Source organism: Convolutriloba macropyga, chromosome 7 (assembly GCF_964194025.1).
Source record: "Convolutriloba macropyga chromosome 7, txConMacr16.3, whole genome shotgun sequence".
Lineage (NCBI taxonomy): Eukaryota > Metazoa > Xenacoelomorpha > Acoela > Convolutidae > Convolutriloba > Convolutriloba macropyga.
The window spans coordinates 35,482,931-35,627,109 of NC_134474.1; the positions used below are offsets into that span (position 1 = coordinate 35,482,931).

The following is a 144,179-nucleotide window of genomic DNA, read 5'->3' on the forward strand; positions in this document are numbered from 1 at the left end:
TTTGACACCTTTTCAAACCTCAAGTTCAAACAACGAGAATCATAAACACGTAATTAGTTTTGTTTACGTGGCAAGTTATCCCTATTTAACGCATTAGAGAGTAGACTTTTACCTAAATGATCCAAATTACCCCAAAAACCAATTTTCTGCTTCGAAAAAAGTTTTCCTAAGCGAATACATTCTATTCATCTCAAAACTGGTTTCATGGCCCAAAACTGTCTCTTGTTTCGAATTTGAACGTTTTGTTATTTGATTTTGTGCTTATAAACATTTATTTTTGCGTTTTGCGAATCAGAATGCTTTGAATAACGATTCTCGACATTGAACATATAAAGTTTGGTTGTGGAGTCCTTGGACAATATCTGATGGTCCTTCACTTAGTCTGATAGGTTACCGAAAGCTACTAACACTTTTTTCAATTTTGATAGAGAAGTTTTTGGGTCGATGAATAGCTTTTTGAAGATCGCAAAATGGTCTTTTTTGAAACCGCAAGAGAAAATACAGAGGAAAATAATGGATCTGTGGTCAGAGTTTTCTACATCATTTCCTTCCAGTTTTTTGGCTATAATAATTTCTTAGCTGAAAAAGTACAGTGTCAAGTTTATGATATGATCACCAAAATCAACTTTCACTGGCAATCATGCGCACTTCTCTTTATAGAATATATTTAAAACTGTTCGTAGATTTCAATCAGACTGACTTCATCTTTCAAAGTTTTTTGTGGTTTGACACCTTTTCAAACCTCAAGTTCAAACAACGAGATTCACAAACACATTATTAGTTTTGTTTACGTGGCAAGTTATCCCTTTTTAACGCATTAGAGAGTAGACTTTTACCTAAATGATCCAAATTACCCCAATAACCAATTTTCTGCTTCGAAAAAGTTTTGCTAAGCAAATATATTCTATTCATCTCAAAACTGGTTTCATGGCCCAAAACTGTCTCTTGTTTCTCTTTTGAAAGTTTTGTTTTTGATTTTGTACTTATAAACATTTATGTTTGCGTTTTGCGAATCAGATTGCTTTGAATAACGATTCTCGACATTGAACATATAAAGTTTGGTTGTGGAGTCGTTGGACAATATCTGATGGTGCTTCACATAGTCTGATGGGTTACCGATAGCTACTCAAATTGTTGTCAATTATGACAGAGATATTTTTGGGTCGATGGATAGCTTTTTGAAGATCGCAAAATGGTCTTTTTTAAAACCGCAAGAGAAAATACAGAGAAAAATAAGTGATCTGTGGTCACAACTTTCTACATCGTTTTCCTTCCACTTTTTTGGCTATAATATTTTCTTTTTTGAGCAAGTACAGTGTCAAGTTTACGAGACGATCACCAAATTCAACTTCCACTGGCAACCATGCGCACTTCTCTTTATAGAATATAATGGAAACTGTTCGTAGATTTCAATCAGACTGACTTTTTTTTCAACGTTTTTTGTGGTTTGACACCTTTTCAAACCTCAAGTTCAAACAACGAGAATCATAAACACAAAATTAGTTTTGTTTACGTGGCAAGTTATCCCTATTTAACGCATTAGAGAGTAGACTTTTACCTAAATGATCCAAATTACCCCAAAAACCAATTTTCTGCTTCAAAAAAAGTTTTCCTAAGCGAATACATTCTATTCATCTCAAAGCTGGTTTCATGGCCCAAAACTGTCTCTTGTTTCAAATTTGAACGTTTTGCTGTTTGATTTTCTGCTTATAAACATTTATTTTTGCGTTTTGCGAATCAGATTGCTTTGAATAACGATTCTCGACATTGAACATATAAAGTTTGGTTGTGGAGTCGTTGGACAATATCTGATGGTCCTTCACTTAGTCTGATAGGTTACCGAAAGCTACTAACAATTTTGTCAATTATGATAGAGATGTTTTTGGGTCGATGAATAGCTTTTTGAAGATCGCAAAATGGTCTTTTTTGAAACCGCAAGAGAAAATACAGAGGAAAACAATGGATCTGTGGTCAGAGTTTTCTACACCATTTCCTTCCAGTTTTTTGGCTATAATAATTTCTTAGCTGAAAAAGTACAGTGTCAAGTTTATGAGATGATCACCAAAATCAACTTTCACTGGCAACCATGCGCACTTCTCTTTATAGAATATATTTAAAACTGTTCGTAGATTTCAATCAGACTGACTTCATCTTTCAACGTTTTTTGTGGTTTGACACCTTTTCAAACCTCAAGTTCAAACAACGAGAGTCACGAACACATTTTTAGTTTTGTTCACGTGGCAAGTTATCCCTATTTAACGCATTAGAGAGTAGACTTTTACCTAAATGATCCAAATTACCCCAATAACCAATTTTCTGCTTCGAAAAAGTTTTGCTAAGCGAATATATTCTATTCATCTCAAAACTGGTTTCATGGCCCAAAACTGTCTCTTTTTTCTCTTTTGAAAGTTTTGTTTTTTGATTTTGTACTTATAAACATTTATGTTTGTGTTTTGCGAATCAGATTGCTTTGAATAACGATTCTCGACATTGAACATATAAAGTTTGGTTGTGGAGCCGTTGGACAATATCTGATGTTGCTTCACATAGTCTGATGGGTTACCGATAGCTACTAACATTGTTGTCAATTATGACAGAGATATTTTTGGGTCGATGGATAGCTTTTTGAAGATCGCAAAATGGTCTTTTTTGAAACCGCAAGAGAAAATACAGAGGAAAATAATGGATCTGTGGTCAGAATTTTCTACATCATTTTCCTTCATTTTTTTGGCTGTAATATTTTCTTTGCAGAAGAAGTACAGTGTCAAGTTTATGAGATGATCACCAAAATCAAATTCCACTGGCAACCATGCGCACTTCTCTTTATAGAATATATTGAAAACTGTTCGTAAATTTCAATCAGACTGACTTCATCTTTCAACGTTTTTTGTGGTTTGACACCTTTTCAAACCCTAAGTTCAAACAACGAGAGTTATAAACACATTATTAGTTTTGTTTACACGCAAGTTATCCCTATTTAACGCATTAGAGAGTAGACTTTTACCTAAATGATCCAAATTACCCCAATAAAACCAATTTTCTGCTTCGAAAAATTTTGCTAAGCGAATACATTCTATTCATCTGAAAACTGGTTTCATGGCCCAAAACTGTCTCTTGTTTCTCTTTTGAAAGTTTTGTTTTTTCATTCTGTTCTTATAAACATTTATGTTTGCGTTTTGCGAATCAGATTGCTTTGAATAACAATTCTCGACATTGAACATATAAAGTTTGGTTGTGGAGTCGTTGGACAATATCTGAGGGTCCTTCATTTAGTCTGATAGGCTACCGATAGCTACTAACATTGTTGTCAATTATGACAGAGAAGTTTTTGGGTCGACGGATAGCTTTTTGAAGATCGCAAAATGGTCTTTTTTGAAACCGCAAGAGAAAATACAGAGGAAAATAATGGATCTGTGGTCAGAATTTTCTACATCATTTTCCATCAACTTTTTTGGCTATAATAGTTTCCTTGCTGAAGAAGTACAGTGTCAAGTTAATGAGATGATCACCAAAATCAACTTCCACTGGCAACCATGCGCACTTCTCTTTATAGAATATATTGAAAACTGTTCGTAGATTTCAATCAGACTGACTTCATCTTTCAACGTTTTTTTGTGGTTTGACACCTTTTCAAACCTCAGCTTCAAACAACGAGAGTCACAAACACATTATTAGTTTTGTTTACTTGGCAAGTTATCCCAATTTAACGCATTAGAGAGTAGACTTTTACCTAAATGATCCAAATTACCCTAAAAACCAATTTTCTGCTTCGAAAAAGTTTTGCTAAGCGAATACATTCTATTCATCTGAAAACTGGTTTCATGGCCCAAAACTATCTCTTGTTTCTCTTTTGAAAGTTTTGTTTTTTCATTCTGTTCTTATAAACATTTATGTTTGCGTTTTGCGAATCAGATTGCTTTGAATAACTATTCTCGACATTGAACATATAAAGTTTGGTTGTGGAGTCGTTGGACAATATCTGAGGGTCCTTCACTTAGTCTGATAGGTTACCGAAAGCTACTAACAATTTTGTCAATTATGATAGAGATGTTTTTGGGTCGATGAATAGCTTTTTGAAGATCGCAAAATGGTCTTTTTTGAAACCGCAAGAGAAAATACAGAGGAAAACAATGGATCTGTGGTCAGAGTTTTCTACACCATTTCCTTCCAGTTTTTTGGCTATAATAATTTCTTAGCTGAAAAAGTACAGTGTCAAGTTTATGAGATGATCACCAAAATCAACTTTCACTGGCAACCATGCGCACTTCTCTTTATAGAATATATTTATGACTGTTCGTAGATTTCAATCAGACTGACTTCATCTTTCAACGTTTTTTGTGGTTTGACACCTTTTCAAACCTCAAGTTCAAACAACGAGAGTCACGAACACATTTTTAGTTTTGTTCACGTGGCAAGTTATCCCTATTTAACGCATTAGAGAGTAGACTTTTACCTAAATGATCCAAATTACCCCAATAACCAATTTTCTGCTTCGAAAAAGTTTTGCTAAGCGAATATATTCTATTCATCTCAAAACTGGTTTCATGGCCCAAAACTGTCTCTTTTTTCTCTTTTGAAAGTTTTGTTTTTTGATTTTGTACTTATAAACATTTATGTTTGTGTTTTGCGAATCAGATTGCTTTGAATAACGATTCTCGACATTGAACATATAAAGTTTGGTTGTGGAGCCGTTGGACAATATCTGATGTTGCTTCACATAGTCTGATGGGTTACCGATAGCTATTAACATTGTGGTCAATTATGACAGAGATATTTTTGGGTCGATGGATAGCTTTTTGAAGATCGCAAAATGGTCTTTTTTGAAACCGCAAGAGAAAATACAGAGGAAAATAATGGATCTGTGGTCAGAGTTTTCTACATCATTTCCTTCCAGTTTTTTGGCTAGAATAATTTCTTTGCTGAAAAAGTACAGTGTCAAGTTTATGAGATTATCACAAAAATCAGCTTTCACTGGCAACCATGCGCACTTCTCTTTATAGAATATATTTAAAACTGTTCGTAGATTTCAATCAGACTGACTTCATCTTTCAACGTTTTTTTGTGGTTTGACACCTTTTCAAACCTCAGCTTCAAACAACGAGAGTCACAAACACATTATTAGTTTTGTTTACTTGGCAAGTTATCCCAATTTAACGCATTAGAGAGTAGACTTTTACCTAAATGATCCAAATTACCCTAAAAACCAATTTTCTGCTTCGAAAAAGTTTTGCTAAGCGAATACATTCTATTCATCTGAAAACTGGTTTCATGGCCCAAAACTGTCTCTTGTTTCTCTTTTGAAAGTTTTGTTTTTTCATTCTGTTCTTATAAACATTTATGTTTGCGTTTTGCGAATCAGATTGCTTTGAATAACAATTCTCGACATTGAACATATAAAGTTTGGTTGTGGAGTCGTTGGACAATATCTGAGGGTCCTTCATTTAGTCTGATAGGCTACCGATAGCTACTAACATTGTTGTCAATTATGACAGAGAAGTTTTTGGGTCGACGGATAGCTTTTTGAAGATCGCAAAATGTTCTTTTTTGAAACCGCAAGAGAAAATACAGAGGAAAATAATGGATCTGTGGTCAGAATTTTCTACATCATTTTCCATCAACTTTTTTGGCTATAATAGTTTCCTTGCTGAAGAAGTACAGTGTCAAGTTAATGAGATGATCACCAAAATCAACTTCCACTGGCAACCATGCGCACTTCTCTTTATAGAATATATTGAAAACTGTTCGTAAATTTCAATCAGACTGACTTTTTTTGCAACGTTTTTTGTGGTTTCTCACCTTTTCAAACCCTAAGTTCAAACAACGAGAGTTATAAACACATTATTAGTTGTGAGTAGACTTTTACCTAAATGATCCAAATTACCCCAAAAACCAATTTTCTGCTTCGAAAGGTTTTGCTAAAAGAATACATTCTATTCATCTCAAAACTGGTTTCATGGCCCGAAACTGTTTCTTGTTTCGCATTTGAACGTTTTGTTGTTTCATTTTGTGCTTATAAATGTTTATTTTTGCGCTTTGCGAATCAGATTGCTTTGAATAACTATTCTCGACATTGAACATATAAAGTTTGGTTGTGGAGTCGTTGGACAATATCTGAGGGTCCTTCACTTAGTCTGATAGGCTACCGATAGCTACTAACATTGTTGTCAATTATGACAGAGAAGTTTTTGGGTCGACGGATAGCTTTTTGAAGATCGCAAAATGGTCTTTTTTGAAACCGCAAGAGAAAATACAGAGGAAAATAATGGATCTGTGGTCAGAATTTTCTACATCATTTTCCTTCATTTTTTTGGCTGTAATAATTTCTTTGCAGAAGAAGTACAGTGTCAAGTTTATGAGATGATCACCAAAATCAACTTCCACTGGCAACCATGCGCACTTCTCTTTATAGAATATATTGAAAACTGTTCGTAAATTTCAATCAGACTGACTTTTTTTGCAACGTTTTTTTGTGGTTTCACACCTTTTCAAACCCTAAGTTCAAACAACGAGAGTTAAAAACACATTATTAGTTTTGTTTACACGGCAAGTTATCCCTATTTAACGCATTAGAGAGTAGACTTTTACCTAAATGATCCAAATTACCCCAAAAACCAATTTTCTGCTTCGAAAAAGTTTTGCTAAAAGAATACATTCTATTCATCTCAAAACTGATTTCATGGCCCAAAACTGTCTCTTGTTTCAAATTTGAACGTTTTGCTGTTTGATTTCGTGCTTATAAACATTTATTTTTGCGTTTTGCGAATCATATTGCTTTGAATAACGATTCTCGACATTGAACATATAAAGTTTGGTTGTGGAGTCGTTGGACAATATCTGATGGTCCTTCACTTAGTCTGATAGGTTACCGAAAGCTACTAACAATTTTGTCAATTATGATAGAGATGTTTTTGGGTCGATGAATAGCTTTTTGAAGATCGCAAAATGGTCTTTTTTGAAACCGCAAGAGAAAATACAGAGGAAAACAATGGATCTGTGGTCAGAGTTTTCTACACCATTTCCTTCCAGTTTTTTGGCTATAATAATTTCTTAGCTGAAAAAGTACAGTGTCAAGTTTATGAGATGATCACCAAAATCAACTTTCACTGGCAACCATGCGCACTTCTCTTAATAGAATATATTTAAAACTGTTCGTAGATTTCAATCAGACTGACTTCATCTTTCAACGTTTTTTGTGGTTTGATACCTTTTCAAACCTCAAGTTCAAACAACGAGAGTCACGAACACGTTATTAGTTTTGTTCACGTGGCAAGTTATCCTTATTTAACGCATTAGAGAGTAGACTTTTACCTAAATGATCCAAATTACCCCAATAACCAATTTTCTGCTTCGAAAAAGTTTTGCTAAGCGAATATATTCTATTCATCTCAAAACTGGTTTCATGGCCCAAAACTGTCTCTTTTTTCTCTTTTGAAACTTTTGTTTTTTGATTTTGTACTTATAAACATTTATGTTTGTGTTTTGCGAATCAGATTGCTTTGAATAACGATTCTCGACATTGAACATATAAAATTTGGTTGTGGAGTCGTTGGACAATATCTGATGTTGCTTCACATAGTCTAATGGGTTACCGATAGCTACTAAAATTGTTGTCAATTATGACAGAGATATTTTTGGGTCGATGGATAGCTTTTTGAAGATCGCAAAATGGTCTTTTTTGAAACCGCAAGAGAAAATACAGAGGAAAATAATGGATCTGTAGTCAGAGTTTTCTACATCATTTCCTTCCAGTTTTTTGGCTATAATAATTTCTTTGCTGAAAAAGTACAGTGTCAAGATTATGAGATTATCACAAAAATCAGCTTTCACTGGCAACCATGCGCACTTCTCTTTATAGAATTTATTTAAAACTTTTCGTAGATTTCAATCAGACTGACTTCATCTTTCAACGTTTTTTGTGGTTTGACACCTTTTCAAACCTCAGCTTCAAACAACGAGAGTCACAAACACATTATTAGTTTTGTTTACGTGGCAAGTTATCCCAATTTAACGCATTAGAGAGTAGACTTTTACCTAAATGATCCAAATTACCCCAAAAACCAATTTTCTGCTTCGAAAAAGTTTTGCTAAGCGAATATATTCTATTCATCTCAAAACTGGTTTCATGGCCCGAAACTGTTTCTTGTTTCGCATTTGAACGTTTTGTTGTTTCATTTTGTGCTTATAAATGTTTATTTTTGCGCTTTGCGAATCAGATTGCTTTGAATAACTATTCTCGACATTGAACATATAAAGTTTGGTTGTGGAGTCGTTGGACAATATCTGAGGGTCCTTCACTTAGTCTGATAGGCTACCGATAGCTACTAACATTGTTGTCAATTATGACAGAGAAGTTTTTGGGTCGACGGATAGCTTTTTGAAGATCGCAAAATGGTCTTTTTTGAAACCGCAAGAGAAAATACAGAGGAAAATAATGGATCTGTGGTCAGAATTTTCTACATCATTTTCCTTCATTTTTTTGGCTGTAATAATTTCTTTGCAGAAGAAGTACAGTGTCAAGTTTATGAGATGATCACCAAAATCAACTTCCACTGGCAACCATGCGCACTTCTCTTTATAGAATATATTGAAAACTGTTCGTAAATTTCAATCAGACTGACTTTTTTTGCAACGTTTTTTTGTGGTTTCACACCTTTTCAAACCCTAAGTTCAAACAACGAGAATCATAAACACATTATTAGTTTTGTTTACACGGCAAGTTATCCCTATTTAACGCATTAGAGAGTAGACTTTTACCTAAATGATCCAAATTACCCCAAAAACCAATTTTCTGCTTCGAAAAAGTTTTGCTAAAAGAATACATTCTATTCATCTCAAAACTGATTTCATGGCCCAAAACTGTCTCTTGTTTCAAATTTGAACGTTTTGCTGTTTGATTTTGTGCTTATAAACATTTATTTTTGCGTTTTGCGAATCATATTGCTTTGAATAACGATTCTCGACATTGAACATATAAAGTTTGGTTGTGGAGTCGTTGGACAATATCTGATGGTCCTTCACTTAGTCTGATAGGTTACCGAAAGCTACTAACAATTTTGTCAATTATGATAGAGATGTTTTTGGGTCGATGAATAGCTTTTTGAAGATCGCAAAATGGTCTTTTTTGAAACCGCAAGAGAAAATACAGAGGAAAACAATGGATCTGTGGTCAGAGTTTTCTACACCATTTCCTTCCAGTTTTTTGGCTATAATAATTTCTTAGCTGAAAAAGTACAGTGTCAAGTTTATGAGATGATCACCAAAATCCACTTTCACTGGCAACCATGCGCACTTCTCTTTATAGAATATATTTAAAACTGTTCGTAGATTTCAATCAGACTGACTTCATCTTTCAACGTTTTTTGTGGTTTGACACCTTTTCAAACCTCAGCTTCAAACAACGAGAGTCACAAACACATTATTAGTTTTGTTTACGTGGCAAGTTATCCCAATTTAACGCATTAGAGAGTAGACTTTTACCTAAATGATCCAAATTACCCCAAAAACCAATTTTCTGCTTCGAAAAAGTTTTGCTAAGCGAATATATTCTATTCATCTCAAAACTGGTTTCATGGCCCAAAACTGTCTCTTTTTTCTCTTTTGAAACTTTTGTTTTTTGATTTTGTACTTATAAACATTTATGTTTGTGTTTTGCGAATCAGATTGCTTTGAATAACGATTCTCGACATTGAACATATAAAATTTGGTTGTGGAGTCGTTGGACAATATCTGATGTTGCTTCACATAGTCTGATGGGCTACCGATAGCTACTAACATTGTTGTCAATTATGACAGAGAAGTTTTTGGGTCGACGGATAGCTTTTTGAAGATCGCAAAATGGTCTTTTTTGAAACCGCAAGAGAAAATACAGAGGAAAATAATGGATCTGTGGTCAGAATTTTCTACATCATTTTCCTTCAACTTTTTTGGCTATAATAATTTCCTTGCTGAAGAAGTACAGTGTCAAGTTTATGAGATGATCACCAAAATCAACTTCCACTGGCAACCATGCGCACTTCTCTTTATAGAATATATTGAAAACTGTTCGTAAATTTCAATCAGACTGACTTTTTTTGCAACGTTTTTTGTGGTTTCACACCTTTTCAAACCCCAAGTTCAAACAACGAGAGTTAAAAACAGATTATTAGTTTTGTTTACACGGCAAGTTATCCCTATTTAACGCATTAGAGAGTAGACTTTTACCTAAATGATCCAAATTACCCCAAAAACCAATTTTCTGCTTCGAAAAAGTTTTGCTAAGCGAATACATTCTATTCATCTCAAAACTGGTTTCATGGCCCGAAACTGTTTCTTGTTTCGCATTTGAACGTTTTGTTGCTTCATTTTGTGCTTATAAACGTTTATTTTTGCGCTTTGCGAATCAGATTGCTTTGAATAACTATTCTCGACATTGAACATATAAAGTTTGGTTGTGGAGTCGTTGGACAATATCTGAGGGTCCTTCACTTAGTCTGATAGGCTACCGATAGCTACTAAAATTGTTGTCAATTATGACAGAGAAGTTTTTGGGTCGACGGATAGCTTTTTGAAGATCGCAAAATGGTCTTTTTTGAAACCGCAAGAGAAAATACAGAGGAAAATAATGGATCTGTGGTCAGAATTTTCTACATCATTTTCCTTCATTTTTTTGGCTGTAATAATTTCTTTGCAGAAGAAGTACAGTGTCAAGTTTATGAGATGATCACCAAAATCAAATTCCTCTGGCAACCATGCGCACTTCTCTTTATAGAATATATTGAAAACTGTTCGTAAATTTCAATCAGACTGACTTTTTTTGCAACGTTTTTTGTGGTTTCACACCTTTTCAAACCCTAAGTTCAAACAACGAGAGTTATAAACACATTATTAGTTTTGTTTACACGGCAAGTTATCCCTATTTAACGCATTAGAGAGTAGACTTTTACCTAAATGATCCAAATTACCCCAAAAACCAATTTTCTGCTTCGAAAAAGTTTTGCTAAAAGAATACATTCTATTCATCTCAAAACTGGTTTCATGGACCAAAACTGTCTCATTTTTCTCCTTTGAATGTTTTGTGTTTTGATTTTGTGCTTATAAACATTTATTTTTGCGTTTTGCGAATCAGATTGCTTTGAATAACTATTCTCGACATTGAACATATAAAATTTGGTTGTGGAGTCGTTGAACAATATCTGATGGTCCTTCACATAGTCTGATGGGTTACCGATAGCTACTAACATTGTTGTCAATTATGGCAGAGATATTTTTGGGTCGATGGATAGCTTTTTGAAGATCGCAAAATGGTCTTTTTTGAAACCGCAAGAGAAAATACAGAGGAAAATAATGGATATGTGGTCACAATTTCATACAATGTTCCAGCCCCTTATTATCTGAACAGCCAGTTTCAGCCATGTAAACACAAAATGAAAATTCAAGAGGAGCACGCCAAAACTAGTTACCCACAGCAAGGATTAAAGATGATATAGGGCATGTTAGTTTTTGCTGAATTTTTCTAGTTTTCTGCTCGGACTGACTTTGTTTCCTTCTAATGTTCCATTGAGGAATATTATCTAAACTTCAATAAGATTTTTTAAGATGTTTTTTTTTCAATTTTAGCTACATACTTAATATAGTTTTGTTGTTTGAGTTTGCAGGTAAATTCTAGGTAACGTATTCTAGTTAAATTGCACGCATCAATTTTTTGCAGGTAATTTTACAGGTAATGTTACCTGCAATTTTGCTTACCTGCAAACGTTGCAGGTAAAATTACCTAGACATTTTTTAGAGTGTAGTACAAAAGAGAAAAATTTGATTATTATACTAGTAGCACAGATCCTTGATTAATTAAAGCTTCCTGAAAATTGGAAATTCTTAAGTGTCATGACCGTTGACTGCATTATCTGCAATAGCAGACTCCTAGAGTGTGCGATGAATAAAAATTTGGTTTGAGCTATAGTCCAGCATTACAATTGGGTCGAGCTAAAGTTCAGCAGCAATAACTTGTTTCGAGCTTGAGTGCAGCATAAACTTGGTTCGAGCTAAAGTCTAGATGATCACCAAAATGGACAATTTTGATTGAGCTTAATATTTTCAGGCCACTTTTGGGTCGAGCATGGTCTTTTCATAAGTCGAGGCCTAAACCTGGGCAATTCAGTGCACATTTGAGATGCTACCCATACAACCAACTCTTTAAATTAATCATATTGATTTTTCATGGCTCGATCGGCGTGAAAATGATAGAATTGAAAAGCTTGATCGAGTACTCTCCGGTTACAGGATGTGTTTTTTTCTGAACTTAGCTCTATAGTAGTACGGAGTATGGGCCGAACTGAAAGTATGTATGAGCCTGGCGGAACGTCACGAACGAAATTTTTTCCAGACTATGGTCTCGGTCGCACCCGACCCCCCTATCAGCGACGGAACTCCGTCTTGTCCATATGTCTTGAGTCAATGACCTCATCCTGGGCAAATGTTGGATCTTTTCATGACTGGATAGCTGGCTTCTTATGTTTTTTTTTCGCATTGAGTGGACAAAATGTAAAAACATTTAAAAACACCAATTGAACATTTATAACATTGAGTTTTATACAAACTTTTTGCAACAATATTTAGCACATTGAGAAGCAACTACTAAGATTAAACAATATGAAAGCTTTTGTTTAACAGATACAAATACAGAAACTGTTCAAGGTTTCCATAAAAATCCTGAAATTATTTATAGAACGTTGAGAAATAATTTCAGGAACAGCTGAGGAAATAATTCTCTCACTCCTTTCTTTTCTACAAGTTTGACACGATTATATATTTAAAGTTGTGAAAAAATTATTTTCAGGCACTTGAAAAATTTGATGTATATTAACCGTGCAGACATAGTTTTCTTTAATAAAAAACAAAAATCTGCAAATTTTTTGGCAGACGTTGTTTTCGAATGTCTTCAGATGTTTAAACGCTGATTTCATTTTAAAAATTAACGGATAATTATCTTTCATTAAAGGCCAGCATGAATCTTTGAAAATGCTTGAAAATATTTGAGTAATCGACCAAGAAAACTTGTGCTCAATGACCTCCAAAAATTAAAATGACCTCCAGAGTAATTTTCAAAGTAGAGATGATTAATTTATCTCTATTTTGAAATCTATAGAGATTTATGTTGTTGATCGTAGATATGACCAACAATGTGCACAAATTTTTTTTTTGGAAACCGATCTCGCTGGGGGGGGGGGGGGGGCGTGTCCTAGCTGTGTGGGCGTGGGAAAGGAAAGTAAGCAGTTCTATCAGAGTTCTTATAGCAATGAACTGCGACGTTCGCAGTCTTCGTTGCCATCTTCGACTGGATATATCGTGGGAAGTTCAGAACTGGCACCAGAAATGTGCGACAGCTTTCTCGTGTGACAGTCTGGCATCAGGGGTGACTGGACTGCCGAGTTCTGAATGCAGGTGGATTCAGTGGCAGAGATGGTGCGATCCACTTTCTGTTTCTTAAGTGCAGCCATGAACATCCGATTGCTTACAAATGTTGAAGGCTTGGTTGTGTTCGTGTTCGCGATGACAACTTGATTGGATGGCCTGATACAGAAAATTACTCCCATTAAATAGTGGTGATCTCTTCTGTTTTGTCCCCCCCCCCCCCCCCCTCAGCTTTATGTGTTTTATATAGCACGTTGTTAAGTAAAAATTTAGAGCGTGTGTCTGGGGGCGTAAAAGTTATATGCTCACTAAGCTGGGGGGTGGGGGGAGGGGCATAATAGATCCAAAGATCCACCATCGGAGGTTTTACGTCATCAACTTAGCAGGTGAGGAGCATTGCAAACAGACCACCAAACTTAATTAATACCAGTCATCTAAATTATACATACTTTTAAATTAACCGGCGTCGTTTTAAATAAGTCCGATTTCTTGTTTCCAAACAAAACTCGTGATAATAATAGCACTTTTTGTGAGTGGTAGCTTCGTATCAACGATTTGACTTTTGGAATAAATTTTGTCTTTGATAAGAAAGTTCTTTTTCCTTCATAATCAGTTATAAAAGTAGTATTTGTCAACTTTAATTGATAACCAAGAAGAGAGCTAAAGTGAGTAACCTTTGATTTCGTTTCTGCCGGATCTTTGCACTACCAGACAACGATGGATGAGGATATTTGCGGGTATCGTTTGCCTCCACTTCCTCGTCACTCTCTTTGGCTCGTGTCCAGAAGCCAGAGAAAGAAGTGGCAATTGAGCCAAGACCAGGCATATAGAAGCCATCAGATTGTACACATTTGTACACTCTCTAAAAACACCACATTATTTTTGAAAAATGCGAGTTGACATACAAATGTAAGCATAGTCTAGACCTCGACTTTTGAAAATTCATTGAACGTCTAGTCGGTGAGCAATATTGACTTCAATTACAAGGTCCAGGTGAAGTCTTCTCATAGCCATTTAGGGTTGCGAACGGGAGAACCGTCTTTTTATGGGCCGAGTAATATCCTTTTCATAAATACACTCGAGTCGAGAATGGACTTTTCATCGGTCGGGCAATTGATTTTTGAAAGATTAGCATTGGCTATTCTGTTAACTTTTTCCGTGGATACGCAATCATTGCAACGGAGAATCTAACTTAGAAAACAGTTGACATTTTGACAAACCTTAAAATTTTTAATTAAATTTTAGGATAAATTAGTTATCACAAGTAGACCAAATTGCAAGTTTCGGATGCATGGAACTAGTTAGCGCGGTATAGATAAATACATTTCACCAGCAACGAGTTTAAATGGTGTTTTAAAGTGGTTTTGATTGCAAAAATTTTAAAATTTCGACATTTATGTGAAATCAGATTTTTATCATTAATATTTCCTGAATATTGAAACTTTGAGGGAAAATAATCGTTAACTATATAATATGCAAATTTGTGTTGAACTAAAATCTAGGAAAAGTTCGGGTCGATTACAATTCCAGCTACAAAAACTTGCATAATTGTAAAAAAAAAGCCGAGGTTACCGTGAAATCCAACTTAGACCTTTTCATGGACCATTCAGCAAGCAACTTAATTTCATACCACCTTCAGGCCATTACCGTCTTTCCATAAGTTCAGACATAGACAAAATGGTCGAATTACTTTGTAAGCAACCAATCGGTTGACAGTTTGTCGAATTTTTATCATTATTGGCAACAGTATCAATTGTAGAGCACGACCTACTTGAAGACGCCCTCGGACCGACAATAAAATTGAAAATTTAAGCCTCAACCGCTATTAGGTATAAAATAATTGTTCCGAACCCACTTGTGGGGGAAGGAACTATATACTAAAATGGTTTTTTTGTTCAGACAATTTTGACCGATCGATATATTCATCGTTGAGAAATGTGAGTGGTATCATTAAAAAGCTGGTCCAGCGTAGAATTCAAAATTGAAAATACTTTTTTGAATTTTGTATTTTTCGAGGATTTATCGAGGCTTAAAATATTGTGTGAACACGTGACATTTGCACGATTATGTTCACATTTAGCGCAATTTTTGTTCAAATTAAGGCCTTTTATAAAAATAGTATTTTAAAATTACATTTCACGATACAAAATGAGACAATTTTGTGATTCCAATAGACCGACCTATAAAAAGGCTAGTTCTGGTCTCATGAGGAAGTTTACTATTTAAAAAGATGCCATTTCAATTAGAGCTTTTTTAAAAAATTTTTTTCCTATTTATTACTGTCCTTTAAGTCACTTAGAAACTAGTCTCTTTTCATATCGAGGTTCTGTTAATGAAAGACCTCATTACAGTAAACTGATACCCAATAAACAAAATTTTCGTTCTCAAGGGATCACTCATGTTTTCTTTTTGTCTTCGAATGAGTTTTCGAAATTTTTAATGAAATTTTGATTTTCTTCTTGAGATTCTAATAAATTTTGGGAGTCCTATGGCATAGACTAACTAACTACAAGACAACTGATTTCCTAAAGTGCATTAGGTAAAGCTATGTAGTGCTCTGAGTGGACAGCCAATGGCTGCTAAGACTTAAAAAAGCTAAGAATTTTGTGAATTTTATTTGAACTCTAACAGATATTAATTTTATTTTCATGAACAGTAAGTCAGTCTCAGTAATGACTGTACCACCTCCCTTTTAACGGCAAACGAAATTAGTCTTGTAAGCAGTTTTGTCCGCTAACTATTTGTTTTATTACTTCAATAACACGAGTTTTCTTAATTAAAAAAAATAGAAATTCAGATTTTTTTTTGTAAATTTGGTTCCGTTTGAAATCTTATCTCATTATACTAATACTGATAGTTCCCAATGGCTTAGAGAAGACGTCCAATGGATAATAAAATGGCTTCGATAATTCCTTCTCGCATTTCTGCTCAATATTCTTAGTTTTTGCCTGTATTTGTTGTTTTCATAATCCTAAGTCATATTGTGATGTCATATTGATAACATATTGATGAAAAACATCCCTGTCTTCCCATTGAGCCATAGCGTAGCGTATTTATCGGGTTTCGTTGAAAGTTCTTGAATTTATTGGCTGTTAAGACATTAAAAATAAGTTTTGCAACTAAAACGAATCTGGTAAGCGGTTTTATCATCTAACTATTGGTTTTATGACTTCAATGCCACGAGTTTTCATTATTTATAAAAAAATTTTGGAAACTTTTTTTTGTAGTTTTTATTGCTTTTTACTTTTTATCACAGTATCCTAATATTTATAATTCCCAGCGGCTTAGAGACGACTTTTAATTGATTAAAATAAAGGTTTCAGAGAAAAGTTTATGATTCAAATGGCTCCGACAATTTCTTGCACTTTTCTACTGAATTTTTGGTTTTTGCCTGTTTTTGTTGTTGTTTTTATAATCATAAGACTTATTGAGATGTCTTATTGATTATTTAAGATTGAAAAACATCTTCATATTCCTATTGAGGAACAACTTCGTGTATTTATTGAGTTCTGCTGAGAGCTATTAAATTTAGTGGATGTTAAGACTTTCTTTTTTTAAAAAAAATTGATATTATTTTGAGCAACATCATTTATTAAAACTATTTCCATGAACTGTTAGTCAATATCAGTAATGACAGGGCCCCTTTCCTTTTTTGCTCACAAAATTACTCTGCTAGCGGTTTTAACTACTAACTATTGGTTTTATGACTTCAATGCCACGAGTTTTCACAATTTCAAAATTTGGCTCTTTTATAGTTTTGTTTTTTTTGAAATGTTATTAACTCAACATTGACAGTTCTCATTGGCTTTGAGAAGACGTCCAATGGATCTTAGATAAAGTTTTCAGAGAAAAGGTTATGGTTTATATGGCTTCGACACTTGCTTCTCGCACTTTTCTACTGAATTTTTGGTTTTTGCATGTATTTGTTTTTTAATCATAAGACTCATTGTGATGTCCCGTTGGTGACTTATGACGACTACTTACCTGCCCTACTTATGAGTTATAATTTAGCGTTTTTTTTGACATTTTCCGTTGAAAGCTATTGAGTTTAATTACTATGATATAACTGGTTTTCTGAAAAAAATCGAGTTTTCATTATAATTCTTTATACTTTTGAAGCCATATTGTTAAGAAAAGAACAACCTCATTGCTGTTAAAGAAGTATATGAAATCAGAAACAACTTTTTCAAAAACTTCTCTTCGGTTCGACTCCTTCTCGCTCAATTTTTTCTGAATTTGCTGTTTCTGCCTTTTTTAAATTCTTCGTGTTTTCATAAAATGCTGACTGGTCTCATAGGCTTCTAATTAGGGATCAAAAAAATGATGTTACTCAATGCAGTCAGTTTTTAGCAAAAATTATTAAAAATTGTGATATTGTTCGATTTCAAAACTTTTAAAAAAAATTTTTCAGTTTTTGTTCTTTTCGTCAACTTGAAACTTATTCTCATCATTGAGAGGTTCCATTCCTTGTAATTCACAAACCATTTTTTCATTGATATGTCGTAACTGATGTTTTGTTTTTTGGACAATATGCGTTTTCAAAAAGGATTTGTGCGTGTTCAATATTTGTGCTTCTTTTTCTCTTCTTTTAGAACACTCCCTAAAAAAAATGTTTTTGCTTATTTTCCCGTTTGTTTTTTCCTCGTAGTCTTCCTATTGGCAGATCTTGTGAGCTCTCTATTGGGGCGTGGTTTTATGTAGTTCAATTAGTAGTTCGATTGTTACGATTTTTTTAAACTCAAATATCTATTTTTAATTATCTCGTCAGGTTGACAATTAAGTCAAAAATGTAGATGAGCTCGGGTGGGAACATCATGTGCGAACGCACATTAACGAGCATCCTTGTTTGTTTTCACTTTGGAATTAGAACGCATAAATCGCCAGATTGACTGGGGTATCAAAGTCTGCTATATGCAAGGATACTATGATCTTAGACACAATCTACTCATTGACTCAAAAAGTTTTCCTGCTGGCTTAATACTTTCAAAACTTAGGTTACGGCAATTTTATAAAGAGCTAACGCAATGGGGAACAGAGGTTTTAATGAAAACAGCAACATGTTTACAAATTCAACAAAACAAGAAAACCAAACATTAAGTGCCACAAAAAACGCCAGTAGATGGGGTTACAAATCACTGATACCAAACGGCCTTCAGAAATGGAAAAAGAACCATACGATCTCAGGTGGGGACAAACAGTTTATCATTTAGAGTTGCGTTAAGAGATTTTATGTTGAATGAACGTGCGCCGATGCCTTTAAATCAACACCTAGAATAATTCCCGTCCTACTGTTGCCTGTAATGAGAACAAACAAAACTAATGGAATCGATTTCGCTGAAGTGTGCTATTATAGTCACTTATTTATTTTAGTTACTATTAATTTATTGCACAACCTGTAAAAAATTAAACATATGATTGTGTTTACGCAATTTACAATTGTGTTTTCGCTAAAAAGAAGGTGTCCTCAGTTTGGGCTATATCTAATTTGATTGTTCTAAAAGATATCCGCGAATTTCCAGGAGCATAAAAAGTATTCCCGAATCTGGCATGATAACAAACGATTTCTTGATCTTGATGAGGCAATAGTGCGGGAGTTACTCTGATTGTCAATAATTGCTCTGAAGCAAGTTTTGAGGCAATTATATTAATCCCGCAGTTTTTAATGCGTTTTTTAGTACTACCAACTTTTCTTTTAATCTTTGCTTGCCTTAATATTTGCATTCTAGGTCTTAGAGAGAGCCTTACGGCTCACTAGTCTCAAAGTCTATGTTTTGGAGTCCATGAAACTGTTTAATCGACATAAATTCATGGTCTCTATAACCCCCCCCCCCCCCCCCTCCATTAAACCCCAATCCTTTTCCTCTCCCCTCACTCCCCTCCCGCTCCCACGTCCTTAGCACTATTTTACTCGTACTCCACATCTCCACCTGTAATACCGCACCCATACACTGGCCGCTCAACCACGCTCACCATCTACCACATGCTCACCGCACCGCCCATCAATTAAGCTAAAGCTAGACTCCCTAAGCTGCAGCTAGTTTTTGACGAAGCTAACCGCTCGTCTGTCGTTTGACAGCCTTTCTTCCGACGAAAGTCCGTTGTTTAATTATATTTAGGTTTCCAAGTTCGGCTGTGTTTAGGTGTGGTGGCGCAACAGGAAAGATCAATGACTAAGCTAGAGGAGGTTGAGGGTGTGATCCCGAGGCAGTATGCATTTATAAAGAAGCTGTTTTTTTAACAAAGAATTAGGCTGAACCCATGAAAGTAGTTTAACTCGACTTTACTAAGGTCCTCGGCCATGAAATTAAAGTGAAATCTTAAATCTTAAGACCCTCATAGAAATATCAGGAATTTTCATAAAGTTGAGGACTCGACTAGGGTAGCTTTCCTTAAGAGCACTATGATACAACTTGTTTATCGAGTTTAAGTTCAGTGCAATTTTCGAGGACAATGAAACAAATTAATTTTGGCAACCGAACTATGTTCCACAAACAACAATTGCCTTGAAAAAACATTACGGACTCGAACCAACTATCTCAAAATCGTATGATGTACGCTCTATATTCACATCAAGGCTATATGCTGAAACTGAGCGATTTTCAATTTTACTTGGCAAAAGCTGGATTATTGGTTGCTGACAACATTGAACGCTAAGAGAATTGAGTGTCAGGTGAATTGTTCAAATAGATTAAAACATAGCCGGTAGACTGCCGGAATTGCTGCACAAGAATAGGCCTGCGTGCCGTATAATAGAGATAGAAAACAGAGACAGATCTAAATGGAAAAAAATCGACGCCGCTAAAAAAGCTAGGTAAAATTTGTTCAGCGATAAATTAATAGAAATTGTTAAAATTCATCCCGCAGAAGCCTCTTATTAGGGACCTTTACTGTACATATGAGTTCCTTTGACCTTAAACAAATTCAAATTAAACTTAAGTTTTGAAGTGCAAAATCATTTTATTGAGTGAGGTAAGTCACTTGTGATCAAAATCTAATCACACAAAAAACTTATGCTAAAGAGAGTCAGAAATAAACGTCACGCACGCAAACGCCGTTAGTGAGAGGAAGAAGTCATTCAGAAAATTTGACTTTTTCAGCTTTGCCGTGTGAACAAATGTAAAACGAAAAAGAGCGACAGACGACGAAACAAAAAACATAGCAGGACAAGTCCTGACGTACAATTCAAAGAATTTTCATTGACTAAACAGAAAACTAGACCTAGAACGGACTATGAATGGATTGGGAAAATCATTCAGAAAAAAGTCCCATCCAAAAAATCGAAAAAAAAAAACAGAAAAAATCAAAGTGAAATTGCCGCATGTGAACAAAAAACCACTACCGATAAAGCGAATTTTTTTTCAAACACCGTATTCTCACTCTACTTTAAAATTAGAGCAAAAAAAATTTCACGCCGCAAAACCACTCGCTTTTTCGCTCCATTTCCTGTTTCGGCGTGACCAAAATCACTACTCCAATTTGACTTCAAAAATCATGAAAATGTGTGAACAGATCTTAAAAAAAAAGACAGCGCCCCAATACAATTCAAATTCTTTGAATTGTAAAAACATAGCAGGACAAGTCCTGAAATACAATTCAAAGAATTGAATGAAAAACTTAAAAGTACTCTACCTGACCAGCAGATCAACTGAACAAAGCCAGCCAAAACACAAACAAAATCATCTAAAAAAATTTAGAAACTAAAACAATCAAACAAACTAAAATATACTCATTACTAAAACACTTGCAGACTTTTTTCTCTTAGGCAAAATTTCACCCCTTTAAAAATACATGTTCTAAAAACAGATGACTGAAAAATATAAAAAATGAAATCATTTGCAGAATTTGCTGAAAATTGTAATATTAATTTCTTCAAATTTATTTCTGTGTCTCAAGAGGCTATCCATTAACCCATTTCCAAGTATTAAAAAATTCATTGGCTCAAAGATCGATAGGCAATAATTTTCGGAAAAAATCTCAAATTTCAAACAATAGAAATTCGTTCTTTTAAAATGTTGAAAACCGTTCAATTGCCCACTAGCAGCTATCTAATAACATATTATCAAACCCTGGATCAAGTTAGCTGGTTACTGAGGCAAGAAAAATTGAATATAAAACAAAAGTTTTGAAAAAACTTGAAAAAAATTGCAAATTTTATCAAAAAATTTCTGCAATTCAAAGAGCTAAATTGTTGATAACAAATCCATTGATGCCAACAACCATGCGGTAGCTTTTAATCAGACCGTACAATAGGTTTTCGGGCACTTGAGAATGAACAATTTTCAAAAACTTACAACAACTTTAGGAAACCTTGAAAAAATTGCAAATTTTATATTAAAAAATGCTAAATTTCGAGACATTAAAATGTTGAAAACCAATCCATTATTACTAGAAATCATGCAGTACTCTATTGTCAAACCACAAAGGACATTTCCTGGCCCCTGAAGCTGGAAAAACTCAAAAAAGGACAAAAACTTTCAAAAAACTTGAAAAAAAACAGCAAAAATTCGGATCATTTTGCATGTTTGTATTTGTAGTACCAAAACATATAGCTCATAAAATCGTCATAACATGTTGTCTCGCAAAAGGTCTTCACCATTTTTCAAAAACTTCAACGAAAGACTAAAACAAAAAAAAATCACAAAAAAACATGAAAAATTGCAAGATTTTGAGCCCAATAACTCCTAAAAATGACCTTTTAACCTTTAATTAAGGCCATCCCAGCAGCTGCACCACTCTAAGCACGTGAAGGACTACTGAAGCTCACTTTGGGGCTTTAGTGAAACTTAATGCCCGCTGGGTTTTACCTGTTTATCCCGTTTTGAAAGATCAAAGTCATTGAAAAATGTGTGAACACATCTTAAAAAAAACGCAGCGCCCCAATACAATTCAAATTCTTTGAATTGTAAAAATACTTTGAATTGTAAAAAAAAACCAAGAGCACCGCAATATAGCTCCGCTCAGCTTACAGCTTCGCAGCTATAATAAACTTTGCTGATTGTCGTAACCAACTTGGTAGACTGAGATATGAGGTGAGAAAAAATAGATTTAATAATTTCCAAATAATGTCCACCAAGCTGGATATAACGTGTATCTTAAATTTGCCTGTGCTTCATACAGTTCAACATCCTAAATCTCTCGAATTTAGTTAAATTAGTGAATGGAGCCTCGGCAAAAACGATTAACCTTGATTGAGTACACGAGTGAAATAGTTCTTTAGAGTGCTTTTACTCTATACCTGTGATAGGGGTCTGAGTAGTGCCACAATCTTCTCATTGTTCTGATATCTTCTCACAAAGCGAGCCAGCATCTGTTCAGCAACATTGCCAACCATGCCAAGGACTATCCCCAGCAGTAACATCAAAAAGACCTGAACACACATCTAAGCTACGGCTCATGAACCGCAACATTTGCAGAAAAGATCATGAACGCACTTGAATTTTCTAAGCCACCTGAGGAAGTTAATTGTTGCGGTCGATTTTTATTTGTTGGTGATAGCAATTAGTTACAATCGGGGCCGCAGCTCGGCATTTTATGGCAGCTCGCTGCAAAATGGTACTCAATTATATCACTCAATGAGAGGGGACAACCAAGCAAAATTTAGTATTCACTGTCTCTCCCATTGACATTGATCGGGAGAAACATTAACAAACGTACAAAAATAACGGATTCCAGTGGGAAATTTGAAAGATCAATTGACGGGATGAGAGAACAAGAGAAGACGATTTTGTTGTAAAATGGGTCGTTGAATAAACAATCTTTTTAAAAATGAAACTGTGAGCTGGCATGTTTAACAATGATTAAAAAGCAACGAGATTGATTAAAGTATGCTCGCATTATTATAATGATAAGAAGAGTGGACTAGCTTACCCCCTTGCAATGGTCTACATGCAATTTTGGTTCAGTCAACATCTGTGAGTCACACTTGGCCCCCCTCCTCCACTTGTCCAACATGTCCTCTATCTGCATGTTGCTGTGGTAGATGCCCAGGTACCGGTTGAACCACGTATTTGATCTACACCAAACACAATACTGCGTCAACACATTTTCACTGGAAATTTGCGGATGACACAGGTACTATATGCAAAATTGAAAGTAATGAAAACATTTCATTAAATATTGAAAAATAATAGAATAAACAGACAAATACCTGTTAGAGAATCAACTCACATGAAATTCCGATAAAACAGTTATTATTCTTTACAAATCATATTAATTCACATCCAGAACTTTCTTTTTACGGTGAAGTTATTAAAGCACCTCATGCTTGTCGTTATCTAGGAGTACAAATTGATTCAAACGTAAGCTTTGCAAATCACTTAAACTCAATTTTAATTAAAATGGCTAAAGCTCTCCTTTCTTTATCTTGTAAGAAAAGAAATTCCTTTAAATGTAGAAATTGATGTTTCCAACAAAATTGTACTCTCTCATCTTTTTTTTTTCAGCAGAAGGTTCCTGAAATGTTAGTTTAATAAAACTTCACAATAAAACAAGACACTGGTGAATATCTGAAAATTTCACAATGTTTGCTAGTCGCCTAAAAGCTGGACAGAACAGGAGAATAAATTAAGTTATCAAAAAAGAACGAAAAAGAAGTGGAGTAACAGATCTGCAATCCGGGAAAGCGTTCAAAAATAGAACAAACTGCTCTCTTCAGTAAAAATGTCTCTCTCTTCTAGTAAAATTTTTAGTAGTAGAAATGTTTTGACCGAGTTTTTGCTCGATCATCTCGAGAAAATGCCAGTTAACAGACGACTAGAAGAATTAAAATCCCATTTGAACCAATACGAACGGAAAGCCTTATTTTCAAGTTTATTTAAAATAATAACAACACTGGTTGTAAGATTAATTTATTTAAGATTTGAAAGAATGTGGATAATTAACGTTCGGGGTTATAATCACAACAATTTACATGTTTATTTGAAAAAGAAGAGAAGGAAACAGATACAAAATTCCCCACAAACTGATGGGTTCTGCGCGTGTTTAATTATTGAAATCTTTTCGAACAACACTGGTGAGTGCCTTAAACTGCTTGCAGGAATCGATTGAATTATTGTAAAGAAATGATACATTACTTTTTGTGTGCGTTTTGAAGTTGTTGTCGTAATAATTCTGTTAAGCTCATTTCACGCTTTCAAGTTGATAGAAATGAGAAATTAAGACTCAAGGAGAAAAAGGAGCCTCGTCTAAGATCAAGATCAATTCACTAGTCAGTTTTTGCTGCGTTGGTGTTCAGTAAAGACTTGCTCACTCAGTTTACTTTTTTCTAAAAAGACAGATAAAAACGTTTCTTGAACTTTTATTCTTTAAAGAAGAATCAGTTGTTTTAGCAAACGATTATCTTTTGAATTAAGTTAGAAAATTATTCTGGATATGGACAGCAATGAGAACAAATAGTTTCCGAAAAATTTTTCTTAGGGTATCAATCGCGGGATCCACCACCACTGACAGCATGGTGAAGTCCCTCCGGGATCAAAGTTACCTGCTCCTGAAATACTTTTTTTGAATAAATTGAACCAATCTATCTCTTTACAGATGCGACACTTTAAAATTTGCAAGCATCGGTTTATCTACTCGAAAAATCCTGTTGTATTGGTAAATTGGTAAAATTCCAGAAAATAGAGAAATTTATCAGGCTGTTCCCTTCGTAACTATGACTGAAAGATGACCACCCTTAGCTTCTTTTCTACATAAAAAAAACATCGAAATTTGGTATTCCTTCAGTTGCTTTTGTTGGATTTTACTGGAATTTGAAAACACTACATACGCAATCTGAGGCCCCGGACTAAAAGTTAATATGTTCAGATAAAAAATGAACGTAAAAGGGAACGACGTTCGTTCAAAAGTACACGGTCTGGAATCATGAATGAACGCGCAAAGATTTGGACGTACGCTACTTTCAACGCACAAATGTCTAGACATCGGCTATTTTGGCATGCGATTGTTTGGAAACAGGGAGACCTAACCTCATAAAATCTTCCCAATTGGAAAAAAAGCGTCAAAAACAGCTGAGATAATGGTTGATGTAGCTCTGATACTGTCAAGTGACCGCTTTCTGTGCACGGAAACTTATAACTCACTGGAGTTCAAAAATAATAATAATTGTTGTTTCTGCGTAATCGCAGTGGAACAGCATTAGGCCTACAGTAGCCTGTTTTCAGCTGCCCTTTTTCTTATTATTCCCCACATTTCAGACTGATCTTTTCATGAGCAGCATTGCTCTTTTTTGGTGACTACAGCCACTTTTTTTTGCGTCTGAAACTTTCACGTGGTACCATCATTGCAGCCAACATTGGTCAGGCTATGGTCAACCTGAAGCTATGGTTAAGTAAGAGCTCATCCTTACATAGACAGCTTCACGGAGGCAGGGGATTGAACTCTCGATCATTGGCGTGTGAACCACACACCTTACCTCTCGGCTATCACGCCACTGTATGGCTATCACGCCACAAAAATGGCCATGTGTTAAGTGCAGAACAAGTTGTATCGAACATTCTATCTGGTGTTTGACTATTTTACTTCGAGAATTATATAACATCTCAAGTAGCACATCAATTACGCATTAAAGCATTACTACCTTCACGGATGGGACCAGTTTTGGCCTGAAATTATGGCAACTAGTACCCTTTTTTAAAAGCACAAAGAACGCACAAATTTTTGTTTGAACGCAAAAAAGTCAGGTGAATGCACAAGCTCTGGTGATCGCACGAAAGCCTGGATATGAAATGATAAATATCTGTACATGACCGCACCACGTCTGAACAGAAAAAAGCCTTTTTGTCTAGGACGGTCTCTACTTGCCGACTTTGTGGCCTAGGACCTCAGTTTGTGAGCACTTTTGTCGCAATATACATCGCATGTTCTCTTGTTCTCTCTGCAAACTTTCATAGAAGAGATCTAAGTACTGGACGGAGCAGGTTTAATGTTTTCAAAAAAGATAAACAATGTCGTGTCTTGTGAGATGTGATTATGATGTAGTACTGACTCTAAGTCGTCCTTAGCGAACATGATAGAGTACTGGAGGTGTCCGAATGGGTTCCCCACAATGTACAGTCTGCAGTTGAAGTTGGAGGACACTATGTGTTCCATCACTCCCCTCTGGAACACGATCCCATCTATCTCCCCCTTCCTAAAATCACAATACATAACTACAGCTGAACACAACATGTACTGAACAATGCACTTAACAATCAGGACAATGTAATGAACAAAACATGAGCAAATCAAGAAACAAAGATTAATACAAATGTTGATTTCAAATAAAAAGCTGGAATTGAAAACAACAGAACTCTGGTATTAGGTACCTCAATTTAATACTAGAGCTTAAATTAATACTAGAGCTTTAATACTATAGCATTTAAGAGCTCTCTGGGCCAGAACTGAACTTGATACGGCAATGCCTTCAATCTGACCACTACCGGTAGCTACTTTGTTGATAGAAAGCCTTGCTAACAGCGTTAAAGAAGAACCCTATTGGCTTTCATTTATAATTTTGAACTTTTGTAGATTTTTAAAAGCGCTCTGTACAATTTATCCTCGATTTTTTTTGTAATAAGCATGCGACAAATTTGTGACAACTTCATAAACTCCACCAGTGAATGCGGAACACAAAGAATGCAACAACAAATGTTGATCGTCGTTAGTGAATATGCAATGTGAAGAGATGTCTAACTGTAGTGATAGGAGTGCGTGTGATAAGTTGTTGTAGAGCCTGAGTTCTTTCACTTTGCCATCATGATCGGACTTGTCGTGATGCTCCTGGTCTGAAGTGAGTTCAGTGTGGAAATCGTAGAAGGTGACTAGGTGCTCGTGTGCATACGACCCACTCAGGGTTCCCAGTTTCACTTCGCCTGACAGGATCTGAAGCACAGAACACGATTGGCGACAATGTTGAGGCCCTAGTCCAGATCTAGACTTATAAAAAGACCCAAATAGTCCAGTAGGGGCGGGGGTGGGTCAATATTGAACAAAATTACATGCAAGCTTCTTAGGTTAAGGTCCAGCAAAAGTCTTTTTGTGGGTCGAGCAAAGGTCATTTCATATGAATTATGGGTCGAGGATTAGGCTATGGGGATCTTATCAATGTTGCAGAAGAGAATTTCGTTAAATTTTTTATAATGAGAACAGATTCTTTCTGTGCATGAAAAGTTCTGTACGACAAATCATCAGTTTTTTCTTCTCTAGAGTAGTTCTTAGGTCAGTATTTGTGCATTGATGTCGTGACATTTAGTTCATTTTGGCTGATTGGCTTTGATTGCAGATTATTGTTCCATAGTCGAAAAAACCGAACAAAAACGTCGTAAGAAAAGCTCGATATGCTCGGTTTTTTTTCGGTATATTCGGCTTTAAACCTAAGAAATTATCGGCATGTTCGGCGTGGAACGTTAGAAAGCAATTTTGTGTTCGGTTCCACGCAATTTTTTTTACTATAATGTAGTCAAACGTTATGATCGCGTTCTTTTAACGGGAAATTTAAACTACTGGAGACAAAAACTCTGAAAAAAATTATCAAGCTTATTGAAAATGCTTGTTCAGATTTAGACAAAACTAGATGAACTAAATTTCTGGTAATTGAACATTGTGATTATTGTAGATTAATTCACTTTCACGGAGATTTGATGTTTCATTGTGATTTCAAACGGAAGATACGGACGATTTCCTTCGTTTGAAACCGGATATAACAAGGGTTTTCAGTGTTGGGAACCAAATATACCAACGCATTGCCAACCTTGAACCGAGATACACCAACGAACGACTTCATGCCTTCAAAAACGGATATACCAAAAAATTTCCTACGTTTTAAACCAGATATACAAACAATTTCCTACGTTTGAAACCGAAAATACCAAAGATTTCCAGTGTTTAAATTCAACAAACCGACAATCCCAAGAAAAAAACGGAAGGGTTTTCATCGTTTTTGTCTAACTAAAACAGAAAACACCGACATGTTCCTTACGTTTAAGAACGATAATGTCTCAACTGCATAGCCGAATTTAGAATGTATAGATTGTGGGATTAAAAATGGATCTAACAAAACGGTGCAGAACAACACTGAAAAAATTTATTTTTCGGACTCTACAAACAGTAAACGGATATTTATAAACAGAGATGACAACCTAAAGATTTGGTATTTTTGTCACCAATTTGACTGCCGCTTTGTTTAAATGATGCAGTTAACAAAACATGGTCTGACGTTTTGTTTATATCAACATCTTTCACGTATGGAACAAATGAAAAATTCACTTCAAGGGTAACCCATAGAGTCGGCAAAATAGCTTCCGAATCTCAATGAAAAGCCCCAAACGGGACTTCAAAAAGTGGTATAACCCTCTAGTTTTTCGAGAGGAAGAGAGAAAAAGATAGTGCGAGTGAGAGATAGAGTGAAAACGAGCATTAGAGAGAGTGAATATGAGAGTAAGAGTGAGAGTAAGAGAGAAAGAGAAAGAGAAAGAGAGAGAAAGGGAAGACATAGAGAGTAAGTGTGAAAGAGAGCGAGTGCGTGTATGCGTAATACAAACTTTTTGCAGCGATATGGGTGTAAGGATAACATAGCTTGGTTTTCGTAGGATTTATACAAGTTTTTTGATGAAAAAGCAGAGACAAAGGCAAAGTTTTGATATTCTTTTCGGAAAAAGAGAAATGTTCACTGTTCAAAAGGGCTTGTCTGCATCCAAACAAAGCATTTGAACAGCAGAGGACAACGGTTCTAAAGTTTTCAAAATCGTTCACTTTTTGTGCCCCACCATTATCAAAACATTTAAAATTAGAGTGTTATTTTTATTAATATTGATTTTGAACGTAGTTGTTTTTTTCTGAAGACTTAGTCTCATTAATGACAACCCGTATTGGTTTTTTGTGAAGCAATTATTCAAACTGTTTACAATTTTCAGTTAATTATTTCAATCAACTTTGACTAAAATTTAGGTAATCTAATTTCTTAAAATTATTTAAAAATTCAAGGTTTGAATCTTTAACTTATTTGATTTGGAATATTTTTATTGCTTTTTGGATAAGACCCATTTTTTTCTGCCTTGTCCCTGAACCTCCTGACAAACAAGCACTGTCAATATTGATCAACATTGTGATATAGTTACAGGAGTCTGGTTCATAGCAGTAGCGTTTACCAAATTGATACCTGACTTTGACGCTGTTTGTCCAAAAATTAAACTGTTGTTTGAGTTTCGTCGTTAAATTTTTTGTTTTGCTAACCCCCTGATTTGGTTGTTAACAGCTCTCATGGACAACCTAGTAAATCAAACAAGTGAAAGTTAACAAAAACATATTCTATAAGTAGGAAACATATTCTCAAGTTCCTACAAGAAGCTCACTGTCATCTATCACTAGACGGTCAATGAGAGCTGTTAACAACGAAATTAGGGGGTTAGCATAGCATAAAATTTACGGACGAAACTCAAACAAAAGTTTACTTTTGGGACACAAACAGCGTCAAAGTCAGGTAACAATTAACCAAAACATTCATGTAACTATATCACACTCTTAATGTTGACAGTGCTTGTTTTTTAGGAGATTCAGCGACAATGCAAAAAAATAGCATTATCGGAAAAGCAAAAAACATTCTCCAAATCAGATCAGCTAAAAACTAAAAGCTTTAATTGTTTAATGAATTAAAGAAATGTATTCTCTGATTTTCAGTCACAGTAGAAATAAATATTTAACTGAAAATTTTAAACAGTTTGAATAATTGGTGCACTAAAAGCCAATACGCGTGTCATTAACGAGACAAAGTCGCCGAAAAAAAACAATTACGTTCTACAACCAATATTAGCAACGCAGAGTTATAGCTACGCGGCTATTAAAGTGCGCCAGCGTGAGCAATTTTAATCAAATTTTGAAATAAAAAGTCTTGAAATGAAAAATCAAAAAAGTGAAAAATTAGACTCGTTGCCCTATGATGTTTAATCGTTTTGTTTTGATGGAGAGTTTTCCAACTGTGAACAGTTCTTTTTTTAGAAAAAAGTATCGAAACCTTGCCTTTTTTCTCGTTTCTCATCAACAAATTTATCTAAATCCAACGAAAAGCTTATCTTTTCTCATAAGAAATTGATCTAAATGCCACCAAATGCAAGTTATCTTGTCTCTACACCCAGACTGTTACACAAAATTTGTATTACGCATACAGGCACTCACTCTCTTTCACACACACTCTCTATGTCTTTCTCTCTCTCCCTATGTCTTTTTCTCTTCCTCTCTAAAGACTGCAGGGGTTATACTAATTTTTGATATGTCTTTTGATGCTCTTCTTTGAGACTAAAGATCTAATTTGTCAACTCTATGGGCTATATTTGACTTTACAATGAATCATCAATTCTCCGTAAAAAAATAATCAGCGAAATTAAGAATGTTCATTAACGTGATATTTAGTTTATCTGATTTTGTCAACAATCTAAAGAATAATATTCAAAGAGCTTGCGCACATTTCCATTTTTTTTGTCTCGGTAGTAGTTTAAAACTCCCGATAAAAAAAACTATCACAACGTTTGACTAAATCATAGACAGAAAAAATTTTGCACAGAGCTAAACCAAAAATTGAGAATCAGCCAATGTAATTCTGCAATTCATAATAGTTTTCTTCAAAAAAAAACTGTTGATCAGCTGGTTTCACTGATTCAGCTGAATTTCGCTATACGATTCCCATAAACTACTGTTTTTGATCTGTCAGAAAACTGTTCTTAGATCTTGCCGCAAAAAATAAGTGGGGGACCAAAAAACAGAATTTTTGAAAATTTTTGGCTAACAATTGGTTTGGGTTATGTTCAAATTGCATATATGAGCGTTAAAATTTGGGCAGAGATAAACAATGAAGCACCAAAGTGAAAAAAATTGTACGTAAAATTATGTCAAGCAAACGCGCCTTTGTCTGGCTCTATTTTTCTCATCAAAAAATTCATCTAAATGCCACGAAATGCAAGCTATTTTGTCTCTACACCCAGACTGTTACACAAAATTTGTATTACGCATACAGGCACTCACTCTCTTTCACACACACTATCTATGTCTTTCTCTCTCTCTCCCTATGTCTTTTTCTCTTCCTCTCTAAAGACTGCAGGGGTTATACTAATTTTTGATGTGTCTTTTGATGCTCTTCTTTTAGACTAAAGAGCTAATTAGTCAACTCTATGGGCTATATTTGAAGTGAAATTCTCATATAATCCATTAGTGCAGGATGTTGATGTTAACAAAACGTCAGAAGACGTTTTGTTAACTGCATCATATAAAAAAAGCTACAGTCAAATTGCTGACTAAAAATATCAACTCGTTACGGCGCCAGCTTTTTAAATAAATATCCTATTACTGTTTATAGAGCCTGGAAAACAAAATGCTCATTGTTGTTCTAAACGTTTTTGTTAGATCCATTTCCAATCCCACACTCTATACATTCTAAATTTTGCTATATCCAGTTGAGAAATTATCATTTTTAAACGTAAGGAACTTGTCGTTTTTTCTGCTTTAGTTAGACAAAAACGATGAAAGCCGTTCCCTTTTTTTCTCTCGGCATCAACGTTTTGTTCAATTTTAAACAATGGGAATTAGAAATCTTTGGTTTATCGGTTTCAGTCGTAAGAAATTGTCGGTATCTTAGTTTCAAATTTACAATGAATCATCAATTCTCCGTAAAAAAAATTAATAAGCGAAATTAATAATGTTCATTAACGGGATATTTAGTTTATCTGATTTTCTCAACAACCAAAAGAATAATATTCAAAGAGCCTGCGCATTTTTTTTGTCTCGGTAGTAGTTTAAAATTCCCGATAAAAAAGCTATCACAACGTTTGACTAAATCATAGACAGAAAAAATTTTGCACAGAGCTAAACCAAAAATTGAGAATCAGCCAATGTAATTCTGCAATTCATAATAGTTTTCTTCAAAAAAAACTGTTGATCAGCTGGTTTCACTGATTCAGCTGAATTTCGCTATACGATTCCCATAAACTACTGTTTTTGATCTGTCAGAAAACTGTTCTTAGATCTTGCCGCAAAAAATAAGTGGGGGACCAAAAAACAGAATTTTTGAAAATTTTTGGCCAACAATTGGTTTGGGTTATGTTCAAATTGCATATATGAGCGTCAAAACTTGGGCAGAGATAAACAATGAAGCACCAAAGTGACAAGAATTGTACGAAAAATTATGTCAAGCGAACGCGCCTTTGTCTGGCACTGCTTAGTTTTTGACGTGAAAGTCGCAAAAGTTACCGGCAAAATGAAATAATTTCATAGCACCGATTGATAGTTATTCAAATAATTAAGAATAAAACACCAAAATTTGATTAAATTCGAAAAGATGTGGACATAAACAACCCGGTCTTTCTGTTCAAAAATTTCTGGATTTTTGCTTTTTCCACTGTTGCGTATTTTGAGATCATTCCTGCTTTGGTTCAAGGAGAACACAACTTCTCTCACGTTTCTTACTGTACTTATTTTTCTTTCTCTATTTAAAGCAACAAATTTGTAAAAATTAAAAAAACGAACGGTAGACCAGCCAAAAAGATCAATTTAACTTTACTGACTTTAATTAACACTTTTCCATTATTTGATTTGTAAAATTTCATTTGCTAAATACATTCACTTACTTTCCATCTGACAAAAATTGAAGGTTTTTCGTAAATGTTAATTCGACGCATAGCTTTATTTAAAAGAATCAGTTTTTTTCTGCAAAACACCCCATTCAAATATTCTTTGGATAGTCTTACTGCTTACTTTTGTTCTCAGTTGCTGGCTAAACAATGAAGCACCAAAGTGACAAGAATGTCAAGGCACTGCTTCGTTTTTGGCGGGGAAAATAGCAAAAGTTGCAAGCAATATGAACTAATTTAATATTACCGACATATAATTTAGACGAAAAGTTAAGAATAAAACTCCAAAATTGGATTAAATCCAAAAATAGGGGGACATTTTATTCAATTTTGAAAACTTTTCAAGGGTCCCACCACGTTGTTGTTGCGCCTAGAAAATCAGGCTTCCAAAAAGATCCGACCCCCGTTGAGGTTATAGTCAGAATAATATACTACTGAGGCTCAGCATAATGCATAAAGCTAACCCAATCAAAACTCTCTGGGTTTTTACCTATTTATCCCGTTTTTGAGGACAAATATTTAAATGGGTCAGACTAAAAATTGGTCAACTGAAAAATCCACATGACTAATATAATTGCTACGGACTTTGTTTGAGATCAATTAAAAATACAAATTTTTCAACAGTGATAGGAAGTGGTTAATCATATAGAAACTGACCTTGGGATCGTTGATGTCACTCAATTCCACATATGTAGTTCTCCCAATCATGTAGACTGCTAGCTTTGCTGTGTAGGATGCGAGGAAGTACACACAGAGTGCAGCCCACATATTCATCAGCCATCTTGCACTCCATGACTTAGGTGTACCTGAAAATATATAACCGGTGTCTATAATGACCTTTCCTATGCATTTTGTGGGTAAAATTTAATTATCAATTCAGTTCGCCATTTTTGACAACTTAACTCAATCATAAAGTTCGGTAAAATTATTGCAAATAATAAACTGAAGCAGTTCGTGTAAGCAGATTGCGTATAATCAAAATCAACGTTAAATAGGAATCATTTTTTCCCGAATGTGCAAGAGTGCCTGAGTCCATTAATCCGCTTATTTTTTGCTGAAACAGATTTCCGGAATTTGAGGAATGCGTAAAAACTGAGAAGAAAGAGCTGAATTTGAACTGGGGAGTTAAGTGAAATGAGCGGATATAAGGAAACTTTATCAATTAGTTCATATTTCACGTTTGAGCAAACAAAGATTTTAGTTGCCAACTCAAAATGTGAAATCTCTAATATTGATAAGAAGAAACTAAAAATTGGGTTGGTGTGAGTAGTTATATGTAAGCAAGAGTGGGGGGGGGTAAAAGGACGTACCTATGTATAAAGATTACCTATAGCCTATTTTCATCAATTTTCCAAAGACGTACCTAAAAAAGAGAGTGAGAACAATAGACCTGTCATCTTATCGTAATTACCCAGGGGTAATTATCTTAATTACCCCAGGGAAATTCATCCAGTTTTCCGCTCTAATGCACCTCAGCTAATCTTATCTACTTAATAAAATTCATCTGCAGAACTTTTACTTTCAAACTTTTCATTTACGCATAACTTTTTCGATTATCATTTTTTTTTAATTTTCGATTATTAATGAAGTTTTGTTTTCAATAATTTCAAATTATTGGAAGTTTTTCGCAAAAGCTTCTTAAAAGTTTTTTTGAAAATTTAATTTTTTTTTCAATTTTTTTTACTCATGATGTGAAAGCATGCAAGAAACCGATTTTTTGGCATTTTCTCTTGGTAGTTTCTGTTTTTTTTTCTCGGTAGTTTCAGTTTCAAAAACCCGAAACCGTTAGAAAAAATTGTATATAAAGTTGTTCTAATAATCGGATGAAATTTTTTAACACAGATTTCAATGAAAAATACTAAAACACAGAAAACCATCACTGAAAATTTTTTTGTTTTTTTTCGTAGTTTCAGATTCTGAAACCTCAAACTAAAATTTTTTTTTTGGTCAAAAATGTATACTACAGTACAACTTTAGAGGGTATTTTTCGAAGTGAAGTTCAATGGTGGTAATTTCACGGTCAATTATAGATTATGGGTTTGGGTTTTTTGTAGTTTTAGTTTCTCAAACCTCAAACTACAAAATAGTTTTATCGAGAATGGTATGCTATATCAACTCTCTATATGTTGTTTTTAAACAAAGCATTTGATAGTGACTTCTTTAACTCCTAGAAGTTAAACTTTTTGATTTTTTCTGAAGTTTCAGCTTCTGAAACCTGAAACCTCAATTTATTTTTTTTTGGAATTGTTTGTTACAGTACATCTTTATAGCGTAATTTTTAACGCAGAATCCAATTTTAAAAGTCGTGAAAAGAGGACAAATTTGTATTTTTTGAAGTTTTAGATTCTGAAACTTGAAACCAAAAAAAGTTTTTGGTAAAAAATACTCAATTTTTGTAAAAAAAATATCCTAGTCTTGAAAAAATGAAAAAACCCATTTCATACCAAAAAATACCAAATTCTTGACAAAAAATACCCAATTCTTGCCAAAAACTCCCAATTCTTGTCAAAAATACCCAATCATTGTCAAAAAATACCCAATTATTGCCAAAAATTACCCAATTATTGCCGAAAAACCCAATTCTTGGCAAAAATTACAAATTCTTGAAAAACAAACACTCCATTATTGTGAAAAATGCTCAACTATTGCCAACAGATCCCAGGTCTTTGTGAAAAACACCCAATTCGTGGCTCAAAATATCCAATTATTGTCAAAAACACCCAAACGTTACCCAAAAAATGTCAAACTGTTGCCAAAAAAACAATTCTAGCCCAAGAATATCTGTTTCTAGTCATGAGTTACACAATTCATAGCAAAAAAACCCATTTATAACCAAAATCTGCAAAATTTTTGTCAAAAATACCTAATTCCTGCGAAAAGGAACCCAGTTTTAGTAAAAAATATCCCAAAACTGGCCACACAGAGACACAAGTCTTGCCAAAAAATACCCATTTTTACCACAAAATAGCGAAATCTTGTCAAAAAATACTCAAATTGTAACCAAAATAACAAAATTTTATCAAATATTTATCTGAAATATATCAAAAATTAGACAATCTTGCAATCATCCGTTTTACTCTAATTTCTTATCAACAATCCAATTATTTAGTGACCTTAAAACATCAACTTTTGAGATCATCTTTTGTAAAGACGAATCTTCTCAGGTGATCGATAAAGGTTTATTGAGTACAAATTTGTCACGAATTTTTTGCTATTGTACAGAATTAATTGTTATAAGTTCAATCATAGTAATTTAACAATTACGTCCTACTATCTTCTCAATTAAGAACAATTACGTGATCATTTTTTGTAAGAGGGCCACTGACCTCTTTGGAACAAAATTTACTCCAGCTACGTCATATGATTGCTGCAATTAGGGATACCTATGTATTGTATGGAGTCACTGAACTCATGTGAACAAAAAACAATCCTTACTACTTACGATTTTATTCCTATTTTATCAAAGCATGCACAGCTCACGTGCTTGAAGTCTTACTCATAGTATTGTAAAAATTACGTCACTATTGCGTCATATAGATGTCAGTTTTTATTGTAGTGCACAAACAAAAATTCAACTCATTGCGCTTCTTTTCGTTCTCTTCAACAACTTAGCTATAGTTAGACTTTTTCTTTTTTTTCGGAGACAATATTAATCTCCTTTTCCTACAAACCTAAGTTTTCAGTTATAAACCTTTCAGTGGAGATTCTTCATCTCTAGGACATCTTCCTATTTCCCATTCCAGGTAAGTCACCTCTGTTATAAAATATGAAAACAGACCAAAAAAAATAATGGGCTATTATAATCATCGTATTCATTCGCAAATAGCATATTATTTCTTCAGAGAGAAAGTTTTTTTCAATATCTGTATTTTCAGTTTATTTAGGAGTTCAACCTCCGTCACCTAAAATAGGCTGGAATAATGAATATTAAATCTGTGAAATTGAACGAAAATCTTAAGGCCCACTTCTTCTTCCCCGATTTTAATGATGATGTAGCAATTATAAAGGAGAGGAAGACGTGCTTCGGCTGGGTAACTGAACCTCCATTCTCCATTCCGGGGCAGCTTCTAGTCTTCATTATTGCAATCGAGAATTTGCCAGAAGTCGCTGTTCCATACAAACAGACAACTGTAGACTTCTACGAGAACCACATCGAAAACAAAACTTTACAAGTCTCAGACAACATGGAACTGAGCAGATCAGTCCGTGCACAATTTTGTGATTATGAGTTGTCCTATAGACCAATGTATGAAAATCAATTAGGATTTTTTGAGGAGGAGAGAGAACTTAAATTTCTCTGGTGCGTGTCTGACGAGTATGACAATTTGCAGGAGCAGAAACCTGATCGGGATTGTGACGAGTGGGAAAATGGGTCATTGACAGGGAGTATTATCGCAATTATAGAAGAAGAGAACGCACTTGATCCCAAGTTAGACAACAAAAAAATCTGACCAGGCAGTCCCTTTTGCTTGTTTCTCTACAGACACTGGACATGATGCATTGAAAGAAGTACAGGGAGCATCGAGTGTTGAAAATACTTCAATCAAGTCTGCCAGAACCATCCTTAGTACTATACTCAATGATTATACAGATTACCAAAATCATATTTTATCTAATGAAGCAAGTGAAAAAATATCTGAAAAAAACTTCCCTCAAATCTGAGCAACCAGCGTCTTGAAAAAGACTGTCAAGAGAAGGGCTCCTGCTGTCAATAACCCTGAAAGAGTGGGAAGTAAAATTCAGATGGTGATGAAAACGAAGACAACATGTGTCCTCCATCGTGCAAATTGAGACGAGCTGCTGAGTTGTATAGTAACTAAAATAACAGGCTGGGAAGTTATTTCTTTGACTGATTATCTGTTTGTATTTCCGGTATAATTTCAGATCCAAAAACTATTATTTCCTGAGGTGACTAATTGACTGTTTAATTTGTAATATTCTCTTTTTAGACTCAGAAAAAGCTGAATTTTATGTATGCTTTTGGATTGATACTTTGATAATATAATTTATTTGAGTTTTACAAATGCATTTTCGAAATTAACTGTTTTTAAAGTTCAATTTTGAATCAAAATTTATGTCAAAAAATGCCTGTTTTTGTAATATCTGTTTTTTTCTCAAATATGGCGGTTAACGACGAAAAAGGCTTGTTTTCATAAAATGTTTTTTTTTCAAAAACGCCGGTTTTTTGGCTTTTGCAATGAACTCCCGGCAGCTGATACTGGATGATGCAAAGGGATTACCCATTTTTACCACAAAATAGCGAAATCTTGTCAAAAAATACTCAAATTGTAACCAAAATAACAAAATTTTATCAAATATTTATCTAAAATATATCAAAAATTAGACAATCTTGCAATCATCCGTTTTACTCTAATTTCTTATCAACAATCCAATTATTTAGTGACCTTAAAACATCAACTTTTGAGATCATCTTTTGTAAAGACGAATCTTCTCAGGTGATCGATAAAGGTTTATTGAGTACAAATTTGTCACGAATTTTTTGCTATTGTACAGAATTAATTGTTATAAGTTCAATCATAGTAATTTAACAATTACGTCCTACTATCTTCTCAATTAAGAACAATTACGTGATCATTTTTTGTAAGAGGGCCACTGACCTCTTTGGAACAAAATTTACTCCAGCTACGTCATATGATTGCTGCAATTAGGGATACCTATGTATTGTATGGAGTCACTGAACTCATGTGAACAAAAAACAATCCTTACTACTTACGATTTTATTCCTATTTTATCAAAGCATGCACAGCTCACGTGCTTGAAGTCTTACTCATAGTATTGTAAAAATTACGTCACTATTGCGTCATATAGATGTCAGTTTTTATTGTAGTGCACAAACAAAAATTCAACTCATTGCGCTTCTTTTCGTTCTCTTCAACAACTTAGCTATAGTTAGACTTTTTCTTTTTTTTTCGGAGACAATATTAATCTCCTTTTCCTACAAACCTAAGTTTTCAGTTATAAACCTTTCAGTGGAGATTCTTCATCTCTAGGACATCTTCCTATTTCCAATTCCAGGTAAGTCACCTCTGTTATAAAATATGAAAACAGACCAAAAAAAATAATGGGCTATTATAATCATCGTATTCATTCGCAAATAGCATATTATTTCTTCAGAGAGAAAGTTTTTTTCAATATCTGTATTTTCAGTTTATTTAGGAGTTCAACCTCCGTCACCTAAAATAGGCTGGAATAATGAATATTAAATCTGTGAAATTGAACGAAAATCTTAAGGCCCACTTCTTCTTCCCCGATTTTAATGATGATGTAGCAATTATAAAGGAGAGGAAGACGTGCTTCGGCTGGGTAACTGAACCTCCATTCTCCATTCCGGGGCAGCTTCTAGTCTTCATTATTGCAATCGAGAATTTGCCAGAAGTCGCTGTTCCATACAAACAGACAACTGTAGACTTCTACGAGAACCACATCGAAAACAAAACTTTACAAGTCTCAGACAACATGGAACTGAGCAGATCAGTCCGTGCACAATTTTGTGATTATGAGTTGTCCTATAGACCAATGTATGAAAATCAATTAGGATTTTTTGAGGAGGAGAGAGAACTTAAATTTCTCTGGTGCGTGTCTGACGAGTATGACAATTTGCAGGAGCAGAAACCTGATCGGGATTGTGACGAGTGGGAAAATGGGTCATTGACAGGGAGTATTATCGCAATTATAGAAGAAGAGAACGCACTTGATCCCAAGTTAGACAACAAAAAAATCTGACCAGGCAGTCCCTTTTGCTTGTTTCTCTACAGACACTGGACAAGATGCATTGAAAGAAGTACAGGGAGCATCGAGTGTTGAAAATACTTCAATCAAGTCTGCCAGAACCATCCTTAGTACTATACTCAATGATTATACAGATTACCAAAATCATATTTTATCTAATGAAGCAAGTGAAAAAATATCTGAAAAAAACTTCCCTCAAATCTGAGCAACCAGCGTCTTGAAAAAGACTGTCAAGAGAAGGGCTCCTGCTGTCAATAACCCTGAAAGAGTGGGAAGTAAAATTCAGATGGTGATGAAAACGAAGACAACATGTGTCCTCCATCGTGCAAATTGAGACGAGCTGCTGAGTTGTATAGTAACTAAAATAACAGGCTGGGAAGTTATTTCTTTGACTGATTATCTGTTTGTATTTCCGGTATAATTTCAGATCCAAAAACTATTATTTCCTGAGGTGACTAATTGACTGTTTAATTTGTAATATTCTCTATTTACACTCAGAAAAAGCTGAATTTCATGTATGCTTTTGAATTGATACTTTGATAATATAATTTATTTGAGTTTTACAAATGCATTTTCGAAATTAACTTTTTTTTAAAGTTCAATTTTGAATCAAAATTTATGTCAAAAAATGCCTGTTTTTGTAATATCTGTTTTTTTCTCAAATATGGCGGTTAACGACGAAAAAGGCTTGTTTTCATAAAATGTTTTTTTTTCAAAAACGCCGGTTTTTTGGCTTTTGCAATGAACTCCCGGCAGCTGATACTGGATGATGCAAAGGGATTACAGTGATAATTTTGAAACAAACTCTAGCAGCAATTCTTCCCATCAGAATTTTGAAAAAAGAGTGCTGCCTTTGAAAAAAGATTACCTGGTCATTTAAAAGAATTTTTGGCAGGAATTTTTAGAAAAAGATACTCATACAAATCTTTAAGTATAGAATTTACAGTTTTTTTTAAAAAAAAAATTTGAAAACCTTTTGCATAATTTTTACTGTTTTGAAAAAAATATTCCTTTACTATCCCATTTTTTTCAAAAAAGTCGTTTTTTTTACAAAAGGTTTCTCTTTTCATTTTTCCATTTGTCAGTTTTTTAAATTTTTTAATGTGAAGTTTTGAATTGAATCATTTTTTTAAATGAAAATCTTTTTTACTAAAATGATTTCTTTTAAAAATTGTTGTGTTTTACACACTGTTTTTAAACAAAAATGTAAATCTTGCCGTTTTTTTATTTTTTATTTTTCCTTTTTTCTCTGTTTTTTAATTTTTTTATGTAAAAATTTAAATTTAATTAATTTTTTTTTGAAAAAACAAAGTTTTACTAGAATAATTTTTCTTTCAAAAATGCCGTTTTTTACATAAGGTTTTTAACAAAAAATGCAACTTGTGTTGTTTTTTATTTTTTTATTTTTCCTTTTTCTCTGTTTTTGAAATTTTTTATGTAAAATTTTAAAAATTTTTTTTCGAAAAATTTTGTTTTATTAAAAAAAATTCCTTTCAAAAATGCCGTTTTTTGCATAAGGTTTTTAACAAAAAATGCAACTTGTGTTGTTTTTTATTTTTCCTTTTTTCTGTTTTTCAATTTTTTAATGTAAAATATGAAATTTAATTAAATTCCATTTTTGAAAAAACAAGTTTTTTTCTAGAATAATTTTTTTTTCAAAAATGCCGTTTTTTACATAAGGTTTTAAATAAAATATGCAACATGTGTTGTTTTTTGTTTTTTCTTTTTTTCTGTTTTTGAATTTTTTAATGTAAAATTTTAATTTCAAATAATTTTTTTTGAAAAAACAAGTTTTATTAGAATAATTTTTCTCTCAAAAAAGCCGTTTTACATAAGGTTTTTAACAAAAAATGCAACTTGTGTTGTCTTTTGTTTTTTCTTTTTTTCTGTTTTTGAATTTTTTAATGTAAAATTTTAATTTTAAATAATTTTTTTTGAAAAAACAAGTTTTACTAGAATAATTTTTCTCTCAAAAAAGCCGTTTTTTACATAAGGTTTTTAACAAAAGAAGCAATTTGCGTTGTTTTTTATTTTTCCTTTTTTTTCTGTTTTTGAATTTTTTTATGTAAAATTTTAAAAATTTTTTTTTCGAAAAGTTTTGTTCCATTAAGAAAAATTCCTTTCAAAAATGCCGTTTTTTACATAAGGTTTTTAACAAAAAATGCAACTTGTGTTGTTTTTTATTTTTTTCTTTTTCCTTTTTTTCTGTTTTTGAAAGTAAAATTTTAAAAATTTTTTTTCGAAAAATTTTGTTTTATTAAAAAAAATTCCTTTCAAAAATGCCGTTTTTTGCATAAGGTTTTTAACAAAAAATGCAACTTGTGTTGTTTTTTATTTTTCCTTTTTTCTGTTTTTCAATTTTTTAATGTAAAATATGAAATTTAATTAAATTCCATTTTTGAAAAAACAAGTTTTTTTCTAGAATAATTTTTTTTTCAAAAATGCCGTTTTTTACATAAGGTTTTAAATAAAATATGCAACATGTGTTGTTTTTTGTTTTTTCTTTTTTTCTGTTTTTGAATTTTTTAATGTAAAATTTTAATTTCAAATAATTTTTTTTGAAAAAACAAGTTTTATAAGAATAATTTTTCTTTCAAAAATGCCGTTTTTTACATAAGGTTTTTTAACAAAAAAAAGCAATTTGTAATGTTTTTTGTTTTTCTATTCTTCCTTATTTCTGTTTTTGAAGTTTATGTAAAATTTTTAATTTAAATAATTTTTTTGCAAAAACAAGTTTTTCTAGAATAATTTATCTTACAAAATGTCGTTTTTACCAAAAAATGGTATTTTTGTTTTTTATTTTTCTATTTTTCAGTTTTTGAATTTTTTATTGAATTATTTTTTTTCTTAAAAAATGTTGTTTTCTAAAATATTTTTTTTCAAAAATGCCGTTTTTTACATTATGTATTTAACAAAAAATGTGAATTTTGTTGTTTTTACTTTTCTGTTTTTCCTTTTTTCAGTTTTGGAAGTTTTTTTTTGCAAAATTTTTAATTTAATTTTTTTTTGAAAAAACATTGTTTTAGTGAAACAATTTTTTTCCAAATGTCGTTTTTTGCATAACACTTTCAACAAAAAATGTAAGTTTGATGTTTTTTCTTATTCTATTTTTCAATTTTTCAACTCTTGATGTTTTTTGCAATTTCTTTAGCAAAGCCGAAAATTGAAAAAAAAATCAATGTATTACAATTATTTATTACAAATCAAAACACTTATTAATAAAATTTCCGGAAATCTATAACAAAGCTTTTGATGACAGCATATTTGTTTTAATTTTTCATTTTAAACAATTACATTTTTATTGATATCATGTTCTTCTTGAGAAATTCCGAGTTATTCATCGTCTCGTGATAAACATACTTCAGAGTAAACCCCGCGGTACCGGTGTCGCGTGGTGACAATTCCTGGCTTCAAGCATCCCTAGCGTGCATCTCTGGATGTTGTTCGGAAATAAAAGATCGTTGGGCGCGCAGAGCGAGACGATGAATAAATCGGAATTTCTCAAGAAGAACATGATATCAATAAAAATGTAATTGTTTAAAATGAAAAATTAAACCAAATATGCTTGTCATCAAAAGCTTGATTTGTTATAGATTTCCGCAAATTTTATTAATAAGTGTATTAATTTGTAATAAATAAATGTAATAAATAATTGATTTTTGTAATAATTGTAATACATTGATTTTTTCAATTTTCTGCTTTGCTAAAGAAATTGCAAAAAACATCAAGAGCTGAATAATTGAAAAATAGAATAAGAAAAACATCAAACTTACATTTTTTGTTGAAAATATTATGCAAAAAACGACATTTGGAAAAAAAAAAGTTTCAAAAAAAAATTAAATTAAAAATTTTACAAAAAAACTTCCAAAACTGAAAAAAGGAAAAACAGAAAAAAAAACAACAAAATTCACATTTTTTGTTAAATACATAATGTAGAAAACGGCATTTTTGAAAAAAAAATATTTTAGAAAACAACATTTTTTAAGAAAAAAAAATAATTCAATAAAAAATTCAAAAACTGAAAAATAGAAAAATAAAAAACAAAAATATCTTTTTTTGGTAAAAACTTTATGAAAAAACAACATTTTTGAAAGATAAATTAGTCTAGAAAAACATGTTACTGCAAAAAAATTATTTAAATTAAAAATTTTACATAAAAAACTTCAAAAACAGAAATGAGGAAAAAAAGAAAAACAAAAAGCATTACAAATTGCTTTTTTTGTTAAAAACCTTATGTAAAAAACGACATTTTTGAAAGAAAAATTATTCTAGTAAAACTTGTTTTTTTAAAAAAAAATATTTAAAATTAAAAATTTACATTAAAAAATTCAAAAACAGAAAAAAGGAAAAACAAAAAACAACAAGTTGCATTTTTTGATAAAAACCTTATGTAAAGAACGACATTTTTGAAAAAAAAATTATTCTAGTAAAACTTGTTTTTTCAAAAAGGAAATTAATTAAATTTCATATTTTACATTAAAAAATTCAAAAACAAAAAAAGGAAAAATAGAAAAACAAAAAACATTACAAATTGCTTTTTTTGTTAAAAACCTTATGTAAAAAACGGCATTTTTGAAAGAAAAATTAATCTAGTAAAACTTGTTTGTTCAAAAAAAATAAAACTTTACATTAAAAAATTCGAAAGCAGAAAAAAAAGGAAAAATAGAAAAATAAAAAAAACAACACAAGTTGCATTTTTTGTTAAAAACCTTATGTAAAAAACGGCTTTTTTGAGAGAAAAATACTTCTAGTAAAACTTGTTTTTTCAAAAAAAATTATTTAAAATTAAAATTTTACATTAAAAAATTCAAAAACAGAAAAAAAGAAAAAACAAAAGACAACACAAGTTGCATTTTTTGTTAAAACCTTATGTAAAACGGCTTTTTTGAGAGAAAAATTATTCTAATAAAACTTGTTTTTTCAAAAAAAATTATTTGAAATTAAAATTTTACATTAAAAAATTCAAAAACAGAAAAAAAGAAAAAACAAAAAACAACACATGTTGCATATTTTATTTAAAACCTTATGTAAAAAACGGCATTTTTGAAAAAAAAATTATTCTAGTAAAACTTGTTTTTTCAAAAAGGAAATTAATTGAATTTCATATTTTACATTAAAAAATTCCAAAACAGAAAAAAGGAAAAAAAAATAAAAAACAACACAAGTTGCATATTTTGTTTAAAACCTTATGTAAAAAACGGCATTTTTGAAAAAAAAATTATTCTAGTAAAACTTGTTTTTTCAAAAAGGAAATTAATTAAATTTCATATTTTACAATAAAAAATTGAAAAACAGAAAAAAGGAAAAATAGAAAAATAAAAAACAACACAAGTTGCATTTTTTGTTAAAAACCTTATGTAAAAACGGCATTTTTGAAAGAAATTTTTTTAAATAAAACAAAATTTTTCGAAAAAAAATTTTTAAAATTTTACTTTCAAAAACAGAAAAAAAGGAAAAAGAAAAAAATAAAAAACAACACAAGTTGCATTTTTTGTTAAAAACCTTATGTAAAAACGGCATTTTTGAAAGAAATTTTTTTAAATAAAACAAAATTTTTCGAAAAAAATTTTTAAAATTTTACTTTCAAAAACAGAAAAAAAGGAAAAAGAAAAAAATAAAAAACAACACAAGCTGCATTTTTTGTTAAAAACCTTATGTAAAAAACGGCATTTTTGAAAGAAATTTTTTTAAATAAAACAAAATTTTTCGAAAAAAAATTTTTAAAATTTTACTTTCAAAAACAGAAAAAAAGGAAAAATAAAAAAATAAAAAACAACACAAGTTGCACTTTTTGTTAAAAACCTTATGTAAAAAACGGCATTTTTGAAAGAAAAATTATTCTAGTAAAACTTTGATTTTTCAAAAAAAAAATAAAATAAATTTTTACATAAAAAAATTAAAAAACAGAAAAAAAAGGAAAAATAAAAAATAAAAAAACATCAAGATTTACATTTTTGTTTAAAAACAGTGTGTAAAACACAACAATTTTTAAAAGAAGTCATTTAAGTAAAAAAGATTTTCATTTAAAAAAATTATTCAATTCAAAACTTCACATTAAAAAATTTAAAAAACTGACAAATGGAAAAATAAAAAGAGCAACCTTTTGTAAAAACGACTTTTTTTGAAAAAAATGGGATAGTAAAAGAATATTTTTTTCAAAACAGTAAAAATTATGCAAAAGGTTTTCAACTTTTTAAAAAACATCTGTGAATTCTATACTTAACATTTGTATGAGTATCTATTTCTAAAAATTCCTGCCAAAAATTCTTCTTTTAAATGACCAGGTAATCTATTATCAAAGGCAGCACGCTTATTGCAATATTCTGATGGGAAGAATTCTGATGGGAAGCTGCTGGAGTTTGTTTCGAAATTATCACTGTAATCGCTTTGCATCATCCAGTATCAACTGCCGGGAGTTCATTGCAGAAGCCAAAAAAAACCCGCGTTTTTGAAAAAACATTTTATGAAAACCAGCCTTTTTCGTCGTTAACCGCCATTTTTGAGAAAAAAAACAGATATTACAAAAACAGGCAATTTTTTACATAAATTTTAATTCAAAATTGAACTTTGAATAAAAGTTAATTTCGAAAATGCATTTGCAAAACTCAAATAAATTATATTATCAAAGTATCAATTCAAAAGCATACATGAAATTCAGCTTTTTCTGAGTGTAAATAGAGAATATTACAAATTAAACAGTCAATTAGTCACCTCAGGAAATAATAGTTTTTGGATCTGAAATTATACTGGAAATACAAACAGATAATCAGTCAAAGAAATAAATTCTCAGCCTGTTATATTAGTTACTATACAACGAAGCAGCTTGTCTCAATTTGCACGATGTAGGACACATGTTGTCTTCGTTTTCTTCATCATCTGAATTTTTACTTCCCACTCTTTCAGGGTTATTGACAGCAGGAGCCCTTCTCTTGACAGTCTTTTGTGTACAAGACGCTGGTTGCTCAGATTTGAGGGAAGTTTTTTCAGATATTTTTTCACTTGCTTCATTAGATAAAATATGATCTTGGTACTCTGTATAATAATTGAGTACAGTACTAAGGATGGTTCTGGCAGACTTCATTGAAGTATTTTCAACACTCGATGCTCCCTGTACTTCTTTCAATGCATCTTGTCCAGTGTCTGTAGAAAAACAAGCAAAAGGGACTGCCTGGTCAGATTTTTTGTTGTCTAACTTGGGATCAAGTGCGTTCTCTTCTTCTATAATTGCGATAATACTCCCTGTCAATGACCCATTTTCCCACTCGTCACAATCCCGATCAGGTTTCTGCTCCTGCAAATTGTCATACTCGTCAGACACACACCAGAGAAATTTAAATTCTCTCTCCTCCTCAAAAAATCCTAATTGATTTTCATACATTGGACTATGGGACAACTCATAATCACAAAATTGTGCACGGACTGATCTGCTCAGTGCCATGTTGTCTCAGACTTGTAAAGTTTTGTTTTCGATGTGGTTCTCGTAGAAGTCTACAGTTGTCTGTTTGTATGGAACAGAGACTTCTGGCAAATTCTCGATTGCAATAATGAAGACTAGAAGCTGCCTCGGAATGGAGAATGGAGGTTCAACTACCCAGCCGAAGCACGTCTTCCTCTCCTTTATAATTGCTACATCATCATTAAAATCGGGGAAGAAGAAGTGGGCCTTAAGATTTTCGTTCAATTTCACAGATTTAATATTCATTATTCCAGCCTATTTTAGGTGACGGAGGTTGAACTCCTAAATAAACTGAAAATACAGATATTGAAAAAAACTTTCTCTCTGAAGAAATAATATGCTATTGGCGAATGAGTACGATGATTATAATAGCCCATTATTCTTTTTGTTTTTGTCTGTTTTCATATTCTATAACAGAGGTGACTTACCTGGAATGGGAAATAGAAAGATGTCCTAGAGATGAAGAATCTCCACTGAAAGGTTTATAACTTAAAACTTAGGTTTGTAGGAAAAGGAGATTAAAATTGTCTCCGAAAAAAATTGAAAAAGTCTAACTATAGCTAAGTTGTTGAAGAGAACGAAAATAAGCGCAATGAGTTGAATTTTTGTTTGTGCACTACAATAAAAACTGACATCTATATGACGCAATAGTGACGTAATTTTTACAATACTATGAGTAAGACTTCAAGCACGTGAGCTGTGCATGCTTTGATAAAATAGGAATAAAATCGTAAGTAGTAAGGATTGTTTTTTGTTCACATGAGTTCAGTGACCCCATACAATACATAGGTATCCCTAATTGCAGCAATCATATGACGTAGCTGGAGTAAATTTTGTTCCAAAGAGGTCAGTGGCCCTCTTACAAAAAATGATCACGTAATTGTTCTTAATTGAGAAGATAGTAGGACGTAATTGTTAAATTACTATGATTGAACTTATAACAATTAATTCTGTACAATAGCAAAAAATTCGTGACAAATTTGTACTCAATAAACCTTTATCGATCACCTGAGAAGATTCGTCTTTACAAAAGATGATCTCAAAAGTTGATGTTTTAAGGTCACTAAATAATTGGATTGTTGATAAGAAATTAGAGTAAAACGGATGATTGCAAGATTGTCTAATTTTTGATATATTTTAGATAAATATTTGATAAAATTTTGTTATTTTGGTTACAATTTGAGCATTTTTTGACAAGATTTCGCTATTTTGTGGTAAAAATGGGTATTTTTTGGCAAGACTTGTGTCTCTGTGTGGCCAGTGTTGGGATATTTTTTACTAAAACTGGGTTCCTTTTCGCAGGAATTAGGTATTTTTGACAAAAATTTTGCAGATTTTGGTTATAAATGGGTATTTTTGCTATGAATTGTGTAACTCATGACTAGAAACAGATATTCTTGGGCTAGAATTGTTTTTTTGGCAACAGTTTGATATTTTTTGGGTAACATTTGGGTGTTTTTGACAATAATTGGATATTTTGAGCCACGAATTGGGTGTTTTTCATCAAGACCTGGGATCTGTTGGCAATAGTTGGGCAATTTTCACAATAATGGAGTGTTTGTTTTTCAAGAATTTGGAATTTTTTGCCAAGAATTGGGTTTTTCGGCAATAATTGGGTAATTTTTGGCAATAATTGGGTTTTTTTTGACAATGATTGGCTATTTTTGGACAAGAATTGGGAGTTTTTGGCAAGAATTGGGTATTTTTTGCCAAGAATTTGGTATTTTTTGGTTTGAAATGGGTTTTTTCATTTCTTCAAGATTAGGGTATTTTTTACAAGAATTGAGTATTTTTTACCAAAAACTTTTTTTGGCTTCAAGTTTCAGAATCTAAAACTTCAAAAAATACAAATTTTTCCTCTTTTCACGACTTTTAAATTATGCCCATTGGATTCTGCGTTAAAAATTACGCTATAAAGATGTACTGTAACAAACAATTCCAAAAAAAAATAATTTGAGGTTTCAGGTTTCAGAAGCTGAAACTTCAGAAAAAACCAAAAAGTGTAACTTCTAGGAGTTAAAGAAGTCACTATCAAATGCTTTGTTTAAAAACAACATATAGAGAGTTGATATAGCATACCATTCTCGATAAAACTATTTTGTAGTTTGAGGTTTGAGAAACTAAAACTACAAAAAACCCAAACCCATAATCTATAATTGACCGTGAAATTACCACCATTGAACTTCACTTCGAAAAATACCCTCTAGTGTTGTACTGTAGTATACATTTTCGACCAAAAAAAAATTTTAGTTTGAGGTTTCAGAATCTGAAACTACGAAAAAAAAACAAAACAATTTTCAGTGATGGTTTTCTGTGTTTTAGTATTTTTCATTGAAATCTGTGTTAAAAAATTTCATCCGATTATTAGAACAACTTTATATACAATTTTTTCTAACGGTTTCGGGTTTTTGAAACTGAAACTACCGAGAAAAAAAAACAGAAACTACCAAGAGAAAATGCCAAAAAATCGGTTTCTTGCATGCTTTCACATCATGAGTAAAAAAAATTGAAAAAAAAATTAAATTTTCAAAAAAACTTTTAAGAAGCTTTTGCGAAAAACTTCCAATAATTTGAAATTATTGAAAACAAAACTTCATTAATAATCGAAAATTAAAAAAAAATGATAATCGAAAAAGTTATGCGTAAATGAAAAGTTTGAAAGTAAAAGTTCTGCAGATGAATTTTATTAAGTAGATAAGATTAGCTGAGGTGCATTAGAGCGGAAAACTGGATGAATTTCCCTGGGGTAATTGAGATAATTACCCCTGGGTAATTACGATAAGATGACAGGTCTATTGTTCTCACTCGCTTTTTTAGGTACGTCTTTGGAAAATTGATGAAAATAGGCTATAGGTAATCTTTATACATAGGTACGTCCTTTTACCCCCCCCCCCCCCCACTCTTGCTTACATATAACTACTGGTGTGTGAAATGATTCCTGTTGGTTTTTGGCGATTATTTTACGCAGATGTGTCAATAGTTGACATGCAACTCACCCGCTGAGAAATAACAAAGCCGAAAGTGAATTAACACCATTAGTTATAATAATTAGTTATAATCAAGTGTACGCAATTGCAGGGTTACTTGAGTAGCCATTAAAACGCACTTTAATGGCACAATCCCAGCCTAATGAACTCATAACTACTAATTCTTTGCTTTCGGAATTTGCAGGCCACTAATAGGGGGTAAGAAGCCCTCAGTCGAATTGCAACGAGAAACTTGTATGATCTTTCTCGATTCTTGCTAAGAAAACATTTATGATACGAGATGCTTAATCCAGAAGCTTATTATGCAAGATCTTGCAAGACAGCCATTTGAATAAGAAATTTGTAAACTATAAGAAACTGTAAAAAAACTTGCAAACTCTACAATTATTCAAAGAACAAGAACTCTTTAATGAAACAAGATCATTAATTGACTAATTTAGGAATAACAATTATTTAGTTACATTTCTGTTCCTAAAAAATCTAAGAAATCTAAGCTAAGAATCTCATGAAATAAGTATCCCTCGTCTTTCCGACCGTTCGTTTTCCGACTATTCGTCCGACCGACCGTTATACTGTGAGATCTTCCAAGATGGTGCGTAATCTTGTAAGATTTGCGCAAAGTTCCACTTGCTATTGCTACACAACGAGACGTGCTGTATAACAATTTTTTGTGATGTGGGTCAAAAACTAATCTGGGGGTGCCAATGTGTATATTCCAGCAAGTAACGATAATGGTCAATGTCCGTGCAAGTAACTCTAAATCACTATCTTAACTTCTTCCTTAAGATATTTTGATCTATCTTTTACACCGTTTAATAGGTTTGTGTATGGAGTTTAATTTCAGATAAAATCACGTAATATTATATGAAAAGATAGATAATGCGAGAAAGTTGAAATTGGAAATTCATGTTTTAAATTGAAATATTTGGTTTCTAGAATTGTTACTGCATAATAAATGTTTCTCTTTGAAACTAAGTCTGAGTTTAAGTCCAAACCAGCCGCAAATGTCATTATGGTTTAGAGAAAGACATCTTTTCCACAGAAAACGTGAAAGTGCTATCAAAACGATCAGTTCGAGCAAAAAGATAACGAGGAAATTTACAACAGATATATCCATTATGATGAAAGGGCTTCAAACGCAATAATCAACACAGCATTAATATGTTTCAGTTTCAGCTTTAGTAAGTTTAAGTTTCCAGGGTATGCTTACTGGTATCGACAGTGTGTCCAAGGAGTATGCTCCAGCAGAGGGTGAGTCCAGAGGGGAGTGAGAAGACCTTGTCCCTGTTCCTACCTCTGGGACTGAGTCCAAACGGACTGTTCCATTCCAGACAGGTGATGCTTACCGCAACTGTAACATACAACCATCAAGTAGTATAGGTTACTCGACTTTGATGAAATCGCTGAGAAAATGTTTTATTCGTCGCGGATTGAGAAGCGCATTGAGATGGAGGTCAAATTCAAAGTACTTTAGAGGAGTCACGCAACCCTTGCATTAAACATATATTTGCAAGTTTTATAATGCCACATCTATGCAGTGCCGGATTCTAGAATGTCACATTTTTCCTTTATGTACACCCAGTCTGAGGTTCCAGACGGAAAGTCGGCATTTCCAGACCGCTCCAGACGGAACATGACCAGACAATCCCCGGCCAAAAGCCCTAATAAGTAGACTTTCGTGCGTTCAAAACATTTTTTGCGTCCTTTGTGAGTCCAAAAAAGAGTATTTTCAGACTTTGGTGCGTTTATGTCCACATTTTTTGAGCGTTCAAAACGGGTTGTGCATTTTTTGTGAGTTCAAAGTTACCTATGTCTAGACTTTCTTTTGTGAGTTTATCAGACATTCGTACGTTTAAAATTCTTTGCGCGTTTTTCTTGCGTTCATTGATTCCCTAGTGCATTGATTATAATCTGGACATTGTGCCTGGGACCTCAGCATGACCAGATTTTGAAAAACCCGGCTTTTTATAAACTGCAAAGTGCGTGTTTATAGCAAGGTTAGTTCGATATTCTGGCATGTATGTCGTGGCTCTATATGAATGCCACATTTTCTAAGTGACTTCATCAGATTCACATGACCTATATTTGAAACAACAACTTTGCAAGTTTTAAATACGAAATTATGGCACTGAGAAGATCTGTAATTCGGCAACTTGCATGTGTTTCAACAAAATTTAATCATTGTGGAATTTTATACTTTGCTCAGGCTGACTAGCTGGGGACCGACTAGTGCCCAAAACTCTATTGGAGGGTTATTTTGTACCCAAAATGCTCTTGTCGGCTGTCAGAACCTCTAGTTGAGAATAATGGATTGATCTGAGTAATCAAATAACATCAAATGAATGAACAAGAAATGTAAAAGATCCCGAAATCACATCGAAATTCAACCAGAGTTTTATTATAGAAGATGGTTCACAACTTTGACTTTGTAACCAAATTCACAACTTCAGAGCTACTATTCTCTCAATTCTATAGGCTCTCAATTCAGCCGCTTGATCTAGCTGCGGTTCTCCGACGTTTTCAAGTGGTCTGATTTCCAATCGCGCAAACCGGTGTTCTGAATTTATCAAGTCAGTTCAACTCTATCAACAATGTTTTTGTTATCATAACTTCTCTACAGGTCAACTCCTAAGCTACAGCTCTGTTATGGTACTGTTTTGGTAATGTTTTGGTTCTACTCCTTAGTAAGTTATCAACCAACAACGTACAAGAATGATCAAAACAAAAGAGAATTGTTCACATCGCATTATGGACCACATTAGTATGCCTTTTTTACGTAAAGTTTGTTATGAATTCAAACGAGCAATTGAATGACCTAAACGCTTTCTCTATACAGTGCTGACTTCTATTCAAGCTATTCAAACTAAAACAAAAAGCAGTATCAAACTTATGACGCTACCAATTAATCAATCGATCAAATTAAGAATTCAAGATTTTAAGCCTTATTTGGAAGTTTAAAGTCCCCTCTACGGTATCTATAAAAAGATTCCCAAAAGTGACAACGGTGGAACTTGACCCAATTTATGCACTTACTCTCTACCAAGTTTGACCACACTGAGTTAAATACCAGAGGATAAACAACTTTACTAAATTCGGTCCCCCTCAGAAAATCAATTTTGCACCCACTCAAACTTCTAAGAAACCTTTTTTTGTTCCATTCCATAGATGTCTGGCTTGTCAAATGGATTTGAATTGCAAGCGAACAACCTTACAAACAATCTTATGGTAACCGATTTTCAAAATTCAAGTTGTATCCCTTTCAATTGCGACACTTTTGTGAGAAAAGCAGGATTTCCCAAATTCTACAATCATACATCATGAACCGAGATGTCTACGGATATACACAAAACACTATCATTTGTAAAATAGGAGAGAACTTTTTAAAATCAAATTGAATTGATAGCAAACTAACATGATAATCTCTGACATGTTATGTTGTGAAGAAAGAGCTGTATTTCTGTTCAAAAATTACGGGGAAATGTTGATTTAGCGCAGAAAGGCCGTGTGAGAGCAAGGATGCATGTTCCTATACTTCATTGCGCACATTATAATACAGAATTTTCACGTGTTTGGGTGTGTGTGTGGGGGGGGGGGGGGTGGGTGAAGCAGTGAAACCGAATATATTCGTCGAGAAATATGTTCGTTTCTCCTATTGTTACGCCCGCGTTAAGGAATAACGTATGGCTCACCCCCCCCCCCCCCCATTAGCTTCAATATACCAATGGGGGCACTAAAATTTCGGGGGGGGGGATAATTAGATGGACGCGGACGTATGGTTATGATATACCTATATTGACGCTGATGCCGATTGAGACGAACATGAAGACATTGAGTGGTCTGAGAAATGAGTCGATGGTGGCACCCTGGAACCTCTTCTGCACTGTGATACAGAGAGAGTCGTATCTGTAGGGGGTGCTAAAGGACACTCGCTTCATCAAATCCACCGAGGCAGGAATTTGACCTGAAATTAAGCGTGAGAAGATGACATCTATTTCTTTATTGTATTTCTTTATATATGTTTTTCATTTTTCAAATATTTCTTTCTCTATTCGTATATCTATGTTTTTTAATGTATTTTATTGTTGGGCCGATAACTGAAAGTCAACTCAGAAGTCTTAGTGTCTTATTTTTTGATTATTTCTTATTTTGTTTCTCTAAAATCACTAAATTTTTAATCAGTCAATGTAAGTGATTCAGTTGTATTAAAATTACAATAAATGAACTCATTCGAATATGCTTGATCCCTGCCCTTTGGTCCCTTTGGAATATTTCGAAATTATAGAGGGAAAATGTTCAGCTTTTTGTAATTGACCTTTTTGGCAGTGGGTTACTGAATCAGGATTCCAAAAAAGTATTCCGCAATGTAGAAGCTCTCTTGAAATCTGAATTTTCCCAAAAGGTTGTTCTGCATTTCAACTGATTAATAATTCTTTCGATCAATTGACTCCGAAAAATTTTCAAAGTACTGTAGTTCATCATTTCAATTTGCGGTCATTTATTTTTTTTCCAAAAGTAAAGCAGAAATTTATTATAAAGAAAAACGCGACGTAAGATAATTGACTTCAATGTCAAACCTGTGGAGATGTCCTATATTTTTCTGTCGAGACAGGTGTTTACAGTCCAGCTTAGCTATTTTTCGAGAGATTATCATCCAACTATAAATACCATCAACAAGGAGACTCGGTAAGGTGCGTTCGCACATAATGGTCCGACCCCGCTCATCACAATGTCGGCATAATGACCAAATGAGGAACAGATAAACCCCTCCCCCTCCCCCTCAAATGCGAGGATTTTTCAAAAAAAACTGAACTATGAAAAAAATGGCCTCCAACGCAGATAATTCGGTGGAGTAAAAATGCCGCACTGGAGTGATGAATTCTGCCATTATTAACAAAACGAGGCAAGACGAAAACCAAAATCAAACAACAACAACAAACAACTTCCAAAGCTTTATGTGCATTTGTTAAAAAAAACTTAATAACAAAAGACAGACAACGTCAGATAAAACTGTAACTGAACAAAACAACTTGTATTTAAGTACAGAAAATGGAAGCAGTCCACAATAACCCTCGGCAACAATTAGACAAAAAAGAACAAAAAAAGCAAAGTTCAAAAAAATCATTTATATTTTATAAAGGCAGTTAATTTCAAAATAATGAAAACCATTAGATATCAACTGAAACAATTAAATGTTTCACAATCTTTTATGCTTGTATAGAAGGACCTACCTGTCATTATTCAATTTCTATTAGATTACAAAAAAAGAGAACAACAAATAGAGACAACAAACAAAAATTCAATTAGAGATAAAAAGCAGATAAAGAGAAAAAGGGGTAAAATTAAGAAATACTTTTGTACTTCTCGAAAACAATTATTTTCAACTCATGAAAGCCGTAGCTCGAAATTGAATATTCGTTCCAAAGAAACCCTTGAGAACTGTAATTATTCAGAATATATTTTACGTTTAAAAAAAGAACGTCAAATACAGAAAAAAATCATAAATTAATATACTTTTTTGTTGCGAAAAACCCGTGTCGACGGCAGTGACGTCATCAAGAATTCTTTAAAAACGCTAAATTTCGTCCTATTGCGCCTCCAATCGACGCCAATAAGGTCATATAAGACCTGCAATTAACGAGACTAGTTTACAAATACACAAGCAACGGTCAAAAATGCAAAGTTAAAAGGTGTTTTTTTTTCTGAAAAGAATTGTTTTCAAAGTCAAGAAAGCCATCAGCTGTCTGCTTAAATCAGAATATAGGCTCATCCTTTCCTCCATATAATGTTAATGGGACCTTTAATTCACCACGACAAAAAGACACAGTAAAAACGACAGTTAAAGTCATGTTTAAAAAAAGTCAATTAAATTCTTTGAGAAAATTGTGCCAAAGCCGTTTAAACCATTATCTACGCCTTGAAGATTTTGATATGTTCAATTGTACCTAATTATAAACGCCAATAATGTGGTATGTGAACTGTTATTATTGTGAAGAAAACAAAAAAAAAACGAGAAAAAACTTGAGAATTGGTTAAATGCCTAAAAATAAAAAAATCTGAAATATGGTAGTATCAAAGCCAGAAAACCGTAATTTAAGGCTTAAAACCGCAAAAAAGATTAAATTTTATTTCAGTAAAAAAGTTAAGCATTTTTTGCTGACACTAATCTACAATTTGACCAACTTAAAAAAACAGAAATAAAAAAAGAATTATTTTTAATTACCATAATAAAGATCGATTGTTTTCAAAAGACTGACTGATTACAATCCGGTTTTTGTTGGAATGTTTTTAGATTTCAACGGTCCATGATTGGTTCAAAATTAGCCTTTTTTTGCTGTTCATCCATCAAGAACACTTAACTAATTCGAATGACTTAAATATATATATATATATATATATATATATATATATATATATATATATATATATATGTAATTTGTTAGATAAATAATCCTAAATAAATGCTGCGTTTTTGATAATCACCGAGAAAAGTGAGCACGGCAAAAATCTAATTCCGGGGCACTTTTTATGGAAGTGGAAGTAGGACTAGCCCCTTTGAAGTACACAAAGATTGTTTTAATGGTTTCGGGTGTGTACTGCCGGCAAATTTTTATCAAAATGGACTAAAGAGGGCTAGTTCGTGCAATTTTTAACAAAATAGGCTGAATTTTGAAAAAATTTAGTAGAAATTTCATTAAAACAACTGGAATGAAACTGTCAACTATACTTTTCTGTTTTTAAAAAAGAAAATCAACATCAGTATTGTTACCAATTTCAACAAAATTTAGCAAAATTGACAAAATTTTAGGCAAAACCTCCGGAACAAAAACAAAAACAAAAACAAAGCAAATTGGTCTAATATTCACAAAAGTTTAAACCTCGATTACTCAATCTAGAAAACGAAATCCAAAAAAATCTTTTTAATTCCATATTATACGCTGGACGGGCTTTTTAATGATACCACTCACAACTCTCTACGATGAATATATCATATCGATCGGTCAAAATTGACTGAACAAAAAAACCAATGTGAGTATAGAGTTTCTCCGCCCTCAAGAAGGGTCGCAACAATAAGAGTAGCAGGATAAAGGAAACATAGCATAACAAAAAACAAGTGCAATCAAAAATATTTACTCACTGCCAGCAGAGGATTTCTGATTGCACTGATAGTGTTTTGTTCCAGAAGCCACTTTGCCAGAAATGATCAAATTTTGGACTGATAAGTTGTGGCGCAAACATTTTCTCAAAAATTTTGGTTCCAGTCTTTGGGCAAACCAATTATATTTTTGGAAAAGTTATTAAAATGCCTTGCAATTTTGCCGATGTAGTGAAAACCTTTCAAAACTGTCCTGTGCATACCATTAGAGAAAGTACTTTAAAAAGACTAGCGCACGTAAACAGAACCTAAGTTCTTCTAGCAAATAAGAGGAAATTTGTTACAGATAGAATGAAAAGCAATTTAGAAATATAAAATGGCTGTGGTTAAATAGTTAGTTGTTGATATCCATCTGAAAAACAGGTGAAATATATTAATATATTCAGGAGTCTGTTGTTGAGATTTGTGAGAGGAAGCAAATCTTGCTGCTATAAAAAGCCTTTTTTAATGGAGATAATCAAAAGTTTGCAACTTTAGGAACAGTCTCAATGTTTTGGATGAAAAAACATAGAGAAAAGAGTCCGTATGTCTTGCGTTGAAGTTTATCGACCTTCTTGAATGTAACTAGAACATTTTTAAGGAAATTATTAAAATGTTGACTAAGCGGTCATATAATAATATTTCTGGCGTCTCTCAGAACGCATGCTGGAGTTTCTCTTGCTTGAAATAATTGGAGTGCACATTTTTTGCTTAAAAAACTCTGCGATAAAAAATTCTAGAGCTTTCTTTCTAAAGTTTTACTTTTATATAACTTTTATATAATTGGTAACCAGGAATTGCTAGAAACACTCTTTCACGCTCATTAGAGCAAAATTGTTGATTGCTCTAACATTTTTTTTATTATTATTCATTAGTTCAAGAAAAATTGCACATCTCTTCCGTGAGGCGCCTGAAAACAAACCAGATAGGTTTAACGGCGACCTTGTAGTGTCGCAAATTGTAATTGATTGTATTTGTACAATGTATGTTTTTTTCTTGGTACTATTTTGTGATAACGGCACTACGAACAATTTATTATTATTATTATTATTATTATTATTATTTTTATTATTATTATTATTATTATTATTATTATTGTTATTATTATTATTATTATTATTATTATTATTATTATTATTATTATTATTATTATTATTATTATTATTATTATTATTATTATTATTATTATTATTATTATTATTATTATTATTATTATTATTATTATTATTATTATTATTATTATTATTATTATTATTATTATTATTATTATTATTATTATTATTATTATTATTATTATTATTATTATTATTATTATTATTATTATTATTATTATTATTATTATTATTATTATTATTATTATTATTATTATTATTATTACTATTATTATTATTATTATTATTATTATTATTATTATTATTATTATTATTATTATTATTATTATTATTATTATTATTATTATTATTACTATTATTTTAAGTAGCATGTTATCGGACAAAGTTTTATCCACGATAAGAAATTTTGTAAAATTAAAAAAAAATGATTTTGGTCTCTGCATTGTTTGAATTGCGCCTTTCGCGGGGATTTTCCAACTTTTCATCGGACTGAGAAGAAAGCAGCTTTTTACTGATAGTGCCTTTTTGGTTTAAACCGGACCGTAACTTTTGACCGGCCTAGTTTTCCAACCTAACTTAATGATTTGGCACAATGATTTGTTTTGATTTGATAAATTACCTTCAATTGGACAAAGAAAACTTACAGTATAGGACTGTAACCTCCATCATTACTTAAAGTAAATATGATTTTACTCAGCTCACCGTGATGTACCCTGACTTACGCTGTTCTTGACATCAGAAGCTAAAGTGAGTTAACTTACGCTAACTTATGTTAAATTCAACGTAATTTTCTACCTTAGCAGTTAAGCGAATTTTTTAAATTTAACTTTTAAGGCAAAGTGCAGGTTTTTTAAACCTTTAATATTAGGGTTAAATAGCTTTAGGCTAAAATATATTGAGATTACGTTAAAGTTTAGCCGAAATTTTGCATGAGCTAAGATTAATTATATGTAATTGGACGTAAACTACTAATGTAGAGATCCGAGCGTCATTAGAGGACTCCCAATCCGATGACAATAATACCTATGACAATTCCGATGTTCTTGTACTGGACCAGCTGGGCGACGTGACTCCAGTTCTGTCTCACTCTAAACTGAGTGTTGTTCAGTACAACTACAGTGTACTTGAAGCCAACGTCACTTGCCAACTTACGCAACAGCTCCAGTCCAAATCTGAACATGAACCAATGAACAATGGCATCATTACCATTTACAATTAGTAATATTAATAACTTACCAATAATTTATCGAGGAAACATCATGCAAGAGCGTTTAAACTTATCAATGTTTTACAGCGTTTCGCACGAAGTGTTATCTTTTGAAGTTGTTTTTCAACCATATCACAGTGACCGAAATAATTTAAAACTGGCCAATGTGTCTTTTTTAGGCTATTACACTAAGCAGCAAGATTAATTTTTAAAAAATCTTAAATTGTCAGATGTCATGAAGATTCATTTTTTCTATAAAAAATATTTGACTTGACCCCATTAAGTTATTGCATTTTAGGTTTGTCAGTTTGTTTTGATTAACGATGGGAAGCAAAAGCGTTTTGAGCCTATCTGGGAAATTAAAACTTTATTGTGTCCTTGGGGCGAAGTGTGGCATAGTGCACAGGTTCCTTTGAGCCATTTTGCCATTTTTGAGAAAAATAGTTATTCTGGCTTTTGATGCACGAGCTCTCCCTTAAATAAAACAAAATAATTGAGTTCTGTCAAAAGCTAAGTAATTATTTGTAATTATTTCTGCTGTATGTAATGCAGGACAAAATTCTCAGTTCTCTCCAACTAGTTTTTAGATGCTGAGATTGAAAACGGGTTGTAGTTTTCGGAACAAGTTCTTTGTTCCCAAGTTGAGGGGCTTGTTAATGATAAGATCTCCCAGACTGAAATCAGCCCTAAGCACACCCATTGCCCATAAACTCACGACAGAATCATCCAGTCAAATATCTACCAGTGTCAAGCACATTACGGGCTTCTACCGGTACCAAAAATTTTGAGTAAAGTTAATCGTTGTTATTAGCAGATTTCACTTTTCCTACGTTAATGTATTGTGCGTGCGAAACATACTTAGAAACCTCGCAAACGTAAAAGCGGTGCCCTATATGGGTACTTCAGTCAGCGTTTTCCGGTTTTAAACTTTAAGTTGAGAAGTAAAAACTGCTTTCCACCGCAAAATATGTTTGACAGAAACGCGTTCCATAAAAAATTGTGCAGCATATTAATTGCAGTATGATCCCCGATTTTAGAAATCTTAAAACATTAGGTCGTAAAATTAAGCGGCGAAAGGATTAAATGCATTAAAATTTTGTGAAATGCCCTTACAGAAAAACCTAACTACTTTTCACATTTAATTGATTCTATTTTTATTTTTAGGGCTTTTAAGTGCTCTGTGGAAACCACTTTCGAAAAATTTAAGCGCTTTCTGCATTGAGCGAAAATTGGCACCGGAAGGCGCCAGCCACTTTTTGGTCAGTAGTTTTTCATCGGCACCGGTAGACTGTAATGCAAGCCCAAATTACTGTATAGGTGAACTTTCATGCATAGAGTGCAGAAAAATGTCGTGCCGATGACAGTTACCTGTATCATTCTACTCAGAATGGATTAGTAGCACATCTTTCTGGTAAATTATTGGTAGCAAGAAGTTTTCATTCATTTTGAAAATTTGAAATAAAAGGGTGACAAAGTTTCATGGCGAGCATTTCTTTTGTATATAATTGTTTTCGACAGGGAAAAACTGTTATTATAAAGTTCCCATATAAGTTGTCCCAATTTAGAAAGATATGAACTATATTAGGAACTCAAAATTCTTGTAGAACTCAGTTTTATACTGTGTACAACTCAATAATTTGCTCGTTCTTATCGTGATCAAAATTGGTCATGACAAGACGGTGAATTTTAGACTAAAAAAATTCGGCTTTTACTTAGTAAAAAAATCAATAAAAACTTTTATAAATTAGAAAATTGAAACAGAAACTTTTAAAGAAAATTAATAGTCATCTCATAGTTTTGAAAATAAAGCTGATTCGAAAAACCTTAAGTTCAGTTTTTCGGTTAAATTGATCGTTTTCACATGTATAAACTCACTTAGACCATAATATGAGAAATTTTTGTACCCACTTCATGATTGTTTTTCTGGACCTTTTGCTTTGTTAACAAACTCTCGCCATCTGAGGGTTGGAGAGCAAAAGACTCTTCTTTAGCTCCATTGGCGATACATTTAAAGTATAAGAATATCTTTTTTGCTTTAATTAAAGGTTTTTGCTCTTTGTGTTGGAGTTAATGAGTGCTGGGAATTCAAAATACTTGTGTTTTGAAGGTTGAGGTGCATTTATTGCAGCTCCAAGTTATAGACAGCAGATAACTGAGTTTAAAAATTCTCTGGCACAGATTTTTTATTCCGGGTTTACATGTAGACATAACATTATTTAAACATAGAAAAATCACTAATTGATCTATGAGCCTACGTTAAGACGGTGTGCACAACATAGACCGCAATAACTTCCTAGGATGAGGTAAATGACGCAAGCCAGCTCTAAATAAACTGACTTCCGTTGCGCATAGGGGGCATCCAGACCAAAGTCGGCTCTTATCAGACCAACTTGAGTTGCTCACGGGGGTATCAGATCCACTTGGGTTGCGCACTGGAGGTGCCAAACTAACTTGAATAGCACAATGGGGGTACAACTACTGAAACTTTTAACAGTTGAAGTAGCGGTGATCGTTGGAATAGGCATTGTTTCGAGAAACCTATACGTCTTTTTATGTATATTGTTTTTGAGTTCTTCAGTAAAAATAGTTCTAAAAACTTTGAGCTCAACAGCAATGACAAAAATTAGTCTTTGGCGTGGTCTTTTTTAAATCAAATAAAATTCGGAAGTGCTCTTCACAAAACAGTCTCCTCGGGGGTTTATTATCTTTTTTGGGGGGAGGGAACTGGCCGGTTTTTCGATTTGACCGTTTGGTTTTGAACATAGTGTCCAGATTGTGGAAGATTTTCTGATCAGACTCTAAGAATTTGGTGGGGTTCTGTTCAGACTTTCCAGATCGTAGTTATACCTGTCACCACTGTGGAAGGGTCCCGGTTTACCCTGTGTACGACCCTAGTTGATCTGATTAGAGCTGGCTTGGGTCGTGCATCTCATCCGGGGTTCATTTTAAAGCTGAGATAACATTTATCAATACTCATTGCGGTTTATTTGGTCCATTTGACAATCCCATTTCCTTATTTCAGTTGGCGGGTTAGTAGCGAAAAACAGTTTCTTAACATTTAAGAGACGGATATAAAGACATAGATGATAAATTCTCTTTAGATGGTGAACAAAAGTATTCGAACCCGTCTACACATCTAATTTGTGCGAGGTCATTTCGATTATCAGCGATGTGTTCCAACTGAGAGAAGACCCTGGCCTGGTATGCTAGACCCAGACACCCCTCTTTCTCACTGTAGTCAGACTCCAGCCAATACGGGGGATTGTAGACACCCAGCACTCTCACTTTATTCTGATTCGTCTCTTGTGTCTTGCATCCGTATCCTTCCCAGCCCTAGAAATATAGTAGTTAAAGCTTGATACTCTGGCTAAGGTCCCACACCGAATCAGTTTCTGCTCAGATTCAATCGAACTCATAACTGTTACTTTTGAACTTGTAAATACATATTATGAACAACTGCACAAACGCAGCATAGTCTGATCAGAGGCGCACTCGAACGCATTGAGGCTGATCAGAGGCACTCTATAACTGATAAGTTTTCGAAAAATTACTTTTTTTCTGGTAAATTTGGTGTCAGGACAATTTACCCAATTCCGTTTTACACTTTTGTTAAATTTATGAGAACGACTGTTTTGCATAGAAATATCTGAGAGCCATGGTCATGAGGTTGCGAATAATGGAATTTGGTAAAATGGAGTCGGGTAGATTGTCACGTAACCGGTAAATTTGATTTCCTTTGGTGTTATCTTTCGTGATAATGTTTTCCTTCCCTTTCCATTGCGTCAGTAAAATTGCCGAAGAAATCAATTGAGACCCGCGTACCGGTTTGATCTGGAAAACAGCATTTGGAATTAATCTCACCAGAAGGTCCCGACTTTTTTTGAAACACACAAGTTTTAAAATGCTAGACCTCCAGAGTGCCAGAGTTTTCTCTGTACGAAAGTTCGCTCTGCAGACATTTTGCGAACTTTAAAATCTGGTTGTGTATAGAGAATCTGGCGTTATAGAATCTGGTCGCGCTATATTTCTGGCATACCGCTTGTAGATTCAGACCAATTCTGAAATAATTTCCCCAGAGACACTCCACCGTGCCTGAACCACACACGAAACAACAACATATTTTATAAGATGCATAAAAATTGCCACAGGGGGGGGGATTCATTCCGAATTACCTTCACAGTACATGCAAATTCGCCCAGGTTGCCCCAAATGGTGGCAGGAGATGGATAGGGGGAGATTTGAAGCACTGACTTCAACTGTCTTTCAATATGGGAGTTCATCTTGAAATCAAACCACTCTCCATTCACCCCACTGTCCGTCAACTCAGTTTTGTACACCCGGTCCATGTTGCCTCTCAGGGTACTTGCAGTTCTGAATTAAATAAATTGAGGTCAAAAACTAAGGTACTCAAGTAAGCACAACGAAAGTGTTTAAATTGTACTTTGAGAGAAATGCATTTGTTGCTTCACATTGAAACCTATAATACCTTGTATTTTCAGTGATTCATTTTTACGCGAAATTCTTTGAAGTAAAAACTGTCAAGTGAAGATGACCAGGAGGACAAACAGACGTTCCAAAAAAACCTCAATGATAAAAAATATGTATAAAAAAGAGACTATTTCAATTTTGAATGCAACAGGGTCCTGTAATATCTAAGACTGACACTGAATTGTTCTATGTCCAATAAGTATAGACGTCTTGAGTTCACCATCGTGAGTTAACTCAAAATTGATTTATACAATTCACTACTTCCCGGGCCCAACGCCAGATCTATATCAGTACTAGGCAAGTCTAAATACAAGTATTACTTCTCGTTTTTCATTACTGGGCAAGTCCAATTCAAATCTTGCAAGTCTTGGCCAAGAATTGGATAACACTTGCATTTGAATGAAAAATTTTTTACAATGTGCCACGTTTCGGGATCATTTTGACCACTTTCCCGGGATCTTCAAAATTGATCCCAAACTGATAACAAATGGTACCAAACGGAACTAAATTTGGAGTTCCAACAACCTATTTTTGGCGTTTTTCGGGCCTGTTTCGGACATGCCAAGTCTGATCAATGACTTGGATTTAGACTAAGCAAGTCTTGGCCGAGACTTGAATTTAGACCGCCAAATGTAAAAATTTACATGATCATAGCTCTGAATCAATAAAGAAATGAGACTTTTACCACAAACTTAACGTATTAAAATTTTTATTTAGAAAGCCGCTACAAAATTTGCACTAAGTTTTTTGTGTTGCAAGCAAACTACGCTCACAATCCATTCAACTCGTTTCAGATTTATGGAACTCAACTTGCAATGTTTCTGAAACCATTTTTCGATCTTGCAAAAATTCTCAAACAAGCAAGCTATTGTGATAACGACTTTGAAGGATAATATAAACAGTTAGATTGGGACACTACAAGCTCTTTCGCTCAGAAATACTGAACAATTCCTAATACAAATTTTGTTGAAAAAAATTTTTTTTTTGGTTGAAATCTTTGTTTGAGTTTCAGCTTTCCTTATTATCAAATGACTCTGTCTTCAATTACCTTTTTCAACTTTTGATGATTTTCCAAACAAGGGTTTCATTATGCATTGTAGAACACATTTTATGAGCTTCATTTTAACCACATGCTCAAAAAGTACACTGAGAAAAAAATGATACACTTTTTGACTTTTTGTTGACACAATTTTGAAGCAGTCTAAATGGTAATCAGTCTCAAGGTAATTTAACAGATGTCAAATCTTTTCAATGGTCCTTGTGGATTCATTTTACATATCTGGAACAAAATTTTTCCACAAAAAAATTTTTTCTGGAGAAAACAATTCAATTCTTTCTTTGGAAAACTGTTGATAGTTCTTTTTGTATAAAGCTTTGTGGTAGGAAAACTTATTATATAATTATGGCAAAGTATTGAGTACACTGCCAATTTCCACTTGAACAAAAAAACGTTTGAGAAAGCATATTAGCTAAGCTCAAATTGGAAGATGTCATCCTTACAACGGTAGACCAATGCTTTAATTAGAGATTAAAAGATTAGATATAGATTTCTAAAATTTCAAACAGAAATGTAATAGTAAGGTGAATTTTGCCTAAGACCTACTGGGATATAACCCTTTAAGCCATTTTTGATTTCTTACTTGCCTTTCGTGACGTAGTTTTTGTAACAAAACTTCACCTAGATATTCAAGTTAATTAACAACTTCTTTGTTAATCTGGTCTTTTATCTGGTTTTTGTATGCAGACTGAACCAGCATGAAACTTCAATTTCTAGAGCGGGCTTTGAAAGGAGAATAGAGCAACTTACAATTACATTCTCTATCGAAAAAAAACTTAACTCCCTATTTTTACCGTAATAATCAGACAGTTTTTGTTTCACGGTCACTCTGCGCTTACAGAACCGGCCACCTATGTCTTTCTATGTTGTAATTGTTGTAATTGGCTCTATTGGAGCTGGATTGCAAAAGAAACTAGAATTAAAATGTCTATGAAGAGAGTGCTCAGTTCTCTTAGTTCTGTTCTTAATGGGCACTATTTTATCTCCTTGTCATTGTGATGGTAAAAAGTTTGCGACTGTCTTTTTGTAAATAAGAATTACGACCATACATCAGTTCAAACAAATAATAGCCTCAGGTTGTCTTGACATAGTGAAATATTATAATGTATTTTGGCGTTTCTGAATATTTTATTATAAATCATATAATGGCGCTATAAATAATATAATTAACATTTGGCTCAAAGTCAAAGTCTGACATGGAAAATTTGGGTCGAGCTAAATTTCAGTTGTTTGTCGATCTAAAGTATTTTAACAACCTTATCGGTCGTCTATACTACGGTAGCCTGTTCAGTGAAAAAATAATCATAACCCACTGACGTCGGGCGAATTGCTCTCAAACGACTGGCGAGCGGTTAGCTTCGTCAGTAGCTAGCTGCACCTTAGGGAGGCTAGGCTACCTTAAGATAACCATGAAGCTAGCTTAATAGAGGGGTTGAGTACCCATATTTAGACCTCCACTTATGGAAAGACTTTATATTTCTATTGGTGGTGGGGTCCAATATTGGCCATAATTAAACGATCCAGTACATAGTTATAGTCGAGGTAACGTTTTTCCACGTGCCCAGTTAGGTTCTTTCGATAGCAAGGCCGAGCAAGAGTCCTTTCATGAGTCTTTCATGAGTCCTTTCATGAGTCATGGATATGGTTGTTTGGGCATTTAAATAATTTTTTCACCTTTTTTGTGTATGTGCAAGCATCTAAGATCAATAGTAAACTGGCATTGCAACAGGCATCCAATTTACCCGTTTATCCCAATTTTGGAGGACAAAAAGTCAAAAGTGTAGACCAGAAAAGCGATCAGAGGAAAATTGGGTTGAAGAAGAAACTGCATGAAAAAGATCAGCAAGACTAAAAACAAATGCCAAAAACGATGTTTGAGAGCAATTTAGCGCCTTCTGCTATGAATATATGAATTGATAATGGATATAGTTTTTTTGACAATTAATCACTATTTTGCTGATAATCGTCGTTTGCCAGATAGACAAAATAAATATTAACTTGGTTGGGGCCAAGCCCAAATACTGTTCCTACAGTTCCTAGAATGCACAAAATACATACAGATTAGCGTGCTTTCCATATTATTGTATAAAAAATTTGCAAATTTAAACCCTGTAACATTTCTGTATGCTTTCTATCTTGCAATCTTGATGGAAACTTTCAAAATCTCATGTCTTGCAAAATTTTGATTTCTTGGCTTTCTTTCAAGATTCTGTGAAAAACTTTAAATACCGGATACGCATGTTAAAAAATATCTGTTTCTTTTTGATGCAGTTTTACATGTTAAGTTATCTATGTATCAATTTTTGGCAAAAAACACAATTAGTAGAGCTCAGTGATCTTCAATCATTGGGCATACAGTCAAAACTGAAAAAACAACAAAACGCAAAACAGATTGCAGACCAACACTGGTCAGGCATTAGGCATTTTAAAAAATAATCCAAAAATCCAATACTTGTGTTTTTGCAAATTGACAGCGCATGCAATCCACTCAGTCAGCTTGAGTTTTATGCCAATTTAACATAATGACAATAATTCAACAGGGACCGGTCAAGTTTTTTGTTCCCGTAAGACAAACTGTAGAACTTTTAATTTTGCTTCGAGTTGCGTTTTTCCTGGTTTTTGTAAAGGTACTGCTTTTAATCGTTTTTTCTGTTATTTTTTATAACAAAATAAATGAATAAGAATCTAATTAGACGTTACCAGATACACCTTAAGAAAATAAACATCAGAAACTTCAACAATGTAACATACGCTTTGATGACATTTTAAAAAGAAGTTCATGAAATTCTTCATTTTCTTGTTGACAAGTTTTTTTAATAAACCCAGGGTAATGGTTTTCAAGCAAAAGTTGCGCGTCCTTTCCTATTAAGCGTGAAAATAGCTTGAAAATGTTGGTTTGAAAAAATATTTCATTATCTCTTTATTCGCAGCTCACTTAGAAAAAGTTACAGTTGTTAAAACGAACATATTCGTTAATCGTTTGCGAATTGTTACATATTAAAACGTTGGACTTTAAACATTAAAAATAACTCAAATTAAAAGTGAAATCAAGAGCAGAGGAGATTGTATACAAAAGTTAGCTTTAAAATAGCAATTTTTCAAAACCTGCCCGAAAATATCCAGGAGAATATCAGTGAGCTATGTGATAGAGTATAATCAGCACTGTTACCATGAATTGTTGCCACAAAATTTTTTTCCCGCCTCTATTCCATTTTGAAAATTAAAATGAGAGTTTGGAGAAGAGATAAATGTTCTTGTTCGGAATGATGCCTTAGTATGCTTAAGTTGTCTTTATCATTCTGGTTTAATGTTGCGCTAACACATGAAAATAGAATTGAAAAAATTCAGCAACAAAATTATTGAACCATTTTATTGTAGAGAAACACGAATTCTTGATAGAATACCATAAAATGGAGTTCGAGCAGGCACTCAATGATTTCAGAAGTTGTACCACTATCAACAAGAACAAAAATTGTTGTTAGGTTGTTTAGGTTATTTGTAAGCAATGAGAATTTAGAAATGCAGTTTCAGCTAATTATTTTTTAAAATGATCTCCCGTACATGAATAGAAAAAACCGCAATTGTCTCACCAAAGGACTGCGTCCAAACTATAATTATAATTTCAGATTTATTTTAATGTGTTTAAAATAATAGAGGCTATTTTGCGAAGCACAAAGGAATTCTGAGTTTTATGGAGAAGTTTTCATTTTACTTCTTTACGACGCAGAGGTATACCCCAAAATTTCTGCCTTCTTAAAATTGGCTCAAACATTAGATACATACAATGAACAAAATTAGGAGAGGTCCTTTATATCTTACTTTTCGCAAAAGGGGTTCCGCCAATTTTGCGAAATAAAAGAACATTCGGAACGAAAAGTAGGTTAAAAGCCTCGTAGCACGTTTCAGCTCAATTAAGGTATCTATTATTCGCGCGCATTTTGAGCATGCAATAAGCACTTTAGTAAAGATTTAATTGACGCTTTCAAAGATTTAAAGTGATTTAAATATATGAAACCACAAAAACTGATTTTTTTTCACGAAAAATCCCTCACACATCACAGGCTTTGTATATCAAGGTAGGACTGGCCAATTTTAATAAGTAGTAATAAATAGTACTAATAAGTAGTAATAAGTAGTAATAAAGTACTATAAGTAGTAATAAAGTAGTAATAAAGTACTAATATTAGTAATAAGTTCGGCTTAATTAAATAAGTAGTAATTAATTTAGGCTTAATTGCGGATTATATGCAAAATCGAGCTACATTGCATGCGAAAAATCGATACATAAATGGAGCAGATGTGTGATACAAGCCGTGCGAAAAATAGGTTATAAAATTTGTACTTGTATTTCGCGGCTAAGATTAGGACACTTTTGCGAACACGGGTAGCTAATTTTTCTTCCATTTTGCCGATTCTGCTTAAGTAGCTATTTTGCGCAATATTGTTCCACTTTCAATGTATTAACATAGTAAAAACGAACACGAGATACACGCATCGGGCATATCTGCCCGTGACGATTTGGGTATACCCTGCGTCGTTATGTTTGAAATCTGAAATAAATTGACCTACACATTTTTAGAAGTGTATAGGAAAACTATACAAATTGTTTCATAGAAGTTCTAAAATAATAGGGCTTAATATAATGTTACGTTGCCAAATAACCGATTTGAACTCAGAGTTTTCTTTTAATTGAACTCAAGCACAAAAAACAAACAATACGTTATACAAAACCAGTCCAGTATTAAACTAAAAACTTTCAGAGTCGTTTCCACTAAAAGCTTTCGGAGTTGTTGGTTTTAAAAGTTCACGAATTTAATTTGGATATGCTCAGACTCATAATATAAGATAACAAAGTTTAATGCACATGGTTTGTTCTCGTCAAGCAAAATTAATAAATAGCAGGCATAGAAAAACTACGTGAAAGTTTAAATGTTAAAAAGATGGCATTCTTTTTGTCTGTGCTCATGCAAGACAAGATACTGCTGTTCAAATCACTTTTTGCCAGTTGTTACCGAAAAGTCTTAGGCTGACAGAATTTGAAACACAACACAAATTAAATTCAATTTAACAATATAGCGCGCATACAAACATTGTCCTTAAAGTATCAATATGAATATCAATAACTGACAGAAAACCCCCAACTTGTGGGATAAATCCAGAAAAAATATTGAGTAGTTTGCTAAAGGAGACCTCATTGTCACGCATCATAGTTGATGCCCACAAATGCCCTGCAATGCCATTTTCAGATGTGAGGATAGGAGGAATAAGAAATATGTATGTTGTTTGGCAAGAAACGTGACCAAAACGAGAGTTTGAAGAAGAAAGCAAATGTTTTTGACAGAAATGTGGCCTTAGTATGCTCAGCAAGCCAATCGCTTTCTGATACAATGACCGCTGACGGAAATAATTAAACTTTTCAAAGGAATGGAATAAATTATTTCGAAAACAAAACATATGAATTTGGACATGCAATCACCGATTTCAGGTGTTTATTCCAGTTTTTTTGGGAGTTCTGATATGACGCGTTACCAATTCAACTGACTTGAACTGAAAGACACAACACAATCCAAAGAATTTGGATTGTGTTGGTGCGCTTTGTTGTTTTTTTTTTAATCTGTTCACAGTTTTTTTTCGATTTTTTCGCATCAGAGAAAAATCAAAATAGAGCGGTGAGTTTAATCACAATGAAGTAGTACAGCAAGCGAGAAAGCAGTAGGTTTGGGGCGCAAATTTCTTTCAATTTACCTTTAAAGTGGGGTACTTTTGTCAAGTGCATCAAAATGACATCGGTTTACAGTGGTTGTCCTCTTGAGCGCTATTAATATACTACAAATGTGTCCTATTTGCGGATGTTTGAAATTTCCCGATTGAATCAATGGGTGTTTTATGACACTGAAGTTAATTGTAGTCGTAAGAAGTTAGTGAATAATTTTAATTTTTACCCTTTTCAAGATATTATTCATGTCCTACCACTTAGCATCAATTATGTCGGAAAATGTCTTGATTATACACAAAGGGACCTTATTAGTAGTGTGAGTCCAAAACTAGTGATGTTTCTGACATTTACAAAATCTGTTCTATAAAATTTTCACTGAATTTTTGAGTTTTTGGTGTATTTGTATAACTTTTTGTTGTCGCAGAATTTAACTGGGTAAGAGAAAGGTTTCAGAGGTTTATAATCAAGATTAAATTCATCAATTTAACCATATCAGTTTAACACCATTGATTTCATTAACATTGATCCTAATTGTTTCTAAAGAAGTATTATCGAATTTTTGAATTTTGCGAAATGTTTGTTCACTTTGTTATCTTGTCTGTTAGTTCTTTTAATGAAAGGTGCCATCGTGATCCAGGAGCACTCCAATTAATCAAATTAATCGTTTCAGGCTATAGCTAATATTTTTTTTATTAAACATACGCTGTTCATTTTCAAAAAATCAGACTGCATTTTTGAGTTTTACTATTATTTTTCTACTTACCGCTCTCTTAACTATTATTCTCATTATTCAGAGGTCTCATCGGTTGCTAATAAAAATTTAGTTAATTGATGATATTCTTTCAGTGTGAAAATAAAGACTTCGCTGATTTTTACACCGTTTTTGTTCAAAAAAATAATCCGGCTTTTTAAATTTTTTTAGGCAATTTGTTAGTTTTTTTGATGTTTGGTCGTTTAATCGTTCTTATGACAGGTTTCAATGATTTCTTACGAGCAACAAGAGCATCTGATTAAGTGCTTGTGTTCTGGCAATCAGTTTCATGATTTTATCACTTCTCTTCAAAAAATGATAGTTGATTTTTTACTATTGTACTTTCTGTTGTTTTTTCTTTTGGTCTTATAATATCTCACTCCAAAAGATCAGTTCTCTCTGGTTTTTAGTGTGACAAAATTTTGGTCAATTCAATTCCCTCATATTGTTGTTTAAGTGAATTTGTGTATCTTGCCTTTATTTGTAATTCAAATGTCTCTTTTCAGCCATATTTTACGACTTCTAAAGTTTTCTGGTATGCTATGGATAAAGAGTTTGGAATGTATTTATGTGGTTGTTTTGCTTTTTTCCAATTTCTTTAGTCTAGGCCTCTTTCTGCTTTGTCTGTCATTGATTCAAACCAGTTTATTGTATTGTGTTTTTTTTCTAAGGATGCGTAGGGTCAATCATTTAATGAAGGGTCATTATTATTATTGTTTCCTAAAACACTAGATCTCTGAAAATAACATTTTCTAATTGTTTTCAACTTTTTTGTTTCAACCTTTTTGTTGTTTTTGCGCATATAGGTTCATAGGTTTCGTTGATATGCTGCAAACCTGTTAATCCAGGTCATTGGATAATTGAATTCTGTATTGTAATTCACGACATGTATTGTTATGTATTTTATTTTTTTGGCGTTTATAAAAAAATGCGACGATGGTCGTATCATTTTGATACAATAGAGTGGGTACATATAGTTTTGCTACCCGAGTCCCGGCTCGTATGGTTGTGCGGGGATAACGATAGTTACCTCTAGCATTTTTTCCTTATTAAAAAATATAGAGACGAGCGGAGAGTTGGATTCAAAGCCTGACAAAAAACTGGACAAACTTTTGATGACTGGCTGGCTAGTGATACTTTCAAAAAATGTTATTGACTGAGTACGTTTTAAATTCATTTTTTAACATGTTTTCTTGTTCGTACTTTCAGTCTTTGAATTTTCCGCTAACCATAAATTCCGTCAGAAACAACGGAAAATTTTTTTTTTACAAAACTGCTTTAGAAATACAATATTTGGATGACAAAGACATTGCTGGGGTCTTTGTTATTATCAACTCTTTCAAGGCGCGGAACTATCTCGCGTTTATGAAAATTTAAACGTGATTACGTCATTTTAAGATTTTCAACATTTTTCAGGAAAATCAAAGTAGTGGACCCCTTTACAAAGCACGTAATTCCTAAAAACGCAATGAGAACAAGTTTTTGGTTGATGTTTACATTATACGCAGTTCGTTATTATTATGCACGTATTAATTTCGAACCACAGTTCTGTTAATATTTTCTAAATGCCCACTTACGCGGCGCTAGTGAAAATGGCAGACGTACCAAAATATAGAAATTTTATTGCTGACCAATCACAATCGAGAAAATAGGAATAATGTTTTCTGATTGGCTGATTGCTCAACAAATTCTCCATGTTTTAAAATAGGATATGCGCGTTAACGTAAAATAGCTCAGAAATTGCGATTAGCCGAAAAGGCAAAATTATACTTTTTTGGGGGAAACTGGTCTCAAGTTCGGTTGTGATAGATTCATATCAAGTCCTACGGGCCGCTGAGGCATGGCCATGGCCCGCGAGGCATGCCCCGATGCGGTAAAAATTATAATCTAGCATTAGGCTATGTCCAATTTAGGCTAATTGAACGCATAAAGGTAGTGTTTTAAATTTCTCAACCAATCACATTCGTTGAAAATTCTATATTTTGGTACGTCTATTTGTTAAGACGTCACCCACTTACGCGTATTCACATGTAATAATTCAAATGCATACAAAATGTTAAAACATATACAAATGGGGGGTGCCTAACTTACTGGGGGGGCGCTAGCGGAAAAGATCCGATTTAGTGTTGTTTTTGAAGAATTTTTCACGCCGCCTCACTGAAACAATCTGATCAGTATAGTTTTGAAATAGTATTCTTAGTGAAATCACACTTAGATATTTGTTAGTCAAGCTATGATGTTTGGTCAAACCAGAAAATTTTAATAGTTGAACTTTCTATAATCGAACATTGACATTTTAAGCAGCAGTGAGAACTAAATGGAAACATGACGTGATTAGCAGCTGCAAAACCTGGTAAACTCAGCAGTCTTGTATCAAAAGCTAATAGATAAGAAGTTTAGTGCAATATTCAAAGTAAAATCATTCAATGTCTTGCAATAGTAGCCTAAGCGAAATTTCACGTGAACAAGATAGTAAGTGAACGAAAAGTCGAAGCACATAAATTATCAATGAATTCTCGTTTTTCTTAAAATGCTTCAAGGCAAGGCGCTCGGTAAATATACATTTCATTCCGACATCGTAAGCTCACAGAATACAATAATTGCTGTATGTAAATGATTATGGTGCACAAGAGCGATAAAGTTTGTTACTAATCTTAAGTTTGGAAACTGACCTCTGTAAAATATTCTGGTACCCATCAACTGGTTCGTTATTCATTTGGTCTCGAACTTGATGAAGACTTGAATTGATAATATGAGGAAGCAACTCAACAACTTTCTCAGGTCCATACCATCCCAGTATGCACTGGATGACCAGTTTAGGCGGCCATCTAGGGTTGTATGGGCTTTCTTTTGAACAGAATTGAGAGGACACAGAGTAGGGTAGAATCCACAGTTGAGACGCCAGGAGAGTGAGGAAATTGTGTTTGAGAAAGGCGTCGAATATTCTGGAAGGGTTCTTGCTGTACACTAGCACGCAGTTGATCTAAGCAAAAAGAACTCTGTGGCACCAAAATCAAAGTTTACTCTTTTCAGAGCTAAAATAGAATTATTTATTGAGTTTTGATCAGGACTAAATCAGATTTTTGCAAAGAACTTTTTGAGCAATTTAGAAATAAAAAACATTTATGTAATTAGTTTTGAAGTTTTTCATAACTGTCATAGTTCAAATAAGAAGACAACAACATACCTTCTTTTTCTAATTGATTAAAGTGTTTATAAATAAGTGAAATGAAGTGACAAGAAATCTAAAAGATTTTAACCTTAGTTAATAAAAATTTGTCAAAAAGTGTAATTGAAACACGCGATTCTCTTAATAGTGAAAAAAAAACAGACAAAACTTGAAGTTAACAAGAGATTATCAACACCGGTTCGTTTTGGTCGATAAAACAATAATGGTTTGTGCTTAGCTGGCTGAAATTTAGTGGCTTTTTACTAAAATTCAGACAAGCGATTTTTGTTTCCATTATCTGCTTCAAAACAGAAGCATTTAAATCTCGGAAAGCTTGTGAACAAAGTGAAAGATTAAGATTCAATAAAAAACCAGAGCTCCAACAAAACCAATTTGCAAGAAATCCGCAAAATCATTATTCTTCTGGTAATATTTTGGCAAGATGGCAATCCTCATGCAAAATCATAATTATAATCATCGTTTTGTAAAACTTTTGAGACAATTATTTTCGCCAAAACTTTTCAAAAACTGGAAAGATAACAATGCACTCATGCTTGGGATGAAAAAAAGAGTTTTCTGACGTATTGTATAGTTATCTTCTAAATGCTAATTTGAAAGTTATAAGATGCCCAACAAAAAAATAATCAAGAGTTAGTTCTAGTAATTTTTGACTCTACAAGAAAAATTTCTGTCTAACTATTCAAAATAAGACTCAAAAAGAGACTATAAGACAGTGAGATTATTGTTTCAAACAGTCTCCTACGAATTTTCAAGTTTAAAATTTTTCAAATAGATCGGGCTAAATTTTACTGATAATAATTTAAAGCTAGGTAAAATCCAGAGCGACAAAAAATTTATCTATCAAGGTATCTGTTTAATTCATAAGCAAAATTCAAGAATGATTTACTGGTAATAACTAATTTATTTTTGCGCTTAGTGGTACTGAACACGAGAATAAATTGAAAAGAAGCAATATTTTAACACGTTTTTTTTATCAGAACAAAAACTGGACAATAAAACCTCGCATCGAAGTAAAAACTAATTAATTGCCACCTAAACGATTCCACCATTTTTAATTCGTCAATTTTTCTATTTGAACGGAGGCTAAATTTTATTGTCAGCTGAAAAATACTTCGTATTTGAAACAGTATAATAAAAAAATTGTGTTTTGCGTAGGAAAACTTGGAGCCAGAAGTATTTCGTTGCCTTTGATATTTTGTTTTTCTCTTTTAAGACTATTCAATTTATCGCGTTCAATTTCTCCCAAACTAAATGTAAGTTTCGTTTGAAATCTTGTAAAAATTAGAAAAGTTTACCAAAAGTATGCAGAATGCGAAAGAATCTGATCAAAAAATTTTAGTAAGACTCTTAAAAGATAAGTGATATGCAAATTTTGGAGACAATATAAGAAAAGCAAAGCTAAATTCAACACTATTTATGTTTCATTGGAATATTGGATCACAATTGAATCTGTTACATAAGTTGGATGATATTTTTCCAAACTGTTCTACTTAATTGGCAGTAAACTTTCAGTGGACTGGAGATATACAAAAATCTGCGGTCTAACTTTCCTGTTCCGCCAAGAAAAAAACAAAAGCAAAAAATTGCTTTCCAATGATAATAATAAATCGGAATATTTTTATCAAAAAATTTTAAAGGAGCAGCATGCCATTAGCTGATCTCAAAATTTTCCAAAGACAAGCAAAATATCTTTATTAGCGCAATTTTGGAAAAACATCTAACAAATTTTTATTGAAAAAAAGAATTAAAAATAACTTACATGTCTATTTTATATAATTCAATTCAATTTTGCAGGTTAGGATTTGGTAATGAGGTCACAACAAAAAAGCGGCAGAATCATTCCCTGGAAAACATTTATGTTTCTGCACTGAGATACTGAAATTTTTGCGTAGCTTTACTTTCAGTCACTTCTATCAGAACGGGTCAAGTCAATTGTTGTCAAGAGGGTAATGCATTCAAAACAAGCTTCTGAGTTTCCAAGCGTTCATTCAATTTTCAATTTTTGCAAGTTCAACCCAAGATCAATATTGATTATCAAATAGAATTTGGTTTGAATTGGTTGGGTAAATTTGAACAAATAAACAGCTTTTTCCTTAAGAAGAAAATTTTAAAAGTAATAAAATTGTAACGGAAAGAAACGCGTTCAATGCAGCTTTATCTAAGCTGCTATGGCATGAACAAAAAGTACCATAAGCTTTTTATTGAATGAAAAAAAAATTATAATCAAATGAAACGAAGCAAAAAGAAGTCCAAAAAACATTGATATTATTTTTTAGAACTTGTAAAAATTACAATTGAAACATTCGATTGTCTTGATAGTGAAAAACAAACAGGCAATTATCGACAAGTTCCAGAGATTATCAACATCTGTTGGTTCTAGTCATTGAAACAGTAACGTTTTAGGTTTAGCAGGCTGAATTTAGGTTGTTTTTTACTAACATTCAGACAAGCATTCTTTGAATTTTTTCCTGATTTAAAAAACGCATTTACATCTTTAAAAAACTTGGGAGCATAAGTGCAAAATTAAAATTTAAAATAGAAGCAGAGAGCTCCAGCAAAATCAGTTAGCACGAAAATTAGAAGTCATCAATTTTTTGGTAACATTTTGGCAATATGGCAGTCCTCGTGCAAAATCCTAATTATAGTCATAATTTTGTAAATTTTTGACAAAATGATGCCAGAAGTTAGCAACAACTAGAAAGATAACAAAACGGTCTTGCTTGGGGTGAAAAGATAAATTTCGTGACGTATTGTATAGTTATCTGGTTTTTGAAAAATTTAAAGGTTGCAAGACACCCAATAAACATATTGTCAATAGTTGGTTCTATTAATTTTCGACCCAAAAAGAAAAATTGCCGTGCAACTTATTGAGATCAGACACAAAAAAAGACAACAAGATAGTCAGATTATTGTTTTAAAACGCCTTCTACGAACATTCCAGATTAAAATTTTTTGTACAAAATTGAGCTAATTTTTGCAGAAAACAAATTAAAGCTAGATAAAATCTAAAACACAAAAAGTTATCTACATAGGTATCTGTTTAATGAAAATTCAAGAATGGTTAACTGATAATAACTATTGTTTGCGCCGCTGTGTCGTACTGTATACAAAAGGGTTGAACAAAAAGTTAGCAACGTTTTTTGTAGATTGTCGTTTTCAATTTTTCCCAAAATAATAATAATAAAGATCAGATAAACAATTTAGTCAGACTTTTTACAAACTCCTCTACTTAATTGGCAAAAAGAAAGATGGTCGGTGTCTTAAGCAAAACAAAATCTGCTGTCTAGTTCTCAACTCCGTCTAAAAACCTAATACAAAAAAAAATTTGGATGACATTAAAAAATCATAACTTTTTACTAAAACGATTTTAATTAGCAGCATGCCCTTACCTGATCTCACAGCTTTACAAAAAAAACAAGCAAGACATCTTCAATTGGCGATCTTTTTGGGAGAATTTTCAGTAATTTTATATTGAAAAAATTAAATCACATACACGTGTTTAATCTGGCCAATTCATTTCTCAAACAACAATTTACGTTTTTACACTGAGATACAGAAATTTTTGCGTAGATTAACTTTTTTCTAAGTCACTTTAAAAAGAATGAGTCAAATCGATTGTTGTGAAGAGTGCAATGAATTTGAAGCTAGTTCCCAATTTTTCAAGTATTTATGCATTTTTTGCATGTTTGGGCGAAAAAAATGTTGATTAACATATCGAGTTTAATTTGAATTGGTTGGGTGAAATTCAGCAAATAAATAGCTTCTCCTTATTCTATTGGTTTACCTGGCTTGTTGTAGAGTAAACAGAACCATAAAATTCATTAAAAATCCGTTATATGCGTTTGCTATGGTCTGTTCAATGTATACTAAGGTTCCAAAATGGTCCGTTTTTTATTATTGCCAAGATACCAATATAAACTTTCCAATGGTTAGTTTTTTCCCTCTATTTCTATATAGATTTCTTTCTATATAGTGATTTGTAAGTTTTTTGTGGTCAAAACCGGTACTCACTGCCCGGACTTGAGTCGCAGAGCTTTTCAGCGCTGAACCAGCACATTTCAAGAGCAAAAACCTTATTCAGTAATGAAACATTGTATTTTCAGAATAATTTAGGGTTCTTTATGTGCAGTATTTCTTCATTATGTTTATATTGAGGTCATAGAGTTCGCCCAGGCTAAACTTATCCTGTATAGTCTGAAAATTACTCATACCCCAAAATTAAGTCTGAGCAGAATAAAGTCATACTTTTGTAGCTTATAACTGGTAATTACTATAGTAGTATACACACTATTTATACTTAAGCTAGTTTGTAGGCAATTACCACAAAGCCCATTTAGCGCAGTGGTTACGACTCGCTACGCAAATTAGATGTCACAAGCACCCACGCGGAAGTTCGAATCGCAAATAAAGCAAACGTTGTTGGCGGGAGTTAAGCTGAACATATTATTTTTCATGACGTAAAATTTTACAAAAAATCATACTGGCCAGTGTAAATAGTGACATGAACAGAGTACTAGCCATCCTAAAAAACAGAACGTCTTTAGACTGATTCAGCGCTGATTTGCTCTGCCACCAAACTCCGGGTGGGAACTGAGATTTCAATTTGCAAAAGTCTGGTCAGTTTGTCACTGCGTATTGTTACTGAAAACTGAGAATATCGAATAGGCGTTCAAATGTACGAGACAGACAGCAAAATACCCCTGTTGTTTATCTGATACATAAGATGTACTTGGATACTTTGATGTCTCATGGCAAGGCCAAGGAGACATGACATATGTTCATGATGGAATAAGAGACAACATTATAAAGGTCTTCGCCATTGCTAACTTCTCGTCTTCAACAGAAATGAAGAATTTTTTGCCCAGAAAGAGTTATGGCCGGGAAATATTTTATTTTGGCTACTTCCATTGCAGGTCAACTGAAACCTCACTTTTACAATCAGCCCACCGCTTCAACCTTATCTATTATTAGAAGCAACGAGAACCTGTAATTTTGCGCTAGCAATAGCAGTGAACAGAAAAAATGAACAGAACTCCAAAAAGCCAATAATTGATTGTCAGGTTGTTTATTTTATTGGCTTTCGAAGCATTTGTTTCTCAAAAGTATTCGGAAAAGGCTGAAATGATTGGATGTACTTCGAGATAGCAGAAGCTTGGCACCTGCAGGGCTCTCAATAGCTTTCAATTGTCCTGCTCAGGTTGCTTAAAGAATTTCACTACGAGGCTCGGTAACGTTGTCCGTTGCCCTTGACACGCATGTGTAAATATTGGAAGAAATGATTGACGTATAGGTAGACATCCTCAAAATTACTACACTCACCCAATTGGTGGGGGAGAAGTTAATAAACTTTGTTGTCCAATAAGAGGGTACAATTTGTTAGAGATATATTTTTTTCTTGCTCGTTTGGATTCAACCAATGAGCTGGAAGGATCAAGCCAATGAAAAATTCAAGATCAGAAACGTAACAAAGATTGATTAAGAGTAAGTTTTGTCATTAAAGATGAGCTAGATACAGCTTTTCTTTCCGTTGGTAAAAATGATAAATTGTGATCTCATAGCGCAACATAGAACTCAACTGCAGAATTTTGTGTAGCTCTTTGGGGCTTGTACTTAACGCATTCTATTACAGTATTGACAGTTGGTGGACATTAGCAGTAAAATGGATTCCACATTTCTTTAAAAACTTTTTTTTTAAATTGAAGACCAACTTTATTCTCTCTTACGAATTGTCTGTTCTCTGCTTTTTTTAAAAAAAATATAAAGGCTGTGAAAAAGCAAATTCAAAAGAGCTTATGAACTTGGTCTTCAATTTGTCTTCAAAGATTGTTTAATGTCGTGTCCAGTTTTTGTTAATGTCTTACATTTTTTTAAACAAATTCCACCATCCGAAAACATTAGGCACAAACTCCAACAGCCTATGCAAAAAATTCTGCTATCATTGTGGGGACCAAGTTCAGGTCAGAATCAGCTGTTTTCTAACAAAAACTAATAATATCGGTTATCGGTTATCTAAGTAGGCGCAAATCCGCAGAGACTGTTAGAGTACACACTTTGTATGTCAAGATTCAACATCTTGACATACAAAATAGTAAACCGTTATCATGGTCCAATCGAGCGGAAAGGATATGTGAAAAAAAAAAGAAATAAACCACACCTTAAGCCAGGTAATCCGCATTGATGATTTTGAACGCGGACCTTTGCGTGCGTTGAAATCAAACATAAAGCTATCAAAATCGTTCACAAATTATAGTTTCCAGTTTCCTAAAAAACTATCAAGAACGATACTATTCTACATTAGCGTTCAAAAACGGCAGTATCCTAAAAAAACAGTCAGAAACAATAATTTCTTAGAATTACCGGTCAAAAACGCTCAAATCCGTTCATTACTTTTTCAGTACTTAGTGCGTATGATTATGCTCAAACTCATTCAGCGTGTTTGAAAAGTTTGGCCTTTATTTGATGAACATTGCGCATGTAACTACCCTAGAAAAATTATTCATATCCTTTAGGGAGCTATGAAAGTGGAGCATTTATTCAATATAACTGTTTTAAACCTTTGAAATATTAACTTCTAACCCTTCAAAGAGCAAAGCATGCGCATAGATTCAGAATTCATGGTCTCAACTTAATATCCTTTAAGGTCTTCAAAGCCCAAAGTTAATCTGTCGCCTTAGGGCGCAAAGGGAGAGAGCGAGAAGCGCGTCGTCACCCTGACAAATTATGCCAAATTAGCCCCCTTATGAATGAAAAAGTGTATAATGTCTTCTTTAAGGTCAACTTATATCCCGCAACGAAATTCGAAGTTGAAGCAAAACTAGTTAGCGAAATGGAAAACAAATATTTTCAAACCTCCGAAAAAGGAGTTTCCACAGACTTAATTAAGTAAACTTCAAAATTGAATCAGATTGGCAATTAGTTTCCAATTTTACCATCCTTTTTGTCCACAAATAGTGCTATTACAACGTGGTTGTTATGTCCATCGAGAAGTTAACAATCTCCGAACATAAGCCGGGTTGTTAAATAATTTCGAGAGGGCGATAACTACGGCGTGGTAATGTTTTTAATCAAATCTCGTTGCGTCGTTTAATCAAATCGAAGAAATTTAAGTCACTCTGCAACTGATTATAGTCTATCGTTTTCCTCCACTCTTTTCTCGCCAGTCCTCATACAGCAAAAGCAGCGAGAAAAGAGTGGCTCAAAAAACCGTCGAATCCCAAATCAGAGTTTTGCAATATGTCAATTTTGCATAGTTTTCATCGGGCGCTCACGAGTTATTTCATCTTGGTAAGTTTTGCAACTGTTGTTAACTCCCAAAGAACAGAAGGGAACAGTGTTTCAAAACGAATCTTGATTTTATGTATGCATTTTATATATACGTCTACTAGGCTCTTCTTTTTGGACTTAATTATATCATGTTTTCAGCAACACTTGAAAAAACTATTCTTCATTAGGGGAAGGGGAGAGAATACAAATTAGGTACAAAATTATTCTAAGAGGATTTATGACAACACTCAGCCATCCTTTTACGTCTTCCTAAAATAGTGCTAATTGCTTCATTTAAACAGACAAATTTTGTTCATACTTTCAAAGATCAACATATTTTGAGAAAGCAAATGATTTCAGAAAAATACGTGAATTAAAATTTTGATTAAAGCATGGATTTCCGTTTGGGAAGTCTGACAATAATTTTCAAATATTCAATCAATTTTCGTGAGATAATTATTAATTTTGACAGGATTTATGCACTATTTAACATGATTATTAGTTATTTGTAGCATTTATAATTGACGTAGGTGTAAGTTAATTTGCAATTCAGATTTGTGGCATTTGCAGTGAACATAAATCTTCTATTCAATTTTATTATCTGTTCGGCAGACCGCTGCCTGTCAAAAGAACAAGTGAGGGAACTAGCGCAAATTTTTCAAAAGCTTTAAAGAGTTCTTTTAAATGAGGTTTTGTGAACTGAGATAATAGCTCAGCAAAACAACTGAAGTAATTGGAAATATGCACGCGCTAATTGGACGCCGTTCGATGCTATCAACAAATTGAGAAATTTTCAATATTTGTCATAGTACAGATTAGTTTTGACAGAAAAAATTCACCTAAACAATAGCTCACATGATTAGTTACAAGAATGTAAAACAAGATTTTAATTAACTTGACCTGAACAGTGCTTTGGCAAACCAAAGTTGAGGCAATGAATCGATGCTATGAGCGTGATCTGACATTTTCAAAAGGCTGTAAAGACCAGTCAAAATACACGGTTAAGTTTCACATAAAAGCAATTCAAAATCTGATTGACATCAAACAAAATCTGAAATTTTCTGCAGCTAAGGCAGCAAAGTTTGAATACTTACTCCATCTGATGCTACCGTAATTTAGAACTGGATAATCGGAAAGAAATTGCGCCTATCTAAAATTGGGGAAATTGGGTGGGGGAGTGGGTTCCTTGGAGTTTTTGTCCAAAATGTCCGTACCCTTAACAAGAGGTCGACTGTACGATAAAGTTGACGTAAACCCAATCAAAAGAGGTGGCAAGTAATTTTTTAAACGAAGATAATGATCACCTTAGAAAACATTTGTTCAATAGTAGAATTAGCTACGGAAATATAAAATTTACGATTTAAAAAACGTCCGGAAAGCTATGAATGAAATGGGTACTAAACTTTTTGGCAGTACGTCAAAATCCCCTGTACATCAAAAAAGGTTATGAAATTATTGCAAAAGTTTAAGTTGTAGCATTATGTTTTTTTATTTAGCTAACTGAAAACGAACTGATAAGATAACTAAAACTTCTTGAAATTGTCATCTCTATGGCGGCTGAGCTTACTAACTCAATTACCAAATTGAATAGCGCTTCAAGGCCATTTCAAGCCTCAAAGCTAGAATAGCATGACAAGCAAAATTTAATGCTACATTCTATCGAAGCCATACAGATTTGTTCACTTTGTTCAACATTTATATTTAGCAACTAATATTAGTACACAATTGTCATACAAGAAGTGAAACTCAAACTCGAACTACCTCAACCATCAGTAAAACAATACTACGACATAACAGTATTGCATAAGATTCTTTGCGATTGGATTGCGAATCAACCTGTTAATGATACAGAATATTCGACAAAACTTCTACATGGTTAACAAACTTCCCATGACATCAAATTTACACTGAAAAAGTGACGTTATGGAAAAGTGTTCACATTCTGTCGACATTATTATCTACAACCAATCAACAGTTGAATGTGACATGTAAATCTACGTGATTAGCGGCATAAAAGGAGCTTGAAAAACTACCAAAAGTCAGTTGAAACTTGGTAATTTTGTCTTATTAAGCTGACATACAGTGCATATTGAAGCACACTTTCTTGAGCGGTAAATTACCTGTTATCGTGACTTGTTTCTGTAGATCATATTAGTGATTGTACAGTTTTAACTTACTTTGACTTGTGAAAAGAGAATTAACTTTGATATTCTCAAAACTTTCTTTCTGAGGAACGAAGTTCCTAAGTAAGAGAAACTTTGTGCAAAGCATAAAGTCAGTTTCTTTTACTGGCGTTAACTAAGCCTACTCTACTTCAACATTGGTGTTATTGAAACCAATAGAGAGACTTGCTAACTTTGAGTTTTGAAGAATATTATTATTATCAGATTTGCAAGTGGTAAGACACCCTGTTTTACAACTGCTAACTGCAGAGGGATGAAACTTTGCATAGTTATAGCCAAGTTATAGGGCTACATGTTGTAGGAACGGGAATTCCTGTGTTCTGTTTAAAACTTGAGTTATTAACAAAAAGCTCAACAAAAATTGGATTGTTTCAATTTGAATTATTATTTTGTTATTCTGAGAGAAACAAGTTTGTTATAACAGCAAAGCTGTGCAATTAGTTATCAAGCGTAATAGAGCAACAAGTAATGCAACGGTATTCTACAGCATAGCGGATAATACAGTTCACAAAAGTTAACTGCAAAAACACAATATCGGGACAGATTTGAAACCACTGAACCGAACTGGGCGGTGTAAAATTTTCCTTGACTTTTATAGGAGAGCAGCCGTTACATTTGGTCCGCCGACCCGGACAGTGGAAGGCAAACTGCTGTCCAATCTGATGAAGAGAGTGCCGAAGGCACCACCCAAAGAGAATCAAACGAATCAACAGCGCAACGCCAGTGAGGCAGATCGAAAGGTGCGAGTGAAATTCAAAAAAACACGTTGAAGAGTTGACCCCGATTAAAAGGAACAAACAAAGGAAACAGCAACCAAGCAACTCAAGCACAATCCGCAGAGAGGAGTTTCAATCAACAGCTCAAAGGTACGACAAGAAGTTCCAAGATTTAGTGGAAGAAGTTAACACTAAAACATGGATTGGCTACAAATTAATTGAAGATTGAGATCGACCCAACAAACTAAAGGTCCTCTACCAACAGACTGTTCACTTTCTAGAAGAAGAAATAGCCAAGCAGCTGCAGCGTTGAAACAAGCTTGTGCCCTATCAAGCTAATTTCGTTGAAGAACATTTGAAAGAAGCAAGAAAGCGCAAAGCAAGTTTGGACTACATTGGCTTGCATATATAAGCAAAGGCACGCAACCAGCAATGAATGCAGAGCAAAGCAACATATTTCAAGCAGTGAACGACAGCGAGGGCAATAACAACTACCCAACGGACAACCCAGTAGCTCAAACAGTGCAAAATGGAGCAACAGCAAACGGCCAAGAGACAGAAAATGTTTCGGAAACATCATCAGCAAAGCAAAGGCGCGAGGAAAGGATGAAGAAACTTGATATCGAATTGGAAACCAAGATGCGACTAGAAAAAGCACGGTTCGAGCGGAGGAAGCTAGAGCTGAAAATGCAATTGAAGGAACTGGAACACAAGCATCAACTGCTGGAGGAAGAGCGCCAGCTAGAGCTCAAAGTGAAGAGAACAGCATTAGAGAACAATGATGCTCGTTCCCAATCAACTGGTGCTCGAGACAAGTCACTTTTCAACTGGACCCAAAGAAGAGAGATGTCTCAAACTGGGCCAGCAAGATCGACAATCTTCTAACACCAGAGCGATCAACAGCTCGTTTCGAAGAAACCCCTGAAGGGAACAGGTATAGTCACTTCTCACGATATCGCAGTTCACAAGACCGATCTTCAAGTGTCGAAGACCGGGAAATTTCCCCCAGAGCTGGTCTACGATACAACACTGGCTATTCATGTATTAGTAACCTACCAAAGCTGAAGTTGAACAACTTCGACGGAAACCCTCTCCAATGGCCAGAGTGGTCTAGTATGTTTATTGCTACAGTGGATCAACAACCAATACCAGACTCAGAGAAGATGAGCCATCTGAAGACTCTACTGATAGGCAAGGCAAGGTCAGCAATCTCTGGAATGGGCTATTCTGGACAGTTCTGTGGTGCTGCATGGAGCATTCTGGAGAGGAAATTTGGAAGGCCTCCTGTGATCATTGATGCACAGCTGGAAAGTCTTCGCAAAGCAAGTCAGGTGAAACCTCACGACTCAGTTTCTCAGCTATTGCTTCGAAGTTTGTGAATGTGCTCAAAGAGTACAAGCAGATTGGTGATCTGCAATCAAGCTCGACACTGTATATGGCAGTAGATAAACTACCTCAAATTCTCAAAGAGAAGTGGTGGTTCTATGTTGATGATAAAGATGAAGATTGGCTTGATCTAATTATGTTTGAAAAATGGCTATCTAGGATAGCATTCGTGCACGAAGGATTTTCAGCTTTCAAGGGAGAGCGAAGAGAAGAAGACCGAAGAAGCACAAATAGAGACAAACGGTTCTCAAAAACGTCGAACTTCAGTGCAAGTTCGAACGTGAAAGAAACGAAGCAAACGCAAAGTGATCACTGTCTAATAGCTGATGGCACTCTTAAAATATAGAACTCTCCACTATTCAGGAAAATGAGTGTGAATGATCGGTACGCAGCAGTGAGAAAGCAACGCTTATGTTACGGATGTCTGGGCAAAGGACATGCAATCAAAGATTATAAAGTCAATGCTTGCGGCATCAATGGATGCATCAAGAAGCACATCCGATTGCTACACTCAGAAAACCAAATGAACGAGGGCAATCACGCAGTCAACGTAAGCGCAGCAACAATCAACCAGAGTAACGAAGTTACTAGCTTTCTTCAGATAGTTCCTGTCTCAATACAGAGCGGTGGCAACAGGCTGAACACATTTGCTTTCCTCAATAGTGGATCAACGGTTTTATTCATCGACCAAAGTGTGCAACAGAAGTTACGAGCCCAAGGCACCGATGTGACGCTCAACATAGCTGGCATACACGCGGAACAAAGGATCTGAGGACGGAAAAGGTTCCCCTCAAAATAAAGGGACTACATTCAAAGGTGCATTCTATCGAAGCGTTTGCACACCCGTCAATAATCTTGGGAAGCACAAACTACAACTACTGCAAGCTGAAGAAAAGCTTCAATCACTTGACTGTTCAAACGAACAAAAGCTTCAACTTGATGGAAGTTGGCATCATCCTTGGTCAAGATGCCTATGAGCTACAACGCCCATTGGACTACAAGATAGGAACACGAAGTGAACCTTTCGCCGTTTTAACAGAGCTAGGATGGGTAGTCAGTGGACCCATGACGGACAAGAGAAGACAAAATGTTTGTCATTTCGCCTTCACTGATGATGTGAAAGTGGCTGAGAATGTCCAAACCTGGTGGGACATAGAAACTTATGCTTCCAAAATCAACGTCGTCAGTCAGTCAAAGAAGGAACTGCAGGCACAAAAAATGCTAGAGAGTACGACGAAGTTTACAGGCGAGCGGTACGATTGGAATGCTGTGGAGTGGACCAGAGCCAGACCTATCGAACAACTACAGCTCAGCCTTGGGTAAGCTTTACTCACTGGAGCGAAGATTCCAAAGGGACCCAAACCTGAAGAGTTTGTATCAACAGTCAATAGATACAGATGTAGCAAAAAAGAATTCGTAAAGATATTGGACGAATCCGAAGTAAAAGGCGCCTTCGGGAAAGAATGGTACTTGCCACACCATCCAGTGCTAAACCCGAACAAGCCTGGCAAAGTAAGCAGGACCTGATCTGCTACATGGGTTAATTGGAACACTATTCAGATTCCGTGAGGGACCATTAGCCCTAACAGCTGACATCGAACCGATGTTTCTACAAGTGCAATACCCCGAGCAGGATAGAAGTTGCTTGAGGTTCTTATGGCGTCCAAGAACTAACGAACCTGTTCAGATATACGAATATCAATGTAAGGTGTTTGGAGCAAAGAGTTCTCCAACTTGCGCAAATTATGCTCTCAGGCGTACGGGACAGGACAACGAAAAAGAGCATCCGATTGCAGCAAAGGCAATACAAAACAACTTCTACATGGATGATTTCATCAAATCAGTAGAAACCCCTGAAGAAGCAATTGAATTCTTCAATTAACTACAACCTCTTCTATCACAACATGATTTTGAATTGATGAAGTGGATAAGCAACAACGATGCAGTTACCGAAGCAATCCCAGAAGACTTGAATTCAATCAGCAATACAAAGCAAGTCGAAGTGGAACCCAATACAGAGGGATCCTCAGTGCTCGGACTACAATGGACACCGTTATTGATGACAGTCTTCAAGTATGCAGAGGTACAAACAAGGAAGTTGAAGCACCTATAACTCAGAGGAAAAGTTTGTCATTGGTATCTTCACTATTCAACACGATCGGATTGTTTGCTCGGTTCAGTGTTCAAATGAGACGACTTCTGAAAGGCATCTGGACTAAGAATGGGCAACATTGGGACAACGAAATAGAGCCTGATGACGAAGCAGAATTCCTGAGATGGAAAGAACAACTTCCAATAGTGGCTGAAACAAGCATCGATAGAATATACTTCAACGGAGAGAGGGATAAAACCAAACTTCATGTGTTCGCTGACGCATCTGAGGACACGATGTGTGCAGTGGCCTATCTACGTTCACAACCGAAAGAATACTCAGCGGACTTAGCATTTGTCATTGGAAAATGCAGAGTGGCACGGATGAGGCATCTTTCAATAACCCGACTGGAAATACCAGCGGCAGTCATGGCAGTGAGGTTGAAAGAACAGATAGTCAAGGAACATGAAAGGAAGATAAATAGTTGCAGTTTTTGGTCAGACTCAACTACGGTACTGCAACGGATACACAGTTGCCGTCGTAAACAACAAGCGTTTGTGGCCAACCGAGTGGTTGAGATACTAGATACAACTGATGTTTCACAGTGGAAACAAGTGAGCGGTATCAACAACCCAGCGGACATTGGCACCAGAGCAATCATTATTGAGGAACTCAAGAGAAACAACCAGAAAGTGAATGGCCAGAGCAAGTGAACCTAACCTTTGCATCAGATGAATTGAATATACCCTGAACAGTCTTCATGATACAGGCTGCAGAAAATAAAGCTGCTATTCAGTGAGAACGATTCAGTAAACTTAACAGACTAGTGAATCCAATGGCATACGTACATCGAGCATTCAACAAACACCAACCATCAACACTCGTAGTCAGCATTGAAGAAAGAAAAAAAGCAAAAGCAACTTCAAGTTACCACAGCAAGAACAGTTTGGTGAAGAGATGAAATCTCTCAAAGATGAAAAAGAAATTCCAAAAGGCAGCAAAATTTTACAGTTCTCCCCTTTCCTAGATGAAGAAGGACTTTGTCGAGCCAAAGGCAGAATAGGCAAAAGTCAATTGGACTTCAATGCAAAGCATCCAATTTTGATACAGTGGAAACATTATGCGGTTGAATAATGCTTGCGAAACGAGCACAAGGACAATCAACACGAAGGCACTGAGCATATCAGAAACATTGTTCAGCAGAAGATGTGGATTCTAGACATACGGAACGCCTTAAGATCAATCATGAACAAGTGTGTTACCAGAAGAAACGGCAGAGCACAAACGATAGCACCAGTAATAGCAGATCTACCCGAAGAGCGGTTAGATGCTTCAGCAGCCTTTACAAATGTTGGAGTTGACCACATTGGCCCTTTCATTTTGAAGGTTGGGCGAAGAAATGAAGAGCGATCATGTTGTCTCTTTATGTGTCTAACTATGAGAGCAGTGCATATAGAAGTGGTACCCAAGTTGGACACAGATAGCTGTCTCAATGCAAAAATGAGATTTATCTAACGGATAGGCAAACAGAGTACAATTATCAGCGACAACGGGACAAACTTTGTTCGAGCTGAATGAGAATTTGCAGAGTACGTTGCGGCATGGAACAAAGAAGGGATCGAAGAACATCTAATTCAACGAGGAATCAGATGTAAGTTCAACCCTCCCGCAGCACCTCACTTTGGAGGAGTATGGGAACGGTTGGTGAGAATTTGCAAGAAAGCAATGTATGCAGTGTTGGGGAACAGATGAGTCACAGAAGACGTTCTTTCAACAACAATGTGTACTGTTGAGCAGACATTGACCGCAAGACCGTTGACTCCAGTCAGTTCAGACGTTAATGACTTAGAAGCCTTGACCCCCAATCACTTCCTGCTTGGCAACAGGAACGTTCGATTACCCTACCTACCATGTGCAGAGGAATTTGTTGATCATCAAAAACTCTTTCGACAAAGTCCAGCCTATGCAAATCTCATATGGGACAGATTTCGTAAAGAATATCTGCCAACTCTGAATAATCGACAAAAATGGCGATCTACGTGAAACGAAACCCGTAAAGAAGGCGATCTCGTTTGGTTGATCGAAAACAGCGATAAACGAGGATATTCCAACCTGGGCCAATTTATGAAGACCATCGGTGGGTCTGAAGGTGTGATTCGATCAGCAATAGTTCTAACGAAAGACGGAGTGTACAAGAGACCAGTAGTGAAGCTCGCCCCAGTACTACCTGGGAAAGATGTTTTCGCGATAGAAAACAGTGCCGGCGGTATGGCGGCTGAGCTTACTAACTCAATTACCAAATTGAATAGCGCTTCAAGGCCATTTCAAGCCTCAAAGCTAGAATAGCATGACAAGCAAAATTTAATGCTACATTCTATCGAAGCCATACAGATTTGTTCACTTTGTTCAACATTCATATTTAGCAACTAGTATTAGTACACACTTGTCATAAATGAAGTGAAACTCAAACTCGAACTACCTCAACCACCAGTAAAACAATACTACGACTTAACAGTATTGCATAAGATTCTTTGCGATTGGATTGCGAATCAACCTGTTAATGATACAGAATATTCGACAAAACTTCTACATGGTTAACAAACTTCCTATGACATCAAATTTACACTAAAAAAGTGACGTTAAGGAAAAGTGTTCACATTCTGTTGACATTATTATCTACAACCAATCAAGAGTTGAACTTGACATGTAAATCTACGTGACTAGCGGCATAAAAGGAGCTTGAAAAACTACCAAAAGTCAGTTGAAACTTGTTAAATTTGTCTTATTAAGCTGACATACAGTGCGTATTGAAGCACACTTTCTTGAGCGGTAAATTACTCGTTATCGTGACTTGTTTCTGTGGATCATATTATTGATTGTACAGTTTTAACTTTACTTTGACTTGTGAAAAGAGAATTAACTTTGATATTCTCCAAACTTTCTTTCTGAGGAACGAAGTTCCTAAGTAAGAGAAACTTTGTGCAAAGCATAAAGTCAGTTTCTCTTACTGGCGTTAACTAAGCCTACTCTATTTCAACATTGGTGTTATTGAAACCAATAGAGAGACTTGCTAACTTTGAGTTTTGAAGAATTTTATTATTATCAGATTTGCAAGTGGTAAGACACCCTGTTTTACAACTGCTAACTGCAGCAGGATGAAACTTTGCATAGTTATAGCCAAGTTATAGGCCTACATGTAGTAGGAACGGGAATTCCTGTGTTCTGTTTAAAACTTGAGTTATTAACAAAAAGCTCAACAAAAATTGGATTGTTTCAATTTGAATTATTTTGTTATTCTGAGAGAAACAAGTTTGTTATAATAGCAAAGCTGTGCAATTAGTTATCAAGCGTAATAGAGCAACAAGTAATGCAACGGTATTCTACAGCATAGCGGATAATACAGTTCACAAAAGTTAACTGCAAAAACACAATATCGGGACAGATTTGAAACCGCTGAAACGAACTGGCGGTGTAAATTTTTTCTTGACTTTGATAGGAGAGCAGCCTTTACAATCTCTAATTACAATTGCGAGTCTATTTTTCTTGTAAATTCTTGACTTTTTTTCTATTAGAGCCCACAATTTTTCCACTCCAAGAAGTACGTTAGTCTTAAGTAACCAAAATCCATAGATTAATTAAGACCACTTTTTGTTTTAAGATCCATATTGTTTTAACTTTGTTTTAAGATGGGATAAAAGTTTTCAGATCTAAAAGAGACTTTTCTTAACGAGTTGAATGGGTGTTACGTTGTTGAAATCATTGTAATATTATTCAGAATGCCGCCATACGACACACTCTCCTACAAGACATTGCCAACAGACCCTCAAATAAAGACTGACGAACCCAGTAAAAGACAGAATATAAGCAGCATCAGGGTCGCACTCGAATAGTTAAACTGTACGAGTTTGCAGCTTTGTTTGCAAGTTCTTACAAGGCGATGCCTTGTCTCACAAGTTTTTCCCAAAAACTTGAAAATTCTGGCAAATTAATCATTCGTCTTACAATTTCTTATAGGTCAACCTTTCGACTTACGATGCTCTTGAAAGTTAATCAATTGGCTTACAAGGTTCTTCTAAATTGAATATTTAACATTAATATTACTTAATCTTGTGAATTTTGGTCTTGTAAGAACTTGAAATTTCCTGGCAGAAATTTACAAGGCAATTCATTGCCCTGCAATTTGTTTTCCAAAAGCTTGCAAGTTTTCGCAAGACAACCACAAATTCTGCCCATAAACCGAAGAAAAAAGCATCATGAAATTCATCACGTAAAGTAAACTATTTCTTGTTAATTATATGCAATTTACAAATGTAAATTGAGCAGATTTGCGGCACAATTTTTAAACAAAAAATTTAATTAAAAAAGAGCCAGAAGATCTAGCATTTATTGGCCTATTTATTGGTGAATGATAGAACTATAAATTGAAACAGCTAATTAGAGTTAAACTCGACCGACATGAACTCGCAAGAAACTTGATCTTTTGACTTGAATGTTTTTACCAGCTAGCCATTTTTCACAAAAAATTTGCAAAATTTTACAATTTAACCATAGGCTCTTGCCCATGGTTAACAACAAAAAAAGATTTTGTGGACTCGGAGAGACAGGTTTCACTAAAAAAGAGCCTTAAACAGCTATGACCGGGGTTTCCATTATCACCAATTTTCATCTATATTTACATTTGCGTATAATGCCGGCAGATTGTTCCAAATCGGAATGATTGATTATCTCACAGCGTATTTATTGTTGATTTGAGATTAATTTGGTATCCACCCCAAAAAATAAGAGTTGCTCTTTTACTTCTCACGGAAACAGTAATTGAGAATTGGAAGACGACGAAAACAAACCTACTTTGATATTGCAAAAGCTCTAATCCAATTTTCCATTTAATTTTCCTCCAATAAAACAATTGTTTTTTACAATTTTTTAAAATTCCAATACTGTTTTTTTTTCAAGTTCTCTGAGAAGTAGGCCATCGTATAATCTAGTCGATTGGCAAAAGCATGTCAACTATGATACTCCTCAGGGCACAGTTGCGGGAATTCCTATTTTTCGTTCAAAAAATAAAATTTTCTTTCAAATTTTAAGAGCTGAGTGAGGCTTGCTTTATATTTGCTAATATTTGTATACGTGCATATTTACTACTTTACGCCATAATCCGCCAAAAAACTCCAAAATTAATTGACGATGCTGAATAATAAACACTTAAATTAAATCTACACGTTGTCATAATGGAAGTCTTTATATGTAGAGAAAATAACCACCCAAATAATTTTGTTAAGATAATGTTTTAAGAAGTTAAAGCTCCTTATATTTAACATTGAATCTGGAAATAGCCCAAGCATTTAAAGCTCTTTTAAATTTTCTCATCTGATATGACTACATCAAATCGATTTATATGTTTGGTCAAAAATACAAAAACCATTGGGACATTGGTTGAATGATTTTAAATTGATAATGATTGATCATTTTATTTCAGTTTAAATATTCTTGCAAGTTTTTTTCGGATAAAATCATCAACGTCTATCGTTATCCATCAGCACAAATCAGAGGTATATTTGTGCATTACATTTTGTTATGGGCGTCAAAACAATGATAATTGTGGAGATCTTCAGCAGAAGCAAAGAGATTGTATACAGCTTTGATTCACTGAGAAATATCAGAAATTGTTTTAAGAAAAAATATTCAGTTTGTTGCAATTTTTTAAAAAGTTTTTACTGGTACTTGACACGTCGGAAATTCGAATAGATTAAAAATGTAACACTTCATTTCACTAAACTAGGACTAAATTTCTGGGCTTTCGAGACTAAATTGACTGCTGGATTTTAATCAACAAACTGAAAACATTTTTCTGAAAATTAGTATTCACATTCATAGAAAATTATCTTCTGTTACATTTTTGTTGTCGATTTCACATGCAAAGTTTCTATGTATAAAATCCGAGTTTCGTGTACTTGAATTTCACTCACACACAACGAGAAGCACTTCCGGAAAGAAGCTCAGCCTTTGCAGACATAAGTGTGCGAAAAACTATAAATGAAGTGGGTAGCAACTTTCGACAGTAAACGCTTATGAATTTTACAAGTATTCCCCGGAACGGATTTAGGGGGCTGGAACACTTGAAGAATCAATTTTTGGGCAATTGTCTGTTGTATTAGTAGATAGGCTTTTAACAGCCCCCTAGTTGAGAGGTCAACTTTATGAAAAGACCTATAAAGTCGACCTGGGGGGGGGGGTATTTCCCAACCTTAAATACACACGGTCGACCTCCTTACAACAGCTTAATTGGAGCTCTTTTGTCTAGTTGGATTATTATGCTCAAGTGTCGGTTCCATACTTTCTCAATTGTGGGCGGAAGATACATTCGCTTGTAGATTTTGTTGGAAATAAGCCTGTAATGAAGTCCACATTCCTCAGCTCTCCCTATCTTTATCACTTTAGAAGGATCCAATTCAAGAAACTAGGCAACAATAAAAAGAAGTAGATAACAAAAAAACCATAGCTAAATTTTATTTTGCTTCAAAACAGAATCAAGTTTTCAAAACCGTAAAACATGGGGCATATGCACTGATATGTTATCAGGTTGCGAGGCTCCACACAATCACAAATACACAAACGAACGCTTATCCGCACGTTAGCAAAGCCTAACACACACACACACACACACACACACACATACACACACAGACACAAACACACATACACAAACACACACATGCATATAAGCAAACACACAAACACACACATATGCATATATATACACACACACGCAAAGACACATATACACCCACAAACACACACAAACAGACAGAAACACACCCATACAACACAGACATACAAACACACAACACACACTCATATATACATACAAACACACAGACACACACACATACAGACACACACACACATACACAAACACACACATGCATATAAGCACACACACAAACACACACATGCATATATATACACATACACGCAAACACACACACACACCCACAAACACACACAAACAGACAGAAACACACCCATACAACACAGACATACAAACACACAACACACACTCATATATACATACAAACACACACACACACACACACACACACAAACACACGCACATACACACATACAAACACACACACACACCACACACACATATATACACACACAAGCAAAGACGCACATACACACAAAAACACAAAAAAAACACACACACAGAAACACGCTCATACAACACAGACATACAAACACACCAACACACACACACACAAAAACACACGCATATACACACATACAAACATACACATATACACACACGCACACAGACTCACAAAAACAAGCACAAGCACAAAAACACACACAAGCACACACATGCATACCCACATACACACACAGACATACGCATATACACACAAACACACAAACACATACGCACACAAACACACACACATACACGCACGAACACACACACAGACACACACACATACACAAATACATAAAAACGCACACACAAACACACACACAAACACTCAAACATACACACCGAGACACACATATACACACACAGACTCACATACATTCAAAAACACACACACAAACGCACACAAGCACACACACACAAGAAAACACACACTCATACACACAGACACACACACATAAACACACACACATACACTGACATACACTCAAACACACACAAACAAAAACACACACACATATATATATATATATATATATATATATATATATACAAACACACACATACACACATAAATATTCACAAACACACACAGACACTTACATATATACACACACAGAAAGACATACACAAACACAAACACACATACACACAACAACACACACATACAAACACGTACACAAAAACCAACACACATACACGCATGAACACACAAACATACACACATATACATACATACATACATACATACACAGAAACACACACAAATATACACACACAAACACACACAAATACACACACAGACATACAAACACAGAAATACACACAGACACATCAACAAACACAAACACAAATACACACATGGACACCCATATATACTTACACAGACACAGACAAACACTGAAACACACACACACAAACACACATACGGACACATAAAACACACACACACACACATACACACAAACTTACACGAACATAAACACACAGACACATACAGAAACACATACACAAACTCAAAAACACACATAAACAGACATACACACATACACACACACACAAACACACAAAAACAAACACACACAAAAACACAGAGATATAAACAAACACAAATACAAATATACACACAGACATACAAACACAGAAATACACACAGACACATCAACAAACACAAACACAAATACACACATGGACACCCATATATACTTACACAGACACAGACAAACACTGAAACACACACACACAAACACACATACGGACACATAAAACACACACACACACATACACACAAACTTACACGAACATAAACACACAGACACATACAGAAACACATACACAAACTCAAAAACACACATAAACAAACACACACAAAAACACAGAGATATAAACAAACACAAATACAAATACACACACAGACAAACACATGTACACACAGACACATAAACAAACACAAACACAAATACACAAACAGACACACATATATACATACACAGACAGACAAACACTCAAGCACACACAAACACACACATACACATACAAAAACTCACACAAACATACACACATACACATTCACAAACACACACAGACCCCCACATACACACACAGACACACACATACACAAACAGACACACACACACACATACACAAACACACACATGCATATAAGCAAACACACAAACACACACATATGCATATATATACACACACACGCAAAGACACACATACACCCACAAACACACACAAACAGACAGAAACACACCCATACAACACAGACATACAAACACACAACACACACTCATATATACATACAAACACACAGACACACACACATACAGACACACACACACATACACAAACACACACATGCATATAAGCACACCCACAAACACACACATGCATATATATACACATACACGCAAAGACACACACACACCCACAAACACACACAAACAGACAGAAACACACCCATACAACACAGATATACAAACACACAACACACACTCATATATACATACAGACACACACACACACACACACACACACACAAACACACTCACATACACACATACAAACACACACACACCACACACACACATACACACACAAGCAAAGACGCACATACACACAAAAACACAAAAAAAACACACACACACAGAAACACACTCATACAACACAGACATACAAACACACCAACACACACACACACAAAAACACACGCATATACACACATACAAACATACACATATACACACACGCACACAGACTCACAAAAACAAGCACAAGCACAAAAACACACACAAACACACACATGCATACCCACATACACACACAGACATACGCATATACACACAAACACATAAACACATACGCACACAAACACACACATACACGCACGAACACACACACACAGACACACACACACATACACAAATACATAAAAACGCACACACAAACACACACACAAACACTCAAACATACACACCGAGACACACATATACACACACAGACTCACATACATACAAATACACACACACAAACGCACACAAGCACACACACACAAGAAAACACACACACATACACTGACATACACTCAAACACACACAAACAAAAACACACACATATATATATATATATATATATATATATATATACAAACACACACATACACACATAAATATTCACAAACACACACAGACACTTACATATATACACAAACAGAAAGACATACACAAACACAAACACACATACACACAACAACACACACATACAAACACGTACACAAAAACCAACACACATACACGCATGAACACACAAACATACACACATATACATACATACATACACAGAAACACACACAAATATACACACACAAACACACACAAATACACACACAGACATACAAACACAGAAATACACACAGACACATCAACAAACACAAACACAAATACACACATGGACATCCATATATACTTACACAGACACAGACAAATACTGAAACACACACACACAAACACACATACGGACACATAAAACACACACACACACATACACACAAACTTACACGAACATAAACACACAGACACATACAGAAACACATACACAAACTCAAAAACACACATAAACAGACATACACACATACACACACAAACACACAAAAACAAACACACACAAAAACACAGAGATATAAACAAACACAAATACAAATATACACAAAGAGAAACACATGTACACACAGACACAAACACAGAGAAACAGATACACATAGAAACACACACATACACAGACATATACACATACACACAAAAACACACACATATACACACACAAAAACACACACATACACACACAGACAAACACACAGAGACACACAAACACATAAACAAACACAAACACAAATACACAAACAGACACACACATATATATACACAGACAGACAAACACTCAAGCACACACAAACACACACATACACATACAAAAACTCACACAAACATACACACATACACATTCACAAACACACACAGACCCCCACATACACACACAGACACACACATAGACAAACAGACACACATACATATACAAACACACACACACCAACACACACACAAACACATACATACACACATACGCACACATAAAACACAAACACATACATACAAACATACACGAACATAAACACACAGACACACACATTCACACAGAAACACATACACAATCTCAAAAACATACACACACAAATACACAGACATACACAAACGTACGCACCACACGCACACAAACATAAACACACATACACACTCAGACACAAATACACAGAGACAAACACACCTGTAAAACACACACACACACGAAAACACGCAAGAGCACACACAGAAAGACAGAAGAACACACGCACGCATATACACACATACACACATACAAACACGCAAAATTACATACACATGCACAAATACACAAATACATACAAGTACAGAGACAAACACGCAAAAAACAAACACATACAGGCACACGCGCTCACACTCGTAGAAACACAAACACGCCAACACACACACACGAAAACAAACACAGACAAACAAACACACGCACACACCCACAACCACAAACACGCTCTAACGCACATATTTACACACACGCACACACACAGACACACGCACACACACGCACACATGCAATTACCCACGCAAGCACACGCACATACGGACACAGCCACAAACAGCAACACACACAAACTCATTTACACTAGCTCATGTACACGCACAAACACACATACACTGAAACACACACAACCAAACACAAACGCGCACCTATACGCATATACACATACACACAGACACACACACACAAAACCACGCAAAAACACAATTACACACACATACACACACACACGGTCACACACAAACGCACTCACACATACACACTCACAAACAAGCATATACAGACGCGTATAAAACCACATGCACACAGACACAAACACGCAAAAAAACACAAACACAATAAAAAACAGACACACACAAACACACACACACACAAATTTACACAGACAAAACAAACACAAACATACACACGTACACACACATACACACACATACCATCACACAAACACACACACACAAACACAAGTACATACAAACACAGACACACACACACACACAAACACGAACACCTAGTCTCGCAAATGCTCACAGACACATATACAACCACATACACACAGACGCAAACACGCAAAAAACACACGAATAACAACATAGAGACACACAGACCGACAGACGTACACACTGACACGAAGAGAGACACACACACAAACACACACTCATGGACACATGCAAAAACACGCACACACGCACAAACCTATACACACACACATGCACACGCATACATAAAAACACACACAGACACACATTCACACACAGACACAAACACGCACGAAAACCACAGAAAAACACACGCAACAAATTACTCAGACACATAAAGGCACATACACATACACATAGGCACACACACAAACACGCATACACGCAAACACACATACACACACTCACAAACATACACAAAGAATCACAGACACACATAAACACAGACACACACAAAAACAAACACACACATTTACACACAGACAAACTCACACACACGCACGCAGAAAACATGCACACACGCACACAGACACTTACACTCGCTCGATCAGACACGCACACCCACACACCCGCAATTACACACACACGAAAACAATCACATACACACATCCAAACATAAAGGCATACACACATACATACACAGACAAATCAACACACTTACACACACAAAAACACACACACATACACACAGACACACAAACACACACAAACACACATACAGACAAACAAACAAAAAAACATACACACACAAACACACACAAACAAACATAGACACACACACTCAAACCCACTCATATGGGGCACATGCACTGATCTGTTATCAGGTTGCGAGGCTCCACATAATCACAAATACACAAACGAACGCTTATCCGCACGTTAGCAAAGCCTAACACACACACACACATACACACACAGACACACACACATATACAAACACACACATGCATATAAGCACACACACAAACACACACACATGCATATAAATACACACACACGCAAAGACACACATACACCCACAAACACACACAAACAGACAGAAACACACCCATACAACACAGACATACAAACACACAACACACACTCATATACACATACAAACACACACACACACACAAACACACGCACATACACACATACAAACACACACACACACCACACACACACACACATACACACACACAAGCAAAGACGCACATACACACAAAAACACAAAAAAACACACACAAGCACACACACACAAGAAAACACACACTCATACACACAGACACACACATATAAACACACACACATACACTGACATACACTCAAACACACACAAACAAAAACACACACACACACACATATATATATATATATATATATATATATATATATATATACAAACACACACATACACACATAAATATTCACAAACACACACAGACACTTACATATATACACACACAGAAAGACCTACACAAACACAAACACACATACACACAACAACACACACATACAAACACGTACACAAAAACCAACACACATACACGCATGAACACACAAACATACACACATATACATACATACATACACAGAAACACACACAAATATACACACACAAATACACACACAGACATACAAACACAGAAATACACACAGACACATCAAAAAACACAAACACAAATACACACATGGACACCCATATATACTTACACAGACACAGACAAACACTGAAACACACACACACAAACACACATACGGACACATAAAACACACACACACACATACACACAAACTTACACGAACATAAACACACAGACACATACAGAAACACATACACAAACTCAAAAACACACATAACAAACACACACAAAAACACAGAGATATAAACAAACACAAATACAAATACACACACAGACAAACACATGTACACACAGACACATAAACAAACACAAACACAAATACACAAACAGACACACATATATACATACAATGCAATTACCCACGCAAGCACACACACATACGGACACAGCCACAAACAGCAACACCCAAAAACTCATTTACACTAGCTCATGTACACGCACAAACACACATACACTGAAACACACACAACAAAACACAAACGCGCAACAATACGCATATACACATACACACAGACACACACACAAAACCACGTAAAAACACAATTACACACACATAAACACACACACGGTCACACACACACGCACTCACACACACACACACACTTACACACAAGCATATACAGACGCGTATAAAACCACATGAACACAGACACAAACACGCAAAAAAACAAAAACACAATAACACGCAGACACACACAAACACACACACAAATTTACACAGACAAAACAAACACAAACATACACACGTACACACACATACACACACATACCATCACAAAAACAAACACACACACACAAACACAAGTACATACAAACACAGACACACACACACACACAAACACGAACAACTAGTCTCGCAAATGCTCACAGACACATATACAACCACATACACACAGACGCAAACACGCAAAAAACACACGAATAACAACATAGAGAGACACAGACAGACAGACGTACACGCTGACACGAACAGAGACACACACACAAACACAAACTCATGGACACATGCAAAAACACGCACACACGCACAAACCTATATATACACACACACACACATGCACCCGCATACATAAAAACACACACAGACACACATTCACACACACAGACACAAACACGCACGAAAACCACAGAAAAACACACGCAACAACTTACTCAGACACATACACGCAAACACACATACACACACTCAGAGACATACACAAAGAATCACAGACACACATAAACACAGACACACACAAAAACAAACACACACATTTACACACAGACAAACTCACACACACGCACGCAGAAAACATGCACACACGCACATAGACACTTACACTCGCTCGATCAGACACGCACACCCACACACCCGCAATTACACACACACACACACGAAAACAATCACATACACACATCCAAACATAAAGGCACACACACATACATACACAGACAAATCAACACACTTACACACACAGACACACACACACATACACACAGACACACAAACACACACAAACACACATACAGACAAACAAACAAACAAACATACACACACAAACACACACAAACAAACATAGACACACACACTCAAACCCACTCACACAACATGCACACAAGCACACACAGATACGCAGATAAACACACTCACTCACACACATACACACACAAACACACACATACACACAGAGACACACACACGCACGAACAATTACACATATACACATAGACAAACACACGAAAAAAACACACACACAAGGACTCACAGAAACACACACACATACACACAGAGACACACACAAACATATATATTTATTTATATATATATATATATATATATATAAATATCTATATATATATATATATATATATATATATGTATATATATATATATATATATATATATATATATATATATATATATGTATATATATAAATACAGACACACACGCAAAAATATACAGAAACGCACAGACGCAAAAACACACGCAGACACACAAAGGCACACAACCGATCGCACAAAAACACAAGCATACACGCTTGCACTCGCACAAACACAAAAGCAACCAACCACACACAAACACACATACACAAACTCACCCACAGCTACACACACCGACATGTTAATCTACACATACCCACACCACGCGCTTACTCTCACAAACATATACCCACACATGCAAACAAACACGCAAGCGCACACACACACAAACCGATACACACACACGCAGAAAGCATACACACATGCACAAAGGGAACAACACACAGAGAGACACACAAGCACGCACGATTACACTAGCACAAACACAGACGAACACACATACACACCAACAATTACACACATACGCAAACACACACACACATACGGACACAGCCACAAATAGCAACGCGCATAAACTCATTTACACAGACACAAGCACACGCACTAACATGCACAAACACACTGACACATACACAACCAAACACAAAAGGCATACATACGCATAAACACATACACACAGATACACACACAAAACCACGCACAAACACAATTACACACAAACACACACACAAGGTCACCCAGACACACACGCACACACACATATATATGCGCAGACACATATGCAAACATACCCACGTAGAGCAACACTCGCACAATGAAACGCACCCAAATAGGCGTGCAACAGTATGCAGCTTCGCAAACATATGTTAAGACATATTTTCGGTCATTATTGTGCAAGTTTTGCTTTAATTTGAGATTTGAGTTCCCACACACACAAGCTCACACCTACACACACACATGCAGACACACACACAAACTCCTAACCACACAGACACAAAAACAATCACAATACATACACACATACAAGGAGAGACACAAACATACACGCACAAACACACACGCACATACACAAATGGACATACAAACAAACAAACACTCACACACGCACACACACACGTACGCACTCACACACTCAATCACGCACATACCCATACAGGCATATAAATACACATACACATAGACACATATACAACCACATAAACACAGACGCAAACACGCAAAAAACACACGAATAACAACACAGAGACACAAAGACAGACAGATATACACACATGGACGAACAGAGACATACACACAAACACATACTCACGGACACATGCACAAACACGCACACACGCACACACACATATACACACACACACAGACAAACTTTCAAAAACAGACAGAAACACGCAAGAAAATCACAGAAACACACACGCAACAACACACTCAGACACACACAAACACACACACACGCACAAACACATACAAGCACACTCACACACATAAACACACAAACACATACACACATAGACACAGACACACAAACACACACACACACAAATAAACATACACATATACACCCAGACAACACACACACGCAGAAAACACACACACACAAGCACAAACGCAACAACACACACAGAGACACACAAACACGCACGCTTGCACTCGCACGAACACACACCGTCACATACACACAACCATACACACATGCACACCCATATATACACACAGACACACCTACACATACATACACAGACACACAAACACACACTTACACAAACAAACACACACACACAAGGTCACCCAGACACACACGCACACACACACACACACATATGCGCAGACACATACGCAAATATACCCACGTAGAGCGACACTTGCACAATGAAACTTACCTAAATAGGCCTGCACACGTATGTAGATTCTGAAACATATGGACCTTAATTCGGTCATTATTGTGCAAACTTAGCTTTAATTTGAGATTTGAGTTCCCACACACACACAAGCTCAAACCCCCACACGCACACGCAGACACACACGCACAAACACCAAACCACCCACACAAAAAAGTACCCATACTGCAAACACACATATACAGACAAATACATACATACACGCCCAAACACACACGATTATACTCACACGGACACACAAACACGCACACACGCACACACACACATACGCACTCACACAATCACTCACGCAAATACCCATACAGGAACATAAACACACAAACACACAAACACATATACAACTACATACACACAGACACAAACACACGCATACAAACACACACATACAAATACACAACACACACAAACACACACACTCACACACATGCATACAAACACTCACACAGACACACTTTCACACACAGACACAAACACGCAAGAAAACAACAGAAACAGACACGCAACAACACCTTCAGACACATACAGGCACACACACATACACAAAGACACACACACACACACAAACACGCACACACACACACTCACACACATAAACACACAAACACAAAGACAACGACACACACACAAAATCAAACACGCACATATACACCCAGACAAACACACACACGCAGAAAACATACACACACGCACAAATGCAACAACACACACAGAGACACACAAGCACGCACGCTTACACTCGGACGAACACACCAGCACACACAAAGACACACACACCCACATACTCACAATACACACACCCACACACCGTCAAATACACACACCCACACACACAGGCACACACACAGAAACACCTACACACACCTACAAACACAGAAACACCTACACACACACAAACACAGACACACACGGAAACACACAACATGCACACAAGAACTCATAGTTACGCAGATAAACACACTCACTCACACATACAAACGCAAACACACAATAAAAGCACATAACCACACGCACACATGCAGCAGCACACACAGGCACTTAAAAGCACACACATATACACACAATTTCAAACATTTACACAGAGACACACACACACTCACACAAACACACACAGACACACGAACACACACATACGGACAAAGACACACACAGACACGCAGATACGCATACACACATACAAACAAACACATTCACACAAATACACACACAAACACTTAAACACAAACACACACGAACAATTACATACACACATACACAGACAAACACACGCACAGAAGCAACAGCACACAGACACACACATACACACAGAGGCACATACACAAACACACACACACGCCTGCGCTCGCACAAACACAAACGCAACCACACAAACAAACACACATACAGACACACAAACACACGCACTCACCAACAAATACATACACAGACACGTTAACACACATATACGCACCCAAACACCCGCGCACACACACACGAACATACACGCACACTTTCAAACACACACTCAAGCGCACACAGACACCGAGACACACAAACACAAACAACCACGAACACAAAAAAAACAGACACGTGCACACACGCAAAAACACACACACACAGACTGAGAAACACACAGACAAACAAACAAACAAAGACACACACACACGCACAAACACACACACACAAACACATACACACAAACACACACACGCACACGCACACACAGACACTCACGCACACACACTTCCAAAGAAATATATACAAACATTTACATGTAGAGCGACACTTGCACAGTGAAACTCACCCAAATAACCTCACAGGCACACAACCACAAACACACGCACACACCAACAGACAAACACACAAACTAACCTTCACGAACTAGCACGCGCTAACGCACACATACATACACACACTCAAACACACCCATACACACAGACACACACACACACGCACACACACACACACACACACACACGCAAGCACACACACAGACACACCGACATAGCCACAAACAAGAACACCCACAAACACAAACACATATACCCATACAGACACAAAAACAAACACACACGCACGCGCGCGAAAAACATACAAAACAAACAAACACGCACATGCAAACACACAGACGCACACGCACACAAACATGAACACAAAAATATACATACATACACATGTCCACCGACACTCACACAGTGAAACCCACCCAAATAACCGTAAAATCGTATGAAGCTTCTCGAACACATGGGGCTTTTTTGGTTATCATTATGCAAAATTTGCATTAATTTGAGATTTCAGTTCTCACACACGCAGGCACGCATACACCCACAAACGCACACCCAAGCACACACCCACAAACACAAACACGCTAACACACATACATACACACGCGCACGCACACATACACTTAGATAAACACAGGCACACATACACTTAGATACACACACACACAAACACCCCCCCCCCACACACACACGCACAAACACAAACACCTGCAGAAACACAGAAACAAACAAATACGCACATGCACAAAAACAGATACACACGCACAGAGATATGAACACAAGCCTATACATACATACACATGTACAGCGATACGCGTACATTGCAACCCGCCCAAATAAACGTACAACCGTATGTAGCTTCTGAAACACGTGGTTTTTTTTCGGTTATCATTTTGCAGAATGCTTTAATTTGGAATTTGAGTTCCCGGGAATGAACTAAACATTTTTTTTATCAAGTCTACTTGCAATAACGACAGTTGCATAACTTATCGATGGAAAAACTCGACGAAAAAAGCCCAATGAATAGAACAAAGAGTTGTAACAGTGGCAAAACTCTGATTTGGGTTAGACGCCTTTTAAATAAACTGGCGTTGCGATAACAAATGTTGCATATCTTTCCGATGAAAAAACGAGTTAGCACCCATTGAATACTACAAAAATCTGAAACTGGCGAAACTCTACTTCGGTATTAGACTATCTTTTTCCGCCACTCTTTTCTCAACACTGTTGTTATACGAAGAGTGTCGAGAAAGCACCGGCCGAAAAAGACAGACTAATCAGTTGCAGTGTACCAGAAGTGTAGCATGCAACTGTTGTAGTCGCAAAGAGAATTGATTAAAAACATGACCACATGGTTGTTATCGCTCTCTCCAAGTTACTGAACAGTTCGGCTTCACAGTTTGGTAAGTTTGCGATGGCGAAATCAGCCGTTGGGTAGTGGTAAAATTTATTAAAAACATTTTTACACGTTTTCAGACCTTGTGAGAGTAGGGCTGTAGTGACGTCAGCTGTTTTGAAACGTCTTCCGGATCGGATAGATTGAGAGCAATGTGAATGACATTTTGAAGGTCAAAAGGGTTCACTCTGCCTTGCTGTTGACCTCTGTTGCTCTGCATAGTTGTCTTCACAGAGATCAACAAGTTCAAATATTTCTTCATTTCCACAGCAAAGCCCTCTAAAACACAATTATCGAAGCGCTTAAAGAAGGCTCTCTAAACATAGCACGATTGTACAATTTCTTTTTTTCAAAGTCGACGAAGTAAAAAGTTTGGTAGTTTGAATTCAATAAGCAGCAGAGAGCGCAGAAGTTAGAAGAAGGTACGTGACTCTGATGAAGTCACTGAGAAATTTGGCATTAATCGAGAACCACTTTTCCGTTCGACATATAAGCCAGAATTTTTTTTAGCAGAGTCCCGTAAAGCTGCTTGAAACAACAATCTTTGTATGATTGAAATATATCTGCACTGTATTTAGAAAATGTTGTATTGTATAATCTGGGATTTTAAAATTTGCATGTTGGTGTTTCAAAGTGGTGTTTCAGAATCTGTATGAAACCAAAAAGGCTAGAAAAATCTTAACCTGGTGGCTGAATGTGAGGGATCTCCGAATTCGTGGAAATCATTTGCACAGAAGTTGCTTCATTGTGATACCCAATTTCTATCTTAGATAGAACTCCCAAAAAACCTTCGTTAGCCGGCCAAGTAATTAAAAACTCTATGTCAAATTGATTCATAAATACAGCCCAGTAGAAAGCTCGATTAGTGATCCTCTACTATCTGGTATCCCTACCGGGCTCATCAACTGGACCTATTCAGTGCAGTGAAGAGGCCCGGTCAACATCTTTTGCATTCAAGACTGCTTTTTGAGATGAAAATATGCCAAATGTTATTATCGCATAATTGTTTTTGTTGCTTTAGTTATCGTTTGACTCTAATAACAACGTAGACATCTTAATCCTTAATAAATATTGTAGCAGTAGAAATACTGGATGTATACCTCAAGCCAATCAGAGACTGAGAAGACACTATTCTCTTATATAAAGCGCGTGCTGCACTAACTCTAGTCAGTCTGTTAGCTTAGATACACCATGTGTATACATTTGACTCCGGTGCTAAACTGTATTACCACCGTATTAATAGAAGTTTGTCTTCGGTGTTTTACTGAGTTGGTTAGTCTTAGAGATATAGGTCAGCCTACTTCGCGCGCAGAAATAAGTAGCCCCAGCTCTTTATAACTTAAGGCTTTAATAAGACTTAAGTTATAATCCTTAAGTTATAATCCTTTAATAATCCTGGGTCTGCCTTTATAGTAGGACCAATTTATTTGACTTGTGATTCAACTTTTGATTTATATAATTTTTTTCCTTTGCTATTGGTCACGTCTCAAAAATTGGCTTCAATTCAAAATATTGTCCATTGTTGTAAAGTGCTTTATAAAGTGTGTTTTTTACATGAAGGAGCGCCATATTAAAATTTGCCTACAGGAACGAAAAACAAACAAACAATTTATTCTTGTTTATCTGACCTGTGTTGAGAAACAAATATCAGAAAACAACAAGGATCAAGATTTTTGCCATTGTTTCTACATAACACTAAATGACGTAACAGCACGCACGGTTGTATAAAATATATTTGTCAAACTAGAAGTAGACTTTCTCAAAGTATTCTTCATCTTCTCGAAGCATTGAAGAGAAATGATACACAGATCTAATCTCTCGAGACATACCTCTCGGAAAACATTCACAGAGATTTACTATAGCTCATAAGCATTTCTTGGTTTATCGGTCTAACAATAAAGAGATTCTCAAATTTTTATTCATTTCCAAGCGTCTGTTTCTATTTTCATTCTATTATACATATATATATATATATATATATATATATATATATATATATATATATATATATGTATATATATAATTATATACATACTTACATATATATATCTATATATATATATATATATATATATATATATATATATATATATATATTGAAGAATGTGAGCGCATAATGTCTTGGAATCAGGTATTTAGTTAGTTACTGCAATCACTATCTATTGTAGCTGAAACTTGTATGTGTTACTGCAGTGAGCAAGCATGAAAAAATTAAATCTCACTGCTTTATAATTATGGTTTTCTATTTAGCCGCCGCAATCACCTTAGCTTGTTGTTTTTTCCGGCTATTGCTCTGTAGCTGGGATTGAATTGCCGGCCAGTACATTGTATCTTCACAGTAGAAAAAGCTATTCTACTGTAAATCTACTGTTTTTAGTGATTGTTTACAGTTTTAACTGCTGTCTTAATTTGATTCGTTGATTCTTTATTTCAACATATAAAAATGCAAAAGCACAGCAGTATTGCATCAAATAGCACTTAAAAGACACGAATACCGCTTTGTATCTAGCACTACTCCAAATTTTGATTAAATTGAGTATTCCTGTTTGTTATTGTGAGCTATTTCTGTTTCACAAACACAAGACTTTCTGTTTTTGTGTCATTTTGTTGCATACAGTTATTGGTCTGGTGCGGACATCTGTGCTGCACCAAAAGTTTGTTATTCTACAGAAACCAGAGTACGGAAAAAATTGGCCCCACCAAAAAACTAGTTTTGCAAACATATGAAATCAAGGTTCATTTTCGCGCTTTCAATAGGAAAATAAAAAAAAAAGAACAATGAATTTTACTGCTTTACTGCGGCTACAAATCTAATGCTTCTTTTAGTGATTGTTTAAAATTCTTGCCGGCTGGCTTTTCTCTGATTGGTTCATTCTCTACTTCAACATATACTAAGGCAATAGCACAGCAGGATTGAATCGAATACCACTCAAATGTCATGAGTTTTGTTTTGTATCTACCACTACTACAGCTGATCCCAAAACCGAGAAAATTGAATATTTCCAGTTAGTTTTTGTGAGTTATTTTCTGATTGACGAGCACAACTCATTCTGTTCTTGTTTCGTTTTGCTGAATCCAGTAATAGGTCTTGTGTGGAGACGTCAGGAGCAGCAGTAGTTTATTAATCTGCAGGAATCAAATTAAGGGAACAATCCTTACCAAAAAACTTTTTTTGCAAACTGATGAAATCAACGCTCATTTTGGCGTTTTCAATAGGAAAACATAGTAAAAAGACTGATGAACTGAACATCACCGTCCAAATTGAGAACAAAAATTTTTTACTGCTCTACTGCCTCGACAGCAGCTAAACTTCTATTGCTTTTAAGTGACTGTTTACACTTCTTGCTGACCGGCTTAGTCTGATTGTTTGATTCACTATGTCAACTTATAAAAAGGAAAAAGCATAGCAGGATTGCATCAGGTAGCGCTTATTTATATGAAATTAATTTGTATATACCACTACTACTATATACCACTATCTCGTCCCAGATTTGAAAAAATTGCCAAAATTTCCAGTTTGTTAATATTAGTTGTTCTTTTGTTGACTTAAACAAATCTTCCTATTCTGTTATGGTTTCCTTGCATCCAAATATTTGTCTTGCGTGGACAGGTCTGCTACAGAATAAATTCTTCAGAATTAAAGTATGGGCAATATCTGAATCACCAAAAGAACATTTAAAGAAAACAAATAAAATGAACGAATTTTTGTCGTTTTAATACTAAGGGAGTGTTTATGCCCGATGAATTGAACTTTGCAGAAAAACAAACAGTATAATGACTACTGATAACAGCAAAAAAACAAAAAAAAAACAATGCAAAATTTGGCCTTGCGCGATAAGCAAAAAGAAACAAGCACTGCACTAACAGTCCATGAAGGGACGAAAGTTTCCAAATTTCCCACAGAGATAGAACAGGCGAGTCTACTATAAAAATACTGCTTTTATAGTGGTGGTTTAAACTTCTTGTCGGCTGGGGTTGTCCGATTTATTGATTCCTTATTTCGACAAATACTTAGTACCGCAGCAAGGTTCAGATAGCACTAAAAGTATAGTTTTTTTGTTGTATGTAGCAGTACAACAATATAAATATATATATACATATATATATATATATATATATATATATATATATATATATATATATATATATATATATACATACATACATACATACATACATACATACATACATATAAATATATACAGATAGAGAAAGAGAGAGAAATGAGAAAAAAGAGACAACAAATGAGAAACAAAAAAACAATTCATCTGGCATTGCTTTTCTGGATCTGCAAACCTGCAGAATCAGCAGCCAGATAATGTTTCAGCAAACGCTGAAAAATGTAATGTATCTACTCTTCAGTTAGTTGCTGCTGAAACCCAATAAAAAGAGAGAAAAAAGGGACTACATTAAATTTCTACGCATTTTTTTGATTAAAAAATTGGATATGAACACCACATGGTATTTTTTCCACCAGCCTAATTGAAGTTTTGCAGTATTGTTTTTCATTCAATTGATTATTTTTTTTAAAAAAAGAGTAATCAAAAACAAGAAGAACACTAGATTTCCAAAGTCAGATATAGAGTTACCATGCCAATGTGTGTAGGGTAAGTGTACAGTTCAATTAACGATGAGTTGGGGGGGGGAACGTATCAATTAAGTTATATTTATATCATTATAGTTGGTAGTAAATTTATTGTAATTAAATTCGCAGAGAAGCGTTGACATTGACCCCCAAATTGAGGTTACATTTGACTCACAAAACTTTTTGACCTTATTAAAATCACCACCAAGCTGCCTTCATGTCACAACAGTTTGACACCTGATTAATTCAAAACGAAAACAAACATAATGTTGCTTATGAGTATACATAGACTCTCCTGGATCGCTGAACCTATGATTGGAAATAAACAATCTGCACATTTACATTTGTGAACAAAATTACAAATCAACTTTTGAGTGATCGACTACTCATTCCTAATTGTTTTCAATAATACGTAGTCTCAGCGACTGATTCTGCTGAAGTACATAAAGATTTTCGATCTTTCAAACTTAAAATTTTTCATTAAAAATGAAAAAACTATTATTTCTATTAATTTTTATTAAACTATCAGCGCTTAGTTTTTCTAAAACAGCTTCATTTATAAAACCCAACCCCTTAAATTTACATAATAAACTACAATCTAGCATAATAAATGGCGTTCGAAGTCGTAACAGACGATTTTACGTTTCTGTTGCATCAGTCAGTGGTCCTAAATTTTGCGGAGGAGCAGTAGTGGATACCAAGTGGATATTGACTACAGCCACCTGTGTCTACAACGAAACTACAAACTCAATTTTTGTAGAGGTATGTTGCCTCTAAAAAATGAAATATTTTAAGTAAATGACCAGACTCGCATATGCGATAACCGTACGTTACAAGAGTCGTATCGGCCCGTTTAAGAGGGTAGTTACTCAGATTATTAAGTGTATTGTTTTGCAATTTCAATACATGGGAGAAAGCATATCAAATTGGATTTCGACTTTATCTTTTTTTGCCTCAGCATTTTTTAAACCAAATAATTTCAAAAGTCAAAAAGATTCTTAGCTTATAACGAATCAATTCTTGATAAATTTACTAAAAAGTAATTATGAAACCAATGCAAACTGTCTGGATAGACTAAGTCATAGGAACGGACAAAAGACGCAGAAATCTCAAAAATTTACGAACAATTTGCAAAAACACAAATTATTGAGGCCATTAAAATCAATAGCTATTATCTGAACATTATGTAATTTTATTTCAACTTTTATTTATGCTAATTCAGCTAAAACTACACTGAAAGAATAAGTAAGTTCATTTGGGTTACTTTTGAAAATCATTGGGATCTGCTTTACCTGAAAAAGTGCTAAAAGAAGAGAAAGAGAAACACAAATACACCACTCACAAAATTTTTAAGAAAACGCATCTTGCCCACCAAACATCAGTTAAGACATGATATCAGAAGACATGTTAGTTATTGAAATTCAAGGAGTTGGATGGTACCTCTCAATGACGAGAATAAGTTACAAATTGACGAAAAGAACAACAAAAACTGAAAAGTTTGGAAAATCTTTGAAATTGTATAATAACATAAACTTTTTGAGACTAATCGCTATAAACTGACCGCTTCGGTTAACAACATTTATTAAATTGACAATTACAATATTGTGAGACCGCTCAGCTTTTTACGGCTACATAAAAAATAAAAAAAGCAAAAACAGCAAATTGAAAAAAATTAAGTGTGTCAAAGCCCTTAGAGAAGAAACTTTTCAGTAAAAACTTTTCTATTTTCAATTAATTTACATGAAGCAAGGGGATTATTTTCATTTTTCCAAAATGCTTGAAACACAACCAAGTTAAACAATTATAATAAAACTACGAAGTTTTTTTGAAAACCAGTAGTATCAAAGCCATTAAATCCAATAGCTTCCGATGGAATTGAATAAACGCTCTAAGTTCTTCCTCGATGGGAAGGCAATAATATTTTTCAATAAAATTTTACATTCACAGGTGATCATTCACAGATCACAATACGTCGTATGGCAATGAAAAATACATTAGGACGACGAAATTTTCGAGAAAACTCATGGTATCAACGTCATAAAATTCCATAGCTTTTAGCGGAAGCCATTAAACACGCTAACTTTTGCCTAGATGTGAAAACAAGATTGCTTGTCATTCAAAACTTAACAATAAGACATCACAACATGTCGTTGACTATGAAAATATAAACAAAGACAGGTAAAATACAAAAAATTCATTAGAAAAGTGCGAGAAGAAAGTGTCGCAGCCATTTAAACCATAAGTTTTTCTCTGAAAATCTTTTCTACGCTCCATTGAACGTCTTCTTTAAGCCAATGGGAACTTGGGAGCTAACAATATTACGATAATGTAATAAGATTTCGAAAGGAACCAAAATTACTAACCAAAAAATACAAAAAAACAAAAGAAAATTATGAAAACTCGTGCACCGAAGTCAAAAAACCAACATTTAGAAGATAAACCGCCAACTAGATAAAAATTTGTTGAATTAGAAAAAAATGGGTTTTGTCATTACTGAGACTGACTTACAGTTATTTTAAAAGAATTAACAGCCAATAAAATCAATGGCTTTCAACAGGAGTCATAAAATACGCTCAGTTATGCCACGATTTGAGTACAAAGATGTTTTTATGCATAGGTAGTCAATAGAAAATCACAATATGTCTAATGAATATGAAGAAAAAAACAACAAATCCAGGCAAAAACCAAAAATTCACGAAAAAAACGTGCGAGAAGAAAGTGTCGAAGCTATTTAAACCATAAGTTTTTCTATGAAAACTTTAGCTCTCATCCATTGAACTTCTTTTCTAAGCCAATGGGAGCCATTAAAATTAGTAGGATAACAGGAAAAGATTTCAAAAGGAACCAGAAAAAAGAAATGTCCAAAAACGAAAAAAAATTTAAATCTTGTGGCATTGAATTCATATAACCATTACTTAGAAGATAAAGCCGTCAACTAGATAAAAATTTTTGTTGAAGTAGAAAAAAATGTTTCTGTAATTACTGGCATTGACTTACAGTTCACGAAAATAAACATAAGATTGAATTACGTTAAGAAAAAATTCAAAACAATTTTTTCAAAGTCTTAACAGCCTTTAAATTTAATAGCTTTCAACGGCAGACAGTAAAAACGCTCAGTAAAGCCTTGATTTGAAGACAAAGATGTTTATCATGCATAGGTAATCAATAAGAGATCACAATAAGTCTCATGACTTTGAAAAAAACAACTACAAATAAAAACCAAAAATTCTGTAGATAAGTGCGAGAAGAAAATGTTGAAACTATTTAAACCATAAGTTTTCTTCTCCGAAAACTTCATCTATGATCAATTGAGAGTCTTCGCCAAAACAACGGGAGCCATCAAAATTAGGATAACGTGATAAAATTTCAAAAGAAACCAACCATACGATATGTCCAAAAACTATTTTAAAAATTTGAAACCTTGTGGCATTGAAGTCAAATAACCAATAGTTCGAAGACAAAACCGCTAGCGAGAATAATTTTGTTTTCAGTAGGAAGGAGGAGGGTCCTGATATTGCTGATATTGACTTACAATTCACAAAAATAAGTTTATGATTAGTTGATAATAAAAAAAAAATTTAATTTATTTTCAAAGTCTTAACAGACCTTAGCTGTCCCCTCAAAGCACTAGATAGGTTCACCTAATGTTCATTACGAAACCTATTGCACTCTTAGTCAACGAGTTTTTGCCATAGGATTCCAAAAATTTAATAAAACCTCAAAAAGAAATTCAAAAATTTAAAATAACGAATACTGAGATACCAATCCAAAAAAATGAGCAATTCCTTGGAAATAATTTTTTTGTTCGTTGAGATCCATTTGATTGAAAATGAGGTTTGTTCTTAATGTAACTTCAATATGAAAAGTGACTATTCTCTAGGTGACTTGAAAAAACAAAAAAAATATGCAAAATATTTTAAGAAAAGATCTCTGAAATAGAATTCGATTTTTTTATAATAAACTTCCCTATGAACTAGTCTTTTTAATGCCTTTCGCCAATTAGGAAGAGAAAACTTATTTATGTTGTGGCGTGAAAGGTAATTTCGAAGTAAACTTTTTATAGAAAAATGTTAGTTCAACAAAAATTTCGGTAAAAGTGAACAAAAGTGAACCGAATTTCCCTTGTCCACATGAAATTTTAAACCCCGATAACTCCTCGAAAAAAAGACAAAATTCAAAAAAGTCATTTTAATTTCGAATTTTACGCTGGATGAGCATTTTAATGATACCACTCACATTTCTCTACGATGAATATATCGATCGGCCAAAATTGTCTGAACAAAAAAAACTTATTTGAGTATATAGTTCCTCCCCCCCCCCCCCCCACAAGTGGGGTCGGAACAATTAAAAGGTAATGTAAAATCATTTTCATAAGAAGACTCCAATATCCTTAAATAATCTAATTTGACCCATGTTAGCTTACGCATTGGAATTTCATTAAGTGATAATTGCATTGAGCGACTCACACGCGGCCTTTGATATAACAAAATGTAGTATCGCGTCAATGAATTTATCCAAGTCATAACGATACTTGGATACGTTTTGTACGAAAAAACGAGTTTACTAAATTTTTTCCACGTAACGCAAAATTATACAACCCGAAAAAAATCTCAGGTAATGATTAATTTTCACCAAAATTCATTGCCTCTGATACGATAAGACTTTTTGACCTTTTCAACGTGCATCTACAACACTAGTGAGCCTTGGACAGTCTGCAGTAAGGTGATTTCTCTAAAACTTCCAGAGGTATCATGAAGAAATCACTTTCAAAATAGTACATAATTTTAGCAAAGTTACGTTTTAAGATTACTTTCCTTTGTTAAAGTTTGAATTAGCTCCTCATTTTTGCTCAATTGATTCCTTGATGTGACGCTTTTCTCAAGGAAAACAAACCGGCTTATGACATCTGCATAAAATAATTATTTTTGCTGAGCTTTTTTCTTTTCATATCGAAGGTCAACTTTAGGGCTTTTTCTTTTAAGCAGCTGCTCTCTGATTTTTGCTTTCGGATAATTGATTTCACCCAAACTAAAACATGTGAATACTCTCTGAAGCCAAAACGATTTCAATAATATAGAAATGTAATATCGGTCTTTTTAAATTGTTTTATACCTGGGCTCCCGACGTTGATTAAATTGCATTAAAAAAATCTTCGTTCTGCAACTAGTTTTCTTTACTCTATATTTCTGGCAGATTTCTTAATACAAAGACATAAAAAAGTTTATACTAGCTTCAAAGAAAATTGTTTCGTCAGCTATACTCTACTTCTTTAAGTGCATGCAATCAACACCAACAGTGCGCTGTAATGCATGTGTTCCAATTGCTAAATGATTTCACCTTAATAAAATTTTGGCAAACAAATTAATCGGGCAATAGTGAGCCTTCAAGTTTTATGACAATTAACAGTACTTTGTTATTGTGTTGAAGGTGGGTGATTTCAGCAACGAGCATGCACGGAAATCTCATTACAAGATCAAACATATAGAAATATTTCCCGAGTACAGTTTTTGGGAGAAGCCAAGAAGCAATATCGCTTTGCTAGAGTTGGAAAGAAGCCTTGCCGTTTCCAGGGTTTGTGATAACATTTTTGATCAACGAGTCCTCGTTTAAAAACCTGATGCAAGTTGAGGTGCAAAAAGCCTTGAATTAGGGTGCAAAACTGCAAAATATGATGTAGTTACAAGAAAAACGTCAAAGCTGCAAAATTACGCCAGCCTTTAACAACGCGTCTCCAAACGGAAAAATCTGGCAATAATGTATGCTCGAAAAATTATTTTGAACTAACTTAACAATAGCGATATTATCTGGATGATAATAAATATAAAATAGGAGTAATTAATGTAGGTTAAAGTAGAATGCCTTTTACAGATAGCATCAACTAAGATTTTTGTTCCCACATTTTTTGAAAAAATGGGAGAACTTTATGCTCGCCCTACATTTTTTCTTCAGACAATTTTTGGTTTTTTGAGGGCATCTCATGCTAGTATATGTGGTATATATATAATTTGAAGCTAACTCCGTCTAGAACTTCAATACAATTGAAGGAATTTTGCCTTATTGGAAAATTTATTTCACCATTTTCCACAAACAATTTAAGCCAATTTAAACTAATTTTTAAACTAATTTAATCAGAATTAGCTAAAATTTAAGCTAAAATTGAGTCATTTACGACAATCAGCTGTTTTTTCGAGAGTATCTTTGAAAAACAAGTATCGTATTTTTTTATCAATGTCTACAGAAAAAAAAGACACTTTTTTTAAGAAAACAATTTGCGACAAATGTTCAGTAAATTTTCAGTCGTTTTTAGAATTTTTTACCCCTCTCTCACCTGTGCTAACCTATTTTTAATCCACTTTTCCGTTCTTTTGTTAAACCTTTGTTTATTTGTTGACAAACAGGGAGAAAATCATTTGATCTCTTTTTAGTAGTGGTTAATTGTCAAGAAAATTGTTGAAAAATCAAAAAATTTTTTAAAAAATTGAATTCAAACTAAGGGAAAGTTTAAGCTGTACTAATAGATTACATTTTGTACGCTTGCAAAAATGACAGAACAGCAATCAAAAACGAATCATTTTGCATTTTGTTCTTTTTCGGACTACACTGAATTTGAAAAATCGTTGACACCTTTTCTGACGATTTTCAAATTTGTTCCCTTTTTTATACTACTATTGAATTTTTCTCATAGTTGTGTCACTCAATAAAAAGGCAACAGAAATGAGTTGTTAGGAGCCCTAACAAGTTCTCAGTCAACTTATATTCCTTTCTATTTTCAAATACTCTAAATGGCTTTTGGGTGCACTCTGTTTTAGAGAACCCTTCCTAACTTCTGATGATTTTGAGGTCAATTGGAAGTCAAATTTGAGGGTGACACCAACTAACAGAAAATGTGATATCAGATTTCTACACAACTGTTACTAAAAAACAACATAACAAGTTAGTTCCATTAGTGCTTAGCTTCAACTGTGTGCATCACTAATATGATTCTGATTACTTTTTTGACTTTGAAAACAATTTTTCGATTTCAGTTTGTCGACTCTTTCTAGTTCTCCTATTCATAGTGGCGCGCTGTTCATTTGGTGGCTTGCCTGATTATCATTAACGATATGACAATTAGTATTAAAAAAGAGCGGTTTCTTGTTCAGTTTCATTTATACGCATGAAGATCACCTCCTAAGAAATGAGCTTTTCTCAAAATAGAAAGTTTCAATTTTTATTCTCCTTTTCTGATATGTTTCCTTCAATCTTGCTGTGTTTCCCTTTTGGCGTTGATAGATACTTTGAGGTTCAAAAAACATTATAGAACCATTTGGATTTCAATTCTTCCATCTCTCAATGTTTTTAATAGCTTTAACGATATTTTTTAGGGAAACAAATATAACAACCATATTTAAATTCTTTTCCCCTTCTTGATCGCATTTCTGTCAGAATGAAAAGCAATTAAGGGATCTGAATTGGTCTCTACACAAGTTTATTGTCTTTTTTGGCTCTTCTTGTGTGTAACTTATCTGGTTCTATCAGATTTGAAATTGTTTTTCGGAAATTGATTATTTCAGATATGATGCTCGAAAAAAAAACTAAAATCCTTCCCGCAGTTTTAAACCCAAAACCACAGCATCAACGTATTACAACTTTCCTAAGTGATTTTTCATTTAGAGTTCAGACTAATTGAAGCTAACAAATTTTTCTTTTTATTTCAGTGTTGTCACATAGAAACCCCTCTCTCAAGATGTGAAGAAGAAAGCTGAGCTCTTTATATTTTACACAAAATATCTGACTGCTAATTTGTCATGGAGTTGTCTCATGTGAATTTTCTATGCTGCTCTTTTTCATACTATTGCAATCAAAATTATCATGTTAATTATAAAGCTTTCAAAACGAGCATGCTTTGGAATTGAGGCGCCACCTGTTTTGCAAAGACAAGCTAACTTTTCTATTATTTGCCTAATGTTCAGCTCTTCATAGAAACTTCTGTAACTTTTATTATGTGCTGTGCGTCATTAGCGATCCCAGCTCAATCTATGGTTTAACATAAATTTTGATTACTTTGAAATCACAAATTTCAAATAGCATATTAAAGCTCTTTCTCAATTGTGTAACGCTTTTTGCTTCATCGTTGACAGAACATCTCTGTAGTCACGAAGTCAGTCAGTTAATCAGAATTGCATTTGGTACACTTCTGGTGCAACCCAGCAAATTTCTGAACTCAGGGACAATTTAGCCCTAAAAGAACTGGAACATAATTTTTTGATAACTGCTATCCTAGTGGTCGCTCTGTTCCCAATTAGAAGGATGATCGCTTAAGATTCTGTTAAAAACTTCCTTCCGAAGTTTCAAAAATTGCATAATTATCTCATTTATTGCCCAAAACCTTGAAAACCATTTTGAACATTGAGCTGCACAATGCGCAACGGTATTCAGACACAATGATATCAATGCATAACTTTTGATGAAAACTTATAAAATTGTAGTTTTGTTTTCAGGTTTGATAATTGTTACGACCCTTGAGACAGGGAGGAACTGTATACTCCAATGCAGGCTTTTATTCACTCAATTTTTACCGATTGGTATATTCATCGGAAATAGCTGTAATTGGTATCATTAGAAAGCCCATACAGCGTAGACTATGGAAACAAAAGATTTTTTCGAATATCGTTTTCTAGAGCAAGTTATCGAAGTTTAAATTTTTGTGAATATCGAGACTGGTTTGCGTTAATTCGATTCAGAATTTCAAGAAGTTTGGCCTAAAATTTATTCAATTTTCCTGAAATATGTTAAAATTGTTACCAACACTGTAATTGGTTTGATTATCATCAAAAATTGTCCGAAATAAGCATTTTTAGTCCACTTTGATTAAATTTGCCGGAAGTGCACACCCCAATGCAATAAAACAATCTTTGTGAATTCAAAAAGGTTCTAGTCCTACTTCCATTTCCATTTGAAAACCTCTGTAATTAAAGTTTTTCCGAACTTTTATCGATGATTATCAGAAAAATAGAGATTTTTTTAATCTATACTAACATTTTTTTTAATAATTATCTATGTCTATACCATTCGAAACAATTAACTGTGCTAAAGTAACGTACAGCAGTAGCAAGACTAGGTTTGGTCTAATCTTGGACTGCTTCAATCCAAAAATAATTAGGATTGTAATAGGTCGGTCTTATTTAAAAAATTGATCTTTTTTATGTTAATTAGAGAACAGAAAAATTCAAACTGATGCTCAAGGATGATAGGTCCAATCGGCTACCTAAGCAGCTACATTTTTCAATCTAGGTTTATACTCGAAATCTTGTGGTAGTTTTGAATTTTAAATTTACTTAATTATTAGATAACCAAGGGCTTTTTTTGAACTTTGCCATTGCTTTCTGTTAATTTGGTCAACTAGTAGCTTAGTGTAGGCAGAGAAAGAAAAGTTCTACTTTCATATGAAATAAAATTTGCTCTTAATTGCGGTTTTATGCGTTAAGTTATGTTTTTCGGGCTTTGACACTAGCAGAGTTCTCAAAAGTTTTTAGGTTTTGACCATTCTCGTGAATTTTTTTTCACATAGTCATTTTATTGGCAGTTCGCATAACACTTTACTGGCTTTTGAAAAAAGGCAAAAGTGAACTGATCAAATTCTTTAAAGGCACAGATTATGATTTTAATGGTTTGGACATCAATTTCTCAAAGAATTATTATGATTTTTCTTAACTTTCGTCTTTAAATTAATTTTTACTTTGTCTTTTAGTCGTATGATTTTCTTGAAGAAGGACAAGTCTCATTGGCTTCTTTGGGAGGTCAGATGAGCCTATATTCAGATTTGAGTAGATAGCTGTTGGCTTTCATGACCTTGAAAAAATTGTTTAAATATATCAATTTCTAACTTCGCATTTTTTCTTTGTGTGTAATTGCCACCTAGTCGCGTTAATTACAAACCACATGTGACATTATTGGCGTCAAGAAAAAACGCAATGGTACAATGTCTAAAGTTTTTGAAGAACTTGTTATGACTTGACTGAATTCGACACGGTTTTTTCGCAAAAAAAAACAAAAATTAATTTTTGAATTTATCTATATTTGACGTTCTTGTTGTAAAAGTAAGTCATTTTGGATTAGTTACAGGTCTCAATGTCTTCTTTTGGACAAATAAGCAAACCTATTTCACAGTTTCTTTGTAGCTAATGGCTTTCATGACTTTGAAATTAATAGTTTTTGAAAAACACAAAATCATTTATTTTTACCCATTTTTCTCTTTTTTCAATTTTTTTTACCTATTCTTGTTAATGGGAGATCCCAAACCACTTTATTGTCATTCGAAGAAGGCGCAACTGAATATAATTTGAGGGGAAGAATATAGCTTTTGGCTTCGACGGCGTTTTCAATTGAATTATTATCTATTTTTTGCCTATTTTGTAACCGCAAAAATTGAATAAAAACAAATCTTAATACCCCCAAATAGGCATCGCTGATAGTAATAGATTTGGAGATAACTTGAGTTGATATCTTATGGTTTTCAGTTTTCTGAAATTGATTGTTTTTCAAAATAAAAGCGAATTTATTAACGTTGCTGTTTTTGTTCTTTTTTGCTTAATGGTAACCAAGCCTTATTATGGTGCCATATATTTTCTAGTAAAGTACTAGTTATCTTGTTCAGTTTCAGTTTTATTTGACGCTATCTTGACTTTGTTTTTGAGCTTTTTAAAAAAATGGACATAAAGTTTGGATATAATTAACTTTTGTTGTTGATGTTGTTTGATTTTGTTGTTGGTCTTGCCTCACTTTCTTAATAATGACATATCCCATCAATTTAATGCGGCATTTTTTACTCCATTGAAGTATTTGCGTTGGAGGCGATATTTTTGTTCATACATCAATTTATTGAAAATCAATTGAATTCCTGGGGGTTTTCAACGTGTTCCTCCTTTGGTAGACAATGATGCCAAGAATGTGGATGAGCGGGGTCGGAACTTTACGTGCAAGCGCACGTTTCCGGGCCTCCTTGTTGAATCTCGGAACCAGTTATTCACCTCATTCAATTCACATTTTTTTAATTAAATGCAATTTTGCAAGAGTCGTGATAAATAGACCTTAGTAAGTTACCACATTATTAAATATACCACATTATTGCAAAAAAGTGCAAGTTATCCAATCTAGTCCGCCTTGAGCTCTTGTGCAGCGTGCAGTAACAACCCCTAAATTAATCCGCTAATCTTCTAATTGAGGCAGCCTCTTCTTTGTTCTCTGGAACAAAGCTTGTTTCAAGAAATTTTTTTCACGTCTACTAATTTAGCATTTGAGAAAATGAATATCCGATATTTTTCAATGCACTTTGGAAAATTTTGGTTAAAATTCGTTCTCTTTTCGTATCTTTATAACGCTCATTTTCCATTCATTTTTGGCAATTCGTTCTAATCGAACCCGATCATTTCTGACAATTCTCTGTTAAAATTTCAATCCAATTTTTTTTATAATCGGCTTGCTTAAAGCTAAAAAAGATTTAATCATACTTTTCGATGACTCGGTGAACAAAAATTCACGACACCATCCATTTAATTTGCATGTCCTCAATTTTTGTGAAGAAGATCCCGAATTGGGCAATCTACTCGGAACTGTGGGAATGGGCTCAACTTCTACGAAAGAGAATTCACCCGCGAACACGTTGAGGGAGGCAGTACTTTACGAGAGTGTTTTCGAATCTTCACTCGAGGGTGACAATTCATTTTGTGAGCCTGGTACTATTTGCACTGATTGTGTTCGGAAGAACACTAATATTTGTTTGTATGACGATGGGTCACCGTTGTACGAGTTTGAATGCCAGCTGAAGGTATAGTGAACGGGTATTCTCAACATTTTTCTATGGAATATTGAAATAGAAAACCCTAGCCGATATCTAGACTAATGAAAATGCTGCCTTTGATCGCAATTGTCCGTGAAAACCCATGCTCGACCAAAAAGGGCTATGAAAACATTTGTTTTGACTTTGGCGAGAACCCCGACTTTAGATAGACTCAGAATTATATCCATGGATACATGCCATTTTAAAATTTCTTATGTTAGTACGTGGGATGCATCGCAGAATTCTCTAGGCCTTCTCCATCTGAGTCCTCCCTTTACCCACCCCACCCCGCGCGCTTCCGAAAGATTTGTCGTTAATAGTGGTAATTACCAGGTAAATTTTCTGGTTATTTCCCACTTTTCCAACCAAATATTTTCTGGTACACTCATCAAATTGGTTCCAGCAAATACTGGTAAATTCCTCGTAAATTTATTGTTCTTTTCCCGCATTTCCTGGTATTTCCCGGAAGCGCTACTGAACTTCCTGATATTTTCCTAAAAAATATCTCAATTATCCCGAGAGTTTGCGGGAAATATTCCAGAAAATCCGGGTACTTTCGTCGAGAAATTCTAATCAATTTTGATTCGTGGCGTGAGTTCTACTAATTATCCCACCGGAATACTTCCAGGGAAATGCAAATACTACCGGGTACCGTTTTCCAAATTTCCAGCACACATTTTATAAATTTTCCAAAAACAATTTTCTGTTTTCGTATTTGCTGCCTATTAATCGCCCTTAAACTTTTAATTAAATATAAAATTCGACTTTATGCAAGCCACTCCAGTACTTCTCAATCGTTTTCTTATAATTCGGTGACAATCATTGATTTATGCCCATCCCATTGCTTGAGATGCACGCTCTGGTCTCATCAGTAAAAAAAATTCTGCCGACAAGAGAAGGGTTCCACGAGCATATTAAAAAAACAAACCGACTAACATTGGACGAATTGCTCTTGAACGAGAGGCAGGGCAAACATTTTAGAGAAAAAGAAACTTTTATCGTGCAAAAAATTTTAACTGAGCAGGTGATCGAACGCGCACCATCTCGAACGTTTGTATGAGACATTAACTTCTACGCTAAAAGGGCTATATATGGTCATCGCTAACAATCGCATTTATAACAGCAACAGACTTGATTTCTGAATGCGCGCAATTCAAATCAATCAATCAATGAAATCAAAACGTCAATTGTGAAAAATTCACTCAAGAATTGAAATAAAAATATATTTGCATAAAAAGAGACAAAAGTTGAGAAAAATTGCTTCAAACTTGATCCGAGAGTAACTAAACACTGTTTTGCCGAAAGACACTTTCTTTTTGTCTTCAAGATAACTTTCTCTGCAGCGTTTTTCAAGAAAACTACATCTGTTTAAAGCTCTTCTGACTGTATAACTCGCATTTTGATGCAGTCGTGATCCCGAAACTATTCTCAAGTAATATTTTGATGCATGCTGTGCTCATGATCTCTATTATAATTTGGATTGATAATGTTAATTTGCAAACAACGTACCCTAACAAATTGAGAAATAGTAAAAGAACAGAGCCTTTTGATCATAATTTTTGTGGAAGCGTAAAATAAGCATGAAATAAGCATTTTAAGATTTCGAAATTTTATGATTTCTTGCGACACCATATCGCAATTGGACATTTCTGCGCACGGATCGTGCTCAAAGAGGAGAAATTAAGCTCTGTATAACTTTTGGTAACAAGGTGTGCAAAAACATTAACTTCAACGTTTCCCTCTTAAAATTGTGTAACATGGGCTTTCTTATTAAAAAGAAGACAAGCTAGACTGCGGAGTTCGTCGAACATTTTCTTAATCTTGAATCACTGCGAAACTTTTTGAGTGTCTCTTTATATATCAAATAATGGAACGCAGTAAAACCAGCGAAAAATTAGCAAGCAACAATATGGATTCGAGAGGAAAACCTCAAATTATGCAGTATTATATTTAGTTCAATTATTACATCATTCGGAGCAGAACAGGAGCTAAATACTCAAATGGGTTTTTTTTGTTCAGTCAACTTTGACCGATCGATCAATTCATCGTAGAGAGTTGTGAGTGGTATCATTAAAAAGCCCGTCCAGCGTAGAATATGGAAATAAAAAGATTTTCCTGAGTTTCGTTTTCTAGAGCCAGTTATCGATGTCTAAATTTTTGTGAAAATTATACCGATTTACGCTAATCTCATTCACATTTTCCGAAATTTTCGCCTAAAATTTCTTCAATGTTGCTAAAATTTGATAATTTTTTATAAATTGGTGTTGTTGGTTTTATTTTTAAAGATAAAAAAGTATTGTTGACTGTTTTGATTTCTTTGTTTGGCAAAAATTTTTATTTGTTTGGCTAAATAATTCAAATTTAAAAGTTTTGCATCAAAAACAACACAAATTAAGCTTTTTCAGTCCATTTGCCGGAAGTACACACCTCCAAAACAACTAATACAATCTTTGTAAAGTCAAAAGGAAGTTAGCCCTAGTTTATCTTCAATTGAGAGTGCTCGGTAATTAAATTTTTTGCCATTTTTTGCTAACTTTACTCGTTGATTATCGAAAACTCAGCATTTGTTTTTCTTTTTTTAACTAACAACTTTTCTATATCTACCACATTCAAAAAAATAAGTGTTCCTAGTGGACGAACAGCATTATCAGGGCTAATTTTGGACCAAACTTGGACTGTTACAATCCAAAAATAATTCGAGTTTTAATCAATCGGTCTTTTTTTTAAATTAAACTAGTCGATCTTTCATCTAAGAAATTATCTAGATCTATAGCATCCGAAAAAAATGGGTGTTGCTAATGGACAAAAAACGTTAGCAATTCTAGTTTTGGACCAACTTTGAGCTGTTACAACCCAAAAATAATTCGGATTGTAATCAGTCGGTCTTTTTTTTTAAAAAAAAATTGATGTTTTTAATATTAATTGAGGAACATAAAATTTCAAATCAACGCTCACTGGTAATAGATCCAATTAGCTTCTTAAGAAGATCCAATTAATGTATCTAGTTTTCTAATTGAAATATTATGGTCTTTTCGGCTTTTAAATATATTTGTTTTTTAAATAAATAATGGGATATAGAGATTTGTCTATTTTTTTTCTTAATTTGTTCAACCTCTAGCAAAGTGTCACCAAACAATGAATGTTTCTTCTTTCTACTGAAATATCTTTGTTGCGGTTCTACGCCTTAAGTTTTGGTTTTTCTGGCTGTTCTTTCTTACTACTAGATTTCATAGTTTTTTTTTATTTTTAAGCATTTTCCCATTTCTCACGTCTTCTCGTTTTGTCACATTTTTAACAATCACATATCACATAATTGGCGTTCAAAATAAGTTACAAATTATCACTTCAAATTTCTTAAAGGTTTTGATCATCCTTTCAACCGCTTCGACCCGACATTCTCAAAAAATGTGAATTTTTTCAATTTTGTCTTTAACTATCGTTTTTGACTCTGTCTTTCTAGTCGTATGTAATCTGCTGTATGATTGCAGTATTCATTGGTTTTTTTATAGATGAGCCAATATTCTGATATTAGTAGATAGCTGATGGCCTTCATGACTTTGAAAACAATTGATTTCGAAAATAAGAAAAAACACTATTCAATTTCGCACTTTAGTGTTTTTTATTATCTATTTGTTACCTAGTTTTGTTAATTAGAGGTCATATATAACGTAACTATTGTCAAGGAAAGGTGTCACAACGGATTGGTGTCAAAAAATCTATTTTTTTAAAAGAAAATTTGTTTGACTTTACTGGCTTCGACATCGGTTTTTCACAAAAAAGTAATTAAATTTTCGACTTTTGTCATATTTGACGTTCTTTTTGTAGACGTAAGACACATTCTGTATAACTACAGGTCTCAAACGCTTTCCTTAGACGAATTATTTCATTTTGTTGCTAACGGTTTTCTTGACCGTTGAAATATTTTTTCTTCGAAAAATAAAAAAGTAACACTTTCTTCATTTTTTCTTTTTTGTCTTCTTGTTACATAGTCTAATTAATCAGAGGTATTATATCACAAAATCGGTGTTCGTAGAAAGCGCAATCAAACACATTCTGAAAGAAAAATATGACTTTAAAGATTCGACAAAGTTTGCGAGTTTTATTTGAGTTTTTGTTGTCTATAATATTCTTTTTATACAAAACTTGAATAATGACAGGTCTTAATGCCCTCCTATAGACGCATAAGAAATCATAAACTTGAAAACAGTTTTCAGTTGATTTTTTATGGTTTTCATTATTTTGAAATTGATTGTTTTAATGAGTATAAGCGAATTTTTTAAATTCACAGTTTTTGTTCTTTTTGTCTAATTATTAACGAGCCTTATTATGGACTGGTTCCATATCATTTCTAGTAAATTAAAAGTTACTTCAATTAGTTTCAGTTTTATCAGACGGTATTTTGACTTTGTTATTAAGTTTTTCCTAAAAATTCGTCATAAAGTTTGGGATGTAATTAATGTTTTTTGTTGTCATTTGACTTTGCTGTTCGTCTTGACTAACTCTCTTAATAATGGTATAATGGTAGGTCTCATCAATCTAATGCCTCATTTTTTACTCCACTCAGTTGTTCTTTTGGAGGCTACTTTTTTGTTTTTAAACCAACTTTTTGAGAAATACTTGAATTTCCAGAGGTTTTTTATCTGTTCCTCATTTGGTAGACAAGTATGCCAAAATTTTGGATGAGCGGGGTTGGAACCTTATGTGCGATCGCACATTACCAAGCCTGCTTGTTGTTATGTACAACTTTATGGCAAAACGTTTTACGTTTTTGTTTATCGAATACAGTGCATTCCGGAAGAAAATGAGGGGGGATTCGCGAGGAAATATGGATTCGAGAGGAAAACTTCAATTTAAGCAGTATTATACTTAGTACAATTATTTTATCATGCGGAGCACAAAAAGAACTATATACTCAAATAGGTTATTTTTGTTCAGCCAATTTTGATCGATTGGTAAATTCATCGCCGAGAGTTGTAATTGGTATCATAAAAGCCCGTTCAGCGTAGAATATGGAATTAAAAGGACTTTCTTTATTTTCGTTTTCTAGGGCGAGTTATCGATGTCTAAATATTTGCCCATAAAAGTCAAATTTACGCTTATTTTATTCAAATTATCCACAGATCTTGCCTGAAAGTTTATTACAATTTTTAAAAATGGTCGTGTTGATTTTAAGTTAATGACAAAAAGTAAGGTTGACTATTTTGATTTATTTGTTTGGCAAATGTTTAGGCTAAAATATTTCAAAATTAAATCTTCTCATCAAAAACACCACAAAATAAGCTTCTTCAGTCCAATTTGATTAAATTTGCAGGAATTAGAAACCCAAAAACAACTAACACAACCAATGGTAAATTCATTTTCCATTGAGTGTGCTCTGTATTTAAAATTTTGTTGTCTTTTTGCTAATTTTACTCGTTGATTATCAAAACGCTGCTTTTATGTCTGATCCTTTAACTAACAAAGTACGTAGATCGATAGCATTCAAAACGATTGAGTGTTCTTGGTGGACGAAAAGCGTTAGCAGGGATAGTTTTCGAGCAGCCTTGGAGTGTTACAATCCAAAAATAATTCAGACTAAAATCAGTCGGTCTTTTTAAAAAAAACTTGATCTTTTTCATTTTCATTACAAAAGAGAACATTTCAGATCCAAGCTCACTGGTGATAGGTCCAATTGGCTTCCTAAGCTGCTCCGAATTAATAAGTAAAAGCTTTTGAGTTTTAAAAAATTAATGGCTTATTGAGATTTGCCTCTATTTTTCTCTTAATTTGGGTCAATTTGTAGCTTAGTGTCAGCAAAGAAAAAATGCTTCTTCTTTCTACTGAAGTAAAATATAATCTTTATTGCGGCTTTATTAAATTTCATTTTTTTTAAATTTTGCCATTCGCCCATTTTTCACGTCTTATCATTTGGTCACATTATTGACAGTTCATATATGACATAAATGGCGTTCAAAATAAGGCACAATTGAAATTCATATAGTTTAAAGATTAATATTAATGTTTTAACGGTTTGGACACGACTCTCTGGAAGAATTTAATTGAATTTTTAAATTTTGTCTTTAACTGTCATTTTGACTTTGTCTTTTTAGTCGTATGAAACTTGCTGTATAAATACGGTCTTGATTGGTTTCTTTTGGAAGAATAGGTGAGTCGATTTTCTGATTTTAGCAGATAGCTGATGGTTTTCATGACTTTGAAAACAATTGTTTTCAAAAATAGGGAAAAAAAACATTTTTCAGTTTCGCACTTTTGGTGTTTCTTTATTGTCTGTTTGTTACTTAGTATGTTTAATTACAGGTCATATATAACGTTACTGTTGTCACGGGAAGGTGTAACAAGGGAGTGGTGTCACAAAATCTATTTTTTAAATAAAATTCGTTTGACTTTAATGGCTTCGACACTGGATTTCACAAAAAAAGTAATTAAATTTTTAATTTTTGTCATATTTGACGTTCCTTTGAAGAGGTAAGACATTTTCTGGATAATTACAGGTCTCAAAGGCTTCTTTTGGACGAATAAACGAACCTATTTAATTATTTCATTTTGTAGATTATGGCTTTCATGACTTTGGAAACAATTTTTCTGCGAAAAATACAAAAGTATTACTTAATTTTGCCATTTTTTTTCTTTTTGACTTCTTCTTGCCTAGTCTCATTAATGAGAGGTCACGTACAACATTATCGGTGTTCGAAGAAGGTGCATGCAAACATATTTTGAGGGATTTTGAGGGATATTTTGGATTTACATTTTCGACATATTTTGAGGGATATTTTGGATTTACAGGTTCGACAGCGTTTTCTGGCAAGTTAAATTGAATTTTCGTTTGTTGTCTCTTTGTTGTTTTTTTTATAACCGCACAAAAATTGAATTTTGACAGGTCTTAATGCCCTCCTACAAAAACATAAGTAATCATGAACCTGTGAGCTTTTTCAGTTGATTTCTAATGGTTTTCATTAATTTGAAATTTATTGTTTTTAAAAATAAAAGCGGTTTTTTTAACTTCACTGTTTTTGTTCTTTTTTGTCTAATTGTTACCGAGCCTTAATATGGACTGGTCCCATATCTTTTCTAGTTAAGTAAAAGATACTTTGTTTAGTTTCAGTTTTATCTGGCGGTATTTTGAATTTGTCACTAAGTTCGTTTTGAAAATGGTCATAAATTTTTGGATGTAATTAAAGCTTTCTGTTGTTATTTGATTTTGCTGTTAGTCCTGACTTGCTTTCTTAATAATGACAGATCTCATCAATCTAATGCTTTATTCTCTCAGTTTTTGCTTTGGAGGCTATCTTTTTGTTCATACACCAATTTTTTTGAAAAAGACTTGAATTTATAGGGGTTTTTATCTGTTCCTCATTTGGTGGACAGTTATGCCAAAATTGCGGAGAAACGGGGTCAGAATCTTAGGTGCGATCGCACATTACCGAGCCTGCTTGTTGCTATTTACAACTTTATGGCAAAACGTTTCACGTTTTTTTTATTGAACACAGCGCATTCAATAAGAAAAAGAGAGGGGGGAGGCGTGGGGGTTGAACGGGGGGGGGGGGGGTCATATTGTTTCTATTTTCTAAAAAAATGGATTATAATTATAAACTGCAACCTCGGTTTCTTGTTGTCCATATCCAGCTGAATAAAAAGAAGACGAAAATGGTTTCTGCAATACATTCAAATTTCAATTCCGCAGTCAAATGAAAACTTTTCTAAACTTTATATGAGACATTTTGCAGCACTTTATTAGGTAGAATAATGTGAACATGCTAGAGATCTTTTCATGAAGATAAAAAATTCTGCCATTCAGATGTCTGGTAGAATTATTATCACATGAGTTTTCGTTCTTTTAGTCTCGCAGGCTTCGGTTAGCGAAAAAGAAAAGTTATCTAAGGAAAAATTAATCACAAGTATCTAGTTTTACATTGAAATTTTTCGCAGGGTTTCAAAATTATTAAAGGAAATGAAAAAGATAGTTTTGAAGGTAAATTTTTTATTTACTTTATTTTGGTACAAATATGTTGAACTATTCAATCATTATAAAAAAATGTTCAGCTTTTGCCTTGCAAAATTACATATTTCTATTTCCTAAAAATCAAACAAAAGTGATTTTTTACGTCTGTTTTGGTATCAACTTCGGGTTTCTTATTCAAACATTCCACTTAAACCGTTATTCACAACCGTTATTTTTAATGTTATGAGGTTTACAACAGACAATCTAATTTAAACAATAAATTAAGGGTATTTATCAAAAAACTGTACAAGTCACAGGTTTTTATAAAATTTTGATGAATAGAAAACTTTGGAGCAAAACCACCCGGATCGAGGTTTGGTTTAAAAATAAAATAAGATTAGCGGTGAATAGCGGTAAAAAAACTTTTTTCACCGCAAAGCTCCCGCATCTCCAGCGTTGAATGCTGTGAAAGCGGTGACTTTTTGAGGTTTTTAGCGGTGAAATATTTTTTTCACATCATTCACCGAATTTCTTACAAAAAAGAAACTGCCGTACACGGGTTTGAACCTGTCACCTCCTGCATGTCAACAACTTCTTATTCCACTGCCCCACCTTTCACTTACTTAAATACTATTTCCTGTGAATAAATTTTATTTTCACCCCCATTCTGCTGTTAGCTGTGAAAAATTTTGTTTCACCGCTTAAGCAGTGAAAAATAATTTTTAGCGTTTAATTTTTTTTTCACCGTATTCACCGCATTGAGCATAAATATTATACTTTTTACACAAATTCACCGCAAAACTTACATCGTTTTGCGATTTTTAGCGGTGACGACTCGGCCCGGGCAAGAATATGTGTGTTCTGTAGTGGCGTGTACTGCCCGGGTCGAGGTATCACCGCTAAAAATCGTTAAAAGATGTAAGATTTGCTGTGAATTTGAGTAAAAAGTGTAAGATTTGCGCTCAATGCGATGAATGTGGTGAAGAAGCGGTGAAAGAAAATTTTTCACCGCTACCAGCAGAATGCGGTGAAAAAAATTTACTGCTACCAGCAGAATGCGGTAAAAAAAATTTCACCGCTAAAATTGCCAATATTTTATTAAATTATTCACTACTAATTTCAACACTTATCTTAAATTCACAGGAAATATCATTGGACTAGGTCACAGATGGAGCAGTGGAATAAGAAGTTGTTGACATGCAGGAGGGGAGAGGTTCGAACCCGTGTACGACCGTTTCTGTTTCGTAAGAAATCCGGTGAATGCGGTGAAAAAAATTTTCACCGCTAAAAGCCGCAAATCTTACAAAAATTCACCGCATTCAACGCTAAAAGATGCGGGCGCTTTGCGGTGAAAAAAGTATTTTTTCACCGCTATTCACCGCTAATCTTACATTATTTTTTGATCAAACCTCGACCCGGGTGCACTGTTTGTGGTTGAGCGTACAACTATATTAATGCCGCCAACAGAGAATTAGTCCTATGGGTATCGAAACGTATATACAGAAACTTTTCAAAATGTTATTAAAGGTTGTTATCTCGAGGCGGAAGCAAAATTTGAAAACTACGAAAAAAAAACATTTGATGTGTGATTTAGGTACCAAAATGTTTGTATGGGATAGCAAGCTACTATATACAAAACACGGCCAAACCAGACGAATTATGCACTGCTGGGAGTGTCTTCACACGGATATCATATCACGAACATTGGATAATGCAGATCATGAGTAAACGCTAAGATTCTTCTCTTATACTCTTTATGAACAATTTCTTTGTGTGCTTGTCTTTAATCTCTCTAGAAAGTAGATTCCGACTCATATTTTTCTATATTTCTTAAATCTGTACAAGTGCATCCCTGGCAGACAAAAAAATGTTCTAATTAGACTTTCATATCATGGAGCATAGTTTTCTTAATTCAAAAAAAATCACAAATTTGTCACAGAAGAAATTTGCCCTTTCATATACGAAAGTTCTAAAATAACGAATCCTCCATAAACCGAAAAAGAGCCATTTGAAATGTTTTGGTTTCTGCATGATTTTCGCTTTGTTTGTCACTGGTTTTGAATTCAACCGAAACAAGGAGGCTCGTTAATGTGCGTTTGCTTATGATGTTCCAACCTGAGCTCGTCTAATTTTGTGACTTAATTGACAACCAAATGAAGAAATAATCAAAAATAGATAATTGAGTTTAAAAAATCGTCACACACCTAAACTGCTAATTGAAAAACATACACGAGATCTGCCATTAAAAAGACTACGAGAAAAAAAACTACAAAAAAAGCAAAATTAAAAATTTCAAGTCAAAAACTCAATATTAAATTTAAAAGCACATAGTAACTACGTCAAAATGCAATAAGATAAAATCTCAGCAACACAAACCTAATTTTTCTTAACTAAACAGCAGATGGAACTTTTCCTTAATGAGACTGGGCAACAAGTAGTCAAAAAGAAGAAATAACGAGGCGAAAATCAAAAATAATTAAACATTTTTTAAATCAAAAAACTAAAAACGTATTAAAAATCATTACCGTGTAAGAGAATAGTTCATGAAAAATTTACCAAAGACTCATCTTTCGTTAGACTAAGCCATTGAAACGGACTAAGGAAGCGTAAAAACTCGAAAAAAAAAATTAAACAATTTGCGAAAACACAAATTTTTGAAGCCATTTGAATCCTTAATTTTTATCTGAATCTTTAATTTGTTATTTATGCAAATTCAGCTGAAATTAAACTGAAAAACTAATTAAGGTCAATTGGGCCCTATATGAAAATCATTGGGATCTGTTATTGCGCGAATGTGCTAAAAGAAAAGAAAAAGAAACAAAATTAATGACTACTCACAAAAGTGTTATGAAAATGCATATTGTCCAACAAACAGATTATCAGTTACGAAATAAAATCAATAGACAAATTAACTTTTTTTAGTAAAGGAATTGGACTGGACCTCTCAATGAAGGAATTGAGTTACAAAAACTGAAAAAGTTTAAAATCTATTTGAAAAGGAACAATAACACAAAGTTTAAGACTTTTCGCTATAATCTGCCTGAAATGAGTCAGATTCAATCCTCAATTAGAAACTTCTGAAGCCTCCCAACATCTTACCACTACATAATGAATACAAAACAGACAAAAAAGCAAACTCAAAAAAAATTGAAGAAAAAATTTGTCGAATCCATTGAAAATGAATTTTTCATTAAAAAGTGTTCTATTCTTTATTAATTATTGAACAAAAATGGGATTCGTTTTTTAACTATATGAATTTTCAAAAAATCAACAAAAATGAACAAATATTTCGAAATCACGACATTTTTTGAGAAAACCGGTAGTATAAACGGTATTAAAATCAACAGCTTTCAACAGATGTCAATAAATACGATAAGCTATGCTTCGATGGGAAGGCCTTGATGTCTGTAGTTCATCAGTTATCAATAAAACGAAACAATAGGTCTTTTGACTTTGAAAGCAACAACAAATATAGGCAAAGATGAAAAATTGATAGAAAAGGGGGAGAAGAAAGTGTCGAAGCATTTAAACCTTAAGCTTTTCTCTGAAATCTTTATCTATGATTCACTGAACGCCTTCTCTAAGCCATTGTAACTATCAATATTAGCATAATGTTGTATGATTTCAAAGGGAACCAAAACTATGAAAAAAAGCATCCAAAAACTTAAAAACATGAAAACTCGTGGTATCGACGTGATAAAACCAACAGTTAGGAGATAAAACCACTAACCAGATTAATTTGGGTTGCAGCAGATTTGAAGGGAGTCTTGTCCTTACTGAGAGCGACCAACAATTCACAAATATATATTTAAGATTGGTTAGTGTTCAAAAAAAGTCAAAAATTTATTTTTTTTAAGAGTTAACAGCTATTAGTTGTCCACTCAAAGCGATAGATAGGATCACTTAGAGCTAATTATGAAGCCCATTAACCTTTTAGTCTACACGTCTATGCCAAAGAACTCAGAATCGAAGCCAAAAATGAACCCATCCTTGAAATTGAACTTTTTGTTCATTGGGCATCATTTGACTGTAAATGAGATTTATCAATAAAAGAACCTCGTTATCAAAAAGTGACTAGTCTCTAAGAGACTTTAACAAAAACCAAAATAAGAAAAGTTTTCAATAAAAACAGCTCTCTAAAATGGAATTCTTCGAATTTTTTTGTAATAAACCTCCCTATCAGACCAAAACTAGCCCTTTTGTCGACTTTCCTCTACTAGAAACACAAAGTTAATTCAATTTGTAGCTTGAATTGTACTTTTGAATTAATATTTTTATAGAAAAATTTTAAATTGAACAAAAATTGCGCTAAAAGTGAATAAAATCATTGCAAAATATCCTGTGTTCACACAAAACTTTAATCCTCGATAACTCATCAAAAAAAACTAAAGTCCAAAAAAATCTTGTTACTTCCCAGTTCTAGGCTGGACGAGCTTTTTAAAGATACCACTAACATTTCTCTACGATGAGTATATCGATCGGCCAAAATTGGCCGAAGAAAAAAACCCATTTGTTTACGTAGTTCCTCCTCCCCCCACAAGTGGGGTCGAAAAAACAATTTAATTTTTATAACTTGCCTTTATGAAGGTTCTGTGACTGGAGTTTCTCATAGACGTCACAAGAAATTTTGTAATTTTACAATTTTTTCAGCTATGATGTCAATCAAGGAATGATATATCGTCTTGCAAAAGTTTAATTCTGAGATCTTGCAGGATGATCATTCATCATGCAAGATTAAATTGCGAACGTGCAAATTATTTAAACAAATTTAAGCATGATCAGCATGTTACAAAAAGGTTTCCCATAACAATTTTTTTCTCACAATGGTAAAATCATTACCGTTTAAGAGAATAGTTCATGAAAAATTTACCAAAGACTCATCTTTCGTTAGACTAAGCCATTGAAACGGACTAAGGACGCGTAAAAACTCGAAAAAAAATTAAACAATTTGCGAAAACACAAATTTTTGAAGCCATTTGAATCCTTAATTTTTATCTGAATCTTTAATTTGTTATTTATGCAAATTCAGCTGAAATTAAACTGAAAAACTAATTAAGGTCAATTGGGCCCTATATGAAAATCATTGGGATCTGTTATTGCGCGAATGTGCTAAAAGAAAAGAAAAAGAAACAAAATTAATGACTACTCACAAAAGTGTTATGAAAATGCATATTGTCCAACAAACAGATTATCAGTTACGAAATAAAATCAATAGACCAATTAACTTTTTTTAGTAAAGGAATTGGACTGGACCTCTCAATGAAGGAATTGAGTTACAAAAACTGAAAAAGTTTAAAATCTATTTGAAAAGGAACAATAACACAAAGTTTAAGACTTTTCACTATAATCTGCCTGAAATGAGTCAGATTCAATCATCAATTAGAAACTTCTGAAGCCTCCCAACATCTTACCACTACATAATGAATACAAAACAGACAAAAAAAGCAAACTCAAAAAAAATTGAAGAAAAAATTTGTCGAATCCATTGAAAATGAATTTTTCATTAAAAAGTGTTCTATTCTTTATTAATTATTGAACAAAAATGGGATTCGTTTTTTAACTATATGAATTTTCAAAAAATCAACAAAAATGAACAAATATTTCAAAATCACGACATTTTTTGGGAAAACCGGTAGTATAAACGGTATTAAAATCAACAGCTTTCAACAGATGTCAATAAATACGATAAGCTATGCTTCGATGGGAAGGCCTTGATGTCTGTAGTTCATCAGTTATCAATAAAACAAAACAATAGGTCTTTTGACTATGAAAGCAACAACAAATATAGGCAAAGATGAAAAATTGATAGAAAAGGGGGAGAAGAAAGTGTCGAAGCATTTAAACCTTAAGCTTTTCTCTGAAATCTTTATCTATGATTCACTGAACGCCTTCTCTAAGCCATTGTAACTATCAATATTAGCATAATGTTGTATGATTTCAAAGGGAACCAAAACTATGAAAAAAAGCATCCAAAAACTTAAAAACATGAAAACTCGTGGTATCGACGTCATAAAACCAACAGTTAGGAGATAAAACCACTAACCAGAATAATTTGGGTTGCAGCAGATTTGAAGGGAGTCTTGTCCTTACTGAGAGCGACCAACAATTCACAAAAATAAGTTTAAGATCGTTTAATGTTCAAAAAAAGTCAAAAATTTATTTTTTAAGAGTTAACAGCCATTAGTTGTCCACTCAAAGCGATAGATAGGATCACTTGGAGCTAATTAAGAAGCCCATTGGCCTTTTAGTCTACACGTCTATGCCAAAGAACTCAGAGTCGAAGCCAAAAATGAACCCATCCTTGAAATTGAACTTTTTGTTCATTGGGCATCATTTGACTGTAAATGAGATTTATCAATAAAAGAACCTCGTTATCAAAAGTGACTAGTCTCTAAGAGACTTTAACAAAAACCAAAATAAGAAAAGTTTTCAATAAAAACAGCTCTCTAAAATGGAATTCTTCGAATTTTTTTGTAGTAAACCTCCCTATCAGACCAAAACTAGCCCTTTTGTCGACTTTCCTCTACTAGAAACACAAAGTTAATTCAATTTGTAGCTTGAATTTTACTTTTGAATTAATTTTTTTATAGAAAAATTTTAAATTGAACAAAAATTACGCTAAAAGTGAATAAAATCATTGCAAAATATCCTTTGTTCACACAAAACTTTAATCCTCGTTAACTCATCAAAAAAAACTAAAGTCCAAAAAAATCTTGTTACTTCCCAGTTCTAGGCTGGACGAGCTTTTTAAAGATACCACTAACATTTCTCTACGATGAGTATATCGATCGGCCAAAATTGGCCGAAGAAAAAAACCCATTTGTTTACGTAGTTCCTCCTCCCCCCACAAGTGGGGTCGAAAAAACAATTTAATTTTTATAACTTGCCTTTATGAAGGTTCTGTGACTGGAGTTTCTCATAGACGTCACAAGAAATTTTGTAATTTTACAATTTTTTCAGCTATGATGTCAATCAAGGAATGATATATCGTCTTGCAAAAGTTTAATTCTGAGATCTTGCAGGATGATCATTCATCATGCAAGATTAATTTGCGAACGTGCAAATTATTTAAACAATTTTAAGCATGATCAGCATGTTACGAAAAGGTTTCCCATAACAATTTTTTTCTCACAATGGTAGATCTTAATGATCATTATAAATGAAGTTTTTGTTTTTTGAGCAAATTAGACAAGTAAAAAAAGCAATTTGTACTCATTTCTTAACTAAGAGAACAGTTAAAGAGAATAAACTCATAACTTTCTTAAATAGTAGTATTCGACGAAGAATTGTAATCAAAATATGATATTGTTCACATGCCAATCAAAACGAAGGAACAGTTCGAGTTCAAAGTTTTTTTGAAGCTGTTTAGCGCTTGACTTCTAAGATCGATGTGTTTCATTCTCTCAATAGAGCAAAACAGCACTCATAAACAAAATTTCTTCCAAACTTTTGCAGCAAAAAGCATCGGTTGTCTATACAAAAAATGCGCAAATAAACCATTTTTTTGACAAGTTAGTCCACAAGAAACGGTGTTTGCAATAATAGAGAAGGCAAATAAAATGAATTAGCTATAAAAATTTAGAGGCGACGCTAAACAGTAAAAAAAAATAAATTTGGACTATTCAAACAACTAACTGCATTACAATCAACCAGGCAAACAATTGAAAAAAAAATGAACAGCTTTACTTGTTTTATAATCATTGGTCCACCTCATTGGTTTAACTCGTGTTGTGAAGTTTAAGATGCTACAAATTTATTTGGTTTTGAGTTATCCAACAAAATAAAACTTTTATTTAGTTAAATCACTTTCTATAGCTTCTAGGTTTCTCTGCAAAATACAATCAAATGACATAAAGCGGGGATATTTAGGTGTTGATAAGTAAGTAATGTTAATAGAGAAGTATGTTAATAGTGAAGTGCTGCAGAGGACCACTGTTCCCTAGATATCTCCCAAATTATTTCCCATGAAGTATATAGGAGGGGGAAAATTACATGGTAGTACTCCAACGCTTTCTTGAATAGAAAAAATTCAATTTTAAGTTTATCATTTCCACAGGAGAACGAACGCCAATAGTAGAGCACAGCTGAAACATTGAAAGATAAATGGAGGATTAGCTACTAGTTACGCTTTCCCCTATTTTTGGAGAATAAGCAGTTTTTTTGGTAAAGCTACATTTCAGTTAAAATTGGCAAACCCAAAAATGGGAAATGCATTGCCATTTAAATTGGGTTATTCATTGATCAATTTGTGAGCCTAAAATTCCAGGCAAAAGCGATTGTTGAGTTTTCCCTCTGAAATCTTTTAGTTAAAAAATTTGTCGTCTCAGAAATATTTAACAAAAAATCAGAAATATTTGACTATCAAATCGCACTTTATTACTAAACAACTAAAGATCATATTTTTTCGTCAATATACGAACATTGAAACTGAATCAGTTAGATAGAATTTTAGTAGTACTTCCCATTTTAAAATTTCAGGATCCAGCTAGTTATATGATGGTTTTAAAATTAAAGTCACCCTTGAGAAACCCTCAAAAATCTGACTTGAAGCCGATTTGTCGAATAACTTCGATTGGATGATAAAAACGGTGTGTTAATTTTTTAGTCAACTCTGGCTGCAATTACAACAGTTTAATTATGGCTTCCTCCATTGATGTTCATAGTAGATTATTTTCTTTGAACAGTCTTCATACAGTAACAATGGCGAGGAAAAAAACTGACCAAATGATAATTGCCAGGAGATAGACGAAAAACTTAATTAGTGCTGAAGCTCTACTTTGGGATTAGACCAGCTTTTTAACACCACTCGTTTCTTTCGTTCTTCATATAGCAACGGTGCTGTGAAAAAGATATTCCATCTCATAATAAGGCTTCAGCTCAACCCGTGTCGAGATGTCAGCGCCGTTTCAGCGCATTATTTTGTAAGAAGTGCGCTGAATGTGCTAAAATTATGTAAGAAATGAGTTGAATGCGCTGAATTGCGCTGAAATGAGCTGAAATACGCTGATTTTTCAATTTTGTCAGATGAAAAGTTGTAAGAAATTTATTCGAAATTCAACGCATTTCTTAAAATTATTTAGTGGATTTAAAAGCTTTTTGACACCGATTCCTTAATTCCCAACCATTTAATTTTCCTTATTTAACGATTAACTTTTGTTTAAAAAATGCGCTGAAAAGCGCTGAAAATATGTAAGAAATGCGCTGAAAATTCAGTGCATTTCTTACATAATTTCAGCGCATTTATTCCTAAACTGTCTATTGCTATAAAATCACACTAAATTGGAGGAATTTCAGGTATGCATGGCGCAGTGGATTGAGTGAAGGCTACGGCACCGGAGAGAAGGGTTCGATTCGCAGTGATAGCTCGGTGATTTTTGAAAGCTCGGTGATTTTCAGCCTTTTTCTTGCAAAGTTTCAGCGCATTTGAGCACAATTCAGCGCATTTTTAAGTAAGGTCTTTTGCGCTGAAATTTTTGAAAAATCAGCGCATTTCAGCGCATTTCTTACATAGTTTTTCTCGACCCGGGAAAATCGGAGCAACATCTGGAAGCCAACAATTTATTTCAACGGTAAACTACGCATCTGTTGCCATCGCATCGATAGTTGAATAAATCTATTGTTGCACGTGGGCATTATGGGTAACATTATTTATCAAAAATTTGTTTTCTACAGCTACACAATTTTTTCGAAGTTAAAAAGAAATACTCTTCGGAATTTTGTCTCATGAGTTCTCAAATAAAAACAATAATCGTCAAAACCTCGGAAACTTGACAATTTTGCATTAAATTTGTATCCGGTGTAGATTTCCTTAGTTTACGTTAAAATGGCATAAGCAGATACAGCAAGTAAGTTAGATACTCTGAGTTGGGTTATTTTAGTTAAGTCAAATTAAGTTAAGCATTTCAATTATGCAAGCCTAAATTTTGAAGTGAACTAGATATTTTAAAGAGAAATCGAATTTGGAATTGAAGTGAAGAAACTTAGTTTTACCAGAGATAAACTGATCTATTATTTTTATGAAATTACCACCAACAGATCACTCCCCCCTTAGCTAGTTACATTAAGAGGACGTTAAACAAATTTTAATGGCAAGTACAAAGAATGGTCCTCTCAAGCTCGTATAGTTTCCCGCCCAATCCAACCAACCGGCCCCGAGTTGTTAACACCGCAAGTAACGTGATTTGAAGGTTTTTAATAATTTTGCTTAAAAAAAGACTTCCTGAATCAAAGATGAGAGTTAAAATGGATTCAAAACGAATAAGCATGCCGTGTTATTGAATCTAGTGCCAAGAGATATGGGTTTAAGTGGTTTTTGAATTTTTTAATGCAGAAAAAATTGGTATATTTTCAAGTAAAGCTTATTAGCACTTGATTTTGAAATGAGAATTTCTCGACAACTTGAAATCACATTGACCTGAGAGTTTGTAATACAATAATATCAACGCAGGAAATCCGAATTTGGAGTCGAATTTGACACCGCACCAACCCCAACGGAGCCACGGCACGCCAGTGCTGCAAAAATTGAACTGCTCATGGAGTATTGGTAGTAGCCTCATGAGTTTTGGAGGGTTAGAGTACCTGTAACAGGGCTTTTAAATTGTCCTATTTTTAATTTTCAGGTGCGACTGAATGTTGGTGCTTCGGTATGACCCGAGTGCCGAAAACCGGTAATTGGTGTTTTGGAGTGGCCAAATGACTTTGAAATGGCAATAATATCATAATCTAAGACAGTTAGTGACAAAAAAAGCCAACCCGGTCAATTTTGGAGAAGTCGGATTTTTAGGGTTTCGGCATCCACAACTCCTTAAAAAATTTTCAAACAGAAACGGCTCTAAACGAATAATGCTAGGAAAAAATTTTGGCATGCAACTAGTTGGCACCCTACAGTTTCCAATTATTTTCACCCAAAGGGATTTTGACCCCTAGAACACAAGTTATGGCCTTTTGAATTCTGATTCCCTGCGGATCACCCACGAAACATGTGTGCATGCACTGCTCGAACCCTATTAGGAGTCAGGTCGTTAAAATTTGAGGGTAGGTGCAACTGTGGATGAACTTTCTGCGACAATAGTTGTTTTC

The 144,179-nt window shown here is 34.2% G+C and overlaps 2 protein-coding genes and 1 long non-coding RNA gene across 3 annotated transcripts; 2 read left to right on the plus strand and 1 right to left on the minus strand.

Moving 5' to 3' along the window:
• Positions 1-13,202: 13,202 nt before the first annotated feature.
• LOC142342230 (glutamate receptor ionotropic, NMDA 3A-like) lies at positions 13,203-109,034 on the minus strand. Its single transcript, XM_075393489.1, has 14 exons — positions 108,841-109,034; positions 74,304-74,614; positions 63,792-63,990; positions 62,744-62,952; positions 59,436-59,584; positions 53,956-54,129; positions 51,379-51,519; positions 33,633-33,781; positions 27,056-27,243; positions 26,369-26,512; positions 23,254-23,398; positions 22,622-22,753; positions 14,061-14,248; positions 13,203-13,545 (listed from the first exon to the last, which is right to left on the minus strand). The coding sequence occupies exons 1-14, from the start codon at positions 109,018-109,020 to the stop codon at positions 13,263-13,265; spliced, it is 2,592 nt and encodes an 863-aa protein (XP_075249604.1). The 5' UTR covers positions 109,021-109,034; the 3' UTR covers positions 13,203-13,262.
• Positions 109,035-113,468: 4,434 nt separating this feature from the next.
• Positions 113,469-121,122, plus strand: LOC142342233 (uncharacterized). Its single transcript, XR_012759158.1, has 3 exons — positions 113,469-114,105; positions 118,771-118,914; positions 121,041-121,122. It is a non-coding gene; the product is annotated as an uncharacterized LOC142342233 (long non-coding RNA).
• A 3,772-nt stretch (positions 121,123-124,894) lies between these two features.
• Positions 124,895-134,996, plus strand: LOC142342232 (uncharacterized). Its single transcript, XM_075393490.1, has 2 exons — positions 124,895-125,149; positions 134,695-134,996. Exons 1-2 carry the CDS (start codon positions 124,943-124,945, stop codon positions 134,833-134,835), a joined length of 348 nt encoding a protein of 115 aa, XP_075249605.1. The 5' UTR covers positions 124,895-124,942; the 3' UTR covers positions 134,836-134,996.
• The last annotated feature ends 9,183 nt before the right edge of the window (positions 134,997-144,179 follow it).

What these genes read in the sequence shown, in the direction of transcription:
- LOC142342230 (XM_075393489.1), bottom strand. Translation starts at nt 109,020, where the DNA reads ATGAAGAAATATTTGAACTTGTTGATCTCTGTGAAGACAACTATGCAG. An exon ending in CAAATTAGATGTGTAGACGG is followed by an intron (nt 59,585 to 62,743) that starts GTTCGAATACTT and finishes GTTCATGTTCAG; the next exon opens with ATTTGGACTGGAGCTGTTGC. An exon ending in TGGACACACTGTCGATACCA is followed by an intron (nt 33,782 to 51,378) that starts GTAAGCATACCC and finishes ATATATTTTCAG; the next exon opens with GTACACCTAAGTCATGGAGT.
- LOC142342232 (XM_075393490.1), top strand. Translation starts at nt 124,943, where the DNA reads ATGGGCTCAACTTCTACGAAAGAGAATTCACCCGCGAACACGTTGAGG. An exon ending in AGTTTGAATGCCAGCTGAAG is followed by an intron (nt 125,150 to 134,694) that starts GTATAGTGAACG and finishes TGTGTGATTTAG; the next exon opens with GTACCAAAATGTTTGTATGG.